Below are 115,128 nucleotides of genomic sequence, written 5' to 3' on the forward strand. Positions count from 1 at the left end.
GTGATTGATAGGAGGGTACAGCGGGACGATTGATAGGAGAGTACACAGGGTGATTGATGGGAGTCTACTTGGGGGGGGTGATTGATGGGGAGGATGGGGGGTGATTGGCAAGCTGCAGGGGTGATTGATGTGGGGGTACAGGGGGTGATTGATGGGAGGATACAGGGGGTGATTAATGCGAGAGTACAAGGGGATGATTGATGGGTGGGTAGAGGGGGTGATTGATGTGGGGGTACGGGGGTGATTGATGGGAGGGTACAGGGGGTGATTGATGAGAAGGTAAAAGGTAATTTTTGCAAGGGTACAAGGGGAGATTGATGGATGGTACAGGGGGTGATTGATGGATGGGTACAGGGGGTGATGGAGTGATTGGCATGCTGCAGGGGTGATTGATGAGAAGGTAAAGGAGGTGATTGTTGCAAGGGTACAAGGGTGATTGATGGATGGTACAAGGGGTCTTTGATGGGAGGGTATAGGCGGTGATTGATGGATGGTACAGCGAGTGATTGATGGGAGGGTACAAGCGGTGATTGATGGGTCGGTACAGGGAGTGATTGATGAGAGGGTACAGGGGGTGATTGATGGGAGCGTGCAGGAGGTGATTGATGGGTCGGTACAGGGGTTGAAATTGCATATGGACCTGACTTTGATCTCATTTATGTACGTTTGGTTCATTTAATATTCTTCACTTTAATTTAAATGCGGTTATATAATTTCTAATCTTATCAAGTGGACATGACACCAGAAGATCTGTCTCACTGGTAGAGCAAATGTATTATCTAAATAATTATGTATTTTGCCAATGCTTCTCCCATTTGAATGTTTATATCTTCCTGTTCAGCAGATTAAATCTGAGCAGATTGGGTACATTTAATCATGTTTCCCACCTATCAATTAGACATATCTGTTAAACATTAAGATATATTTTGTAGTTTAATAAGATCTTTCTTAATTTTTGAATATATATATGATCTATGTACACGTGCCTTTACCCCACCCACAACAATCTGTTATTTTCTATTACCTTCTATCAATAAGAAACACCAAAGGAATTCTCCTGTTGATACTTTGTACTCAACTTTTTTGTTAAAATTAAGATGTCCCTTTTTATATTCACATCAACTTTAGTCATTGCCCTTAGCTCAGGTGGTAGCACGTTTCCTTCAGACGGTTGTGGATTAAGTCCAATTCCAATGACTTAAGCACATTAATTCAGGCATACAATTCAGTGCAGTACTGAGGGTGTGCTGCTCTGTAGGAGGGGTTGTCTTTTTGATCTTCCATCTCATGTGGACGTAAAAGATCCCATGCACTATTTGAAGTACAGAACAGTTGTCCCAGTGCCCTGGTTAATATCTTTCCTTCAACTAGTATCACTAAATCAGATAATCTGATAATTTATGTCATTGCTCTTTGTGAAATCTTGTTGTGCACAAATTGGCTGCCATGTTTCCTTACAACAGTGATTATTTTTCAAAAGTATTTAACTGCTTTAGAGGTGGCTTGGGATATCAGGTCATGAAAAGTGCTGCATAAATGCAATTTATTTATTTTGTAAAAGATTAACAGGAGGAGTTTCACCCATTGGGTACCATTGTCACTTTGTATTGTCACCAATAGTAGCTTCAATTTTGGCAATAGCTCTGGAATCGAAACGATTCCTTAATGAAGCCAAGAACCATTTCAGGAAGAATTTGAGTAAGCTTGTCTAACGACGACAATGGCACTAACAGCTGCATTTCCCTGGCCTGGGACAAACTGATTGTTCCATTACTCATGCAGGTCAATGATGTGGATTTCATACCATAGACCACTAAAAGGTAGACTATTTGAGTGCCAGAATGAAGCAAGTAATATAGGCAAAATTTAGTTAGATTAATAGAGAAATACAATAGGGTCTGTAGGGAATCTGTGGATCTAAATGTTTTGGCAGAGATAACCGCCTGTAATTCGAGGGTTGTTTTAAATATATATTTAAGGCAGTATTATTCATTCTTCTAATGAGGGAATATGTTCAGCAAAGCCAGCCCCTGAACAATAGACCTTTTTTTCAGTCTACTAACTCTTAGGTTTACCTTACAGACATTGAGGGCTAAAATTCAAATTACAGTTGTGACCCTGGCTCAGTGGCCCAGATTTTCATCCTCGGGTCAGGTTTGCTGAGTCGGGAGATTTCCTGGCTTGGCGAACCCGAGCTTTAAAAATGGCTGCCCGCACATGGGGTTTTTGGTGTGGGGTGGGCTGAAACAGGAGTCGGGACAGGCGATCCCTGAACAAATCTGCTGGGTGTGGAGGCAAGCTGGGCACAAGGCCTGCTCTGTGCTTCGGCACTGTTGGAATAAATAAAAATAATAAAACAAAGACACCCCTCCAGCCCTCACTTCTCAACCCCGCAGAAAACTCCTATGCTCCATCCATGCTAACCCATGCTCCCCAACCACTCCCCATGGCCTCCACACTCCTATGCCAACTTAATACCCTAAGCCAATTTAGCACCCCCCCCCCGCCCCATCCCTTTGCCCATACCCCCTCCATGCCAAATTACCTAGTATTCTTGGACAATTCTTTGACCCTTCCTGAGTAGCTTTGATAGGTTTCACACTTCCTGGATAGATTTGACAGCTGGACAGTTCCTGGAAAGCTCTTTTATACCTTGACAATGCCAATGAATTTGTGCAGAAAGAGTGCATAATCATGTTCACTTTTAACAATTGCAAAGGGTGCCTTAACTCTCCCAAATAGTGTCTTACCAGGGGTTCCCTGGCTGTCTAAATGAATCCACCAAGTTCAGAACTCCCCTTACCTGTTCTAATTCACATAAAATACATTCCAGATTCCATACCCCTGGTCTTCCAAAATCCCACTTCAGTGGAAGCAGCTGGTGATTTAATTGGCCAGCTTCCTCCACGAACTGCACATGCATGAACCCTGGCCCAACTCCAGTCCCGCCCCAGCAAAGATGGGAAATGCTGGGTTCGGGGGTGGGACTTAGAATGTTCATCCATTTCCAGGATTTTGGCAATGAAGGAGAAGCTCTCCATCATGGCAAAAGTACAGGCCAGTGTTTTAGGATTCAAATGCAAGTCTGACACACCATTATTTGCAACAGTCATAAACTAGGAGGTCTTATGGTGCAATGGCTAACATCCCTGCCTCTGAGCTAGAAGCTCCAGGTTCAAATTCCACTCCAGGACTTGATGGCCAAGGAAGGTGTGCCAAACAGCCAAACAGGTTGAGTATCAACTTGTCAATCCTTCCAACATGTGTCAGGGGGTAAAAGTGGGAGAGATTCCTGATCAGCCGTATGATGGAAGGAAATTAGAGCCTCTACCATCACTAATCATAGCTCCAGACTACAACATGCATTTTAAAGTTTATCTTGCCACAGCAACTTGGACTCCTTAGGTAGAGCCAGTTGGCTGGGTGGCTGGTGTGGATCAGATTGGTGCCAACAGCAGGGGGTGTTGAGGAAGGAAACAGTTAAAGGAGTTTAATTGCTAATTATTAGTTCACCTAAGTACCCATTTGGTTGTATAAAAGGGATAACAGGTGAGACTAGTTCTATCTGTGGAGAGTTTTATGGCCAGCAATAAAACTGGCCATAAAAGAAGGAATCAGTCTTGGTTTTGGTCTTCATTTCCAAACAACTATTGAAGCTTAACAGTGGTAGCAGAGGATCATTACTGCTTGTAAGTAAAAGATTGGAAACTAAGCTTTCTTCAAACAAAAGACTATATTTTGAGTTAACTTTAAGAGCAGAGTGGTTTAGAGTCACTCAAAAGGAAAAATGGCTGAATCAAAATGTAGAGTTTCAGGGTATGATTACCCACTGATGTTTTCTGAGACCTGTGACCCTGTGAGCAATGGAAGAATTAAGTAACTATGTGGACATGGGTTACATCCTTGCCTAAGAAAAATGGCCTTGGCACTTCCGTTACCATACAAAAGCAAAATAAGATGGAAAGTATTTTTGGAGTTGGAGCCTGAGCATTTGGACATAGATGAAGGTTTGGTGATATTAGATTTTCTGGATGATTTCTGAAAATGATTTATTAAGTGCTTACGAAGCAAATTCAGAAAGTTGGAGGGTGGTTCCATAGAAGATTATATAATGGAATTCAGTAGACTATGTGCAAGATTGCAAAAGTTCCATCTAGAAATTCCCCAATCAGTGCTGGCATTTAAGTTACTAGACTGTGCCAAAGTATCAAATATGTACAGGCTTCTAGCTCTAACAGGAGTTAAGTTTTCAGAAAGATACACACTGCTAGAACAGATGTCAGAAGCTCTTTTTAAAAAAAAAATTTTTTTAATCCTCAGAAAACGTTCCTTGCCAGCAGCGTTCATGGTGCAAATGAGCCGTTTGGCAGTAAGACAGAAAATGGAGGATACAATGTTAATGGAATGATGAGACCATTTAAAAACAGAACGCAGGCATCAGTACGAAAGGAGATTTGTAACTAGAAACCATGAGGACAGAAACACCTTTGACAATCATGGCAGGAGAAAAGAATTAAGGAATTACAACAAAAGAATGAGCTCCAGAAATACCCAAGGTGTGGTCAATTGGTGTTTTAGATGCAATTCAAAATATCATTATGTAATGAACTGTCCAAAATGACATAAGGTGTTTGAAATTAAACATGAGACAGAAGATGGAGATATTGACCAAAGAGAGGGTATTGTATTAATCACAAGAAGTTTCAGCCCGGTGATGAATGTCTTGGTGGCAGAGTTCTCCAACTTCACGGTGCTAGATAGTGGATGCACATCTACAGTCTGTGGACTAGACTGATTAAAATGCTACCTGGACTCCTTTAAATGACAAGGATCAGAATAAGGTTAAAGAATTTGAGTTCCACCAGTTTTAGATTTGGAGATACTAATACCCTAAAATCTTTTAAAAGGATAGTGATTCCCTGTAAGATAGCTGGAGTCAATCATTTCATCAGCGTGGGCATAGTGTCTAGTGAAATACCATTACAGTTCAACAGGCCATCGATGAAGAAAGCACAAATGAAGCTGGACAGGGAGAATGTCAAAGCCATTGTATTTGGAAACACTGTGGATTTACAGTTTACGCAATCTGGACACTACTGTATTCCTTTAATGCAACCTAACTTTTCTACTAAAGACATTAAAGAAGTGTTATTAGCGTCAGGGGACAGGAATTTGGAAGACAAAAAGCTAATTGTGTTAAAATTGCATCGGCAGTTTGCCCACCCTTCTTCCCAAAGATTAAAATTTTACTGAGGGATGGAGAGTACACTAAAATTATAGGGAAGATAAGCGATTGATGTGATATATGTAAAAAATGCAGAAGTCACTGTCATGGCCAATAGTGAGTCTACCCTTAATGAGGGATTTCAATGACATTGCGGCAATAGATTTAAAGATGTGAGATAAAGAAAAGAACATTTTTATTTCACATTTCGTAGATTTGGCAACAAGGTTTAGCCAGTCGACAATCATAAAAAGAAAAGAAAATAATTATGGAGAAGTGGATTGGGACCATCAGTGAAATTCCTCACTGATAATAGGAGGGGGAATTTGCTAACGACGAGTTCCAGGATATATGTGAAAAAGTGAATATATTAGTTATGAATACAGCAGCAGAGAGTCCCTTTAGTAACGGAGTGTGTGAAAGGAATCACGTGGTGATAGATGAGATGTTTCGTAAAATATTAGCAGATAGATCAAGCTGTAAATTAACATCAGCTTTAGCATGGGCTGTCCATGCCAAGAATTCACTGCAGATGGTTGGGGGCTGTAGTCCTTCTCAGTTGGTTTTTGGTAGAAACCCAAAAATTCCTTCAGTGCTGAGTGATCATCCCTCAGCTTGGGAGGGAACTATGATTAACTCTACCTTTTCTGAGCATTTAAATGCACTACAAGTGGGTAGAAGAGCGTTCCTTAAATTTGAAGTTTCAGAAAGAATTCAGAGAGCTCTAAGACACAATATATGACCATCAGGAACTATTTTCAATCAGGGATACATGGTATACTATAAAAGAAAAGGACTTGATGAGTGGAAAGGCCTGGTAAAGATGGTAAAACAGTTATGTTACACCAGACTATTCAGGTACACCCAGCTTTGTTAGTTGGCGCGGATTACAAATTTGCAGGTCCAGAAAGTGTTGTAGGAAGTGACGAGGAACCATGTACTTCTCATACCGATATGTTGCATGATTGTGAGGACCAGGTAGCTGAAGTTGACAGGGTATCTGAAGATGGAGACAATAATTCGGACAAACGAGATAAGGTGATTTGTCCCAGAGGACAACTGCCAAAAGCTGGCACTAAATTTACATACCTGCCAGAAAGGGCCAGTCAATGGCTGGATGTGATGATTGTTAGGTAGAGCTGGGAAGGCCCCTGGAAAATATAAAAATGGTTAAACATACAAGATAAAGGACAGAAGATTAGGCCTATGGATTGGGAACATGAAGTACAAAAATGAAAGGCACAGAAACGCAGTATCAGTTCAGACAGTAGGTCTGGGAGTGAACATGCCTCTAGGAAGAGATTGCAAATGGTTCAAAGAACATCTATAAATTGGAGAGGGAGATCAAACAGCAACAGTCTGGAGCATGATAGAGCACTGGATAAAAGGGGTAGCTTAATAAGGTCAAGGAATATGGCACAGACTGGTAATGCTACAAGGAGCAGAAGCCCATGTGATCGAGAAGTCTTAGTAGCTTCAAACAAATTAGATGATAAATTAATAAAGGATGTCAAGCAACAAGAACTACATGGAAAGAATTTGGGGTGTACACAGAGGTGTCAGATAGGGGACAACCAGCTCTGTCATAGATGGATATGCTCAGAAAAGGTGCTTCCTGATAGGACTTATAAAGCTAAAGCCAGGCTAGTGGCATGAGGGTTTGAAGTAAAATTGGGTGACCGGGATGTAAGAGTAGATTCACCTATGGCAGGAAAAGTTATGCTGAAGATCTTTTGGGCTCTATTAGCTACAAATGCTTGGGAATGTAAGTCCATTGATATTAAAGCTGCCTTTTTGCAAGGACATCAACTTAAAAGGGAAGTTTTTCTCCATCCACCGAAAGGTGCCAAAAGCAGAAGGGAATCTGTGGAAGCTAAATAAATGTGTATACCGTTTAAATGATGTATCCAGAGTTTGGTATTTCTGAGGTCAGTTCTTTGTTAAAGTTGAGCTGTCTTCATTTGAAAGCAGACCCAGCAATGTTTTATTGACACCAAGGAGGGGAACTTGCAGGCATCTTTATGATGCAAGTAGATGTTTTTTTTTGTTGGGCGGCAGTAATGAATTTGAAGTGATTGTCATTAATAGGCTTGGAATGGAGTTTAAAATTGGAAGTCAGCTTCTGAAGCATTTAGGTACATTGGATTGGAAATCAGGCAGAGTGGATCACACGTCGTTTTTACATCAGCAATCCTACTTCGAGAACGTCAGTTGCATTGCAATTAGTCGTGGCAGGGCCTCCCAGAAAGATACAGTGGCTTCTGAAACGGAAAAAGAGGAACTCAGAAGTTTAGTTGGACAACTCAATCAGCTAGGCAAATGAACGAGACCAGATGTCAGTTTTGACGTTTTGGAATTGAACACTATAAAATTTACGATCCCAAGGTTGAAGAAATCATTCAGGCAAATGAAACATTGACAAATTAAAAACGGAACAGTGTGTTTTGAAATTCCCATCTTTGGGTGACGTTACAAAAATGCAACTGATTGTATTCAGTGATGCGTCTTATGCAAATCTGTGATAGATTTTTGAGTGCGGGAGGATTTATAATATTTCTCATGGCGGAGGGGAGGAAAATCAATTTGAATCCTGCACTTCTACCTCTTATCCACCATTGCTAATATCTCCTTTTTGTTCCTCTTCCCTGTCAAAGTACTTTTTAAGCATATTTACATGACACACCCCCTGCTTCTTTCTTCCATCTGGCGTATTTATTAAATAATTTCACCCAATTTCTTTTCAATCCTATAAGGCCCAATACATCTTGCATTTAATGAATCACCATGTGACAAAACTAGTACTTTCTCTCCAGAAACAAAGTAAAAAAAAAATGACACAAAGATTGGCTGGGTGGTTAACAGTGAGGTTGAGTGTCTTGGGCTACAGGAAGATATAGACGGGATGGTCAAATGGGCAGGTGGAATTTAACCCTGAAAAGTGTGAGGTGATACACTTTGGAAGGAGTAATTTGATAAGGAAGTATTCAATGAATGGCATGACACTAGGAAGTTCTGAGGAACAAAGGGACCTTGGCTTGTGTGTCCATAGATCTCCTGAAGGAAGAGGGGCATGTTAGTGGGGTGGTGAAAAAGGCATATGGGACACTTGCCTTTATCAATCGAGGCATAGATTACAAAAATAGGGAGGTCATGTTGGAGTGGTATAGAACCTGTTGAGGCCACAGCTGGAGAACTGAGGAGATTCACCAGGATGTTGCCTGGGATGAAACATTTAAGCTATGAAGAGAGGTTGGATAGACTTGGATTTTTTCGTTGGAGCAGAGAAGACTGAGGGGCGGCCTGATCGAGGTGTACAAGATTGAGGGGCATGGACAGGGTGGATAGGGAGCAGCTGTTCCCCTTATTTGAAGGGTCAGTCATGAGGGGACGCAAGTTCAAGGTGAAGGGCAGGAGGTTTAGGGGGGATGTGAGGAGAAACCTTTTTACCCAGAAGGTGGTGATGGTCTGGAATGCGCTGCCTGGGAGGGTGGTGGAGGTGGGTTGCCTCATCCTTTTTAAAAAGTACCTGGATGAGCACTTGGCATGTCATAACATTCAAGGCTATGGGCCAAGTGCTGGTAAATGGGATTAAGTAGGTAGGTCAGGTGTTTCTCACATGTCAGTGCAGACTCGATGGACCAAAGGGCCTCTTCTGCACTGAGATTTTGTGAAAACTGCGAATTTTAGCTGCCTTATCTACTTTCACTTTCATCACTTGTTGTGATATCTTTAAATGTTCCCTAGCCAGCTCACATGCTCTGATCAATCTTTCCCTGAAATTTGGTACGTAATCCAGGCGAGTAGTTTCTGAATTTTGACCCATCAATTTCAGTGGTCCCCTTACCTCATGACCTTTAGCTAGTTGAAAAGGGCTAAAACCAGTTGATGCATTAGGAGCATCTCAAACAGCAGATAACAAAAATTGAATTCCTGTATTCCAGTCCTGTGCATAATCATGACAGTATGCTCTTACCATAGTTTTTAAAGTTTGATGCCATCTTTCCAAAGTTCCTTGTGACTCTGGATGATAAGCTGTTGACTCAAACTGTTTTAACCCCAAACTGTTCATTACTTCCTTAAACAGCTATGACATGGAATTTGACCCCTGATCTGAATGTATTTCTTTAGGTAAGCCATATTGTGTGAAAAATTTAATTAACTCCTCCAAAATCTTCTTAGTTGTAACATTTCTTAAAGGTATAGCTTTGGGAAACCTAGGAGAAACATCCATTATTGTCAATAAATACTGATTTCCACTTTTAGTCTTAGGCACAGGTCCTACACAATCAATCATGATCCTGGTAAAAGGTTCTTCAAATGCTGGTCTTGGGATTAAAGGAGCCAATTTAATCACTGCTTGTGGTTTTCCTGTTATTTGACATGTATAACAGGTTCTACAGAATTTGACAATGTCCCTATGCAATCCTGGCCAAAAAAAACCTCTGCTTCTTTTCCTGTGTTTTCCTAATTCCTAAATGTTCCCACATTGAAATTTCATGAGCAATCCTCAGAATCTTATTTCTATACTCTAATGGGATAACAATCTGATGCACCTCCCTCCAGCTTTCATTTGCTGAGACATGATCTGACCGCCATTTTATCATTAAAATACTCCCTCAAAGATAGTAACATACTGGATTGCATTTTTATTCTGTTTCTGAATAAGCTTTCTGATATAAGTGTCTTAATTGCAAATCATTTTTCTGTAACTCCACTAACCTCCTTTGAGTTAAATATTTCAACTGAACTGTCCTGCATTACTTCCTCCTGAACAATGTTATCAAATACAGTGCTAGCTAATTGGATTTCAACACCTTCTTGTTGCCTTTGAACTGTCTGCTTAACTTGTTTGTGCTGTTCTTCCCTGTGGGCCTTTGATCTTGTTATAACACAATCAGGAAACAATCCAGGATGTTCTTCTGTAGCACTTCTGTTGAAAACACTTCTACATGCTGCTCAGCTACCATAGGCATCATTTGCAATCCAGCTATATCATTACCCAAAATAAATTGAACCCCTGCAATGGGCAATTTTTCCACCACTCCAACTATAACTTCACCAGTCTTTCATTTGCTCTTTAAATTTACCTTCCACAATGGAATAGATTTAGCATCTCCATGAACCCAACTTATTACCTTCTCCTGCAACATTTCCTTTAAACAACAAATATCACTATCCCGCAACATTAACAGGGTTGACTAGCCCCTGTGTCTCTTTCAAAAGTTTAACATCTTTACCTACTCCACCCTGTACACATGGAAAGACTTTCCCTTCACATACAAAGTCTTTAAACATTTCTGCAACCTGCTCTTCAGAATTCTCTTGAGTAAACTGTGAACACATTCTCACTTCTTCACTTATCACTGATTCTCCCTGTTTCACCTGTACACAAACCATTGGTTTCTCCTGTGCCTGAACCTCAGAACCCACAATACCTTTACTTCCAGAGCTTTTCTGTACTCCGATAATTCTTACAAATTTTTCCTGCAACACATTGACTTCATGTGCCCCACTTTTTTTTACAATGAAAACACCTCAATTTTTGAATGTCACTTCTACCTTCAGCACCTTCCTTTTTTATTTGAGAAAAAAACTTCCTGGGAACTTCCAGCTGTTGCTGTTCTTCCCTGCCTACCTACCTTTCTTTAACCTTCCCACTTTTTATCCTTTTCCAATTTGAAAGGGTGATGGAAAAAGGTTTAGCTCTATGAACTAACTCATTATCATCAGCTTTGTCTGCTGCTTGCCTTACAGGATCTACCCTCTGTTCCTCCACATGAGTTCTCACTACCGAAGGGATTGAATCTTTAAATTCTTCCAAAAGAATGACTTCCCTAAGAGCTGCATATGTTGTCTCTATTTCTAATGCCTATATCCAGCGGTCAAAATTACTTTGTTTTACTCTTTCAAACTCAATATAAGTTTGCCCAGGATGTTTTCTCATATTCCTAAATGTCTGCCTGTTTGCTTCAGGAAACCACCCACATGCACTCAAAATAGCTTTTTTCACCACATCATAATTTACTGATATTTCTTCTAATAGCAAAGCATATACCTCAAGCCCCATACCTAACAACTTAGACTGCAATAATAACGTCCAGTTTTTCTGTGGCCATTTCATCTGTTTAGCTAGCTTCTCAAATGAAATAAAGAATCCCTCAATATCTTTTTTCCTCAAACTTTGGAAGAACTTGTACAAATTTAAACATATCCCCACTGGGTTCTACTCCTAGAGGCAAATCCTTCCACTCTCACTCTCGCACTCTCTCCCTTCTCTCACCCCCACCCCCCAAAATCTTCATAATTTCTAATTCCCTTGCTTCTAATTCAAGTTTCTTCACTTGCAACTGAAGTCTCATTACCTCCAGCTGTGACTCACTAGTGTCAGGTTTCACTTCCAACTGTAGATGCTGTGTTATACTTTAACTATATCTGATTTCCTAGCCCTTGCAGGTAACCTCAATTTTAGCTTATCTGCCAACTGTTAGCTTACGTTTGGTTATTTTCTCCAACCTAATCAGTTATCTCTTCTACTCCCAGACAAGTCTTAGCAATTGCCAAAGCCATCTTGCAGTCTCACCACTTCTAAAATACCTCACCAACTTCTGAATTCAAAGTGCCTCTTGTACTCATAAGCTTAAGATTCATTAATTCCAAACCAATCAAGGAATTAGAAATATAATTTATCCCGGCAAGAGCCCCCAATTATTATGACCAATGCAGTTGGTACAGCTGAATTATTTAAAAATCCCAGAAGGAAACTTTAAACAACCGTCATAATCTATAATTTTAAGTGTTATGTTTGAGATGTGACTCTAAATTCAGGTATCAGACCACCAGTTGTTGAGGTTTTATATTAAACTAAATTAAACATTCTATTAATGTACACAGGTTAAAATATATATACACATAGCTACAAATTACTACTGTCATAACTTTTAACAAATTCCCAACCTAATCTTCATTAAGGCAACAGCAACCCATAGACTTAACCAGACACCAGGCAAAGCATTTTCATCTCACGAATTCAAAATGAGGTTCTTTTCACTTTGGTTCCTGTGGAGACAGTTGGAGGCTTACAGCTGCCTTTTGATCTCACATTGGGTCTGCTCTGTGAAAACTGCTGAAGTTACACCTACCACCACCCATTGAATGTAAATTCTCATTATATCACCAGCCTTGCCCAACAATAAAACCCCTTTCATAGTACCAATTTTACTAGTAATATAAACATATTGCTCGGTATCTGCTAGATAGGTATCAGTTTTCACCCCACTTCTTGAATGCTCGATTCAAAAAATGCAAATACATGCTATCTCTCTTATATATCAAAACTAGTACACATAAAAGCACCCAGACTTGTCTTTAATCCAATTAAGACACACCCACAGACTAAACTTCTATTTTAAAAGAAAAATATTTTCCAAAATATTATATACGTTATAGCTTCATGACATGTCTTTCAACCTGCAGGCCATTGTAATTTTAAAATCCACATTCCAACAGAAAATAAAAAGGTATGTTCCTTACACTGCAGAGAGTTTTATGAACAGCAGTAAAACTCTGTTGGAAGGAGTCTGACTTGGTTTCGGTCTTCATTTCCAAGCAACTATTGAAGCTTAACAGGGGATTTGGTGTCTGTTCGGGATGGGGTGGATTTGGGACGTGCCTCCTTGCCCTGTCTGTCATGGTGCTTGTGACGCAGTGGGTCGGACCTGCATTCGGGCAGAGAACTCGAGAAGAATCACAAAGTGTGACCTAGTTTTAAGGCTGTATGGGGATAGGGTGCAAATTGCAGTTGGTCATTAAAATTCTCACCATTGACTGGAACACCAGGTAAATGAAGAAAAATTTAAAATTACAAAAACAGAAATTTTTGAGTTAGATTTTCCTTTTGCATTTCAGTATGCACTAATTTATACAGTAATTCAATTTTCCAGTACCTGCTCTTGCAGTTTGGCTTTGCACTATTATTGTAACTGTAGGGCACCTATAGACCTTAAGTTATAATTATCCACTTAGCACATCATATGAGATTTCATTCATATTATTACTTACTGAAACCGCAAGTGTGTCAGTGTTGCAGTATTTCCAAGTCGTTTTTGTTTTTTTTTAAATCAAGCAAGCATCAATACTGATTAGAGATCCAGCAGCTTCTTCATCCTTGTCACATATTTGTGAACTTTTCATGAATACTTTTACACTTTCCTATTTTGCTCTGTCTGCTCTCAAGGAAAACCTCCTTGCTGGCTCTGAGTATCACCTGTGCTCCTTCACTGTTCTTGACAATTGTTTTGAAACAGAACTTCATGTAGACCAATAAGGACAGTACCCACAAGTGGCTTGCAGCATACCAGAAGAAAGGCAAAATTACACTTCGCTTACAAACAAGCAAACCAGAAAGTGGAAAAAAATAAACCTCCTCAAAGTTTATTACAGATGCCAATACAACACTTTGGCCCAATCCGATAAGGTAGATCTTCACCTGAATTTGAAGAACACATCCTGTCCTGCACAAGTGGTTATCACAGTGGAGAGAATTCCTGGGAAACCAAGCAAGTAAGTAATGTTTTTCCTGCTCTTGCAGGAATTATTACAGAATTGCATTTGTAAATTATCACGAAGCTTAACTTTTTGTGCATGTGTGTGCAGTGTACATATGAATCTGTACAGCAAACTGTGACGCTTGAATATTTTGTAACTTGGCAAGGAAGGCAAAGTTGCAAGGTCGTATATGATCGAACCAACAACACACCCCAAATCAAAAGTTGCATTTCTAAATATGTTTGCAGCCAGTAGAAAAATATAGTCCAGTAAATGTAAAACAATTAAATCAATTGTACTCTGGATTTTACACCCTCAGTCCATCCAAAATGTCTAACTACAGAGTAAATTCACAATTTTCCATGGTTTACAGTCAGTTTTCATTTGGAAAAAGATCCAGCTTCAACATTTCAGGTTTCAATATATATCAAGAATCGAGGGGAATATTGTACCCATAGGGATGAACATGAATGCAAAGAATTTCAGCTATTTTATGTAATTTGTTGGTTACTGTCAAAACTGAGTCTTTGAACTCTGCATACATGCTTTTTTTTTACATGCCCAGATTTAAGGATGCTCATCTTCTGAAGTGTGCAACACTAATCCCAATTCATCATGCCCACAACCATGAGATTATGTGTTGATGCCCACAAATTTCGTGATGTGGCAGATGACTGCAAAGTTCACTGAACTCTTCAGCAAAGGACATTCTCCTTCAACTGCCCTTACCACCCACAAGCTAGATTGGCAGTTGGAGCATGGCACTGGCTATTTCTTTGAAGCTGAAAATCGAGCAAAGTGTCCAGATCTTCAATTTTGTCACAGGTTCACATTTGTGGTATGATTTCAGAGAACACTAGTTGTATGGAATTGAGGCAATATTTGATGGCTTACTTAAGTTGGGCATCTGTGCCTTGAAACGTTAACTTGGTTGAGTTACCCCACCATTGTGCAAATTAATATGATATTTTAAGTAATTTCATAAAATCATGTTTGCCACCTGCCAGTACATCTGATTCGTGGGGCACTGATTTAAATTTATGGGCCAGATCTTCCAATGGCAACAGCAGCATAGGCTGAGGCGTACTTTGGTGTTGCGCATCAGAAACATGCAGAAGCCCTGACCCGTGCACATGTGCGTTAATTGCGCGAGAAGTTTAAATGTCTGTTTTGCACGCCCTGGACCCCTGCGAGAATTGTCTCTGACGTCGACTTCAGTGTCGGAGACTTGGGCCTGGCCGGTTATGCACTTCTTATGTGAGCGTAGTTCTGCCGAAAAGTTGTGGCGTGGGTCAGTGGTTAACGGCAGAGCCCACCCCCCAACCATACCTTCACCTTGACTGCTCATGCCCCACATCTATCTCACACTCCCCATCACCCACTCCCATCCCTGCTAACCTCACTAAAACCAACTTAAGATCTTTAAACACTTGGGAATACAACAGTTGCTGTTATTAAAAGCGGGAATCACCTCTCCACATGCTTCTGCCTGGATTGCTGCGATGAGGGATCCCCTGCTGGGGCTGAGACCAGAAGACCCAGCTGTGGTTACAAAGAAAGGTAAGTTCGTAATAATCTTCACTGTCAGTGCCAATTGCAAAAGCATCACCGCTGACCAGAAGATCTAGCCCTATGTATTTCTGTTTCAAATGTTATCTTGAAGTACATATAATTTTTTGAATCCTATACAAGATACAGCAACTCGCCAAGCTTCCTTCATCAGCACTTTCCAAAACCACAATCTCTACCACCTAGAAAAACAAGTGCAACAGATGCATGGGAACACCACCATTTGCAAGTTTCCCTTCAAGTCCACACTATCCTGACTTGGAACTACATCCATTCCTTTGCTATCACTGGTTCAAAATCCTGGATCCCTCCTGACTCCACCTACACCAGGGTGGACTGCAGCGATTCAAGAAGGTGGCTCACCTCCACCTTTTCATAGGCAATTAGGGATTGTCAATGAAAGATGACCTTGTCAGAAATGCTCACATCCCATGGAAGAATAAATGATTGTGAAGAGTATTATTTCAACTTGTTTTAAAAATTGTGACTGAATTTGGAAGTGGCATTGACAACTAATGCCTTGTATTTCTGTGAGGCACAGAGCCTTCGAGGCATCATTGACTGACAATATTTTTATCAAAGGATTAGTGATACACAGTTAATGTTTGTGTAATAGCTAGTGAAACAATAGTTCAACTCTTTTTTTTAAAAAAAAATTTGGATGTAGAATAGATAAATATTCTTCCAGCTTTTTTCAGGTTGTGCTGAAAGATTTTCGACAAGTCACATGGCTTTACAATTGGCGAGGAGATGCTACATGATCTTGAAGCTTCTATCAAGCCATACAATGAAGAGCAAGGCTTGGAGTACTGTAAAGTGGGCTAGGTAAATGGCAAAATGATTGACGTTTGCACCACGCTTTATGCTCTGGATTCACTCAGTGTCAGTGCAGCAGCCAACTGGTGTATGTTGATGCTTCAGGTGGAATGAGCAAATATGACTGTAGACTGTTCATGATTTTTACCCATAGTGCAGTTGGGGAATTATCACTTGGATGTTTGATCACAACCTCTGAGTCACAAGAGGCTATTGTTCTAGCTTTCAAGTTGCATTTGCAGATTTTCCCAGGAGACACCTTCTATGGGAGAGGAAAACCTGGCCTAGTTGTTTTCACACTGACAGTGACAGCAAATGTCAGTTTTCAAGAGGTGTTCCCAGAGTCTATTTGTATCCTGTGTGTATCCCTCCTACCACAAGCTGCCTGGAGGTATTTGTGGGATGGAAAGAACTTCATTACTTGTGGACACTGGCCCCATTTCTTGGATTTGTTAAAAAATTTGGTGTCTGCTGACACCAATGAGGACCTCCAGTAGAAATATGGCAAACTGACAGGGGATCTATAGCCAAAAGTTATGCCAGCTACCTCAGGCCGCACAGTGGTGCGACCGAGACAATGCTGGGCCATCGGCTACAGACACATCTTGGCTCTTCGTTGAAATAACACTACAAATTATACTGAGGCTGCAATGTAAACTCTAAAGGACTAAATCTTAGAACCATAGAAAAGTTACAGCACAGAAGGAGGCCATTCGGCCCATCTTGTCCATGCCAGCCTGAGGACACCCAGGTGCCCTTTCTAATCCCACCTTCCCACACCCAGCCCATAGCCCTGCAGCTTACAGCACTTTAGGTGCAGATCCAGGTACTTTTCAAAAGAGTTTCGAGTTTCTGCCTCGACCACCAACTTGGGCAGCGAATTCCAGAAACCCACTACCCTCTGCGTAAAAAAAAAAAAAAATTCTTCCTCATGTCTCTCTCCCCCCCCCCCCCCCCCCCCACCCCCTACACCTTCTGCCACTTATCTTGAATCTACGTCCCCTGTTTCTAGAATTCTGCATCAAGGGAAATAATTTTATCCTGTCCACTCTATCTATTCCGCTCAATTTTATACACCTCAATCAAGTCACCTCCTCAGCCTTCTTTGTTCTAAGGAAAATAACCCCAACCTATCCAATCTCTCCTCATAGCTACACTTTTCTAACCATGGCAACATTCTTGTACACCTCCTCTGCACTCTCCAGAGCTATTACGTCTTTCCTGTAATGCGGTGACCAGAACTGCACACAATACTCCAGTTGTGGCCTCACCAGTGTTTTATACAATTCCAACATTATATCCTTACTTTTATATTCTATACCTCTGCCAGTGAAGGAGAGCATTCCATATGCCTTCTTTACAACCTTGTCTACTTGAACTGTTGCCTTCAGGGACCTGTGTACTTGTACGCCAAGATCTCTCACTTCATCTACCCCTCTTAGTATATTCCCATTTATTGTGTAATCCCTGTAACTGTTTGACCTCTCTAAATGTATGACCTCACACTTCTCCTATGTTAAAATTCATCTGCCACTTTACTGCCCACTCCACCAACCCATCTATATCATTTTGGAGATTATGGCTATCCTCTACACTATCCACTACTTGGCCAATCTTTGTGTCATCTGTAAATTTCCCAATCGTGCCCCCCACGTTCATGTCCAAATTGTTAATATATAACACAAACAGCAAGGGGCCCAACACTGAGCCCTGTGGAACACCACTTGAGACAACTTTCCATCGCAAGGGCATCTATCGACCATTACCCTTTGTTTCCTGTTACAAAGCCAACCTTTTATTCAGTTTGCCACTTACCCTGAATCCCATGGGCTATTACTTTCCTGACCAATCTGCCATGTGGGACCTTGTCAAATGCTTTGCTAAAATCCATGTACACAACATCCACTGCACTACATTCATCAACCCTTCTTGTCACTTCCTCAAAGAATTTAATCAAAGTTGTGAGGCAAGACCTTCCTGTAACAAATCCATGCTGACCATCCCTGACTAGCCCGTGCCTTTCCACATGACAGTTAATCCTATCTCTCAGGATTGATTCTACTAATTTGCTCACCACTGATGTAAGACTAACTGGCCTATAATTGTTTGGCATTTCCTTTGATCCCTTTTTAAACAATGGAACTACGTTTGCATTTCTCCAGTCCTCTGGTGCTTCCCCTGTATCTAGTGAAGATTGGAAAATCATCCTCAGAGCATCTGCTATCTCCTCCCTGACAAGGATTTTGTGGTACTATGAAAGGAGGATCATTGATTTAGCTAATGGGAGAATAGGTGTAACCATATCGAGGAGCTACCTCCCAGGGACTGGCAAGATAACTGCAGAAGCAGTGACACAGTTGGAATCTAGCTTATTTGACATACAAAGTGCATCCACTGCTGACAAGAATCAGGTGGACTTGGAGATGGCAATGTGCACATGCTATGTTGAGTTCAACAGTGCACCTTGTAAGCATCAAAATGCCATAGTGAAGCATCACAAGGTTCATTCTTTCACCTTCAGCCTAGCAATGATGAGAGAATGCATCTAAAATTGCTCTACCTGACTAGTGGAACTGGTCACACCGGAGGGTGAAAATCTTTTTCCCTAACGGTTAAGCGCAAATGAAAATTTATCGGAGGCTTAGTTTGTCCCCCTGCCTGTAGGTCCTAATAAAGCAGCCCAGAGGAAAGAAATCCCCATGGAGGTACTTGTGCAAGGAAAACATGGAGGAAACCATGGAAAGTGACAATGACGTGGATGCTGACCTTGGACATTCCAGGACAGAGAGGAACTTTGATGACATAGAAGCAGATGTGATGGAAGTGACACATTGTCTTCCTAAGCAGATGAGAGAAAATCCCCACAATCTAGTGCCAGCAGTTCACAAATTCATGGTGCAAAGGTGGAAACAGAAAAGTATGTATGCACTGGTGACATTTGGGAAGTACATGAAGGCTGCTGCTTTCTTGGCTTCCAGACACAAACTTGGACTATTACAATCACAGCATGGCATGCAATTCAAGGTCCAACCATCTTCAAGTGTATAGGAGAATTAGTGCGCTTGGTGGAAGGAAATTGAAAGCAAGGGGAGCTGCAGCACACAGTCAGTGCATGTGTGAGCTTGCTTCTAAAAAGTTGGCTCCAAATCAGAGTCAAAATACATGGGGGCAGAGGGCGAATTTGCTTTCAAAAGCCAATAAAAATCCTGCAAAGTTTAATGATGGGGGCAAAAAATGAGAAAAATATCACTCCCGTGCGTGGGAGAGACGGAAAATGTGAGGAACTGCTCCTCTAATCATAGATTCTGTCTCTCCCATACTCACTGCCCCAGCTCCTAGCTACATTAAAGACACATACCACTTTATGGAGATGGTTAACTCACTAACTGTACCCTCCCCCCACCCCCCCCCAGCCATGTCATACTTTTTACAATGGACATTGAAAGTTTGTACACAAATGTAGAAATAAAGGTATGCTGATTGTCCGAAATATGTTTAGGAGATTTCCCCAGCCTGACAGCCAGATGAAACTATAATCTGGTTACCGCACTTAGGTTAAACAAAAAACAACTTTTGATTTGAAGATAAAATTCATTATTGAATTCAATGCACAGCTACGGGTAAGAAATTTATCCCGGGCCTATGAAAACATAAACATGACTGAGTGGAAAGAAAGTGTATTTAAAAAGTGTCCTAGGCTCCTTGTGTTACGACAGATATTTGGATGAAATATCAGGTATTTGGACTCGTACAGAAGCAGAATTTTAAGAATTCATCAATATCCCCAATAATCGTCACCCCATCATTAAACTTAAAGCCACAACACGCAAGGAAAGCTTTAATTTTCTAGACACTTCAAGTATTTAAATTGGCACAGGAAAACTGCAAACTTGGGTAGCAACAGAAGTCTCTTTTTGTCAAAATAACTGACACACACTTCTACACACAAAAAAAACATCACCCTATATACGGAAAACGCAAGAGAGTCACTGCCCTGGATGTGCTGTGTGCCCTGAAACTGCGGGGGCGGATGCTGTACAGATTCGGTGGTTTAAAAAAAAAACGCTGAGCCCAAAATAGCTACATTTATCCAGTTTACTCTCATACCCTTGCTGCCCCTCGAGAGACAGAACCTATGTTTGGCGGAGCAGTAGGGGTGGGAGAGAGGGATCCTGTGACTGGAGGAGCTGGGGCAATTACTCTAGCTGGTCCCGATGCCACCGTCACCAATCGCTTCGGGAGGAGAATGTTTTGAAAGGAGGTAAGAAATGGCTTCTGCTGTTAGTATTAGATAACCTAGATACATTCGGGTAGGGTTTTGGGGTTTACAGCTGGGGTTAGATAAACTAGGTAACTTGTATTTTTTTACATGATTGGTTCATGTGTGTTTGCGCGCGTTTTACGGAAGTATTTTTACATTTTTAATATTTATACCTGGGTGGGTTTTAGCACAATAAAACTAACCCCTTATTTGTTAAACTCAAGAAAACCTGTCTAAGTCATTTACAACCAGCACGTGAACAGTTAATTACGCATATTGAATTGGCAAATACATCCTTTTCAATTTTTATATATACACTCCACACACTGTGAGGAATGATGTTCTGCTGAGCGAGTTTGAGAAGTTAGGGTCAAAATTAAATCACAAAGTATCAAAGGTAATCAGCTCTGGATTGTTACCTGAGCCAGGTGCCAATTGGCACAGGGTCAAGCAGATTAGAGAATTTAAACACCTGGTTCAAAGAGTGGTGTGGGCAGAAGGGGTTTTGATTTATGGGGCATTGGCATCAGTACTCAGGAAAGACAGCTGTTTCTCTGCAATGGGCTCCACTTAGCCGGACTGCGTGGGACTACCACCTTTACAAATTATATAACTAGGGCTGTGGATATTACTTTAAACTAACACGGGGCAGGAGGATTCCATTGAAGGGAGATTTTAAAATCCCAAAGTGAAAACTTGAGGCAATAGAACAGTGTAATGATGTGGATAAAAACAGAGAGGGACAGGAAGGGACAGAGGACTTCACAGTGATTGTGCAGTGGCAGAGAATATTATTTTAAAAAAATTAAAGGCTCTTTGGCCTAATGTGTGAAGCATCTACAATGAGAGATGAGCTAATGGCATAAATAGAGATAAATGGCTCGGACCTAATCGCCATTACAGAAATAGTGGATTTGCTGGCTATGGTTTTCCAAGATTCTCTAGATTTTGGAACGGCCTCAGAAGATTGGAAGTTAGTAAATATGACACCGCTATTCAAGAAATGAGAAAGAGAGAAAACAGGGAATTGCAGACCAGTTAGCCTGACATCAGTCATCAGGAAAGTGCTGGAATCTACAATTAAGGAAGTAGTTGTTTGGTGGAACAGAACTTGTATATTCCTGAATAAAAGAGAAATGTTGTCGAAGCTTTTTGTCTTGCACTTCTCAGGACAATTCGCAAGATTGCCGAATTGTAAAGGGAACCACAATTTATACTGCATGAGATGAGAGTGCTGATTGGTTGGAAAGTAGACTCTGGTAGAAACATTGCCATGGAGAATGCAGCAGTGACTGACAGCTGATAATTAACTGCCAAGCTTTGTATAAATTCAAACCAAGCAGATTGACTCTGAATGAACCAGGGATTGGCTGTCCACTAAGCTTTTGAAAAAGGTGCAATGTGTGTACATCTCCTTTTTCCTGCAAAAAACAGGGCCAATCAGAGGTGACCTGCCTATTTGAATTTAAACAAAGTTTGGCAGTTAACTGTCAGTTGTCAGTTACTCTTTACAAGAGAAAAGAGACCCAGCCTGTCAATCCTTTCCCAACATGTATACACACACATTTCTGGTATCATCCTTGTAAATTTTCTCTGTACTCTCTCCAGTGCTTTTGTCCTTTACATAATATGGTGAACAGAACTGCATGCAGTACTCTTAAAGTGCGGTCTAACCAAGGTTTGATACAGGTTTAATATAACTTCTCTAATTTTCATTGTGATTCAACCAGAAATAAAACCTCATGCTTGGTTTGCTCTTATGTGGCCTTTGCTAACCTGTGGCGAACTTTTAATGATTGATGTATTTGTATTCAAAGATCCCTTTGTTCTTATACTCCACCTAGACTTGCACCTTCCAAGTAATAAGTGACTCCCTATTCTTCCTACTAAAATGTACTGCCTCACATTTATGTGAATTGCACTTCCTTTGCCAATTATTTGCCCATTCTGCAAGTTTATTAACATCCTACTGTTATTTGTTGCAGTCCTCCTCAGTATTGACTATTCCTCACAATTTGATAAATGTTCTCTATTGACACCTGTGTCTTAATGTTAGTGCAGTGTTGGCTCCATTTAATGTAAGCACTGCATGTTACCTCCTCCAATGTTATGACAGCGTCAGCTAGCACTGGGCATTGTCTATACTTAAGGTTCTTAGTGTTTTGTATTGTCTAAACTATGGGATGGGTCAGTGTTGTATGTTATTTGAGTTGTATGTTATATGTGCAGAGTGTTACAGCCATCACCTCTGGAGACTGACGACAGTTTAGAAGGGCATTGGAAGATGGGAGGTGAAATGAAAAACTGAGCTAGCTGAGAAGAGGGCCCAGGGAAAACAAAGGCCAGAAACTCATGCACCTTCTCAACCACTGCTTATATCCGCAGTAAATGCGGCAGAGACTGCTGTACCAAATTACACCAGGCAATGCTTAACACAGATTTGACCGCCATGATGCAAGCCATTATCTTGCAAGACAGAAGGATGAACTCTGGGAAGTATTACTGCTGGGTGTTTGAACTGTGGGGCGTGTTAACTCTATGAATGGTGGGGAATATTACTGCTGGGTGTTTGAACTCTGTGAAGTATTAACTCTGTATGAACCTTGGAGTGTTAGCTCTGTGTATGAACATATGAATTAGAAGCAGGAGTAGGCCATTCTTGAGCCTGCTCTACCATTCAATAAGATCATGGTGGATCTGATTGTGGCCTCAACACCACATTCCGCCTACCCCCGGTAACCTTTGACTCCCTTGTTAGTCAAGATTATTTGTACCTCTGCCTTAAAAATATTCAGTGACCCTGTCTTCACTGCTGTCTGAGGTAGAGAGTTCCAAAGATTCACGACCCACTGAGAGAAAAAATTTCTTCTCATCTCCATCTTAAATGGGGGACCCCTTATTCTTAAACTGTGTCCCCTAGTTCTAGTCTCTCTCACAGGGGGAACATCTTTTCAGCATTCACCCTGTCAAGTCCCCTCATATGTTTCAATAAGATCAACTCTCAATCTTTTAAACTCCAATGGATACATGCCCAACCTGCCTAACCTTTTCTCATAAGATTACCCCCCCCCCACCAATCGCAGGTAAGTGGAATGAACCTTCTCTGAACTGCTTCTAACACATTTATATCCTTTTCTTAAATAAGGAGACCAAAACTGTATGCAGTGTTCTCGCCAATGCCCTGTGCAACTGTAGCAAAACATCCCTACTTTTACATCCCATTCCAATAAATGGCAACATTCCATTTGCCTCCCGAATTACTTGCTGTACTTGCATACTAAGATTTTGTGATTCATGTACCAGGACACATCTGTACCTCTGAGTTTTGCAATCTCTTGCCATTTATGAGAATGGTGTACAGGCCCCCTAATTGTAACCACACAGTAGGACAGAGTGTAGGGGGTGGTAGTGTGTGTCAGTTTCACCTCTGACTTCTGAGCGGTTCAAATCGCTCCCATTCCCTGGGTTCTAGACCTTGGACTTATTTGGGGGTTGTGACAAAGTGCAGCAGACAACTGGTTTTGGTGCAAGAAAAACTGAGTTTATTGAAGTCACAAATGAACTTATAACATTAGGATTACACTGAGATTATACAGACTTACAAAGTACACTTAGTTAAGAATGGGGAACACACGGCATAACGAGGGAAAAATCACGCTACTAATCCCCTTACCTAAAACCTAAGTAAATTGAACTAGGAGAGGTCAGGGATCATGCTCACCAACCCAACTTGACAGTTCGAAATCCAGCCAGGTAAGTCGGTTGCAGTTTTGGGGAACGCTCTTTGTGTCCTCTGGGGCCTGCCGTCCCCACACGGTCCTGGTCTGTGGAATCTGCGAAGGTTCTTCAGTTGAGTGGAGGACGCGGTTGCGGCCTTGTTGTCTTCGGTTGAGCCTGCCAACCCGTGCCCCTCGCCATGATGTTGCCTGCGGGCCTTCAAAACCTCCAAATCTTCTTGTTTAAACTCTGTTTCAACCGCTCCCAACTGCTCACTGCCTGCTAGCTGGTTTCCCTCCCTCTCCCTCGCGTAACTGACTGGCCAGTTATACTGTCTTTCGAATTTCTTATCGGAATCCAAATCAAGGTTAGTTTTTTGTTTGGGCTTTCCCCCGGTGATTGTTGTCTCGTTTTTAATGGGCTCGCATGATGTTTATCATTGTCTTCCTGCCTAGTAACTATTTTTGAACTGAAAGCCATTGTATGTGTCGAGTATTGATGGGTTCGCATAATTGATTGTGCCTTCCTGCCTTAGTAGTTAGTAGCGATTATTTATGCAAGATTTTAATGGGCTTCAGTTTCATGTGAGGTGAAGTCTTTCTCTGGGTTGATTGTATTAAAGGGAAGAATGTGTATTCTGTCTCCTCTCGTTGTCTGGTTTCAGGCAAAACAATCCACACTGCACTCAATAAACCCAGGCATGTGCAGCCCCAAGCCTGCAGGGTTTTACACTTAACTCAGCAGTTTAAAAGTCCAAAAGTCATATCCTTGTTGATGATATGAAAAATGTGGGAACCCTTCAAGAGTATAAAAGAAGAGATAATGGGAGCTTGCCAGAAAGGTACAGCAATAATCATGGGGGATTTTAATCTGGAGATTAAGGCTGGAAAAATCAGATGGGCAAAGGTAGCATAGGTGAGAAGATCATAGAATGTTTTTGGGATAGTTTCTTAGAACAGCACGTTCTGGAGCCAACCAGGCTATACTAGACCTGGTATTGAGCAAAGAGGTAAGATTAATTGATTACCTCCTAGTGAAGGCACCCCTAAGTAGCAGTGATCATAATATAATTGATATTACATTCATTTTGAGGGAGAGACAAGTACATCCAAAACTAGTATTTCAAACTTAAATAAGGGCAATTATTAGGGCATGAAAGCGGAGCTAGCTAAAGTGAACTGGCAAATGAGGTTAAGAAGATAGGTCAATTGAATTCAGTGTCAGACATTTAAAGGGATATTTCAGAATACACAGAATAGATACAGTCCAATGAGAGAGAAAAATTCCAAGGGAGGACCCAGCATCTGCGGTTAATTAAAAAAGTTAAAGACAGTATCAAACTTAAAGAAAAAGCATATAATTATGCAAAGATGGATGGCAGGTCAGAAGATTGGAAGGAATATAAGGAACAGCAAAAAATGATAAAAAGATTAAGGAAGGAAAAATTAGAGTATGAGAGAAACCTAGCTAGTAACATAAAGATGGATAGTAAGAGTTTCTATAGATATTTTAATAAGAAAAGAGTTAACAAAGTGATTGCTGGTCCTATAGAAAGTGCGTCTGGGGAATTGATAATAGAAAGTAGGGAGATGGCGGATGAATTAAACAGGTGTTTTGCTTCGGTCTTCACTATAGAGGACACGAGTAACATCCCGGAAATAGCTGTAAATCCGGAAATGGGAGGGAGGGAGGAACTTGGGAAAATTACAATCCCAGGGAAGCGATACTGAGCAAATTGTTGGGGCTGCGGGCTGACAAATCCTCAGGTTCGGATGGACTTCACCCTAAAATCTTGAAAGAAGTGGCTAGTGAGATAGTTGATGCATTGGTGTTAATTTTACAAAATCCCCTAGATTTGGTGAAAGTGCCATTAGATTGGAAAATAGCAAATGTATCTCCTTTATACAAAAAGGGAGACAAAAAGCAGGAAACTACAGGCCAGTTAACCTAACATCTGTCATAGGGATAATGTTAGAAGCTATTATTAAAGATGTTATAGCAAGGCACTTAGAAAACTTTAAAGCAATCAGGCAGAGTCAAATAGTTTTGTAAAAGGGAAATCATGTCTAACCAAATTATTGGAGTTCTTGGAAGAAGTCACATGTACTGTGGATAAAGGGGAACCGGTGGATGTACTTTACTTAGATTTCCAGAAGGCATTTGATACAATACCACATCAAAGGTTATTGCAGAAAATAAAAGCTCATGGTATAAGTGGTGACATGTTGACATGGATAGAAGATTGGTTAGCTAACAGGAAGCAAAGAGTTGGCATAAATGGGAGTTTTTCTGGTTGGCAGGATGTGATGAGTGGTGTGCCACAGTGATCAGTGGGGGGCTCAATTTTTTACAATTTATATAAATTACTTGGATGAAGCGACTAAAGGAATGGTTGCTAAATTTGGTGATGACAAAGATAGGTAGGAAAGTAAATTGTGAAGAGGACGTAAGGAGGCTACAACTTAACAATGCCAAAAGAAATTGCGATATCTCCTCCCTCCCCCCTACACAAAAACTTCAGATAGATAGGTTAAATGAGTGGGCAAAGATCTGACAAATGGAATATAATGTGGCCAAATGTGAAATCATTCATTTTGACAGGAAGGATAAAAATGAAGCTTATTATCTAAATGGTGAGAGATTGCAGAGCTCTGAGATTCAGAGGGATCTGGGTGTCCCAGTGCATCAATCACAAAAGGTTAGTATGCAGGTACAGCAGGTAATTAGGAAAGCTAATAGAATGTTGCCATTTATTGTGAGGGGAATTGATTACAAAAGTAGGGAGGTTATGCTTCAGTTGTACAAAGCATTGGTGAGACCATTTCTGAAGTATTGTGTACAGTACTGGTCTCCTTATTTAAAGAAAGATGTAAATGCATTAGAAATAGTTCAACTAATACCAGGAATGGGTGGGTTGTCTTATGAGGAAAGTTTGGACAGGTTAGGCTTGTATCCACTGGAATTTAGAAGAGTAAGAGGCGATTTTTAGTTGAAACCTTTTAAGGTGCTGAGGAGTCTTGACAGGGTGGATGTGGAGAGGATGTGGGGGAATCTAGAACTAGGGATCACTGTTTAAAAATAAGGGGTCATTCATTTAAGACAGAGATGAGGAGAATTTTTTTCTCTGAGGGTTATGAGTCTTTGGAACTCTCTTCCTCAAAAGGCAGTGGAAGCAGAGTCTTTGAATATTTTTAAGACAGAAGTAGATAGATTCTTGATTAACAAGGGGGTGAAAGGTTATCGGTGTAGGCAGGAATATGAGGTTGAGGTTACATTCAGATCAGCCATGATTTTATTGAATGGCAGAGCAGGCTGGAGGGGCCGAGTGGCCTACTCCTGCTCCTAATTTGTATGTTCGTATTTAAATAGCATGCTGCTTTTCCATTCATCCTGCCAAAGCAGACACATTTACATTTTCCCATATTATACTCCATCTGGCAAAATTTTGTCCATTCACTTAAACCTATCTGTGTCCCTTTGCAGACTCCGATGTTCTCTTCACAACTTACTTTCCTATCTATCGTTGGGCTGAAATTTGTGCTGAGCAGGCGCCCAACCCACTCGAGCGTAAAATGACGCATGATGACACCGGGCGAGCGTCCCGACGTCATCGCACACTTGCGCAATATTTCGGTCGGTGGGTGGGCACACGCAGGAGTCGGCAGCATGCCCACCAACAATTAACAGGCCTATTAAAGTCACAATTGAATTAAATGTTTCACTGCCCACCCAACTTTACGATTTCATGCTGGCTGGCCAATTACCGGCCAGCGAGCATGAAAGGTGCAATGAAGCTTACCGCTGCCGGGCTGGGGGCAGGAGGAGAGCGAGCACTGAAGTCTGTGCATGCACAGGGGAGTGCGCAATGAGAGTTCCCTGAGGACAGAGAGCTACCTCAGGGAGCTGAAGAAGATGAAACCCTTAAAGATGTGGAAAATGTGAAAAAATGTCCCCACATATCTCTCACTCACATGAACATAGACAAAATAAAAATTCTGTCAAAACATTTATTTTTAAATTAATGCATCCTGCCCATGGATGAGGTTTCCTCAAAAATGCAAAGGCCGCTTGGTTGATTCACCCACCCTCCAACTGTAAGGTTGGACAGGCAGCAAAAATAGCAGTTCATTCATGGTATAATGGCCTTAATCGGCCTCCTTATTGTCAGCGGGTGCACGGGTGACCCTCGTGCGTGCCCGCCGACTGAAATATCGCACAAGTGCACAATGACGTTGGGATGCTTACCCAACGTGCTATTTTATGCCCGATTGGGTCGGGTACGTGCTCACCCACAGGACATAAAATTCTGCCCCCATCTGCAGTATAGGTGCACTGATATCAAGACTCAATAGTAACACTGACATGATTGATTTTACTTTATTCAACAATCAGCATTCTGTCAAAATCAGAGCACCAATTTGTAAGTACCACCAGGCCAGCCTTGATGTGAGCACAACATTGTAACCTCCTCCAGCCTGCAACCCTCCGCGATATCTGCACTCCTCCAATTCAGGACTCTCATGCATTGCTGATTTCAATAATTTCCCCATTGTTTTTTTTAAAATATACTTTATTCATAAAATATTTGAAAGAACATTACAAAACATTTCTAAATCGCCATCTCAAAAAGTGCAATCAGATTCAACTTTTACACATGGATCACGAGGTGCTTCAATACAATCAATGAATATTACAGTCATTTCAATATGGTCTTTACAGACAGTCAGACAGTGCAATGGTATTGGTGTTATCGACAAACAGCATGTTGCACTGTGAGGTGCTTCAATACAATTATAATACATTTAGTATTCACTACTTACATTCATTGTGAGCCATACAACCCGAGGGGTCTATACCTTTCCCAGCCCCTCAGTGCACTATGGCAGAAAGGTCTTAGACAGCAACCTTTCCCCATTGCGCCTTTGCGGCTGCTGCCCCAAGCTTTAGTGCGTCCCTCAGCACGTAGTCCTGGACCTTGGAATGTGCCAGTCTGCAACACTCAGTCGGGGACAACTCTTTTCACTGGAAGACCAACAAGTTTCGGGCAGACCAAAGAGTGTCTTTCACCGAGTTGATGATCCTCCAGCTGCAGTTGATGTTTGTCTCGGTGTGTGTCCCTGGGAACAGCCCGTAGAGCACAGAGTCCTATGTCACAGAACTGCTCGGGATGAACCTCGACAGAAACCACTGCATCTCTCTCCAGACCTTCTTTGCAAAGGCACAATCCACAAGGAGGTGAACAACGGTCTCGTCCCCACCACAGCCACCTCGAGGGCAATGTGCAGAGGGGGTGAGACTCCTGGCGTGTTGGAAGGATCTGACGGGGAGGGCCTTTCTCACCACCAGCCAAGCTAAGTCTTGGTGCTTGTTGGAAAGTTCTGGCGATGAGGCATTCTGCCAAACGATTTTGACAGTCTGCTCGGGGAACCATCCCACAGGATCTACCAGTTCCTTTTCCCACAGGGCCTCTAAGACGTTACGTGCCGATCACTGCCTGATGGACTTGTGGTTGAAGGTGTTTCTCTGCATAAATTCTTGCACGAGGGACAGGTGGTGTGGCACGGTCCAACTACTTGGAGCGTTCCACGGCAGCGTGGCAAGACCCATCCTTCACAACACCGGGGACAGGTAGAACCTCAGTGCGTAGTGACACTTGGTGTTTGTGTACTGAGGGTCTACGCATAACTTGATGCAGCCACACACAAAGGTGGCTATCAGGATGAGGGCGATGTTGGGCATGTTTTTCCCCCTTTATCTAGAGGCTTGTACATCGCGTCCCTGCGGACATGATCCATTTTCGACCCCCAGATAAAGCGAAAGATGACTCGGGTGATCGCCATCGCGCAGGAGTCTGGAATGGGCCAGACCTGCGCCACGTACAGCAACAGTGAGAGTGCCTCATGCTTGATGACCAGGTTCTTACCCGCAATGGAGAGGGAGCATCGCTCCCACGTGCCCAGTTTTCTTTGCACCATAGACACTCGCTCCTCCCAGTTTCTAACACCTGCCCCGGTCCCTCCGAAGCATATCTCCAGCACCTTCAGGCAGTCTGAGCTGACGGTGAAGGGGACAAAGGAACGGTCAGCCCAGTTCCCAAAGGACATGGCCTCGCTCTTCCCACGATTTACCTTGGCTCCCGAGGCCAGTTCGAACTGGTCGCAGATGTAGATCAGTCTGCGCACCGACAGCGGATCCGAGCAGAAGACGGCGACATCGTCCATGTACAGGGAGGCTTTGACCTGAGTGCCTCCACTGCCTGGGATCGTCACTCCTCTTATGCCCGAATCCTTCCTGATGGACTCAGCAAAAGGTTCTATGCAACACACAAACAGGACAGGGGAGAGAGGGCAGCCCTGCCTGACTCCAGATTTAATAGGAAAGCTATCTGATTCCTACCCATTGATTGAAACTGCGCTACTGATGTTAGTGTAGAGCAGTTGGATCCAATTGCGGATTCCCTCCCCAAACCCCATTTTGGAGAGCACATCCACCATGTCGGTGTTCGATATTCAGTCAAAGGCCTTCCCCTGATCCAGGCTGATGAGGCAGGTGTCCACACCCCTGTCCTGCACATAGGCAATCGTATCCCTGTTGTTATCTGCAGTCTCAGATGCCTAGGGCTGAAAGTTTGGAATTTCCTCCATAAACTTCCCACCTCTTGACCTCATTATCATCCTTAAGATGGTCCTTACATCCTATCTCAGATGAAGATTCTTTTTCTTAATTGACCATGTGTCTTTTAGGAAGATTAAAAGAATGTGAATGTTATCAGTCCAGCACTCCCTTCATACAGGAAAACATATTGGAACTTTAAGCCATCAAATGATATTCGAGTCTACAAGTCATCATTAATCAACAGCCAGGAACGTTTTACTATGTTAAAGGTGCTACATAAATGCAAGTTATTGTGTAATAAGTCAAATGCCTGTGCTGATTCAGATTTCTGGTACAGCAGTACCACCTAGTGTCCAGCCTGAGCCACTACCTGTTCCTATGGGTAAGAGAATGACAAGAGATACCCCGGATACTTTAGGTGCTAAAGGGCCTCCGAAGTGGCCAAGATGGGATCTTAAACTGAAATGCTGGTTTAGCCCATATTTAGCACAAACTGCATCTTATTAAAGGAGTTAAAGATTGCATTGGGAATGGCTATTTGAATCATTTAAGCAGCCGATTGCCACATAAATAGCCTGCAAACATTCATTAAGGAGGCTAAATGTGTTTTGATGGCTAGTGCCTGGCCTAACAGAAATTAGCTGATTGGGATTAAATTAGCCATTGCTAAGAATTGAGGGCTGCTTAAACATATATCGCCTTTTATTGTTCACTTACTCTGGAGGTTTGAAGAGGCCTTTTGAAACACATTGGAGACATTCTGGGATACTTTGTCAAGACTTCAACATTTTCAACATTTATTCCAGAAATTCTCTTAGACCTTCATCTAAAAAGAGGGAATATTTGGTTATTGGCTTCTTACTGGGTCTCCCCCTTGTCTGGAGGAGGGGATGGGTGGAGGAGGTGGCACCAGGAGAGTTGCACCAGCTGGAGAAGAGAGGGACTGGAGGGCTCCAGATTTGTGGTGACTTGCTAGGTGCTCCACAATCTGCCCATTATAGGAGACCAGCTGATACAGCCAGCAATTGTGCCATAGGAATTTCAAGAGGAGGAGGAGGAGAGAGAGAGCGAGTCAGGAGTGCGAGGTATGGAACATCTTCCTCTGGATCTCCAGTGCCACACTAGAGAACCTGTCTCAGTCAGTCTCATCTCATCCTGAAACTGTCAGCCTGCTCAATCCACACTGTCAGTGGAGGTGGTTGAGTGGAGCCCACACATACTGCTCCACAAAAACTGTTTCAAATCAACGATTAAGTACTAAACATGTAACTCTGCTTTAGCACCTTCAGGCAAATTCAAATTATACTAATCAGCAATTAGGACCAAAATTGCATCCAAAAACCAGACTTTCAAACAAACGTGTTATTAATACAGCACCCATTTACCAAAATAACCCCCACACAGTCTTTCACAACTGCTGATGTGAGTCACAGAGGAGACTGAGCATGTGCAAAAGGCACATAATCCAAGCCAATGCTCGCAGTATTAATGGGATCTTGCTGTGATCAAATTTGTTGATGCATTTCCTACATTATAACAGCAAATACACTTCAAATGAACCTCATTGACTGTAAAGCATGTCACAATATATTGAGGTTGAAAGGTGCTATATAAATACAGATTCTCACTTTACTTGGAAACCACTATTTGAAAAGAGCTGATTGTAAATCAATTTGGGACATATCAGACACAAAATGATGTGGCATAAAAGAAAGTTTTGGTTGTTATTCCTGTTATTCATTGCCCCAGGTGTAATGACCAATACAGGTAATTTCTGAGCCTATACATGTGATGATGCCATGTATGATGATAAGTATCAGGATGTAAGCAAGCAGTGAATGCTTCACCAACCAATTCATCTTATTGTTTGGAAAGATGACAAACTGTTGAAATATCTGGGGAAAAGAAATCAAATAATGGTCATGGAATCGGTTGTAAAGAGAAGGATATTTGACCAATTCTGGGCATTGAACTGTAGGAAGAATGTGAAAGAGTTGGAAATAGTATAGAAAAGATTTACGAGAATGGTTCCAGCGATGAGGAACTTCAGTCATATGATTAGAGGGGAACAGAAAAGCAAGACAGATACAGAGACAGCGAGAGGCAGGGAATGAGAGGGATAGAAAGTCATTGGGACAAAAGGGCAGGAATAGTGAGAGATAGATGTAGAAACACAGGAACAGAGGAGGAAAAAGAAAAAGCAGGGAATTAGAGATGAGCAAAAAAAGGGGAGGGAAATAAAGTAAGGCTTGAAGTAAACAACCCTGTGGAGTTGTTTTGAATGGTTTGACTTGACACTAATTGGTTGCAGTGGCAATCTATTGATAACCATCAGAAAAATACATATATGTTTAAGCAATAGTTTACAGCATTAAACAAGACTGATTTTTCTATTTCTGTATCTTTCTCTTGTTTGTGCAGCCACTGGTTATACTTTGTTTCTTGGGTGCATTTGCCCCTGTCAGCCAGTCTGTTCCCCCTCACCGCTCTGATGTCCCACCCACTTTTTCTGCACATGCTCTTTTACCACCGCTTTATATGAGTATCACTTGATTTCTGGCCCAGCCTAACTGTCTTGAAACCCAATGTTCTGCTTTCTAATCACTATGGTTGGGATGCAGTTAATGAGTAACAAAGTCCAAGACTGTTGCAAACACACAAAACAGCTGCATGTGATATGCACACACATGAACATTTGAAAGATCAAGCTTCTGCAAAACCAAGTTTGGCAAGAATTAGTACTTGGTAGTACAAAAGCTAACTCTTTACGAGAGGTACAGAGAGATTAAAGGCAGGTAAGTACATGGCAGAGTAACAGAGACAAAAGAGAGAGATGGAGACAGAAAAGAGAGAGATGCCTGAGAAACTGAGACAGACAAAGCCCATGGAATTATAGAATGGTTACAGCACAGAAGGAGGGTATTTGGTCCGTCATGACCCCATGTCCACACTCTGCGAGAGCAAGTCAACTAGTTCCCCTCTGCCTTTTCCCTGTAATCTTGAAAATCCTTTCTCTTCAGATAATTATCAAATTCTCTTCTGAATGCCATGATTGAATCTGGCTCCACCACAGTCTCAGGCAGTACATTCCAGATCTTAACCACCCACTGCATTAGAAAAATCTTCATATTGTTTCTGGCACTTTTGCCAATCAATTTAAATTGGTATCTTTTGGTTCTTGAACCCTCTGCCAATGGGAGCAGCTTCTCCCTATTTACTCCGTCCAGACCTCTTATGATTTTGAATATGTCTGTCAAATCTCCTCTCAACTTTCCCTCCCTGAGGAGAACAGTCCCAGCTTCACCAATCTATTCTCGAGACTGAAGTTCCTCATCCCTAGAACCATTCTTTTCTACACCATTTCCAATCCTTTCACATTCTTCCTATGGTCCAATGCCCAGAATTGGTCAAATATTCCAATTGATGCAAGACAATATTTTATAAAGTTCACAACAGCTTCCTTGCTTTTGTACTCTATGAGCTCTATCTATAAAGCAGCAATTTCCACCTTTACCTCCCTCAGTATTCTCAGGTGCATTGGATCCAATCCTGGTGATTCATTAATTTAGGTATAACCAGCCTTTCTGATACCACCTCTTTTCAATTTTTAACCCATCCAGTGTCTCAGGTACCTCTTCTTTCACTGTGACTTTGGCTCCCTCAAACACTGCCAACTCCCTGCTCTCTCCAATACTGCCTGGTAAAGGCAGATACAAAGTGCTCATTTAATACATCAGACATGCTCTTAGTGTCCTTGCATAAATCCCTTTTTTGGCCCTTAATAGGATCTACTCATACTTATACCACCCCTTTACTATATATATGCCTAAAGAAGACTTTCAGATTTCCTTTGAGATGTGAGCTCTCCTTTGCTGCCCTTATCTCTTTCTTCACTCTGAACTTCCTATTTTTGCTCTGATTCTCACTTGTATTATCAACCTGACGTCTGTCATCCACACCCTTTATCCTCATCATCTTACTCTATCCCTTTCGTCATCCAGGGAGCTCTGGCTTTGTTTGCCCTACTTTTCCCCCTCATGGGAATGTACCTCAACTGTCCATAACCATTTCCTTTTTAAAGGGCAATCCGTTGTTCAGTTACAGTTTTGTCTGCCCACATAATTCCACTTTAACTTTGATCAGATCCGTTCTTACCCTTTTGAAATTAGCCCTTCCCCACTTAATTAGTTTTACTCTGGATTGTTCCTTGTTCTTTCCCATAGTCTTATGATGATACTACGATCACTGCCTCCTAATTGTTCATAGAATCCAAGAAATAGGAGCAGGAGTAGGCCATTCAGCCCATCAAGCCTGCTCCACAATTCAATAAGATCATAGTTGATCCGATTGTGGCCTTAACTCCACTTTCCTGCCCGGCCCCATAACCCATGAACCCCCTGTCTAACTCAGCCTTCAGTATATTCAAGGACCCAATCTCCACTGCTCTCTGTGGAAGAGAATTCCAAAGACTAACGACCTTTTGAGAGAAGAAATTCCTTCTCATCTAAATGGAAGACCTCTTATCTTTAAACTGTGCTCCTTACTGCTAGATTCCCCCATGAGGGGCAACAACTTCTCAGTGTCTACCCTTTCACACCTCTCAGAATCTTACATGTTTCAAAAAGATCATCTTTCATTCTTCTAAACTCCAATCAATATAGGCACATCCTGCTCAACCTTTTCTCACAAGACAACATCTTCATCCCAGGAATCAGCCAAATGAACCTTCTCTGAACTGCTTCCAATGCAAGTGTATCCTTCCTTAAGTAAGGAGACCAAACTGTACGCAGCACTCAAGGTGGGGTCTCACTAATGTCCTGTACAGTTGTAGCAAGTCTTTCCTACTTTTATACTGACTCCCCCTTGCAATAAAGGCCAACTGACATTCTCAAACCAGATCCAGCAGTGCCTCCTTTCTTATTGGGCTGGAAATATACTGATGTAGAAAATTCTCCTGAAAGCCCTTCAAAAAAATTGTTCCCCCTCTCTGCCCTTTACACAATTACTTTCCCTGTCTATATTAGGATAGTTAAAGTTTCCCGTTATAACAACTCTGTTTTTTGCACCTCTGTGTAATTTCCTTACAAGCTATTTCTTTCCCACTAGTTGGTGGCACATACAGTCACAACTCACTGGGAATAGTTCACTGTAATATCAGCCCCACTGTTCCCTGAGCCGCGACAAATGTGGAAAGTTTGATTAAACCACCAGATTGCCCCAATTCTATCTGTTTAATTTAGGTTAACAGAATACGAGCACCAGGTTTATAAATTTAATAAATAAATAACTGTTTATTGAACAAACTGTCGTTAACCAGCGGCAAAAGAAAGAAATATGAACTGCTAACTTCTAACTCCATAACCTAAACCCTACCCCTTCTTAAATCCATATCCACACATATTTGAGGCACATAAAAACATGGATTTTAAAGGGTGGGATAAAACAGTTCAATAGCACCAATTCAGGCTAGGAGCCATTCTGCTGCACTGCTCTCACACAAAACCTGGTCACCTGGTCAGGAGCCAATTAAAACATTGTTTCCAGGCAGTTCCTCATTAGACCAGACTCTTCCTCAGCACCATCCTTTGTTTCATGGCACACTCTGTTCCAGGACAGCAACATTGTATATTTCCCTCACACTGTTCCAGCAGACATGTCCCTTAAACTGCAGCCATTATAATTTTAATCCACATTTATTTAATCCATAAATAAAAAGATATGTTCTTGACAACAGCCCAATGGAAATAAAAAGATATGTTCTTTACAAAACCCAGTAGTGTAATGATACTTCTATTGCTTCTTAGATATAACAATATAGATTGTGTCTTTGACCACTCTTGGACATCCTCTCTCTCCAGCACTGTATCAAATACTATCTTAATCAATACTTTTTCCTTCCTTCATGGGATGTGGGCATCGCCCATCCCTAATTGCCCTTGAACTGAGTGGCATGCTAGGTCATTTCAGAAAGCAGTGAAGGGTCAACCACATTGCTGCGAGTCTGGAGTCACGTGGGCCAGACCAGGTAAGGACAATGTCCTAAAGGACATTAGTGAACCAGATGAGTTTTTACCACGATGATAGTTTCACGGCCGCCATTACTGAGACTAGCTTTCAATCCAAATATTTTTTAAAATATTAATTTAATTCAAATTTCACTAGCTGTTGTGGTGGGATTTGAACCCGTATCCCCAGAGCATTAGCTTGGGCCTATATATTACTGCATGCCACTACATCACCATCTCCCCGTAAACCATACTGCCACCTTTCCTTTTGTTCCTTCCCTACCTTTCCTGAACATCTGTATCCAGGAAGATTTAGTTCCCAGTGTTGCCCTTTTTGGAGCAAAGTGCCTGAGTGACAGAACATTCTCTGGATCTCAGCTGAGGTTCCATTAACACTGAGAACTTGAGGCTCAAACTTTCAACAAGCCAAACTCCCATTGAGAAGAACCAGTTTGCTGTCCCCATATAATAACTCTATCTCTTTCCTACATAATGAGAAACAAGGAGTTGTGCAAGAGCAAAGTGATTTGGACATTCAAAAACACAAATCATTAAAAGCTGGTGGTCACATATAAAAAGAAACCAAAAAGGCTAACCGAAGAGAATGTTAGCCTTTTCCCTGGGGACTGGAATACAAAGAAGTGAAGTAATGCTTCAGTTGTAGAGTCTATGTCAGACCTGATCTGGAGTGCTGCATCCAGTTCTGGGCACCAGACCTTATTGGCCTTCAAAAGGGTGCAGTACAGATGCACCAGAATGATACCAGGATTCACATGATTAAATTCTAATGGAGACAAAAACAAAAAACAGATGATGTTGGAAATATTCAGCAGGTCTGGCAGCAACTGTGGAGAGAGAAACAGAGTTAACAGGCTGGATCTAATATTCCCCCGTCGATGGCCACTCAAGGGCAGCATCCTGCCACCACTGGCATTTAACAGATGGCAGAAGAGGCCAATACCAAGTGGTCAGCCCAGCAGGTTTCCTTAGGTCCCTCCTTAACCAAGCTCCTGGGCTCATCAGAGGGTGACCCAACGTGTTTTCCCCCACCAAGGCTGCCCACCCCATGAGCTCTCAAACCCCAGCCCTGTACCTACCTTGCCAGAGTCTGCCAACTTGGCACACAGCAAGACTCCCAACTGTACCTAAATAATCCAGTGCTGCATGCCTGAAATGCTGGAAAGCTGCTGGCTTCTGATTGGCTGACAGCCCTCCAATGCAGGACTTCCTGATCCAGAGTGGCAAAGTTCCCACCTCCAGCCTTTTAGCAGCCAATTGACTGCTAAATGGCTGTGGACTAGCCAGTGTTCCACTTGGCAGGCTCCCCCCTGACTTTTTGGAGGAGGGGAATCTGAGAATTTGGCACCTCATACAAATTAACCAAACGTTTTAAGTCAAGGACCTACATGTTGGCTCTTTCCCTTATCAGGGATTTAAGTTATGTTTTGCTATTGTCCATGATCAAAATGTTTTGTAAATGAGGTGTATATGTTTTCTTACCCTCCAAGTGATTGCCTAATTTAAATAATTTCCAGCAACAAGCTTTTTGTGAATGTTTAAAAAAGGTAATCTTCACACATTTACCCTGGATGTTTAAAAAGAGGTCTCATTCACTCAAGTCACACACACTATCATTCACAAAAAGAATACAGATGAAGAAACAAACAATACAATTACAACTTGGGATTATTTCTGTCCATTTGGCTGGAGTGAAGGTCTTGAGAAGAGGAGGATTTTCAGTAAGCTTTCAGGCTTTTGCAGTTGAATTGCCAGGAAGATGGCTCTCAGGTGAACTTGAACTCAATAGATTGGAGATCCCTTCTCCCATTTTCAAGGGTTTGACTGTTATTTACCTTGACTGCTTAGTTGACTGCAGCTGGTTCGATGACTTTCTGCTGGTCTCAGACAGAACAGCTTCTTGCTGTTTTAAAAGCAGGGAACAAATATGGCTCTCGCACACATGACCTGGTACAAATCCAAAGTCCTTTTTCAAATAAGGTGATGCATTAGATCAGTAAACACCCTGGGCTGTCATTTGACACTTTAAAATTCACTGAGTCTAGGTTTGGATGAGAGACCACCATAATACAATGACAAGTCGATGGGAACTCATTCATATTCATTTCTCTCACATTTTAATAAATCTGTGTCCATGGTGAGACAGAAAGACAAATTGGCTGGAAGGCTAGTTTGTTGATTGTTCATCCTTAAACAAAGGGATGAGCAAATTTCCTGGATGGCTGTGAATACCTACATTTAATTAAGTACACACTTGAGTTTCAGGGCCTTCTGGAGTTGATGCTGTCATCACCGGATTTGCAGTGGCCATTTTGTCTCGTGTTTTTCTTTTAAATTTTAATAGCTTGCATGACCTAGGCTTGCATTTCCTTGACTGTAGAAGATTGACGAGTTTCTGATTGTGTATAAAAGTTAAAATGATTTGATAGTTTCTCTATATCTACCCTATTTCCCTTTGGTGGAGAAATCAAGAACAAGAGACATATTAAAATTAGAGCAAGATCAATTAAGAAAATCGGGAATTACTTTTTCCACACAAAGGGTAGTGGAAACCTGGAATTCCATCTCTTCCCAACAGTATGCAGGAGGTCAATTGAAAACTTCAAGACTAAGATCAACAGTTTTTCTGTCAAGGGCATGAAAGGATATGGAGTATAGGTGAGAGAAACAGGTGAGGTGCTGATCATGATCTAATTGAATGGCATAACAGCCTCAAGCAGAGTTCCTTACCCTCCTGGAATTCTCCCAAAACCAGGCCTGGTTTTCTAAAATGCTGCCTCTAGAAGCCTGGGAAATCATTGGCTCTACATTTTCATGAATTTATATGCATGGCAACAGCGTTTTAATTTTAAATTGCAGGCTTCATCTTGTTCTGTAATTTCTGTTTCCCCCCTTCACCTGCTCATAGGAGGGCTCCCTGTTTTTGTAACTTGTTGCACAGGAGTTGCTGGCACAAAACCACGAGCAAAAATACTCAAGGGCAGCAAATCCAACTTTTAGAAAGCAAATGCAATTAACATCCAAGTCGTGAGATCAGATAATCACAAGATCAAACCTCCAGACATGCCAGCTGAATGGCCTGTTCCTTAAATTATAAAAATCTTTACTTTGTACAAATACACACATAGCTATGTTTGTGCACATACTAGCTAACCTGTTCACTCACTCCTTTTGCTCATACTCTAACAAGTATCAACAGCAAGGTATACACTTCACATTATGCGCAGCTCCCTTCTCCTCTCACCTGACCCCTGCCACGAGAAAGCGGAAATATATTTGTACACATTTGCATGCGCCATGTACACCCTCCTAACCCAGTAACCCGTAACCTCATTCTTTGAAACTTATTCTTGCGATGTGGTTGAGTCAATGGAACAATAGAGAGGGAGAAAGGAATTGTAATGAGTGGGTGAGAAAACATAGGTTGAATGGCATTCCTCTACATTGATCCTATGATGTGGTTCTATCATTGCTTACACATTGCTTACAATGGAAATAAAGATCCATGAAATAGTGCAAATTGGGTAAAATCGTTGAATGAGGTCCCAATGAAGTCAGTACCAGTCATTTATGTCAGTTTGCTCCCTCTCTCCTCAGACTGGGTATCATCCTGTATGTCACTTGTAGCAATTCCTCACGTACAATCCTACATGCCAAACATATGGTGCACAATTTGACTTGGGGCAACAGAGCTAATCCTGATCCTGTTCTCACCCAATAACCATAGCAACTCTGTTTAGTTGGGGGTCATGGATTAAGCAGCCAGCAAGCTGACATTGCTCTCAGCTGGGAGAGGGTCTGAGACCAATTGTTAATCATTGCCCCCAGGTCCAACTGATATTGCAGACTGATGACCAAAGATGGCATCATCTACTCTGTCCTGTCTAGTTACACATTGCCTTTGCAACTATTGCATTAGGGACAATTTTAAGCCCTACCAGAAGTCAAGTTTCCTCCAACAACGCCCAAAATAAAAAGACTCAAACCAATGATATTCTTAAATATGGTTTTAATACTCTTCTCCATTTCTGTACATCACAACACCAAGTTGCTGCTTGGAATCTTTCTGCAGAGGCTGTAGTGCACGAAAGCTGAGATCGACCCCTTTTCTCTGAATTCAACAGATCACTTCCATATCAGGAGAATACATTGGTCAAAGAAATACAAAAAACATTTTGGCATCATTTCCAAACTTAAATAGTAAACATTAAAACTACAAAAGGAGCTGCATACTTTCCAATGCATACTTCTTATACCAAGCAGTGGGCTATTTGAAAAAGTAAATATATATTTATTTATATATATATATATATTCTTCTGGTTTATGTATCAAAATGGCCCCATTTACACAGTTTGAGCAACCCAGTGCTAAAAGCATGGTCCAGCACAATTCTCTTTTGGACAGAGGATGGGGAGGACGAATATAAGGACACTGCATTTTTGCATTTGAAGTCAATGCAAGTTCTCCACAAATCCTTCCAAGTACTGAAAACTTCAAAGGCCAAAATGACAAAAACGGAATTGCAATCATTTCATGATCTGCACATTTGCTTTCTTAATTCTATTTTATATATTCAGCATTAGAAATTTACTCATTTAAAACAGAAAACTACTTCTGGATGTTTTGACAGAAAAGCACATTTCAAAAGCTGCAAACGGATTTCAGTACTCCAGAGGATTTTTGAAAAACCTAACATTCTAATCTTGACAGTGAACTGAAGCATAGTGGAAAAGTGATTTTAAATTGACAACTTTCTACAGTGTATAATTGTATTAAATTAAATATACATCTAGTTAGAAATAGACTTTGGGAACCATATATGAGTTACACTGTAAAGTAGCTGATATGGAATAGGTGGAGGTTCTTGCTGATTAATGGCAACGGTGCTATGCATTGAATAGTTATCAGAGAGGAAAAAAAACCTAATTTATACTACAGTGGCCAGTGAACTGCACTGTACACACTAGAACCAAGTTAAGGAGTTTAAAGGAGGTGATGTGTTGTTGAGAATGCTAATCAGGAACTATCTCCCCCATTATTTGATAAATAAGATCACATCTCAACACAATCACAGCCTCGCTGATTAATAAGAAAAATCACTGCCTTCCTCTTATCCAATAAGAGACTCCACAGGTTAACAGAAATAGGTTTAATTCCCTATATATATCGTGCATGTTGCAGTCACTCAGAGCAATATACTGTGTGCAATGTAAAAATATACATTGACTTATCACACCTTTAACGTACAGAACTTCACTGCACTTTTCAGAATTCATTACTGAATTGTAACAAATGATACAATCCAGTTAACAATCCTAATGCCCTTTCCTCGATTGTATTAACAAGCGACTGCTTCAAGCAGGACAAGGAATAGCAGATCTCATCCACCAAGAAATTTCAGTGAACAGATTGCTCAACAAGACTTTCACTTAACATTTGCTCTCCATCTATTCCCCAATCAATGCCTGTCCAACAATTCAGTTCCAGCCCATTGTCAATGTTCATAGACGCTCCCTTTGTACTAATGTGACCTCACTGCTCTGTGTGGTTTTAATGTTCTATTTTAACCAGTTTACAGTTTGATTAAAACAATCATGTTCCTGTTACCATTTCTCTTCAATTGCTCTGGTTCAATAACAACAGCCTTACCCCGTTTGTCCAGTTTGCTGGATCGTTATACCAGGGGTTTAAATTTGAGCTTCCTTGCACTGTCTCGACAGGAACTCAAACCCCAATGGAAATGTGATACCTGCGTCTGATAAGTGGATGATGGTGCCTGGATGCCTTTGCTGGAATTTGGGGCTGTTTCAAAGAAATACACAGACAGCAATTTTCCAATTTGCAGTTTGTGCAGCAGAGGCTATGTCCTGCAGCATGATCCCAAGGGTACACCTAGTTCATGCTCGTACTGTACCAACAATAAACCCCAATATGGAGCAGATCCTAAATTAATACAATACATGTCCATCCAGATCAAAACCATCACGAGTCCCAAAGTTAGAACTTACTGGCTCTCGACTCGCAAGCAGCCAAAGGAAATCCTTTGTTAATACGACTGAATGGGGACTCTTGTCTAAAACCATCGAGACCACCGCAGGTACAAATATTGCTCGGGGATACAGCACCTTTTACCACCACTAGATATCGCTAGCACCCATCCTGGCAATACCTAGCAGCAGGCAAAATGCTACTTAAACCACCCCCATTTTCTTTTTAGTTTTTTTTATATATAAAAGGCCCGAGGGATTCTTTCCTACTCCCTCCACAAAGGCGGAAGCCAAAAAAAATATTGGTTGCGAATTTGAAAATTCGCACCTCCCCCCAACCACTCCGCTCCCCCTCCCCCTCCCCCCAACCCCCCCCCCCCCCCCCCCCCACCCACCCCGCCCCCCACCCCCAAACCCCAGCCCTGGCTTTATTTCAAAGAGATTAACTTTAATTACTTGCATGACAAAGGCCTTATTCCAGCCCCCACCCCCTCATGTACAGCCATAGCTCAAAATTACCCATGTAAATGGGGTCATACACTGCACAAGTTACTCAAGTTGTCTTTTTTTAATATAGAAACTCTCCAAGGGGGAAAACAGAGAGCTCATCTCCATTCAGCCTGCAGAAATGAAGTTCAATAGCATTCCATTTTTATTATTTGCCTCTACATATGGAGGTAAAAAAATCTGAATTTCATAAAATACAACAGCAACAAAAGTCCCATTGAAGTAAAAATTAAAAAAAAAATGAAATTTTTCAAAAGATTAGTCCAAACTGGCATTAGGAACACAGTAGTTTGGTGTTGCTGCTGTATTGACACTATGACAAATCGAAGAGTGTTATTTTTTTTAAATTCACCATCTCCAATGTATTTAGAGTATCACAAGTTGTGTAAATGTCTGTTCTAAGGCAGGGATTGATTATTCCGCTGTGGATCTTCACTCCTTGGGTTGGATGCTGGAGGGTTAGGCACCTGTAACCAGACCTAGTCCAAACTACCTAGTAGTCGTCCAGGTCATAAAAGTCGTCCTCGTCTCCCTGGTATTCCATACCTTGAAAGTCCACACGGTACCGCAGGATACCTGTTTAAAACAAGAGACTTCATTTACATAGTGCCTGTCACAGCCTCAGGATATCCTAAAGTCTTTTAAAAACAATCAAATACAGTCAATGTTGAAATTCATGAAACATGGCAGCCAATTTTCTGAAGAGGTACATCCCGACCTCTCATACACTAGATAGACAGTTATCACCTTTGACAACTCTAGTATTTATTAATTTTTATTCATTCGATGTGGGCGTCACTGACTAGGCCAGCATTTATTGCCCATCCCTAGTTGCCCTGTTCAGGGTGCATTTTAAGGGTCAACCACATTGCTGTGGGTCTGAAGTCACATGTAGGCCAGACCAGGTAAGGACAGATGACCAGGTAAGGACAGCAGATGGGTTTTTACGACAATCGGCAATGGTTTCATGGTCATCATCAGCCTTATAGTTCCAGTTTTTTTTCTATTGAATTCAAATTCCACCATCTGCCGTGGTGGGATTCAAACCCAGGTCTCTAGTTTATCAGTCCAGTGACAATACACCACCAACTCCCTCCGAGTATTAGCATTCTTAACTAGCTCCTCTGATCAAACCAGACAATTAAATTTGTATTGGTTCATTATAAAAATCAAACTTTACGCTGATGGAACAGATGAGACTTGTCAATTGGCATCAAAAACATGACCACTGGGGTGAGGGGACAGTGGGGTCAGTTTAGAAGCACAGTCTTGATTCACCCAGTTTCAACAAGACTTGTTTGTTTGCTTTGCTGGCAATGTGCCTAAGCAGAAACTAATGAGCTGAAGTTTGGTTGAAGGCAAAGGCTAGTGTTTCTTTGAAAGGTGAACATGAGCAAGGTTGCAGAGTGGAGGGCATGGAGGGGTAGGATTATCTGCTGTAACAGCCAGCCTACTATTGGGGCTGTCCAGAAAACAGGTTAATTAATGCCTCAAAATTAACACCCACAACTTGAGTTTTTTTTTTGTTTTTGAGTTTGAAGCTTAGTATCTATTTCCCCAGTTTGGTTTAATTATTGGACTGTGTAAAAAACACATCTGGAAGATATTTAATCTGTTTTGCAACGATTCTGTCTTTGTTTTCCACATACATTGGTATCTTCCAACATATTACTGCTTCTGTGTACTTGTAAATAAACCCAAATATGTGTCTTTGCCTGAATGTAATGTCATTTACTGCTTTTTCACATAGAAAGTAGTAGGTATCGCATGTAGCCTCAAGTACATTAAATCAAAATAAAACAGCAATAGTTAGTCAACTCAGGGGACTATACAATTCTCAACTTGAACATGCAATGCTTACCACCAATCCCACCAAAGCCTTTCACAAACTGCGACCCTTCTTGTGACTTGTCTGTGACGATCTCCAGTGTAGCGCCAAATTTTTTGTAGTTGTTGGCAAACCACTCCAGGAGGGGCATGCTTTCTATCAGTTCATGTTCCTGTCCAGTCTAAAATTTAAGAACAAAAATAAATTTTACTTTATATAACTTTGGGACTTTGCTACTCACTGAAATTTCAATAGAATCATTCATCTGTACACCACTTAATGTAACTACACCCATAATCCAGTCCTTCAGCCTAGGGTTTTATCTGCCAAAAAGGACACAAGTTGAACAGTCACAGTCCATAATATCAGCTCTTACCCGAATATACTATCTCACCCAAATACAAGAACAGCAATGTTTTAATAGGGGAAAATCACAATGAGACTCAACCCAGATTGCCTTCATTTCAATTGCATTCACTGTTATTAGCTTGGAATAACTATACCAAAGTATGAAGAAACAGTAAATCCCATTTAATCTCCACAGACCAACTTGGGTTTGTCAGGGCAAAACCTATAGTAGCATTAACCAGTGTTGGCTAAAGTATGAATAGATGTATTGCCTTGGGTCCTCCATAGCAAAGACAAAAAAAATCAGGGCAGCTGTGTATAAATTTCAGATAGCTAAGTGCTTCATTCACAAGACTAATCCCTAGTGTAAGAAAACGGAGTTGTTCCTCTGATCAAGAAGGTGGAAGAAAAAAAAATTTAGGGTTCCCACTCAGAAAAGTAAACAGTTGCTGGTGGTACAGAACTTGAATATTGCTGAAAAGAAAGCCATGTTGCTGAAGCTTTTCGTCTTGCACTCATCAGTACAATCACAAGAATGGCAAATTTCAAAGGATCACAACAATTTTTTCTACAAGAGAAAAGGGCACTGGTTGGTTGGCAAGTCAACTCTGATTGGCCGAGGCATTGCCGTGGAGAAAGCAACAGGAAACTACAGGTTCCCCAAGCTCCCAGGTATTCAAAAAAAGGGCAAGGCTTGAACATCTTCCTTCTGTTTGCAGAGAACAGGTCCCTGCATATGAACGTGTGTCACTTCTAGCAAGCGTAAGTGAGCCACGTTAAGAGCTTGACTGGTTATCTTAAATTGGTTGTTAGTGTAGTATTAGCGCACTCAGGATTGTTCAGCCAGTGCTAGAAATTGCAGAATCATATGCAACAGTAGACATTTTGTTTTGGGTTTTGCAAGCATGGGCTAGTTAAGTAAGTTTGTACTCTGCCCATTATGAACAACCAAAGGAACATACCTGTTTGATTCAATCAATCAGTCAATCATTGAGATATACAGCCTACATACCTGGCAGTGCACCAGCACTGAATTTAAGATAATCAGGCAAGCTCGTAATGTGGCTCATTTACGCTTGATAGAAGCGACACACATTCATACGCAGGGACCCATTTTCAGCAAACAAAAGGAACACATTCAAGCCCTGTTCCTTTTTTAAAAAATTATCCGGGAGCTTGGGGGGCCTATAGCTCCCCGTTGCTTTCTCCATGGCAACGCCCCAACCAGATTTGACTTGCCAACCAAGTAGCACCATTTTCTCCTGTAGTACAAATTGTTATGATTGTTCGAAATTTGGTTTCCTTTTTTTTGTCAGGACAAACATCTTCGCAACATGTCCCTCTTTTAAGCAATATTTAAAGTGTAATGTGTAGAAATAAAGAAACCTGCTTGACTGTGAACTTCACAGCTCAATTGCCTGCCCAACATCGCTTTTACATTTTTCCAATTCTGGCCTTTGATGTAACCCCGACCTGATTCACCCCACCATTGGCAGCTGTGCCTTCAACAGTCTAGGCCCCTATTCCAGAATTCCCTCTCTAAACCTTTCCATGCCTCTGTCCTCCTCAGAAATTCACTCCCTGAACATCTTCACCCCTCAATCTCCTCCTTTAAGACACTTTATAAAACCTACCTCTTTGATCAAGCATTTGGTCACTTGTCCTAATGTCTCGTCTTTGACTCAATCACAGAATCTCACAGTGTGGAAGAGGCCCTTCGAGTCTGCACCAACACGTGAGAAACACCTGACCTACCTACCTAATCCCATTTCACAGCACTTGGCCCATAGCCTTGAATGTTATGACGTGCCAAGTGCTCATCCAGGTACTTTTTAAAGGACGTGAGGCAACCCACCTTCACCACCCTCCCAAGCAGTGCATTCCAGACCATCACCACCCTCTGGGTAAAAAAGTTTTTCCTCACATCCCCCCAAAACTTCCTGCCCCTCATCTTGAACTTATGCCCCCTCGTGACTGACCCGTCAACTAAGGGGAACAGCTGCTTCCTATCCACCCTGTCCATGCCCCTCAATCTTGTACACCTCGATCAGCCCCCTCAGTCTTCTCTGCTCCAACGAAAACAGCCCAAGTCTATCCAACCTCTCTTCATAGCTTAAATGTTTCATCCCAGGCAACATCCTGGTGAATCTCCTCTGCACCCCCTCCAGTGCAATCACATCCTTCCTATAATGTGGCGACCATAACTGCACACATACTCCAGCTGTGGCCTCACCATGGTTCTATACAATTCAAACATGACCTCCCTACTTTTGTAATCTGTGCCTTGATTGATAAAGGCAAGTGTCCCATATGCCTTTTTCACCATCCCACTAACATTCCCCTCCACCTTCAGAGATCTATGGACACACACGCCAAGGTCCCTTTGTTCCTCAGAACTTCCTAGTGTCATGCCGTTCATTGAATACTGCCTTGTCAAATTACTCTTTCCAAAGTGTACCACCTCACACTTTTCAGGGTTAAGTGACTCGGTATCAATTTTTTTCTTATTATGCATCAGTGAAGCACCTTAGAACATTGTTTGTTTAAAGGTGCTATGTAAATGCAAGTTGTTATATGGGTGCATCTATGAAGAATCACCATTAGATAATGCATGAGTTCCCAAGCGACCACATCCCAATGTAAGTCACTGTCATCTTAGGAGGGGTAAAGTGAACACAAACCAGTGACCTTTCACATGTGTCACTGTTAAGAGGTCCCACACACTACATCAATTCTATTCAAATGCATCTCATTTTAATCAAGATCAAACTTTAGAATGTAAAGCCTCAAACAACTGCCTTTGAGCCCATTTGTTGCTGCTTTGTGTAGAATGAAATTGTACCTCTTTGTCCGTGAAATGGGATTTATCCTTCTCTTGTTCCGGTGTCAGGTACAAGATTTTCTCTTCTGGGAAATTAGAAGACAGTTAATAAGTCTGCCTATAAAAACAAAAAGCTAAAAGCTACTGCGGATGCTGGAAATCCAAAACAAAAACAGAATTACCTGGAAAAACTCAGCAGGTCTGGCAGCATCGGTGGAGAAGAAATCAGTTAACGTTTCGAGTCTTCATGACCCTTCGGCAGAACTGAGTATAGTTAGGAGAAAGGTGAAATAAGGTGAATCACCTTTCTCCTAACTATACTCAGTTCTGCCGAAGGGTCATGAAGACTCGAAACGTTAACTGATTTCTTCTCCACCGATGCTGCCAGACCTGCTGAGTTTTTCCAGGTAATAAGTCTGCCTATTCTGGCCTAAATGCCAAGTCATACATTAACAGCCACATCTTGACTTTTAACTCCATTCAGTGGAGGATCAATATGATGCTAAAGAACTGAAAATGAAGAGATCTCCAAATACCTTCTGTGCCATGACAGCGGAGTACATATCGCATTATATCCAGATTTTCATAAACTATCAGGATCTCAACTGCACCCATCTCCAGCGCTTTCAGCGTGTCATCCACTCCGAAGCAATACTTCCCCGTATCCTGGCTGATTTCATCAAAGTACCGCCCTAAATTTTTTTAAAATTGTTACTTATCACTTCAACTCAACGTTCCAACAAAGGAAAATTATAGTAGATGCCAGCACCAGTAACACAACTCTCAGGATTCCTACCCCTGGTCCCTGCCCACTCAACCTGTGTAGGGCAATCAACACCTGCCCAATGGCCTGAGAAGCTGTTAATCTTTGTATAATAATCAAAATACATTAAGTTACACCAATGATATACTTGTACAAAAATTAATAAAATGCTTCACCTTAATATATACCAACACAGGTTGAGAGAGGTAGCACCACCTCCACTTCAAAATCAGGAGGCCATGAGTTCAAGTCCCACTTCAGGCTGACACTCCACTGCAGTACCAATGGAGCAATGCACTGTCAGAGGTGCTGTCTTTCAGATGAGATGTTACAGCAAGACTGAGTCTACCCTTTTGGATGGAATATTGGAAAAAGAGCAGGGTAGCTCTCCCAGTACTTTGGTAAATATTTATTGCAACTGACATTCCTAAAACAGATCATCCAGTCATCATCTCACTGCAGTTTGTAGGATTTTGCTATGCACAAATGGTTGCCATATTTCTTAAACTACAATACAGTGACTACTTCAATACTATTTCACTGGCTGTAAAGTGCTTTGTGCTATCCAGAGGTTGCAAAAGGCACCATGTAAACACAAGTTTTTTTTTAAATCTAATCAGTTCTATTGAACCAGAGCAGAGATTTCTCACCTATTAGTTTCTTTTCCTGAATGAACTTCACACTGGACAAGACCTCAGCCGACAGTTCGATTGCTTGATTAAAACCATTCTCACCTCCGTAGGAGATGTCCACCAGTTTCAGTACTTTGCTCTGCAATCGCTGGAAGAAAATTATTTACAATGAGACAACGATTTCCAGCAATCCAGAGGGAAAACACAGTTAAAACAACAACAGAGAAGCTCAGCCTCCCAATTCCATCCAACAGTTCCGATCCCAGCTACAAAAATCTATCCCCTGAACAATCAAACCCCTACAACCACAACATCACTCCTCCCTACCTTTGGACTGCCTCCTGCTCCATGGTACCATGGTCAGATTTATGGCTATCCACCCTACTGCCTTATCAACTTTTTACAATTTATATGAATGACTTGGATGAAGGGACTGAAGGAATGTTTGCTAAATTTGCTGACAACACAAAGCTAAGTAGGAAAGTAAATTGTGAGGAGGACATAAAGAGGCTACAAAGTGACATAGATAGGTTAAACAAGTGGGCAAAGACCTGGCAAATGGAATATAATATGGGCAAATATAAAATTGGTCATTGTGGCAGGATAAATAAGAGGTGACTTGATTAAAACCTTTAGGATCACGAAGGGGTCTTGACAGGGTGGATATGGAGAGGACATTTCCTCTTGTCAGAGAATCTAGAACTAGCGGTCACTATTTAAAAGAAAGGGGTCGTTCATTTAAGACAGAGATGAGGGCCGAGTGTCTTTGGAACTCTCTTGCTCAAAAAGCAGTGGAAGCAGGGTCTTTGAATAGAGCGAGATAGATTCTTAATTACCCCCTTGGTGAAAGGTTATCAGGGGTAGGCAGAAGGTTACAATCAGATCAGCCATGATCTTACTGGATGGCAGATCAGGCTTGAAGGGCCGCGTGGCTTCTAGTTCTTATGTTCACAAGAGGAGAGTGGAAATTAACTATTAAAAATTAGGTTGGAGGGTTGAAAGAATGAATGGAATTATAATAAACAAGTAGACTTAAATTATAAGATTTAATTTAAAAATACCTACAAACCACAATCTCCTTCCCTTTGTTTTTTTACCTGGTTTATTTTGGATCAGGTGTGACCTGGACCCATTCACAGGTAGGAGAGTCTTTCTGAACTCCCCAAATCCAGTGTAATATCTGTCCCCAGTGCCACTGGAAATCCACTGGGGCTCCAGATTTCACAATCATTCCCTGGCAAGTTGTCTTATTTCAGGAGTTTATCCTCCTGCAAATTCCACACAATTTTTTTTAATGTAAATAAAGGAATTCAAATCAAATTTATTAAAATTGAAGGGGGAAAAAGTAGTTACGCTTATGAGTGAAAGCTGCAATGTTCCAGTTATGGAGCAACTTAAGAGTATAAAGATTAATTTTTTTTTTTTGCAATCCATATTAAACACAGCCTTGTGATCACAGGCATTGTCCAGTTTAGTAACAGACTAACAAAGTTACAGCTTCAATTCCTGACCTGTGCTGAGCAAGCCGTTTACAGAGAGGCTTTACAGAGAGAGGTTGAGGAACAATTAGCTTCAGCACTACTGGAAGTAAAATAAAAACCTACCCTGGGCAGGGACTCTGTTCTCCTGATGGCTATCGAGTAACTCCAGTCTGGACTGGAAAGTTCACATGTCTGGCTGCCCAGTGAGGAAAGAACCAAGTCCAGTTACCATACTGTCCATGGTAACCTAGCCTCACACAAGGTGAACCGAATGGGGTGAAAATGGGTGAATGAAATTGTGGGGTTTGCTTTCTGATGCTGGAGGGGAGACGAAAGGTGGCACTCTCGCCAGGAGCTGTCTCCACACCAGGTCAAAAGAAGCAAAACTCAAATCTCTCAGAAGTCATAAGGTACCAAACAAAACGGGCAAATAAATTCATTTTAAATCTGATATTGATAGAGCTTTGTTATTCAAAAAGGAATATGAGGCAGAGGAGGATATATGGAATTAAGTCACAGATCGGCCATAATCTTAATGAATGGTCAAACAGGCTTGAGAAACGCATTCCTAAATGCCAAATTTAGGTGAAAATCAAAATTTGTAAAAACCGGTTATGTTTAAAATGCAGGTGCGTTGAGACAGATGCGAAGCGGGTGGGGGGGTGTGGGGTGAAGGAAGTAAAGGCACAATTCACACTAGGGAATCCAGTTTGTCTGCATTCATGGTGTTTAGCTGATTGGGTCTTGTATCAATAGCAGTGTTTAGCGATTCAGAACTCGACAGGCAGTTTGAGGCATTACCCTTTTTACTTATTGCACAGTTAACATTCAGCTTACCGGATCGAACATGTCAGACTGGCTGAGCTCGGTTTTGAAATCAGCTGATCCAGCCAAGATGAGACCCGCCACATTCACCTTGTCGCTGCTGATGAACAGCTGCACAGCTGTCTCTGCTACCTTCCGCACGTAGTTATGTCTCTTCTCCATTCTCAGGCGAGCAAAACGCAGGGCAGACTGACCTCCTCTGCCTTTAAACACAAAACTTTAGGATTTAAAAATCTACTTCATGAAATGCCATGTCTACAACTGTCAACTAGTCGAGAAACTGAAGGAAACAGGAATGCTAGAAATGCATAGCAAGACCTCACCTTCACTGATTGTATGTCTCGAAGTGCTTCATGCACAATGAATTACTGCAGAATGCAATGTCTTGTCAAAAACTGCTGCTACCTTGTGTATGGTTCAGCATTTGAATAAGTGACCAAAGTTATTTTATTGGTGTTTGAAGTTAGCCAGGACACAACACATTACTGCTCTTGTTCAAATAATGGTCTGGGATCTTCAACATCCACCTGAGCAGGTTGGCAGGGTCTCAGTTTAACACATGGCCTGAGGGAAGGCACCAGTAAAATGCAGCAATCCCTCTGCAATGACCTGGGGTGGAGCTTGGATCAGGAGTTCAAACTCAGATGGGGTCCTAAGTCAGTTCTGCTCTGTGTTGCCAGCAATGTTTTCAAATACAGATGCTATTTTGTCATCTAATCTCTCCTGCCTTCCACCCTATCGCAGACCTTCCCTTTTGTTCTTGCCTTTCCCCCTCCACTTTCTGTCTCTGTACTTGGTTAAAACTTGTCACATCTCTTAACTTTTCCCAATTCTGATGCAAAATCATCGAGCAGAAATGCTTACTCTTTCTCTCTCCAAAGATGCTGCCTAATCTGCTGAGTAGTTCAGGTTTTGCAAGTTTTTATTTGAGATTTCCAGCATCTGCAGTATTTTGCTTTTGTCATTAACCTAAAAACTGAGAAACAGTGCACACACATGCATAGACACACCATACACAAAAAAAGAGGAACTGAAGTTATATTACTAAGCTATTCTGGTTTCTTTGAGACTGAGCGATCAGTACAAATCACACTATGTCAAGGACTATCCTGATAAATATATAGCTGATTACCCAAACAAAAATGATCTTAAACAAAAACAGAATTACCTGGAAAAACTCAGCAGGTCTGGCAGCATCGGTGGAGAAGAAAACAGTTGATGTTTCGAGTCCTCATGACCCTTCGGCAGAATTGAAGTATAGTTAGGAGAGAGGTGAAATATAACCTGGTCTAAGGTGGGGGGGCGGGGGGAGAGAGAAGTTGAGGGTGGGGTGGTTGTAGGGATAAGCAAGCAGTGATAGGAGCAGATAATCAAAAGATGTCACAGACAAAAGGATCAAAGAGGTGTTGAAGGTGGTGATATTATCTAAGAAAAGTGCTAATTAAGAATGGATGGCAGGATACTCAAGGTACAGCTCTAGTGGGGGTGGGGTGGAAAGACTGACAAAGTATTAGTTGTAGATTTAAAAATAATGGAAATAGGTGGGAAAAGAAGAATCTATATAAATTATTGGGGAAAAAAAAGGAGGGGGAAGAAACGGGGTGGGGATGGGGGGAGGGGGAGTTTAAGATCTAAAGTTGTTGAATTCAATATTCAGCCCGGAAGGCTGTAAAGTGCCTAGTCGGAAGATGAGGTGCTGTTCCTCCAATTTGCGTTGGGCTTCACTGGAACAATGCAGCAAGCCAAGGACAGACATGTGGGCAAGAGAACAGGGTGGAGTGTTAAAATGGCAAGCGACAGGGAGGTTTGGGTCTTTCTTGCGGACAGACCGCAGGTGTTCTGCAAAGCGGTCGCCCAGTTTGCGTTTGGTCTCTCCAATGTAGAGGAGACCGCATTGGGAGCAACGAATGCAGTAGACTAAGTTAGGGGAAATGCAAGTGAAATGCTGCTTCACTTGAAAGGAGTGTTTGGGCCCTTGGACGGTGAGGAGAGAGGAAGTGAAGGGGAAGGTGTTGCATCTTCTGCATGGGCATGGGGAGGTGCCATAGGTGGGGGTTGAGGAGTAGGGGGTGATGGAGGAGTGGACCAGGGTGTCCCAGAGGGAACGATCCCTACGGAATGCCGCCAAGGGGGGTGAAGGGAAGATGTGTTTGGTGGTGGCATCATGCTGGAGTTGGCGGAAATGGCAGAGGATGATCTTTTGAATGCGGAGGCTGGTGGGGTGATAAGTGAGGACAAGGGGGCCCCTATCATGTTTCTGGGAGGGAGGAGAAGGCGTGAGGGCGGATGCACGGGATATGGGCCGGACACGGTTGAGGGCCCTGTCAACGACCGTGGGTGGAAAACCTCGGTTAAGGAAGAAGGAGGACATGTCAGAGGAACTGTTTTTGAAGGTAGCATCATCAGAACAGATGCGACGGAGGCGAAGGAACTGAGAGAATGGGATGGAGTCTTTACAGGAAGCGGGGTGTGAGGAGCTGTAGTCGAGGTAGCTGTGGGAGTCGGTAGGCTTGTAATGGATATTGGTGGACAGTCTATCATCAGAAATTGAGACAGAGAGGTAAAGGAAGGGAAGAGAAGTGTCAGAGATGGACCATGTGAAAATGATGGAGGGGTGGAGATTGGAAGCAAAATTAATAAATTTTTCCAGGTCCCGACGAGAGCATGAAGCAGCACCGAAGTAATCATCGATGTACCGGAGAAAGAGTTGTGGGAGGGGGCTGGAGTAGGACTGGAACAAGGAATGTTCCACATACCCCATAAAGAGACAGGCATAGCTGGGGCCCATGCGGGTACCCATAGCCACACCTTTTATTTGGAGGAAGTGAGAGGAGTTAAAGGAGAAATTGTTCAGTGTGAGAACAAGTTCAGCCAGACGGAAGAGAGTAGTGGTGGATGGGGATTGTTCGGGCCTCTGTTCAAGGAAGAAGCTAAGGGCCCTCAGACCATCCTGGTGGGGGATGGAGGTGTAGAGGGATTGGACATCCATGGTGAAGAGGAAGCGGTTGGGGCCAGGGAACTGGAAATTGTTGATGTGACGTAAGGTGTCAGAGGAATCACGGATGTAGGTGGGAAGGGACTGGACAAGGGGAGAGAGAAGGGAGTCAAGATAACGAGAAATGAGTTCCGTGGGGCAGGAACAGGCTGACACGATCGGTCTGCCAGGACAGTTCTGTTTGTGGATTTTGGGTAGGAGGTAGAAGCGGGCCGTCCGAGGTTGGGCGACTATCAGGTTGGAAGCTGTGGGAGGAAGATCTCCAGAGGAGATGAGGTCAGTGACAGTCCTGGAAACAATGGCTTGATGTTCTGTGGTGGGATCATGGTCCAGGGAGAGGTAGGAGGAAGCGTCTGCGAGTTGACGCTCAGCCTCCGCGAGGTAGAGGTCAGTGCGCCAGACAACAACAGCACCACCCTTGTCAGCGGGTTTGATGACAATGTTGGGCTTGGACCTGAGAGAACGGAGTGCAGTAAGTTCAGAGAGAGACAGATTAGAATGGGTGAGAGGAGCAGAGAAATTGAGACGGCTAATGTCACGCCGACAGTTCTCAATGAAAAGATCAAGAGAAGGTAAGAATCCAGAGGGAGGGGTCCAGGTGGAGGGAGAATATTGGAGGTGGGTAAAAGGATCCGTTGAACGGGGAGAGGACTCCTGCCCAAAGAAGTGAGCACGGAGACTTGTAGCACAAGTGGACAGGGAGGTATTTCATTGGAACAAGAGTTGGCCATTCAGCCACTCAAGCGTCCTCTGGTGTTTAATTAGATCACGACTAATGTATATCTAACCCAATCTACCCTGCCATAGTTCTGTAGCTGTCAATACCCTCACATAACAAAAATCTATCAATTTCAGTTTTTAAATTTTTAATTGACCGCCCCCAGTCTCAATTGCTTATGCACAAGGGTGGAAAGAGTCCCAGATTTCCACAACCCTTTGTGAAGAAGTGTTTCCCAACATCATCCCAGCCCTAATTTGAAGGTTATGCCCCTGAAATCTCCCCCACCAGAGGAAATGATTTCTCTCCATCTACCCTATTAACTCCTTTAAATCATCTCAAAGACCCCAATTCATTTAACCTCCTTATCATTCTGCTGAATCCGCACTGGATAACCCTACGAAGCCAATATAATGGCTCAAATTTTGCATTCCCAATAGCAGCAAGTATGGAGATATTTATTGCTACTGGAAGCCAGAATAGAACCACAACATCCAGCGATCACAATTACGCCAAAAACGGGAAGCCACAGTGCATCTCAATGGGTTCAGGAGGAGCCTTGGGTCGAACGGCAGGGAGACATATTTCATTAAGTTTGGCTAATTCTCAAATTTAACAACAACTAGAGCTGAATTTAACACTGATTATTTTTTTGAGCTGGTATCAGCAGGCGCAGAGTCTGCTCAGGAACACATCCACAAGTTTAGCTGCCCATTTAACAATCCCGCTTTGAGGGAAATTAATATACAAATTGGTACGGAATCAACATGAATGGCTTAAAAGAAATTCATTTATTGAATTTGTATTAATCAAACACTAAATGACTCATATTCTAGAATAATACAAGTAAATGTGATTATAGCATTACTTGATGTTTAAGCTTTCTGTAATTTGTATTTAAAATTATTAATAAAAATCATTTAAGTGTCAATAATAAATGAAAACATCCTTGCTCTGTTGCCATGGAATTATTCAAGCATAATCTGCAGAAAGTTTTTAAATACACAAATTGTTTTAATTGAAAGTTTAGTTAAAAATGGGTGCACACTACAGTGAATTTGGGGATAGGTGAGCTGAACTCATTTGCACAAATTGAGGGCTTTTGATATAAATGCGATTTCATTTTAAATTGTGGTTTTCGTTTGAGAATGATTAAATCGGAATTCAATGAGTTTCCCCCAAGGTCTGTGTCAACACAGCACTAAAACTATCAGCTTTTCAAAGAGATGATGGTAAAAGCACTAACTCACTTTTAAACATTCCTTTATCTTTAATATATATAAAACAATAATTTAAAAAGTTATTGTTTTGATCATCTTTTGCAAAATTAACACGTTTCTGGAATTGGTTTATCAGCCTCTCATGAAATGGAAGCTAATTCAGCTCAGCCTTCAAATACACAACTTAGAACTGATATGCGGGCTCCTTTGTCTCCCTGTGCAACAGTCATCTAACATGAACTAAATGTGAGTATAATATTATTAAACAATGTTTCACATGTGTTATAGCTAGTGCAAAACAACAGGTTGGCTATAATCCAGAAGGGAAAAAAGGTTTAAAATTCCTGCGCCCCTCTCATCTGGCTCCTACCACAGGAGCATATCCCAAGATTTTAGCATTATATACACAACGAGCTTTGACATTTACAACATAGGAGGGGGGGGGGGGGTGTAGGGTCAGTGTAATGGTCTGGAATGCACTGATAGAATGGTGTAAATAGAGCTTTTTGAGCTGAAGGCTGACCTCAATGGGCATATCTTCCACTTGTGACATCATTGGGGGCATGGTTTCACCAGGACTGTGCCTCGCTGCCAAACCTCTTGCCGGTGGACCATGCTGCAGTAAGTAGTCGAAATTCTCACTGCGCACAACGAACTATTAAGTTTGCATTTCTCAGCACAGTCAGCAGCCATTGCCACTGCTTCACTGATCACAAAATCTGGGCCATTATTCTTAAAGTGCAATGTCCAGGACTGAACACTGCTTCAGATGTGGTCTAACCAGAGCTTTATATAATTATAGCAAATCTTCCTGGCACTTTGAATTCCAGCTCACGAGATAAGGCCCAACATTTTGTTAGCCTTTTAAATTATGTGATTGCACCCATCCATCAGATTTTAGTAAGTTGTGTACTAGAACACCTAAATCTCTCTGCTCATCCATAGCTCCCAGCTTCCCGTCATTTAGAAAATATCCTGAACTTAGGTCCAAAATGGATGATTTAATACTTTTCTATCACGATTTTGCCACTCACTGTCCCATTGCAACCTTCAGTTCTGATCTACACTATTTTCTGTGCCACCTTCAGTAAGCATATATACCACCCAAGTCATTTGGACACCGCTAGTCACATCCTGCCAATTTAAGTGATACCCACTATCCAGGCTCTATGTCTCCTTCCTCTTAACTAATTTCCTAGCCAACAGGTTGCCTCCAATTCCACATATGCTTTTTTTAAGTCCCTTATGTGGAATCTTCTTGAATGCCTTCTAGAAGGCATATAAATAAGATCCATTGACACTCCTTTATCTACCACATTTGTTGCCTTTACAAAAAATCAACTTGGGTTTGTTTGATATTACCCTTTACAAATCCATGCTGGCTCTCACTAATTAGCTCTAATATGCCTGTAATTTCCTCATTTCACTCTCCTACCCTTCTTAAATACTGAAGTGACCTTTCAATTTATTTACTCAGCCAAGTGAGTATTTTATATGCAATGAAACTAATCACCATGGGCAACAGCCTCCAAACCAAACTAAGGAACCTACACAGGTAGTTTCTATCGGTCTTTTATAGAGAGCACACACTCTACCTGTAAGGGCACACCCCATTTACTCAAGTCCAGGGACCTGGCAGGATCAAGACTTAAAAGTTTCCCAAGTTCATTCCCAAATATCCATTGTGAAGGTCACTCTTAGAATCAGTTAATGGTGCATCTCTCCAACAGAGCACTGGTACAAATGCTGCCTGCTTGTTCCGCTAGTACCGGCCCAACCATTAGGGCAAGTGGGGAGAAGACCAGCATTGAGTGACTGCTATACCATTTAAAGTCCCATTGACATCTAGGCTGACTGGATAATTACCAGTACATAGAAAACTAGAGAAAACTGCTGAGTGCAGGTACCAAATTATTGATGTAACCACCAATTGTTGGCTTGGTTACAATCTTCCAATGCCAGACAGGTCAAGTTGAAGTATCTCCTGCCCAAATAGAACACACTTGTCTGCCACACCCAGGAAGATAATCACCAACTGGTCAGTGGACATTGATAATCTTGGGGTTCAGCCCTTGCTGAACAAACAGCAGCTCAATGCAAGAATCACAGACATTAGCAGAGCTCACTATAACATGTGTGACTGGAAGGTTACAACGGTGTAGCTGCACATCATATACACCAGTTGAGTAATGGAGTGTCATTTACTGCTCGTCTCTGAAATGGCCATTCTCAGAGGGCAGTCTTTAGGAAAGGTTTTTCAAGCAATGGCCTTAGTGCCATTAGTTCTAATAAAGTAGGTGGAATAGCCCACACACACCGTACCTAGCAATGTATCAAGACATTAACTAGCCCTGCAGGATGCTAAGAAGTTGAACCAGAACAAACCCTCACTTGACCTGCACATCACACCAGTGGCCTTGCACCTTCTGCTCATCTTTAACAATCAAGGTTTAACTGAATAAATCTTCTGCTTTGTCCCTTATGAACTTCTTGCAATGCAGACATCGCTGGCATTACATTAAAGTAGAAGCCAGGCAACAGAAGACAAATGGATGACAGCATGGTTCAAAAATAATCTGGGTAAAAAGGCATCTTCTCAGGCCAGACTTTAACTGGTCTGCCCGAAGGTTTTGCCCTCCCAGCCATTTTGGAGCACACAATGGAGAGCCCAGCTGAAATCTGAGCTCCCATTCAATTCTGGATATCTCATACTGCCAATGCTAAACCGTCTTGGTGTTTTCATTTATAGTACACATCCGCCAACGAAGCATCCGTGCTAAGAACAACCAAATCACAAAATTCCCACTGAACAAACCAGCAGGTATTAGAGGTGCAAATAGCTCTGAGTGGACTGGGCTTCATAGGCTGGGTTGCCTGGGGCTCATAGGACATAGTTTGGCACACCCTGTTACAAAACAAATGAGAACAGAAAGAAAATGGTTTCATATTGACAAATTCTGGCCACATTAACAGGACCTGTACTGACATACAACTGTCTGGCAAAGTACAAATATAGGAACGATGATTACAGTCCTAAAAGGGGTCAAACATCAATTCTGCCTGCCTGGCCCTTCCATACGCCGAGCTAATGAGTCCAGTGCCAGCATCTGCAACAATTTTGGCTCATCAGTACAGCTTGGACACAGAAACCTCCCCAGTGCCCTTCAGTAGATTTCTATACTCCTGTTTGGGTCTAAATGCACATTTTCTATTTTAAAACAAACACAGGACCAACCTCCTTTCCTCATAGCACCCCATGGTTAAACTAGCTAATATATTATGTAGGAAGCAATTAAGTCAAAGCTTTGGTCCTGTTGTGTTGGGTTAGTTGATGTTTGCAATTAAGTTCCTCGACTTTGATCTTAGGACCCCGGATATGTTCAGCAGGGAGAAAAGTGAAAAATGAGCCAGAAATCCTGCTCCAGATCACTATCCAACGACTCCAGTTACAAACTGCAGGTGCATGAACACAGATGGAACAGGAATCTGACTTGGTCGCATTGTCTCTCCCCTCCTCTTTCAATCTGACAATAGTCAGTTAAATTCAAAATTTCATTGGGGAAAGACACACAAGGCTTCTCAGAAGTTTTATTCATAGGTTAGTGAAACACAAGTTACACAGGAAATCAATTCAGGTAACTTAAAATGGACAGACACAAAAGAACACTGGAAAGGCTGATGAGCTCCTATGTATTTGATATGACAAACTATAGGAATTGACAGCTCCCTTCTTACCATGTTTCTTTGGTAGATCCACAGTGAACTTGTGTAGTACCTCCCGCGTGTTTCCCTGGAGAGTACCGAACAAAGCCCCAGTACCGTCAATTACGATGAACCCAAATTTGCTGTCATCTGACAGTAGTGCAGTGAGAGCCTTTCAAGAGAAGTAAAAGTAACAAACAATTTCAATATCCAAAATATCCACTGGAGGACCTGTGTAAAAGGACAGAGCTCAAGCCCCAGACAGTACTGAACAATTTACTCACCCAGGGCCAGAGAGCTTGCTGACCCAGTGAGCAGAAGCCACCCAAGGGCTGAGTACACATGTCTCACTCAGTAGGTGGTGTCATCTGTAACTCAGCAGAAGTCTGATTGTTCAAATCCCATCTGGCAACTTGACTGCATAATTTAGGCTAACACTCCCAGTACAGTACTGAGGGAGTGCTGCACCATTGGAGGTGCATTCTTTCAGATGTGAAATTAAACTGAGAACTTGTCTGTCCTCTCAGCTGGACATGAAAGATCCTATGGCAGTATTTCGAAGAGCTGGGGCCCTCTCCTTAGGGCCCTATTTAACCCTCAAACAACAGCTAAAAACATGATCATTATCACATGGCTGTTTGCTGCTATTTTTACTACATTACAACAGTGGTGACACTTCAAAACTGCTTCTCTGGTTGTAAAATGCTTCAGGAAGTCTTTGACTTTGTAAAAGATGTGATGTAAATATAATTCTTTCCTTCCTCCAAGAGTTTGAAAGGGCACAGCTCAAATAGGCTACTTGCTTACGATGAAAATCTGGAAATGTTGAAGTGGGGTTGAAGCAATCAGGAAAACAGGGAGGTGAAAATCAACCAACCAGGGGAAATGAGGAATAGCAAGGATGAACTTCGGATGAATGGTCCTCCTTCTCCCAGGATCAAGCCAATTACAGCATCTCACTTGCCAGCCAGTCTAATTCAGGACAGATGAGGAATCAGACCAGGGACTTTCTGGTCTGGGCAGCTCAGCTAACTGTTGACATTTACAACTGGGCTACTGAGGGCAGCTTAGAAATAAGCAGCAATGTATGGCAAATATACCATGAGAGCTGGCCCCACAAGGCAAATACACTAAAAGTTACTTACCTCTGTATGAAATTTATTGTCACAGAGGTATAGCGATGTGTTAATCGGTTTGAAGGGCTCAAAATCAATGTTAACTTTCTTTTCTTTGCCTTCTTCCGTTACAATTGTTCCACAGTAGACGACCAAACCATTCGGCGGTACTACAAAAACAGGACAGATACAGCAAGGTCAAGTATTCCTATTTAAAGTAAACAGTCCCCACCCAAGTCATATATCCAGAAAAATTGAAAAGCTAAAAACATTCTACACTCAACCCCCGCGTTCAGTTGCCAAGACTTAAAATAAAACTTTCCATCCTATTTGAAATTACCCATGGAAGAAAGTGCTTGCAGGGCATGCATCAAGAATGGAATTTAACTCCAGCCTCATTTAACTGCCAAACTCTATAGCACTGCAGCTACTAATATGATCAAGCATTGCTAATACACTGGTTTAACATTGGTACCTAATATATTCAAAGCAAAGTAACATCTTTGTGCTTTGAATTCATCAACTCCCCACATACAATCCAAGTTTAATAGGACCTGGAGCCATTATATCACGAGACACATGATTTCTCAATAAAATTAAGACCCCCTCACAATCGCACAAGAGGGCTCTGAAGACTCAGCATTTTTTACAGGCCGCTGCGTCTTCTGAAAACACCTTAAAGTTTTTAAATCATTGATCCGTTTGGCTAACTCCAGTGCAATTTCCACAAGTTTACACCAGGTTAGAACTGAAATAAAAACAAGCTAGTAGCTACAACTGCACATTTTCCAATGTTTCCCGTTCGATTACTGCTGGATCAAACCAGTGCTAACACGCTGAATAGAAACCTGGTTACAGGGAGCAGCTCCGTAAGGTCCTGAAGCTGCCACTAGCTTTTTTAAAAAAAATTGTGTTCAGCCCTCAACTGTTTCCTATAAAACATCACTCATCACTTTTATGACATTAAAATCCCAGTATTGTTAAAAGCACAGCACACACTAATCATAAAAAAAACAATCGCGGCATAATTACTGCAGTTTAAAAATTTTCCTACATCCGCTTGCTAAAGGGCATATGGCAACGATATATGGACAGATATTGACTCCATATCTGGGTACCACTCACGTAGAATCGTTCTGAGTTTGTCTCCTGATTTATGAGAGAGCGGGGTTTGCATTACTGCAGGACAGAGTCTATACTTGTAGTTTTGAACATGTATCTCCATTCACGCAGACACAGTATGAAAAGGTGAAACATTTATTAAGTTCACTGAATGGTTTTCCAAAAACATGCTTAAATCGTATTAGTATTAAATTTTCACTGTTTGTCATAAACGGATAGTGCCTGGATCCCAGTACAGACAGCCTTGTTGGAAGAGATTTGACAGCGAGCAGGTGCTTTGTTTTGAGGGAGTCAGCAGTGGTCACTCTTACTGGAAGGTGGAGGTCACAGTAGCTTACTATAAATATGAGTGGCTGTGGTCTGTTATGGCAGCATAAAGCAAAAGGGTAGTGACAAAGTGTGTTTGCTGAGAGAGAGCAGTCAGTCAGTCATAAGGTGTGTGTTCAGGGAGTAACAGTAATTCATGGAGTTACTTATCAGGGTTACATTCCTTTTTAGACTAATGCAATGGCAATATTACAGATCTTATTGCTCAAATAAGGTCCAGATATAAGCGTTTGTGGATTTTAATGCTAGAATAATCTCATTTTACTGTGCATCAGACATTATGCACATTCCAGCAGCAAATTAATTCTCTTTGCTTATACAGCTTTCTCTTTCTAGGAAATTTATATTGATGGGAATGGAATGTCATTGATGGTATTTTCATTTAAATGATCCATAGTCTGGGGACTCGATAACACTGGAGACCTAGCGTGTCATCAGGTCTCCATTTACAACTAAGCATGCTCCCTTTGCAATGCTAACATAGGGAGTTCACCCTCTGATGACCAAAACTACAGAACATAAAAGCATGGAACTCCATTGCCTTCTAATGGAAAGTTAATCAGCCTTAGTTTAGAATGAAAGCAAGAGAATTAAATGGAAAGAGGGGTGCACAGAGATCAAATATCTTTGAGCGCTATACTCTGGGTCTGCTTTTATAGCCATATATAAACTGAGAGAATGGTTTTATATGGCTGTTTGACATTAAATAAGCCGCCGCTGAGTTTTATAAACCAACTATCAGGCTATATTAGTTTATGTTTTGGGGGGCAAAAAATGACTCTTAAACCAAATCTCTTGATTTAAGAGCTTGTCTCTTGATATGAGACTGCAGGACCAAATTTATAGCTGTATTTTTGGGCATTTATCTCAATTCAAATGGACTAGTATGAAAACATCAAACATTCATTGAATCACTTTTAAAAACACGCTTGTACTGTGTCGTCATTAAATTTTCAGACTGCCATAAGATCCAAGTGGCACTGCAATGTTGTTTCATGCATTATGGAACTCAGCTTGCAATGTATTCATCAGTGGCACAATCACATTAAGAGCTTAAGACAGGACTAAATGTTTTCTCAAAACACTAGTTTTTTTTCCCCCTGAAGTATTGTAAACTGTTGTGTTACGAAATTAAGTCAATTTTCTTTGCCTAATCCCACCCATTCTTTTTTCTACATGATTCAGCTCGCCTCCCAGTTCCTTACTTCTGTTTTTCTGAGCTCCACAGTTCATTCCTTTCTGGCTCTGTAGCTTCTCCAGCCTAGTGCACCAAACATCCCAATTTCTCATTTGCTTTTCACCATTCCTCATCATGCGCTGCTTCCTTGCTGGCTATAACCATCGTTTACTTCAGTGTCTCTGTTTATTCTAAACCTAATCTGCATTGTCGAATCATGGTCATTAACTTGCACTTTCCACTGAATAACCATCAGGTTAGGAATGCTGACTGATTTCTTTGTTCCTACCAGTTAAATGACACGAAATGACTCATGTGGAGCTCATGGTCAACATATCAGGCCAGTTACATTTTAACCCACTAGGCCAACTGGAGGGAAGCTTAAATAACTTTTACCACAAGAGGTGGCTTTAATGTGAACACATAACAGTCAACTCACTGCAAAACACACAAACCAACCCCAAGAGAAATTGTGTAAAATGCAGAAAAGACTGACCTTTATTATATAGTTTAAGACGCTGCTGTACAGACGTAATGGCCCCCAGCACAGACAGGCGGTTCACTCGAGATTTGATGTTTGAGGCAGTGCCAAATTCATCCGCCAACATCTTTGCTACTCGTGAGATCTGGTCTTTGGGAGGAATGATGAGCGAAATCATACTGGTGCCATTCCTAAAGAAACAACAAGCTGTTAGTAACACTGAAAGGACAGAAACATTCTATAAAACAGTGGGGGCCAGTCTGCTACTTCCTAGCACAAAATATGAATTCTTGAGCCCTGGCAATATGGCTCATGAAGCCCAGTAACTATTTACACTCATATTTCTGATTGAGTGCTTTGTAATGGTTGAATGATATGGGCCAGGCTTGGAAAGAGCTGTTCTCAGCATTCTTGCTTTATTGGTGGATAAACCTTAAACCACAACATCTGGGTTCAATAGTATCAGCAACATTTAATGAGAGCGGGAGCATATTGGTGCCTCCCGCCCCCAATGTTCCATGGATGCACCCTAGCAATCCAAGCTTGGACACAGACTTCTAACAGGGAGAGCATGGGCATAGTGGTATTGTCACTGGGCTGGTTATCCAGAGAACTAGGGTAATGCTCTGGGGACCTAGGTTCAAATTTGAATTCAATAAAAAAAATCTGGAATTAAAAGTCTAATGATGACCATGAAACCAGCATCGGTTGTTGGGAAAAACCCATCTGGTTCACTAAGATAAAAGCAAAAAACTGCGGATGCTGGAAATCCATAACAAAAACAAAAATAAAAATACCTGGAAAAACTCAGCAGGTCTGACAGCATTTGCAGAGAGGAATACAGTTAACGTTTCGAGTCCATATGACTCGTCAACAGAACTAAGGAAAAATAGAAGAGAGGTGAAATATAAGCTGGTTTAAGGGGGGGTGGGACAGGTAGAGCTGGATAGAGGGCCAGTGATAGGTGGAGATTGCCAAAAGATGTCATAGACAAAAGGACAAAGAGGTGTTGACGGTGTGATATCCATCTGGTTCACTAATGTCCTTGAGGGAAGGAAATCTGCTGTCCTCACCTGGTCTAACCTACATGTGACACCAGATCCACAGTAATGCAGTTGACTCTTAAATGCCCTCTGAAGTGGCCCTAGCAAGCCACTTAGTTGTATCAAACCACTAAAAAGTCAACAAAAAGGAATGAAACCGGATGGATCACCCAGCATCAACCTAGGCACCAGAAGTGACAATGGCAAACCCAGCCCTGCCGACCCTGCAAAGTCCTCCTTCCTAACATCTAGGGGCCTGTGCCAAAATTGGGAGAGCTGTCTCACTGACTAATCAAGCAACAGCCTGACAATCATACTCACGGAATCATACATTACAAATAACGTCCCAAACACCACCATCACTGGGTATGTTCTGTCCCACCATCAAGTGGCGGCACAGTGGTATACAGTCGGGAGGGAGTTGCCCTGGGAATCCTCAACATTGAATCCAGCACCTATGAACTCTCATGGTATCAGGTCAAACATGCGCAAGGAAACCTCCTGCTGATTACCACGTACAGCAACCCCCCACCACCCCCACACCCCCTCAGCTGATTAATCAGTATTCCTCCATATTGAACACTGAGGGTGGCAAGGGCACACAATGTACCCTGGGTGGTGGGCTTCAATGTCCATCACCAAGAGTCACTCAGCAGCACCACCACAGACTGAGCAGGTAGAGTTATAAAGGAAAACAGAAACTGAAAGAGTGAAGCCCAACGCAAACTGGAGGAACTCACCTCATCTTCTGATTAGGCATCTTACAGCTTTCTGGACTTAACATTGAGTTCAACAACTTCAAACCATGGACTCTCTCCTCCATCCTCATCCTCTTTTTTCTACATTCATTTTTATTTTTTACCCACTTTATTTTTATTCATTTATCTGTTGTTTTATCCCCTTTTTCATCCTATTTTCTATCCTTTCCCCCCCCCACCCCATCCCCTACAGGGCCATCTGTCACTTGTTCCATGTTGTTCTTTCATACAGTGCTATCCTTGTTTTGCTTTAATCACATTCTGCTTTCTTCTTTACGCCACTATTAGCACCTTTTTTTGCACTAACCACTACCATTAATAATTCCTTTGTCCTTTAGTTCATGATATCTTTGTCAATCCCTCCTTTGTCCCCACCTTCCACTGGCCTTCTATCCAGCTTCACCTGCCCCAACCCCCAAAACAATATAAATTTTGTCACATTTCCACTTCTCTTCAGCTCTGAAGAAGGGTCATATGGGCTCAAAATGTTAACTCTGCTTCTCTCTCCACAGATGCTGCTGGACCTGCTGAGTTTTTCCAGCATTTTCTGTTTTTGTTTCAGATTTCCAGCATTCGCAGTATTTTGCTTTTTATCTAGAATCCTAAGGACATAGCTGCTAGACTGGGTCTGCAGCAGGTGGTGAGGGAACCAAGAGGGAAAAACATACTTGACCTCATCCTCACCAACCTGCCTGTTGCAGCTGCATCTGTCCATGACAGTATCGGTAGGAGTGACCACGGCACAGTCCTCGTGGAGACAAAGTCCTGTCTTCACACTGAGGATACTCTCCATCGTGTTGTGTTGCACGATCGCAGTGCTAAATGGGATAGATTTCGGACAGATCTAGCAACACAAGACTGGGCAACCATGAGGCGCTATGGGCCATCAGCAGAATTGTACTCAACCACAATCTGTAACCTCATGGCCCAGCATATCCCCCATTCTACTATTACCACCAAGCCAGGGGATCAACTCTGGTTCAATGAAGGATGCAGAAGGGCATGCCAGGAGCAGCACCAGACATACCTAAAAATGAGCTGTCAACCCAGTGAAGCTACAACACAACTACTTGCGTGCCAAACAGCATCAGCAGCAAGTGATAGACAGAACTAAGTGATTCCACAACCAACAGGTCAGAGCTAAACTCTGTAGTCCTGCCACATCGAATCATGACTGGTGGTGGGTAATTAAGCAATTCGCTGGAGGAGGTGGCTCCACAAATATCTCCATCCTCATCCACAACAGTGCAAAAGATAAGACTGAAGCATTTGCTACAATCTTCAGCCAGAAGTGCCGAGTGATGATCCATCTCCATCCATCCTTTCTCCAGAGGTCTCCAGGACCACAGATGCCAGTCTTCAGCCAACTTGATCCACTCCACGTGATATCAAGAAACACCTGAAGGCACTGGATACTGCAAAGGCTATGGACCCTGACAATATTCCAGCAATAATACTGCAGACTTGTGCTCCAGAACTTGCCGCACAGCTAGCCAAGCTGTTCCAGTGCAGATACAACACTGGCATTTACTCAGCAATGTGGAAAATTTCCGAGATATGTAACGTACACAAAAAGGATAAATCAAAACCGGCTAATTACCACCCCATCAGTCTACTGTCGATCATCAGTAAAGTGATGGAAGGGGTTATCAAGAGTGCTATCAAGTGGCACTTGCTTAGCAATAACCTGCTCAATGACACTCAGTTTGGGTTCTCCCAGGGTCACTCAGCTTCTGACCTCATTTCAGCCTTGATTGAGCTAAACTCCAGAGGTGAGGTGAGAATGACTGCCCTTGACATCAAGGCAGCATTTGACCAAGTGTGGCATCAAAGTGACCAAGTGAGGCATCAAAGAGCCTGAGCAAAACGGAAGTCAATGGGATCAGGGGGAAAACTCTCCGGTGGCTGGAGTCATACCTAGCACAAAGGGAGATGGTTTTGGCTGTTGGAGGTCAGTCATCTCAGTTCCAGGACATCACTGCAGGAGTTCCTCAGGGTAGTGCCCTAGGCCTAACCATCTTGAGCTGCTTCAGCAATGGCCTTCCCTGCATAAGGTCAGAAGTGGGGATATTCACTGATGATTGCACAATCTTCAACACCATTCGCAAATCCTCAGATACTGAAGCAGTCCATGCCCAAATGCAGCAAGACCTGGACAATATCAAGGCTTGGGTTGACAAGTAGCAAATAACATTCACGCCACACACGTGCCGGGCAATGACCATCTCCAACAAGAGAGAATCTAACTATTGCCCCTTGATATTCAATGGCATACCATCGCTGAATCCCCCACTATCAACTTTCTGGGGGGTTACCATTGGCCAGAAACTGAACCGGACGAGCCATATAAATACTGGGTCTACGAGAGCACGTCAGAGGCTAGGAATCCTTCAGTGAGTAACTCACCTCCTGACTCCCTAAAAGTCTGTCTACCATCTACAAGACACAAGTTAGGAGTGTGATGGAATACCCTCCACTTGCCTGAATGAGTGCAGTTCCAACAACAATCAAGAAGCTTGACACCATCCAGGACAAAGGAGCCCGCTTGATTAGCACCCCTTCCACAAACATTCACTGCTTCCACCACTGATACACAGTGTCAGCCATGTGTACCATCTACAAGATGCACTGCAAAAACTCACCAAGGCTCCTTAAATAGCACCTTCCAAACCCATGACCACTACCATTCTAGAAGGACATGGGCAGCAGATAAATGGGAACATCACCACCTGGAAGTTCTTCTCCAAGCCCCACACTATCCTGAGTGATATCACCGTTCCTTCAGTCACTGGGTCAAAATCCTGGAGCTCCTTCCCTAACAGCACTGTGGTGGACCGACACCAAATGGGCTGCAGCGATTCAAGGCGGCAGCTCACCACCACCACCTTTTCAAGGGCAATTAGGGGTGGACAATAAATGCTGGCCTAGCCAGCAAGACCTATTTCCTGCAGATGAATTAAAAAAATGTGGAAAGCTGGTCCTCTTTCGTCTTGTGAACAAAAATCTGAAGTGTACAATTTGAGCTGTAGGTTCCCGGTTGAACACACCCCGGCCCACAGCTAGCAACCTTCACCACTAGCTCTCAAGTTAGCCTTAAACTGGGAGCTTTTTTCAGTTAAGTCGCCAATTGCTGCTCACCACTGGCATTGTCATGGGAGGGAAACCAGGCTCATGTTACCCCTGTAAAAGATTCAAACTTTACTGCACCAAAGATCTATTGTGTAGAACAGCCACTGCCAAAGTTACAACTTCACACTGCTTCATTTACCCTGGTCTCCCACAGCAGGCGACTGCTGCTCAAACTAGTTCAAGAGCTGCCTCACAACGTGGTAAATACCCACTTCCAGGAAATCATGAGGATTATTTCTGGGATATTGAGACCAGCACAACCTGAGTAGCTTCCTGTGTTAGCACATATTGAACCTCCTGATGTCCACAAGAGAAAAACATCTTCCTCAAAAGGAGGCTACCGGCTGACAGCTAACAAAGCCCTCCCACTGACACAGGACCTCAAAAAAAAACCATGCATGTGTCTGAAATCCCCTACTAGAACACACTCCACACTCTACAAACTGACAACAGCCCCAACTCTAGATGGCTCACCTCCTGGTCGATTGCAAACATCACCAACCGCAACCTGGTAACTGACCGAGTGAAGTCCCAGGTTTCAACCTTTCAAGTTTTCAAACAGAGGACACTCTCCATTGTGTTGTATGGTGCTACCACTGTTCCACAATGGGAATAGATTTAACAGCTTAAAAACTAGCCATTCATGAGGTGCTGTGGGCCATCAACAGCTGCAGAATTATATTCCATCAGATTTTGTCACCTCCCAGCCTGGTACATCCCTCATTCTACCATTCTAATCAAGCTGGCAAACCAACTCTGATTCAATGAGGGGTGTTGGAGAGCATGCCAGGTGGAGCATCAGGCATACCCAAAATATGAAGTGCCGACCAGTGAAGCTGCAATACAGGACTATATGCAGACTTAACAGCAGAAGCAGCATGCTATGGGCAGAACTAAGTGATCCCACAATCAATTGGTCAGATCAAATCCTGACACATCCAGCCTTGAATGGTGGTGGACAATTAAACAGTCAACATGAAGAGGAGGCTGCATGAACACCCTCTCCCATGAATGGCAGCACAAGTGCAAGAAAAAAGGCGGAAGTAGTTGCAATCATCAACCAGAAGTATGTCATTGATCCACCTTGGCAGCCTCCTCCTCAGGTTCCCAGCATCACAATCACCAGTCTTCAGCCAATTTGATTCACTCTACATAATATCAAAAAATGGTCAAAAACGCTGGCACAGCAAAGGCTATGGACCCTGACAATATCTCAGCAATGGTACTGAATTTGTGGTCCAAGCTAGCTGTGCCCCAAGCCAAGCCACAACTCTGGCATCTACCCAGCCAAGTAGAAAATTGCCCAGGTATGTCCTGTCCACAAAAAGGAGGACAAATCCAAACCAGCCATTTATCGCCCCCACAGACTCCTTCCAATCAGCAGCAATGTAATGGAAAGTGTTGTCAACAGTGCTACCAAGCAACACTTACTCACCAATAAGCTGCTCACAGATGCTTAGTTTGAAGTTTCCGCCAGGACTACTCAGCTCCTGACCTCATTACATTCTTGGTCCAAGCATGGGCTAAAGAGCTGAAATTCCAGAGGTGAAGTGAGATTGACTGCCCTTGACATCAAGATAGCATTTGACCGAGTGTAGCATCAAGGAGCCCTAGCTAAACTGAAGTCAATGGGAATGGGGAATTTCTCCACTCATCAGATTCATACCTAAAACAATGAAGATGGCAATAGTTGTTGGAGACCAATCATCTCAGTCCTAGGGCATCAATGCAGGGAGTTCCTCAGTGCAGTGCCCTAAGCCCAAGCATCTTCCGCTACTTCAATGACATCTCCCCCCAACCCTTCAAACTCTCACGAGATGCTTGCCAGTGATTGTAGCGTTCAGTTCCATTCAAACCTCTTCAGATAATTAAGCGATTCATTCCCACATGCAGCAAGACCTAGACAACATTCAGGCTTGGGCTGATAAGTGAAAAGGAATATTTGCGCCACATAAGTGCTAGGCTATGGATATCTCTTGACATTCAATAGCATTACCATCATTAAGTCTCTCCACCAACATCCTTGGAGTCCCATTGATCAGAAATTTGGTTGGATCAGTCACATAAATACCGTGGTTACAAAAGCAGGTCAGAAGCTGGGTATTCCAAGGTGAGCAACTCACCTTCTGACTCCCCAAACCTGTCCACCGCCTACAAGACAAGGCACAACTCCAGTTACCTGGATGAGCGCAGCCTCAAAGTTCAAGAAGCTGGACAAAGCAATCTACCACCTTAAGTATACACTCATTCCTTCACCATGGATGCAACATGGCTATAGTATGCACGATTAATAAAATGGACTGCAGCAACTCATCAAGGTTTCTTCAACAGTACCTCAAATCTGCAACCTCTACCACTAGAACAAAGACAACAGATGCATGGGAACAGCACCACCTCCAGGTTCCCCAAGTCTCACACCATCCTGACTTGGAACTATATTGCCATTGTTGCTGGGTCAAAATTCTGCAACTTCCTACCTAACAGCATTGCAGCGTCACCTCCACCATATGTACACCTGCATTTCATCACCTTCTCCAGGGTGATTAGGGATAGGCAATAAATGCACGACACCACATTCCATGAACAAAAAAAACTTCAAAACGAACCTGACACACACCTTTACCACAATTTAGTTCCTGAAGGATCTGTCATACAGACCAAAACACAAGTTTAACTTACATGGCTTGAAATATCCACTATTTCTCACCATCTTTACGGAGCTAGTTCTGACGCTGTCCTTACAATGGTGAAACCCATCTTCGAATCAGTGAGAACACCACCACATGACATGTCTAAAATAAATGAATACTGAAGAAAGCAATATATCCAGCACCATGGGTTATACTGGCATAAGTCAGAGTTTCTACTTCTGACTGCTGATCATATATATGTGGATCTGGGTGAGATAGGGCCCTCATCCTCTTATAACCTGGTTCAGATGGTGGAGTACAGGAATAGTGGAAAAGATGCCCTAATCTCAACAAAAAAAACTTAAAAGCTGCCACAAAAACACCACTTTACTGCGTACTTAGTGTTAGCTGTCCTTCAGTTGGTAGCACTCTCACCTGAATCACAAAGTTGTGGCTTCAGGTCACACTCCAGAGACAAAGGAGAGATGCTGTCATTCATTAAGCAAAGCTGAATCTGTACTCTCAGATGAACATAAAACGTCGCATGGCACTATTTCAAAGAGCATGGTTAGTCATCCCCAGTATCCCTCTAACTCACAAAAACTGATTTTAAAAAATTCATTAATGGGGTGCGGGTGTCTCTGGCTGCACCAAAATTTATTGCCCACCCCCAATTGCCCTCAAGAAGGTGGTCCTCAGCCGCCTTTTTTAACCACTGCAGTCTATTGGTGTAGGTATGCCCAGTGTTGTTAGGGAGGGAGTCCCAGAACTTTGATGTGGCGACAGTGAAGGAACTGTGATATACTTCCAAGTCAGGATGGTGTGGGGCTTGGGTGGGGAGCTTGCACCTGCACCCTTGTTGTTTTAAGCAGTAGAGATCACGGATTTGGAAAGTGCTGTCGAAGGAGCCTTGCCGAGTTGCTGCAGTGCATCTTGCACATGGTACAAACTGCTGCCACTGTGCACCAGTGATGGAGGGATTGAATGTTTGAAGTGGTGGATGAGGTGCCATCTGGTCATGATAATATCGTTGTTTTGTGGGATCTTGTTATGTGCAAATAGGCTGCCACATTTCCTATATTACAATCGTGACTACATTGCCAAAGTACTTCATTGATTGTAAAGTGTTTTGAGATGTCCTGAGCTTGATAAATAAATGTAAGATTTCTTTTCTGTGCACATATCTTAGAATTTGCAGTGATTAAACAAATTTTCAATAAGTGCAACTCCTAGCTTGATACCTGAACATTGGAGAATTTGGTCAGAATACCAAAAAAAATGATGGGAAATGTTGAAATCACAAGCAGTGAGAATAATAAAGCCCTCATAATAGTTCTGTGTTACAGTTGTCATTCTGTGGACTCTTGCACTTCACATTCTGTGCACTGTGCCACAACTGAGCACTGCAGCTGGCACAGACAAGAGATAGAGAAACATTTTTCAAAGGGCTACTGTCCAGAATGATCACTTAAATGTCAACCGCAACAGAGTGAACACCTGCTCACAGCAAAAATCACCCCATCCAACAGTATTTTCAGCTGCATGCAAAGTGAAAAACAACCTTGACAAGCCAAAAAAAAAGGCAGAATCTTCCCCCTCTTGTTTTCCAACATACTACTTCTCTCACTGGTCCAGTAACTATTCTCTTAACAAATGAACAGCTGTATTATTTGCAAAAAATCAAAAATAGAAGCAGAATGCTACATTCGGCCCCTCAAGCCTGCTCCACCATTCGATAAAATCATGGTTGATCTAACTGGGCCCCAACTCCACTTTCCTGCCTGCACGCCAGCCCCCCCATACACTTGGCTCCCCTGTCAACCAAAAGCCTCAGCTTTGAATATATTCAATGATTCAGCCTCTACAGCTCTCTGGGAAAGAAATTCCAAAGTCTAACAACGATCTGAGAGAAAAAAATTCTTCTTTATCTCCATCTTAAACAGGGGACCCCTTATTTTTTTTTAAACTGTACCCCTAGTTCTAGACTCCCCCCACAAAAGGGAAACATCCTCCCATCATCAACCCTATCAAGCCCCCTGAGGATCTTATATGTTTCAATAAGATCACCCCTCAGTCTTCTAAACTCCAACGAGTACAGGCCCAAACTTTCCTCATAAGATAACCCCTTAAACCTAGGAATCAGTCGAATGAGCCTTCTCTGGACTGCTTCCATTGCAATTATAACTTTAAGTAAGGAGACCAGTGCTGTTTGCAGCACTCCAGATGCAGTCTCACTAAGGCCCTGTACAACTGTAGCAACACTTCCCTGTATGCCATTCCCCTTGCAATAAACAACATTCCAATTACCTTCCCAATCACTTGCTGCACCTGCATACTAACATTTTGTGATTCATGTACCAGGGCATCCAGATTCCTCTGTATCAGAGTTCAGCAGTCTCTCTCCATTTAAACAGTATACTGCTTTTCTATTCTTCCTGCCAAAGTGGACAAGTTTACATCTTCCCACATTATACTCCATCTGCCAAACTTTTGCCCACTCATTTAACCTATCCATATTCCATTGCAGACTGTGTCCTCTTCACAACTTTCTTTCCTACCTATATTTGTGCGGCCAGCACCCATACACTTAGACCCTTCATCCAAGGCATTAATATAGATAATAAATAGTTGAGACTCCAGCACTGATCTCTGTGGCACACCATTAATTGCAGCTTGCCAACCCAAAAAAGACCCATTTATCCTGACTCTCTGATTCCCGTTAGTTAACCATTCCACTATCCATGTTAATACGTTGTGCCCAACATCATAAGTTCTTATCTTGTGTAACAATCTTCTATGTGGCAATTTTTTGAATACCTTTTGGAAACCCAAATATACTACATCTACTGGTTTCCCATTATCCACCCTGCTGGTTACTTCCTCAAAGAATCACAGCACAGTAAATTATCTATCCTTTATTTTAAAAAAGTAAGAGCTGTTGCTGATCAACCAATATACTAACCAAGTTGGGGAGAAATGAAGTCTGTGTTTCTGTCCCAGATATATATTCAGTTAGCCCTCCTAAAAGCACTTTAACGTTACGTGGAAATTCCAACTCCAACAGACACGTTCACCCTCCCAGTCCACGTTCACCCTCCCAGTCCACGTTCACCCTCCCAGTCCACGTTCACCCTCCCAGTCCACGTTCACCCTCCCAGTCCACGTTCACCCTCCCAGTCCACGTTCACCCTCCCAGTCCACGTTCACCCTCCCAGTCCACGTTCACCCTCCCAGTCCACGTTCACCCTCCCAGTCCACGTTCACCCTCCCAGTCCACGTTCACCCTCCCAGTCCACGTTCACCCTCCCAGTCCACGTTCACCCTCCCAGTCCACGTTCACCCTCCCAGTCCACGTTCACCCTCCCAGTCCACGTTCACCCTCCCAGTCCACGTTCACCCTCCCAGTCCACGTTCACCCTCCCAGTCCACGTTCACCCTCCCAGTCCACGTTCACCCTCCCAGTCCACGTTCACCCTCCCAGTCCACGTTCACCCTCCCAGTCCACGTTCACCCTCCCAGTCCACGTTCACCCTCCCAGTCCACGTTCACCCTCCCAGTCCACGTTCACCCTCCCAGTCCACGTTCACCCTCCCAGTCCACGTTCACCCTCCCATCAGCAGTCTCTTAATCCCATGTGTCCACCGTCGCCCCCCCCTTATCCCTTTATTCCACCTTTCCTTGAACACCCTAACATTTTAAAATATTAACACAGTCTTGGCTTCAATCATTAACTGTGGCAGCGCGTTTCACATCACACAATCCAAATGGTTAAAAGGTTTCATCTGCTCTTTGTCCTCAATCTATCGCTTTTAAGTTTGTAACTCTGTCCCTTGCTCTAGATCAAACTCCTCTGCTCCAATTGAAACGGCCTCAGTTTTTCAAGCATCTCTTCACATTTATTTCCTCATGAACATGCACTGTATACAGTCTATTGTGTCAAAATCCTTCCCATCCCCGTGTGGAGCCCAAAATTGTACAGAGTATCCAAACTGTGGAGTCTTACTGAGTATTGATATAGATTTAATCACAGTTCACACATGCAGGATTTAAGCGATCAAAGTTATCTGTGACACCCATGACAATTGAATAGCCTATCATCACTCACTGGCCGGGCTGACAAGAAGAACAGCCTCCAATGACAAGTGATGAGAAAACAACCAGTGATTCAATAGGACAGACAGAGAAGCTATTTCATTCGATGCTGGATTTTTGAAATAAAAGGTTCTTTTTACAAAAGAGATGCTGAAAATGCAGGTGGAAAATTTTACAAACCATGAAAGCTCTCCTACCTGTTAATAATAGCTCAACTAAAACTAAGAAATTTGTATAATTGAAGTCCTCGCATTAGGCAGATTCACAGTTCAGCTCCAGTTCTGTAATCGCTTTTGCACAGAATCACATTGTATCCTGCCACAATGTGACACAGAAGACACTTGGCAAACAAAGCATACAGATGGACAAACAAAGCATACAGATGGACAAGCAAACATACAGTTGTTCTTTTAAATGATGCTATGAACCACACAAACTTGAGCACTGTGCTGTCATAAAGCTTTAGTGGTCAGCTAGCTTTCGAGGAAGAGATACTAAGACCTAAAAACTCGATGAACACCATGGTCCTGACCCAACCAGGAAGCCAACAATTGCTTATTTCAAATTTTAATAGCCACAGATTGAACTGGACACACATTCAAAAGCAGCAACACAGCAGTCTCTGGCAGCATTTCTTCAAATTTAAACTAATGATCGAAGCTCAATGGCTCCACTGGTAAAAACGCCATGTACAAATCAGGAAGTCACTGATTCATTCTCTAACATACAGTGTTAGCTGCTTTCGGTCAAAGGGGTAGCAATTTGGGAACTGCAATTAGACACAGTGCCCAAGTTAGCAGGGGGAGTGAAGTAAAACAAACAGCTACTCTTCATTGCTATCTAGTAATTTCTGCTGGAATGCTTACTTCCTGATGTTGGAGAAATATTAGGAAAACCAGTTTGAAGTAGAGTGCAGTGTTTTGAACTCCAGACTATGGGAAGAGTGTTGAAACCATAGCGAACACAGGGCAGATTCACTCAGGTGCTGTCTGATATGAGGACATAAAAATACTGGAAACACTGGAGCTCTTTTAATTAGAACAGGGAAGACTTTGAGATGATTTAATAGATATATTCAAAACTGTTGTGGGATAGAACAGATTAGATCAACTTTGTCCAGTGGCTGTGAGGCATACAGAACAAGGAGACATAGGTACAAGATTAACTATAATAGATTAAGGATGGAGTAGAAGAAAATGTTTTTTTTACACTCAGAAGTGCCAAAGCTGTGGAATGTACTAATATAGTTAGAGACCAAAGCAGAGAATATGTCAACATACAAGAAAAAAGACTGACTTATACTTATATAGCACCTTTCACAACCTCAAGATGTGCCTAAGTGCTCAACAGTCAATCAAGTACTTGTTTGAAATGTAGTCACCAGTGTAATGTAGAAAAAAAAGCAGCTAATGTATGCACAGCAAGATTCCTTAAAACAGTAATCTGATAATGACCAGATAATCTGTTTTAGCAATGTCAGTAAAAGGTGTAATATTGACCAAAGAAAAGGGAGAATGCCCCTGCTCTTCTTCAAAAAAAAGTGCCGTGGAATCTTTTACGCCCACTTCAAAGTGCACACAGACCTTGGTTTAACGTCTCATCACTACTGCACTGAAGTGCAAGTCTAGATTGTGAAAAGTTTCTGGGCCAACAATCTCTGCCTCAGAAGTGGGAGCGCTGCCCATTGAGCAATGGCTAACACCATACATATAGCCAACTCATTGTCTAGGTTCCCATATAAAAAGCAATCACTTGAGTAAATAATACTGGGGATGGTCTATACCCATGCACCCATAATGTAGCAAGAATCAGTGCCTTCAGATAGAGGGCAAAGAGAGAAGAATCAACAGCAGGTCAGATGTGTCATACAAATGCGCAAGGAAATGGTTATTATGGAACCTTAGATCAAACAAGTGGTTTAATGACAAAGAACAGACACTGAATTTATTTTAAATGCCTCTCTATAGTGACCCCCGTGATAAGTATTTCAATGCTTTATGTGGTAATCAACTCAGTGTAACATGATGCCCACAACAAACTGAACTGGCAGTTAGGCTGTGTGGTGCTTACCCTCCCTGAACCAGTGAGATAAAGAACTGATGCTTAATGTAGATTGTTTGCCTGAAAAGCGAACGATTCCAGCAACATAGGAATCTGAAAGCAGTATCTCTTGGCCCCATGGGCACACACAGACTCCAGTATAACTCAACCAAGTAATCTTCATTCTTGAACCCAGGAGGAAATGGGGTCAACACTGCTGAGCCAGACCCTGTTCTCTTCCAACATCAAGAAATGCACTTTCCAGCAGCATGAGTCACTAACCGCGAGACACAGTAAGGCATACAGCCTCTCCAATGTCTATCATCAGGTCGTAACTCTACTCACGTCCTTTTCCTACCCACATTAACACAAAATCTCATTAAATTCTAATCAAGAGAGCTATGAAAACGACTGATCATTGAGTAACTGAAACAGAAAATAATGGAAAAACTCAGGTCTGGCAGCATCTGTGAAGAACAGAACTGTTCTGATGAAGTGTCATATTAGACTCGAAATGTTAACTCTGTTTCTCTCTCCATAGATGCTGCCAGACTTGCTGAGTTTTTCCAGCACCTTGTTTTCATTTCAGATTTCCAGAGTTTGCAGTAGTTTGCTTTTATTTTAGTGATCACTGAGTAATCTGTTTCCTGCTACAATAGTAGGATTTCAACATACACATCTTTTGACCACAATAGTCTGCAAAGCTGTTTAAATGTAAAGGCAAGCAATATATTTTGGGATAAAAGCAAAAAACTGTGGACGTTGGAAATCCAAAACAAAAACAAAAATAAAAATACCTGGAAAAACTCAGCAGGTCTGACAGCATCTGCGGAGAGTAATACAGTTAACGTTTCAAGTCCGTATGACTCTTCAACAGAACTAAGGAAAAATAGAAGAGAGGTGAAAGCTGGTTTAAGGTGGGGTGGAACAGGTAGAGCTGGATAGAGGGCCAGTGATAGGTGGAGATTGAAGGAGAAATTGTTCAGTGAGAGAACAAGTTCAGCCAGACGGAGGAGAGTAGTGGTGGATGGGGATTGTTCGGGCCTCTGTTCGAGGAAGAAGCGGAGAGCCCTCAGATAAATATATTTATATATTTAAAACAATATATATTTATATAAATATATTTTGGGATACTGTTTGCATCTTCTGAAAAACCAGAGAACTGTAAAAAAAAAAATTAGATCTGTTCAACAGATGCATTTAAATCTCCAAGAGCATCTTATGTGGGCCCATTTATAACACAACACTAACTAGGCCAGCTCCCACTGATGCCAGATTTTGTCCTATTTGTGCTGGATGCCCAAGTTTTTGGTAAGTTGCTTTTGCGATTTTCCAACTTCCCTGAGCTCAAAGAAAAGTCCATGCAAGCCAACAATGGCAAGAATGCACTGCAGCGCTGTACACCTGCAGCTGACCCAAATGCCACCAGCAGAGGACATCTAGCTTTCTGAAGGGAGCATTCTGCAAAGGCCCCCAGTGGGACTCAGCAAGAGCATGGGTACAGTAGTGTAGTGGTTATTTTCCTGGACTAGCAATTTAAGATACCTGAACTAGTGATCTTAAGGCATGAATTCAAAACGCATTAGGGAAGCTGGGAAATTTAAGTACATTTGGAATTTTAAAAACGTGTCATTAATGATGATCATGAAACAACTGCATTGTCGTAAAAGTCCACCTGGTTCACTAATGTCCTTTAGGGGTAGAAATTTGTCAGCCTTATCTGGTTTGACCTATGTGGAACTCCAGACCCACAGCAATTTTGTTAACTATTAACTGCGGTCTGAAATGGCCCAGCAGCTACTCAGTTGTACTAAACCACTACAAAAAACCATAATAAAACCAGCCAAATTACCCTGCATTGACGAAGGCATCAAATATGACAATGGAACACCTTGCCCAATCAACCACACAAAGACCTCTTGATTAATATCTGGGGGGCTTGTGCCAAAATTGGGAGAGCTATCCCACAGACTAGACAAGCAACAATCTGACAGTCAAACTCACAGAATATCTCTGTCACTTAGAAGGGCAGCAGGCGCATGGGAATACCACAACCTGCAAGTTCCCCTCCAAGTCCCAAATTACCCTGACTTGGAAATAAATTGCTGTTACACCATCATTACTGGGTCAAATCCTGTACCTCACTCCCCAGCAGCACTGTGGGAGTATCTTCAGCACACAACCTTCATCAATTCACCACCATCTCCTTCTCAAGGGCAACAAACGTTGACCTTGCCAGCAACGCCCACAACCCTTGAACAAGTAAAAAATCATTTATATTACATGGTTTTATAAATGGTTTCCTCCAATTTCCTGTTCCAGGCAGCTCTATAGCCACTGAACATTCTCATTACTGAAGCAGCTTTGAATTCCAACAAAATGCAGCAAAACTATCTCAAATCCATGGTACCAGGCCTAAACCAGCACCATGCAGGGATTTATTCAAATGTTTTGAGAGTCCAACTAACAGCTAAGTCAATCTGTCAGGTCCACAAAAAACAGGACAAATCCAATCTGACCAATTACCGCCCATCAGTCATTCAATCATCAAGAAATGTGGAAAGCATCATTGACAGTGCTACCAAGCATCACTTACTCAACAACCTGTTCATCGATGTTCAGTTTGGGTTCCGCTGGATTATTCTGCTCCTGACCTCCTTACAGTCAGGCTTATACATGGACAAAGCTGAATTCCACAGTGAGGTGAGACTGACTTCAGTATTTGACAGAGTATAGCATCAAGGTGCTCTAATAAGATTGAAGTCAATGGGAATCAGAGGGAAAACTCTCCACTGGCTGGAGTAATATCTAGTGCAAAGGAAGATGACTGGTTGTTGGACACCAATCAATCATCTGAGCCCTAGGACTTCACTGAAGCTTCTCAGGTTAGTGTCCTAGGCCCAACCACCTTCAGCTGCTTCATCAATGACCTCTCCTCCAACAGAAGAGGGGATGTTCAATCCCATTCCTAATTCCTCAGGTAAAGAAGCTATCTATGCTGGTGAACAACATTCAGGCTTGGGCTGATAAATTGCAAGTAACATTCACATCTCAAAAGTGCCAGGCAATATCATTCTCCAACAAGAGAGAATATGACCATCCTCCCTTGACATTCAATGGCATTACCATCACTGAATGCCCCACTATCAACACTTAGGGATTACTACTGAACAGAAACTTAACTGGACCAGTCATATAAATACTTGAATATCTCTGAAGAGAGAGTCCTGTTGTCAAAGCTTTTTGCCTTAAACTCATCAGGGCAAAGGCAAGAATGCTAAATTTCAAATGATCACAATTTATACTATAGGACAAAAAAGGGTGCTGATTGTTGGCAACTCGACTAGTTGGCTGAGGCATTACCATGGAGAAAGCAATGGGGAACTATAGGTTCCTCAAGCTCCCAGGTAATTCAAAAAAAAGGGGCAAGGCTTGAACAAATTCCTTTTGTTTGCAGAGAATAGGTCCCTGTGGATGAATGTATGTCACTTCTAGCAAGGGTAAATGAACCACGTTAAGAGCATAAAAACAAAAAACTACTGCGGATGCTGGAAATCCAAAACAAAAACAGAATTACCTGGAAAAACTCAGCAGGTCTGACAGCATCGGTGGAGAAGAAAAGAGTCGACATTTCGGGTCCACATGACCCTTCAACAGAACACGTTAAGAGCATGATGATTACCTTAAATTCATTTCCTGCGTGATGTCAGGTAGGTAGGTCGTTTGATTCGATCAGCCAATCATTGGGATATATGGCCTACGTACCTGGCATCACGCCAGCACTGCTAAGTTATGTGATGAGGTGCTTGGCCTTTCCAGGATAATTTGAGGCAGACCAGGCACTGTTCAGGTTTGAAAGTGGCAGCCTTTGGCCCATTTGCGAGTTTCCGTGATACACAGCAAACAATGATCTGATCAGGATGGCCACAGGATTGAGCAACAAAAGGCGGTTAAAGACTTGAAATTCTATGGTAAATAACTCGCCTCATGGAATATTCGTTATTTGCTTGGATGAGTGCAGGTCCATCAACATTCAAGGAGGTTGAAACCATCCAGGACAAAGCAGCTCAAATAATCAGCACCCCATCTGCTAGCTTAAACATTCCCTCGCTCCCCCATAGGTGCACAGTAACAGCAGTGTGCGCAACCTACAAAATGTACTGCAGGGACTCACCAGGTTCCTTTGATAGGACCATCCAAATGCCTGGTTTCTATCACCTTTAAGAACAAGGGCAACAGGGGCATGGGAACAGCACCACATGCAACTTCCTCTCCAAGCCACACACCATCCTAACTTGGAACTATATCACTGCTTTTTCACTGTCACTGGGTCAAAATCCTGGAACTCCCTAACAGCACGGTGGATTTTAGAATGAGGACTTGCATTTATATAGCACTTTTCATGACCTCAGGGCACGACGAAGTGCTTTACTGTCAACAACGTTTTTTTAAAGTATAGTCACTGTTGTAATGCAGGAAACACAGCAGCCTATTTGTGCACAAGCTTCCACAAACAGCAGCATGATAATGGCCAGATAATCTGGTTTTGTGGAGTTGATTGAGGGATAAATATTGGTCAAGGCAATGTGGATAATGCCCCTTCTCTTTTTGAAAGTGTCAACAGATCTTATACACCCACCAGCTGACAGCCTCAGTTTAATGCCTCACCTGAAACACAGAACCTCCCATACTACAGCACTCTCTCAGTACTGCACTAAAGTTTCAGCCTAGATCTTTGTGCTCAAGTCCCACACAGGGACTTGAACCTACAACCTTCTGACTCAGAGGCAAGAGTGCTATCAACTGAGCCAGAGCTGAAAAAGTGCAAAGCTGCATGGCTGAATGACAGAATTTCCTTCCACCATATAGAGGTTTCACAAATTACGAACAGCGGACAACTAGTATTTATATAGCACCTTTAACATAGAACATCCCAATGCACTTTCCAGCAATGTTATCAAAAAAAATTTGACACTGAGTCACATGAGGAGATACTAGGGGTGAAGAGGGGAAGAGAGACAGAAAGGTTTAAGGAGGGAAATCCAGAGTTAAGCGTGCTGAAAGCTGAAGGCATAGCAGCCAATATTGAAAGATTAAAATCACGATGCTCAAAGGGCCAAAATTAGAAGAACGCAGATATCTGGAGGGTTGTGGGGCTGGAGAATATTAGAGGTAGAGAAGGGCAATGGAAGGATTTAAAAACAGGGACGAGAATTTTAATCGAAGGGTTGCTTAACCAGGAGCCCAATGTAGATTAGTGAACACAGTGGTGATGGGCAAACAGGGCTTGGTACGAGTTAGGACATGGGCAGCAAAGCTTTGGGTGTCCTCAGGTTTACAGAGGGTAGAATGTGGGAGGCTGACAGCAGTGCATTAGAACAGTCAAGTCTTAAGGTACCAAATGCATAAACAAGGGTTAAGTGGAGTTGGGTGACATTAGAGACAGAATTAGGTGATCTTAGTGATGCTGCAGGTATATGGTTGAAAATTCCTCCTGGAGTCAATATGACACAAAGGTTACAGCTAGTCTGGTTCAGCCAGATGCCTTCGCAAAATCCTCCAGATCCATTGGCAAGAAAGACAGTCCAACAGCAGCTTCCTATCCCAAGCCAAATGCTCAGCATCAAAGCGCTAATAACTCAAAACCAGCTCCACTGGGTGGGACATGTCGTTCGTATGCCTGATGCCAAACTCCCGAAGCAACTGTTCTACTAGGAACTTGATCACAGCAGGGATCTGCCAAGAGAACAGCGGAAACCCTTTAAGGATGTCTTCAAAGCATCCCTGAAGAGATCAAACAGATCTGCCAAGAGCCCTGGCTTATGACCAACCAAAGATGGTGAAGATTCATTCAGGAAGCCACCAAACACATCGAGAGGCTTCGTCAGGAAGCAATAACCTCCAAACAGCTCATCTACCTGACCCTCAAGCACCACTTACCCAGCATTGGCAGAGTCTGCAGGTGGGGAACCTGTCACCTTCCGCCAATGCTCTGCTTAAGTCCATGGCAGAAGGTCCATGGACGGCCTTCCCGCTCCACTGCCAATTAATGCCCATTTAAGGGTCTCATCCTGCCACCCAGTGGCAGGCAGGGGGCTGGCAATGCAGTGTGCATGACAAGCAATCCCAAGTGGGATTGCTTGCAGGCTCCCAGGGGATCCTTTGTTCAAAGAATTTCAGTGCCTGATCGAGGAATCCAGCATTGGGAAGGGGGCAGGGGGGCTGCTGCGAGCCAGCCTCCTAACCTTGCTATTAACCCACCATCCCAGCCCACAACTACCCTCCTGCCATCACTCACCTCTGGCCTGGGCTCCAGCGATGAACCTAGGGCTCAAGTAGGTATTGTACCAGCAGCAGTCACCACCTCCCAGGTGACACAATGGCAGTTCTCAGCAGGCGAAGCTTTTGCTCCCATAGTCCTTCATCCAGGGGGAAAGCCCACCGCTGGCATGTCAAGTGTCAGAGTGGAACAAGATGCAGGCCTTCCCAAAGAGAGGTGACATATGGCTCTCGCTGGCTCTTTAGCTGGTGGCCAAGGCCCCTATTACCTCCACAAGATTCTAGCCAATTACTTTGGTCTTCCCAACAGTTAGTTGCAGGAAAATTCTGCTCATCCTGTACTGGATTCTGTTCAAGCAGTCTGACAATTTAGAGACAGTGAAATCTGGGTGCTGTCTGCACACGTGTGGAAACCAACACTGGATGGTGTCACCGAGGGACTGCATGTAGAATGGGGCCAAGGATAGATCTTTGAGGATGTCAGAAGTAGGAAGAGAAACCATTGCAGGTGATTCTCTGGTTACGATCAGACAGATAAGAATGGAACCATCCAACTGTACGACAGTAGAGAGGTGTTGGAGGAGGACACTTGTTTAACAATATCAAAGGCTATATACGGGTCAAGATGGACAAGGAGGGATAGATTACCTTTGCCACAGTCACATAAGATGTCAATTCTGTATGGTGGCAGGGGCAGAAACCCGTTTGGAGGGATTCAGGCATGGGTGAAGGCGAGTATGGATTTGGTAGGCAGCAGCATATTCCAAGAACTTTGGAGAGGGAGGGAGATAGGGGATGGGGTGCTAATATTTCAAGGAAGGACAGGTCAAGAACTATTTTACTGAGGAGAGGGTTGATGATGGCATATTTTTTAGGCGTAAAGGACAGTACTCGAGGAAAGAGAACCATCAGCTAACTTGGGGGCCTGGAATGGAAGCTGGTCAGCAGCAGGGGTAAGGAGCAGGTGGATCTCATGGACGAGGTGAGCTTGGAAAGGACATGAGGGCAGAGAAGAGAGAAACTAAAGAAATATGCTAGTACAGGCCTTGGGAGGGGAAACTTGGAGGAGGTTTGGCTCGGTAGGGTGGGGAAGGAAGGGGAGCAACAGAAGCAGTTCCCTGAATGGTCTCAGCTTCAGTGTCAAATTCATCCAGGAACAACGCACACTTGTCCAACCTCAGCAACATGCAAATATTTGTACAGTGGCAAAACACTCAGTACAATTACAGGTTATGATTCCTGGTCCAACCTCAGCAATGCAGTGCAGGCAATTTGGGGTGACAAATTAAGATTACACAAACAGACTGTTTAGCTGAAGTAGATTTTTCCTGTACTGTATTCTACCTGCACACTAAATAAACTTGGCAACTCCTGCCATGCTTTACTAGAAGCTGGTTAGAGGCATGTGAATGCATTAAGTCCATCACATTATGAAATTCCTCTTCTGATGAATGGAGATGGGGAGGAAACAATGCTTGAATGTCACTCCCCATTTACTTCACATTTTACACAAAATTCTCCCAGTAGTAGCAGCTGGTTAAGACAGGCTGGTAAATACACAAAACCCAGGAAATAAGCAAGTTTGATCCATGGTCTATGTGATGTGGTCCCCAGTGCTGTTCTGCCAGAGATCTGCCATTCTATGGAGACTGATAACGGTTACCCTGGCTACACAAAGTTACCTTACATGAATATATATCACGCCAAAATGACTTAAATTTTACAGATCCTACCTTGATTCAACTGGACTCTTACAGGCCTATCTACAGTATTTCCAACCTGTGTGTTAATGGAGGGGAGACAGGGGAAGGGTACCAGGCATTGCTCCTGCTCAGTCCAGTTGTCTCAGTTGCAACATGCATGTATGAATGTTTACACATGAACTGGGACATGATGTACTTGCCATGACAAGGAAGGTTCACTAGATTGATAGCTGGGATGAGCGTGCTGCCCAAGGGGAAAGATGGAGTTGAACGGGCCTACACTCTATGAATTTTAGAAAAATGAGAGATGATTTCATTGAAACATCGAATTCTTAGAGCTTGATAGGGTAGAATATGAGAGGCTGCTTTCCCCTGGCAGAGTCTAGAATTAGGGGGCATCGTCCCAGGATAAGGGGGTCAGCCAGTTAGAGTTGAGATGATGAGAAATATCTTCACTCAGTAGGTTGCAGATCTTTGGCAATCTTTACTCAAGTGCTGCAGATGTGCAGTCGATGAGCATATTCAAGACTGATATCAATGGACAGGAATATGGAGATCAGGCGAGAAAGTGGAATGAATGTAGAAGATTGAACTTACAGGCAGTCCTCAGACTTACAACACAAACGGTTCCTGAAAACCAAGCCTTCAGTCGAAACGTCATAACTCAGAACCGATTTTCCCTAAGAACAATGTTACAAATGGGGGATTGGTTCCTGAGCCAAGGCCTGATACCCTATTTTCACCAAAATAACTCAAAATTTTGTACTCAATCAAATATAGACAAGTAATATAGCAACATTGATGTATTGTTGTAAATAACAACCATATTGACATAAAAAATCACCAGCTAAAAATACATATAGAAACATAGTACAGTTCTGTACTGATGGCATCGAAATAGCAACTGAGCATCAAGTCGGAGCTGGGCGGCGCAGAACATCAATGTGCACGTATGAACATTTGAACTTGTTCGCTAGTGTGGTGTCATAAAGTCAAAACTAATGTGGGAAAGTCAAAAAAGGGTGTCAATTTATAAACATCGTAAGTGCTGCTCTTCATAACTCGAAAGTTGTAAAGTTGAGGACTGTCTGCATTATACGGTGGAGAAGGCTCCAGGGGTTTCTATGTTCTTATGCAACATAAATAATGCAAAACGGAATTTCACATTTTAAAAAAATTGAAGCAGCATTAATCTACAAGACTGCATTAGAGTGGGTTCAAACCATAGCTAAATTGTTCAATGCAGCAATGAGTATACAGGAAGGGGAAATAGAAGACAACTGCAGCTCTTGTGAATACTGCTAGAAGGAATAGATTGCAGTCAAGTGGGATGGTGCAGAAACGAGAGGATCTAAATCTCAATTAATGGATCAGGGTTTTTATGTTCAAACTAAGCTTACAAAATGATGTATGGTATCAGGCTGTAACACGAAGATTCAGGTGCTGTTCATTAACAGCATCCAAACCAGGATGCATAATGAAACACATTCCAAGGTTAACCCAATGCATCAGACAATACTAAAAACTGAACCACACAGGCCAGGTTCCATTCCTCTAGTGTGCTAAACCAATCTCAGCCAGGACAATGCAAATGTGCACTAGGGACACCCTGCAAATGGAGCTGTCAAGATTAAGTTCTGTCTCCACAGTTGAATTCCCCGCCAGCATGAATAACAGCAATCTGTGGAAGGTACAAGGCAGCTTGCCACTGGAGGAGAAAAGGAGGGGAGAAAACGATGGAAAAGTGCCTCACAGTCTTTGTGACAGACAGCTGGATCCCAAGGAATAGGTTTTATTGTATTTTTAGCATGATTCCAACTCTCAACCAAATCAACTGCTTTACATCTCAAGCCGCACCTACACCAAGCATCAGACACATGGATGTTTATACTTCAAAATACAGCACAAGTGGATTTAAGCTGTAGGCAGTAATTCAACTTCACAGCCTTACAGTGCACATGCAGTACACTGTTGCCATTCAAAGTTCTGTGAAGTGAATCTCTATATACCACTGTTGTTTAAGTTAAAAGGGTTAGACTACATGAAGCCTGCTGCTAGCAAAGTATAACACCAAGAATGGAATTCCACTTGTGTGCATTATATAAACCACAAGCCTAAGTGTGTTTTGAAGACTGGTGTTCATATGGTACCTTTCACATTCTTAAGTCATGTTAAAGTGCACCATGGCCAAAGAAAGAATTGCTTTCAATTGCAGTTAGCATTATATAAAGTAAATATTACAGCCAATCTACACACCCCTCGATCCCCAGATCGCCAAGAGATAATGGCTATCTGGACTTGGGGCTTCGTATTTTTTGGGGCTATTAGATAAAGGACAAATTTTGGCTAGGACAACAGGAGAACTTGAGACTTGTCACCGGAATGTCATGGATTCTTGAATGTCCACAGAGACAGACAGACAGTGCCCAGATTTATTATCTAATTGTAAGATAGTACCTTCAACAGTGAAGTATTCCTTCAATATTGCAATGAAGTATCAGCCTAGATTGAGAACTCAAATCCTCAACAGGATTTAAGTCCATGAGCTTCTGATCTAGGACAAGCAGGTTACTATCTGAGGAAGCCAACATTACAAGGTTTGGCAGTCATCTATTCTCAATATCTAACTCATTTTTTAAAAATGGATCCCAGACAATCCTGTATGGCTGAGGTCAAGTGCACCATTTGTTACAAGTACTGAGTTTCAAGAACAATGGAAATATTAACTCCAGTCTGCATTGTACTAAAACTGGCCCTAGGATAGCAAAGAACACAAAAAGTAAGGAGAGATTTAATAGAGGTATCCAAAGCGGCTGGAGCAGATTAATAGTAACTTTCAAATGGGAACTTGGTTTATCTCAAAAAGGAAAAAAAAATTAAGGCTTTGAAGAAAGAGGCAAGCAGACTAATTGGATAGCTCTTCCAAACGGGCCGAGTGGCACTTTCTATACTGTAATCAGTCAGGATCCATATATAAAAACGTTCTTGATTCATCTTTCTTTCCTAATAAATATCTGGGGCTGTAAGTTGGATATGTATAGACAATACTGGGCTCAGCTGTGATGTTCTAACTATTCCAACCATGTCCTCTTCCCCGCTCTCCGCCTGCTTCATTCAAGAAGTTCAAAGTAGCAAATGACAAATTAAGCATCGTCAGTGAGTTCTTCATCACAAGAGAGTGAGCAGCGCGTCGAAATGGACATCCAGGAATGGCAAAAAATTAAAAACAAACCTTGTGAGTTACTCAAGAGAGCTGATGAGATTAGTAAGGAACAGGGGTGTGTGTGTATCTGGACGAACAAGCTATCAACTGCCAGTCTCACCCTTCTCAGCTCTGAAAGCAGGGACCTACCATCTGATAGAAACCAAATAGGAGGGTGAGAATCCAAGGCCCCAACACTTCCACAATTAGTGAAAGAATGCAAACCCTTTAAAAATATAACTATCCCATCTCCAATGACTGTGCAAAGGGACAGAAAAGCAGAGATATGCAACCACAGATCCATAGCAAGAGTGAACAGGCAGCATATTAAAGGCGAGTCCTTTAAGAAACACCACTCTTTAATGGGAGTTGAAATACAGCATGGAGTAGGCAGCAGCTCCACAACTGGATTATGAGCAACAATGGGACTGGTGGCACAAAAATAATTTCTTGAAGCCTATGATTAAAACAGGTTTTTGCAGAAATATTAGGTGAGCAACAGTTGATCCACTGAGAGCTGTGACCAGGCTGCACAATAAAACAAATTCATTTCTTAAGCCAAAAGAAGCATTCCAAGCACAAGCTTTATAGAATGATAAAAGTTCAAGCACCACAGAAACATGCAGAATTTTATATTCAGAATCACATGGGTGGAAGGCGAATGGCAAAAAGACGATGTTGAACTGATATCTCAACCAAGCAACGGAGGAGGAGCGCAGTCAGATTTAGAGGCTGCATCACTTGGACATTTGAAACGCCAAGGGAGTTACTTCACCAGGATCTTCTGCATTTTGCCCTTTCCTGCTCCTTTAATGGTTCCACGCCTCACAATGAGAATAGCTTTCAGAAAAAAAAGACAGTTATCCATAAATTTACTGAGCAATGGTGATATAGGCAAGAGGAAAATAATTCTCCCTCAACTAAAGTTGGTGAAGCAGAAATAACCATTCACCAACTGGTTACAATGTCACTCCCAATAAGTATACAGCTGAGTGTCCTGTTCAACTCACTTTTTAAAAATCCTATAGTCACAACAGGCTTTGTTTAGCCCACCTGTGTTGCCATAACATCATTAACATGCTCATGAACCACAGGTCACTTGAACGTAGGTACCTCCCCAACTACCACTCCTATTTAAGTCAGGGAAAATTTCCCTCCAGGAAGTAGGGCTCATTTCAGTACCATATAATTCAACTAGAAAGTGCATTACATGAGAAATAGCTACCAAGTGGGGAAAAAGCTGAAAGGAAAACCATACCTTACAAATTGCATTTCCCATTCACTCAGCGAGACAAAAGGTCAAAAACAGATCCAACTCGTGATGCAACACTATTAGTGAGGAACACTGACGGAGGGAAAGGAAACAAGACAACAGCAGCAAGTTTCTTAGAAAAAAAGGACCGAAAGGAGCTGCAGGGTAAAACATCAGGTTGCCATCCAGCAATTCAATTATAAAACAACACTGGCAAAACCAAGGTGCAAGCCAGGGTGATCCTGGGACCTGAGAACCAAGCAGTCAGAGGGAAGCTCTTATCAAGCAACAATTGCACTCTTTGCTGAAGACGCAGTGACTCATGGGACGACTCCCAGAAACCTGGGAAACTTGAATGAACTTATCCCAGGCACACTGCTGCAAACTAAAGCTTTCAATCCAGTTCAGCCGCACCCACAGCTCAGGGGCAAGTGCAGGTATATCTATAGTAGCAGCTGCAGGCATGCGTACAGTCCATCAGAACATTATTCTATGGGTTCTTGTGTCGAAGGTCTAATGCACATAGGATTAGGTGATATTTCTTGCCATCAATTCAACTAGATTCGCTGCAGTAATGAGAACAATTCAAAGATCTTGCTGGGGGTGCTATAAGAATCACTCTTCATACAAGTCACATGGTTGTTCACTCAGCCTGGACAACAGGAAGAAACTAACCCGATGAGATCAGCCACAGCTTCAATTGCTAATTTCAGCAAGCCTCAGCTAAAGCTGCAAAATTCACAGCTTCACATCTGTGAATGAAATACAATAATGCAGCAGCAAGTGAAGGAGTACTTCAGGAGACCAAAATCACCCAAAAGGACCCCAAATCACCATACAATTAGGTTAAACAATACAGAGTAACATCTGTACTCCTCTGCGTCACACAGTACCCCATTCTTGCTGTGCTGCTGATAACACACTTCCTGCCCATAGAGAGAGAACTAGCATTTATATCGAGCCCTTTGTGATGTCCCACAGCACATCACAGCAAATTAAACACTTTACAAATTATAGTTAGTGTTACAAGAAAACGCAGCAGGCAATTTGCATATACCATTGTCCCACAAACAGCAATGAGATTAACAAAATCATTTTTAAAAAATGTTGATTGATGGATTAATATTGGCCAGCATAGTAAAGGAACAACCCTGCTCTTCTATAAGTGCCATGGGATCTTTAACATCCACCCGAAGGGACAAACCAGGCCACAGTTTAACATCTCTTCAGCAAAACGGCATCTCTAACAATATTCATGCCCAGGTCCCAGGGTAGGATTATGAACTCACAATCACCTTAGAGGTGAGCCTGTTACAACTGAACCAGGGCTAAGACCTTCAAGGGAGATTTGGGGGTGTGGGGAGGGTGGGGGGAAAATGACAGGCAGGAGCAGACAGTACAAGAAGTCACTTTGTTCCTCTTCTGACTGATGTCACAGCAAATACACGGAAGTGGGTTATCCGCTAGAAAATCCTAGAAGAAAATCCACACACAAAATTAGCAGGACAGGGAAAGAGAATAAACAGTCTTGAATTTCACTCCTGGAAACTAAATGTGTGGATATCAGACAGAGGTAAGGACTGGAATTGGCTGCAATGTCCCCACATCTAAATTGTCTGCTGCTTCTCACTACCCAGGCCTACACAAGAACTGATGTGGCAATTCCAGGGTTTATAAGATCTTAAAATCCCAGAGTTGGCCATCCGACCCCTCGTGACTGATCAGATTATGGCCTTAACTCCACTTTCCTGCCTGCTCCCATAACCCTTGACTTCAAAAACCTGAAAATCAAAAATCTGCCCAACTCAGCCTTAAATATATTCAATGACCCTGCTTCCACTGCTCCCTGTGAAAGAGAATTTCAAAGACAAATGAACCTCTGAAAGAAACCGTCATCTCCAATTTAAATGAGACCCAATTGTACCCCTTGTTCTATGTTCTAGAAGAAAAACATCCTCTCAGCATCTACCCTGTCAAGCCCCCTCAGAATAATATTCTGATTACCTCCCATTATTCATCTGAATTCCAATGAGTATAGGCCCAACTCTTCCTCATAAGACAAGCCCTTCATCCCAGGAATCAGCCTAGTAAACAGTCTCTGAATTGCTTCCAATGCAAGTATATCTCTCCTTAAGGAAAGAAGCCAAAACTGTACACAGCGAAGGTAAACTCCTCCATAACCCCGAGATCTATTAGCAAGCCCAAGGGAACAGCCCAGAGAAGTTTTAGAACATATAAAGAAGGTCATTCGGCCCTTTGAGTCTGCTCCACCATTCAATATGATCATGGCTGATCCTCTATCTTAACGCCGTTCTCCTGCGCTCTCCCCATACCCTTTGACACCTTCAGAGTCCAGAAATCTATTTCCTTCTTAAATATACTGCAGCAGAAAATTAAGGAAGTGCACGTGGGGTACGTTATTGCGTGGCTCAGCATATTTTTCATTAAGAAATCCCAGCATTTGCACAGGGCATCACTCTAGGTGTGATCTCACCAATGCCCTGCAGTTGTGCCAAAACTTAACTACTTTTATACTCCACCCACCTTGTAGTAAAGGCCAACATCCTTTTACCTTCCTAATTACTTGTACATACGTGCTAACTTTGCAATTCATGTGTGATACCCAGATTCCTCTGTACCACAGAATTCTGTAGTCTCTCTCCATGTAAATAATACTGTGCTTTTCTAGTCTTCTCTGTCACTATCTTATCCAACCCATTCCACTAGTTGAACTTCCTTACAAACATGATAAATTACTCTTACTGATCTGAGTTCTTTGTTCTGCCTTCTCTGGCCAATATAATTCCACTGGCAACAGGATGGAAAGAGTTAATTAGAGGGGGAAGAAACTTCTGTGCACTATAAGCACCAGCATTAACCAGTTAGGTTGAACAGCCTGTTTCTGTGCATAATACAAGGTCACCTTCCTTCCAAGGTTGAAAAGCTCGAGATTTTTAAATCTCCCCTCAAAACTCAGACCTCTCACCATCAGAAATCAATTTCTGCTCACTTCTTTGAACACGCGATTTGAACATCGCCCATGTGCTACTGACCAGAACTGGGAGAAGCACTCAAGTTCTAGTTTAACCAGATCACTAAACAGTTTAAGCATTAGTTCCTCCAGCTTGTACTTTGATGTTTTGACTACATGCTACGGGCTACAGCATTCCATTTGCTTTGTTGACTGTTACTCCACAGTGATTGAACACAGCAAAGGTCAACTCCCCCATAACCCCTAGATCTATTAACAAGCCTGGGTGAACAGCCCAGAGAAGCTTTGCAGCAGAAAGTTAAGGAAGCGCACGTGTGGCAAATTATGTTATTGCTTGGATCAGCACATTTATCCTCGAGAAAGAAATCCCAGTATTTGCATAGGATATTGCACTATCGGCAGTAATTGCAGAAACTCATCGGACTCGCCACCCCAAACAAAGGACCAGTGCCCCCAAGCACACAAGTTAAACTTCCTCATGGCATTGCAAGAATACAGACCAAAGGGCTCCCAGTTCAATTCTTAATCCACGCCCACTTATCTGATCTGAGTCATTGTAGACAGGAAGAAAAACCAGGCAGGGTTCCTGTTCCTCTGTGAAGTGTGTGGATGTAAATATCAGTCAAGAAGAGTAGGATGGCTGTAATAACTTTCATGGTTGAATCATTACAGGACAAAACATGCTGTTAGAGTATTACATTTTAATAGGAATAATTTCTTCTTGTGCATTCCCATTGTAAAGTTAAAAGGTTTGTTCATGTCCAGTACATTGGGTAATTGAGCCCATATCTACTAGGACTTCAAAATTCACTTTAGCCTAAAACCCGAATGTTGTCCATTTGCTCTCTGCAAGGAAAACCACAACAATCTGATTAGAACAGAAGTTATAAAAGTGTTTATATCAATTGTACTGAATCCTGAAATGCAGATTCAGTATAACTATCTTGTTTTCTATGATTTATTGCTGCACATGGATATTTCCATCATATTTCTAAATTTATGAGAAAATAGTTACTACACTTCAGCTGTAGGCACCATCCTAATATCCGCTACAGCACCACAGCCCAGCTACACCACTACGGCCTCCAAGTCAGAAGGGTGTAGGTTCAAAATTTACCTCAGAGATTTAAACGTCTAATCTTAGTCTGATCTAATCTGTGCAATACTGAAGAATTATTCCATTCCTCAAATTTCAAATACTCACCCTTGTATTCAAATCCCTCCATGGCCATGCACCTTTCTATCTACTAGAGTCTCACAACCCTGCTCGCTCTCTGCATTTTCCAACTTGGCCCTCTTGCGCAATTCTGATTTCTCATCGCTCATGATGGGCATTATCTCTCGCTGGTCGTTTAAGTTGCCCTTTAAAACCGGGTTCTTCACACAAGCCTTTTGCCAGCTGCCCTAATATCGGTAAGTGGCTCAATATATAAGAAATAGGAGTAGGCCATTTGAGCCCTTGGGCCTACTCTGCCATTCAATAAAATCATGGCTCAGTGTGCAATTTTGTCTGATAACACTATCATTTAATATTATTCCTCAACCATCACTAAACCATTTACCTCATTGCAGTTTGTGGGATTTCGCTGTGTGCAAATTAGCAGCTGCATTTCTCTAAAACTGGGACTATAATTCAAAAAGTAATTGATTGGCTGTGAAATGTTTTGGGGTGTCACAAAAGGAGCTGTATAAATGCAAATTCATCTTCCGAAAGCTTTTAAATTGAGCTGCACAATTTTTTTGTCCATCAACTTGGGTGATGCCCGGGGTGGAGTTGGTTTAGCAGAAAAGACGGTTGATGAACAACGGCAGACATTTAAGAAAATAGTTCATGACTCCCAACAAAGGTATATCCCAGTGAGGAAGAAGGATTCAAGGAAGAGGATAAACCAACCATTGTTAACCAAGGAAGTTAAGGACAGTATAAAATTGAAAGAAAAAACATACAATGTGGCAAAGATTAGTGGTAAGCCAGGGGATTGGGAAAAATTTAAAATCCAAAAGTTGACCAAAAAATAATAAAGAGGGAGAAAATAAACTTTGAGGTTAAACTAGCAAGTAATATAAAAACAGACGGTAAGAGATTCTTTAAATATATAAAAAGGAAGAGAGAGGCCAAAGTGAACATAGGCCCCTTAGAGAATGAAGCTGGGGAAATGGCAAAGCAGTTGAATAAAACTTTTTCAGTCTTCACGTTAGAAGATACTAATAGCATTCCAAAAATACTAAATAATCAAGGGGTGAGGGGGTAGAATAAATACAATAACTATCACTAGAGAAAAAGTACTAAGGAAACTAATGGGGGTTGAAGGCCGGTAAGTCCCCTGGACCTGATGGGTTGCATCCTAGGATATTAAAGGAAGTAGCTACAGATTCTGGAAAAGTTCCAGAGGATTGGTGAACGGCCAATGTAACACCCTTATTCAAAATGGGAGGAGATAAAAAACAGGTAACTATAGGCCAGTTAGCTTAACATCGGTCGTTGGGAAAATGTTGGAGTCTATTATAAAGGATGTAACAGCAGAGCATTTAGGAATACATAGTCTAATCAAGTAGAGAAAGCATGGCTTCACAAAGGGGAAACCATGCCTAACAAATTTATTAGAATTCTTTGAGGTGGTAACAAGCAGGATAGATAAAGGGGAACCAGTAGATGTAATATATTTGGATTTCCAAAAGGCTTTCGATAAGGTACCACACATATGGCTACTTAAGATAAGAGCCCATGGTGTTGGGGGTAGTATATTAGCATGGATAGGGGATTGGCTAACTAATAGAAGACAGAGTTGGGATAAGGGGGGCATTTTCAGGATGGCAACCTGTAGCTAGTGGAGTGCCACAGGGATCAGTGCTGGGACCTCAATTATGTACAATATGTATTAATGACTTAGATGAGGGAAGTGAATGTACTATCACCAAGTTTGCAGATGACACAAAAATAGGTGAGGATGACACAAGGAGTCTGCAGAGGGGTATAGACAGGTTAAGTGAGCGGGAAAAACTCGGCAGATGGAATATAATGTGGGAAAATGTGAGGTTTGCACTTTGGCAGGAAGAATAGAGGAGCTGAATATTATCTAAATGGAGAAAGACTGCGGCACAGAGGGATTAGGGACTAACAGGGAAGGCAAATAGAATGTTGGCCATCATTTCAAAGGGAATGGAGTATAGAAATAGGGAAGCCTTGCTAAAACTATACAAGGCACTAGTTACACAACACCTAGAATACTGTGAACAGTTTTGGTCCCCTTATCTAAGAAAAGATATACTAGCATTGGAGGCAGTCCAGAGAAGGTTCACTCGGTTGATCCCGGGTATGGAGGAATTTTCTTATGAGGAGGTTGAGTAGGTTGGGCCTGTACTCATTGGAATTTAGAAGAATGAGAGGCAATTTCATTGAAACATCTTAAATTCTTAGGGGGCTTGACTGCATAGATGCTGAGAGGCTGTTTCCTCTTGTGGGAAAGTCTAGGTCCAGAAGGCATAATCTCAGAGTAAGGGGGCGCCCATTTCAAACAGAGATGAGGAAGAATTTCTTCTCTCAGAGGGTAGTCAATCTGTGGAAATCTTTACCGCAGAGGGCTGTAAGAGACTGGTTCGTTAAGTATATTCAAGGCTGAGATAGACAGGTTTTTAATCAGTAAGGGAATCAAGGGTTATGAGGAAAAGGCACGAAAGTGGAGTTGAGGATTATCAGATCAGCCATGATCTCACTGAATGGCAGAGCAGACTCAATGGGCCGAATGGCCTATTTTGCTCCTAGGTCTTATGGGTATTGTACTAGTGATGTCAAACACAGGCTTCACAAAGTGCCATTTGTTTTATAGTGCATTCAAACTGGTAACGATGCAGATGCAAGATATACACGCTAAACATGATGCCTTGGGAAAAAAAGGAACGCAATGGTATTTGTCCCATGGCACTTGTCCCGTGGCACATACAGTTGAATCTGCATTATGCCTAACTTATCCCAAAAAGTGTCTAATTTAAGCCTACACTATTTGCAACTTATTATTTACTGAAGAGCCAAATCCAATTCCTTCCACAGGGCCACTGAATCTGTAAAAGCAGTACTGTGCTGCTTCTTTACCCAATCTGTGGTCACTCATCTAATGGAGTGAACGAAATGAACACAAACAAGCTATGTGAGTTTGCAGAGAATCTTGTCTGTCCGTTCCTATCTTCATCCAACAGTGTAGCCTCTCCAACGTTGTTTCAAATGAACTAGCAATTGCACCACAGCCTAGAGATCCAACCAGACTTCTACATCTTTATGCCTTACTCATTTGGTTGTTGGATAAGATACAAGAGAAAATATAATAAATAGTTTATAGAAAACACCATAACCTCTTCCAGCATAACAGGAGTGATCACTGGGCTGTATTCCCCTTGTTGGTTCATCCTATTGCTTTAAATAATCAAAAGTTGGACTGTTACTGCGGATAGAATACAGAGGAACTATATTACCCAGAAACAAGAACTGTAAAATCCCATCAGCATTCAGCCAAACCTGCACTATTTCATGGGCATCTTATAGCCGAAATTGCAATGCAGCACCTGTAATACCATCCCCTAGATGTGTGATAACCATCTTTGTGGCCAACTCAGGCAGTCACTCTCATGGGGGCTGTTGACAACTAACTATGATCAGCCAGTGTTCCTAAACATCTTTTAAAAGAAGCAAAACTGGGTCTGTCACCTTGTCCTGTCTACAGCAGGCAATTAAAGCTAACCTACCACCTTCTCAATCAGTTAGACTATCCAAGCTGCAACGCAGGAACATTTCACAGGAGAGATGATTCCCTCCACCCTCCAACAATCTCCAGTGAACGTTTTCTGGATTTCTATCCCAACCTTTTAGCTTGAAGCCCACACATAAATAGGTACACATGTATGTGTGTATGTAGACATATGAAAGTACACACATTATTTTTGTAAGGAAGTATTGAAACACACACATACAGGTTAAATAGCCTGTGTAAGACTTGAACTTTGCTTAAATATTAGTTTAAAATCACCATTACAAAGAGGGTTATAAATGAAAACTTGGTGTGTAAATATAAAATGTATAGTAAGAGTTGTAGTCACAAGGTGGCCCTCCCTCCAGCCCCCCAGACCCATTTTAAAACAGCTCGATGTGATTGTAAGGCCCTCCCTTGCCTGTGCCTGGTCCATGCTCCCTCCTCTCAGAGAGAGGGGATGGGGGGGGGGGGGGGAAGGGGTGAAGTGTTTTAGGATTGAGGAGGGGGTGTAAATGTTTGCTCACCCTCTGGCGGCCTCCAGGCTCTTGATGAGCTTCTTGATCTTCCAGATCTCCACGTTCCTGTCGGCTGCGGTCGGGTCGTCGGCCATTTTCTTCTCGTTGTGCTGCTGTTCTCGGTGTGGGAAGTGGCAGAGACACAGAGAGACGGCGAGTGAGTGGAGTGAGTGTGTGAAAGAGAGAGACAAGCGCGCACACGCACCCGCTCGTTCTCCGGGCGCGCTCACACAGCACGGCGCGCGGCCTCCCCCGAGCCCCGGTTCCGCCGCTTTTATCAAATCCGCCTTTTCCCCTTCACTCCTCTCGCTCCTGCTGACGTCAGGCACCGGCTCGCATGGCCGCCAACCTCACATGGATCGCTCACCCTCTCCCTCTGACGTCGGCGCCAGCATTGCCGCCCCCCATTGGGCCCGCCTGCGACTACGCCACTGACTAAAACCCTCTTCTATTGGTCCCGCTTCGCGCTCCCTACCAGCATTGCGCGGCTGTGCCGTGGAGGTTTATGGGATTTGTAGTTCCCTCCCCCTCCTCATTTCTTCCTTCCTGGTTCTTGTGGCCCACAGTTTAAAAAACCATTATTACTATTTCAAAGCACAACCATGACTTTATTTTAATGTTTTCATCGCTTCCTACAGCCAGAAGTGCCAACCAAAGAATATTCACAGAAGTAGTATAGAGTAATAGGCTAATAGGAAATAATGGTTTTCACAGTTTAACTCAGCTGATAAAAGACACCTTTATTCCCCACCCAAAAAAAATCTTTAAAAATTCTTTATTTTAACATCTCTGTTAGCAAGCCAAATTCCCAGAGGGAAAGTGTCCATCTCGAGTCACACAGACTATGAAAGACCTAAGGTCAATTTGTGGTTCTGGGTTGAGCTTGGTGATCACAGCTGGGACTGGTTGGAGGACTACAATTTGTCTCAGCAACCCGTATTAAGAAAGGAAAAATAGGTCTGCGTTCTGAATACTATCCAGCGACCATAACTGCAAGTATGGGGTGTGGATAAGGGCACAGGGCGAGGCTCAACTCTGCTATCCTTCTTAATCAGATTAACTAATTCTCTGAAGAAGGGTCATAGACTCAAAACGTTAACTCTGTTTCTCTCTCCACAGATGCTGTAAGACCTGCTGAGTTTTTCCCACATTTTCTGTTTTTGTTTCAGATTTCTAGTATCCACAGTATTTTGCTTTTATATTAAATTGATTCTCACTGTTCACACGTGAATAATAGTGACTTGAACAAAGTATCAGAGGTAGTAGATGGGATAGCCATGCAACCATGCCATTGATATGGTGACCAGACATCCTGGTTTTTCATTGAAAGTTCCCGTATCCTGGCTTTTTGCTCAAAATAGCTGAAATGTCCCAGTTTTCAGATTCTGCCTCTTTACATGAATCATAACAGAGATTTCCGTCAGTACTTCACCTTTTCATATAGCATCCATGTCTCTTTACTTCCTCTCCCTTCCTCTTTACCTCATGCTCCATTTACTAGTGGCAAACATGAAGAAACCCTCTCAGTTGCACCCTGCAAATTGGATTGTCGCCCACTCGCCATCCATTAGACAGCTGTGCCAGGACACTCCCGCATGCCCAGAAACCCTTCTCACTGACATGCAGAGCTGACATCGGAGGCAAACTTTTTATTTCCCAAAAATGGACTGGTTCTCAATGGGACAGCTTTTCACTGTCCTGGTTTGTTTGCCTTTCAGTGCCCTGATTAACCATTCCATCAAAACATTCCAATTGGTCAATCAGGCACTCCATGGAGGAGGCCAGCAGGGGAGGCATTGATTTATAGGAAGCACTGGAGGTTATGGGGTTATGAGGAGTTATTGGGGGTAATTTATAAGAGGTCATGGGGTAATTTACCTCCATGACCACTCAGGAGCCGGAAGGAAATCAGCCTCTGAATGACAACAGAAGACTGACAGCGGTTTCTACCAACCTCAAGCCACACTTGAGCAGGTAGTCAGATGGTGCCTATCAGTAAAGTACCGATCAGTGCTAAGGATGGTGGCAGGCAAGTTTGGTTGAGTCATAGCACATTCAACCAAACTTTTCATTGAAAGATTGCATGCTTCCCTGCTTGCAGCTCTAGCTGCAAACAAATCTCCCGTGTTCATTGGCTTAAAATCCAGCTTCTGGCTGAAAATGTCTCTTGTTAGAACCCAGTGTCCAAATGAAAATTAACCAGGCTTTTAAATGAAGATTGGTTTTACCTTTGTGCAATGCACAGTAAAGTTAGAGTAGAATAGAGGATTCTGACTGGATTTTGTGATAAATGAAGTCTTGGTTCAATTTTTTTTAAGAAAATGAGGCAGAAATATCATTAAAACAAAGATCTGTGGTTCCTAACTACTGTCTTCATTAATTGGGTGTCTTAATAGGGTTGCCAACTCTGGCTGGACATATTCTGGAAAATGTCATCATATGACCTCCTACCTTCCACTACCCCTTCCCCAGACCCCTGCCATTGGTCACCCAACATGTCAATCATCTTGGAGCCCCATCTTCTCAAGGCTTTTCAATGTGTCCTGGTTTTAACTTTTGAAAACCTGGTCACCCTAATCATTGTTGGGCAGGTCAACACTTATAGGAGGAGAAGGGAGGGTAGAAACTAGGTATAGGAAAAAACCTTACAATGTGAAGAAAATTTTATGAAGATGAAGACTCAACAAAGTGCTGATGGCATGCACTAGAACAAAATCTGCAGAGGGTACAGGAACTGTGTTTGGCCTTGAGTGACTTTGGATCATCATAAACCCCGAAGCAAAATATGTTAAATAATGAGATTAGCTTATTTCTAGGCTTCCTCCAAGACAGTACTGAGGGGGTACTGGTTCTCAGAACTGCCAGAATTTGGATGAGATGTTTTTGAGGTTTCCTGTTTATGCTTACATTCAGTTTGCCAAGCAGTGACTATATTTCAAAAGTATTTCATTGACCGTACTTTGGTATGTCCTGAGATTGTGAAAGGCGCTATATAAACCCAAGTCTATCTGTATGTTGCAATTTGTTTGTCATACTGTTGCTATTTCCATAATAACCATATGTCACACCAGGGTATTATTTTAAGCTCCAGGATTTATACATTTACCATTTTTATGCCTACCTTTTAATTCTACCAAAGATAGCTGGGGCCGTGGCACTGTACCCCATAGTATTACCCAGCTTGCATTCCTTCCACAGTCCTGGCCTGCAACCCTTACATTGCTGTAATCACAACCCAGAAAACTAGCCCTGGTCCAATCATTCTCCTCACATTTGGCAAATATAGATTTTAGTTTAAAACTTGTTTTATTTTAATATCTGTCAATTTGAAAATAAACCGGTTCCAAAGAAGAATCACATTGAACTCGAAATGTTAACCCTGTTTCTCTCTCCACAGATGCTGCCAGACCTGCTGAGTTTCTCCAGCACTTTCTGTTTTTATTTCAGATCCACAGTATTTTGTTTTTTATATTATTATGAAAATAAACAATGTTTACCAAATACACTTGGATCTTGATCAAGGAAGGGAAAGGGAGCGATGCCTCCTGAGGCTGAGTGATATATTATCTCGGCTCACAAGTGAGGATTAGGCACTTAGCAAGGTGCAAGAGGTTGAATAACACACATAGGACTAACTGTGACAGGTGAGGCATAGAATATTGGAGGGGGGAAGAGAGAAGTGTGTTTTCAATCTCTTTGTCTTTTGTGTTACTCTTAACATTCCCTTGATGTTGACAGCTCCAGAAATTGCTTGAATAGGGAACTGAGTCATTAAAGGATCTCAGTAAAAATTAATTATATAGGAATTACATTCTACTTAGTATTTGTCTCTATGAGACCAAATAGCCCTGATAACCACAAATAAAAACAGATAATTCTGGAAAGACTCAGCAGGTCAGACAGAACCTGTGGGGGAGAAACCAAGTTAACATATTAAGTCAATGACCTTTCCCAGAAATGGTTCAAGTTAGAGATGTATCAAGTTTCAAACAAGTGCAGTACAGAAGCAGGAAAAGGGGACAAGGGAGGAAAGAACAAAAGAACAAAAGGAAGGTGTGTGATAGTATGTAAAATAGGAGAGATTAAATGACAATAGGGATGATGGTGCAAGCTAAAGAGTTGATAATGGGACAAGTAAAGAAATAAAAGACAAATGTAGAGGAGGTGACAATGGGAAGAACTAAGCCATCACCAACAGCTGTTGTCTAAACAGGGGCAGTACTTATGATTTGAAATTGTTGAATTCAACCTTAAGCCTAGAAGGCTTAAAGTGCCTAATGGAAGTATCAGAGGCTGGTCCTTGAGCTTACTTTGAGCTTCAAAAGTGTAGGAGGCCTAATTATATTTATTCACTCTGTTTCCATATCCCTTCGCCCCATTTCCTTTATTTATCTAATCAATCCAAATTTGAATGTTGACATAACTAAACAGACGTGTTGGAGGAACAGGATGTACATGGTATCAAAACCAAAGCTGTCAGGGGACCCTCGAGAACAGGTAAGGGTATGGTAGTGCAGTTTTCACCCATCAGATCTCTGCTCACCAATTTACATTAACTCCCAGTTTGGCAACACTTCAAAGTTAAAATTCTCATTCTTGTTTTCAAAAGCCCTCCATGACTCCACCCTCCCCTATCTCTGTAACATTCTCCAACCCGATACCTCTCCAAAATGTCTATGCTTCTCGACTTCTACCTGACTTCAACATTAGCAGCCTTCAACTATATAGGCCCTAAACATTTCCACCTGTCTAACTCTCTATAACAAAAATAAAAGCAAAAAACTGCGGATGCTGGAAATCCAAAACAAAAACAAAAATACCTGGAAAAACTCAGCAGGTCTGGCAGCATCTGCGGAGAGGAGCACAGTTAACGTTTCAAGTCCAAATGACCCTTCAACAGAGCTAAGTAAAAATAGAAGAGAGGTGAAATATAAGCTGGTTTAAGGGGCGGGGGGGTGGGGGGGGGGGGACAAGAAGAGCTGGATAGAGGGCCAGTGATAGGTGGACATAACCAAAAGATGTCACAGACAAAAGGACAAAGAGGTGTTGAAGGTGGTGATATTATCTAAAGGAATGTGCTAATTAAGGGTAGAAAGCAGGTCGAGCAAGGTACAGATAGCCCTAGTGGGAGTGGGGTGGGGGGATGGGATCGAAATAGGCTAAAAGGTAGAGATAAAACAATGGATGGAAATACACTTAAAAATAATGGAAGTAGGTGGGAAAAGAAAAATCTATATAAATTATTGGAAAAACAAAAAGGAAGGGGAAAATCGGAAAGGGGGTGGGGATGGAGGAGAGAGTTCATGATCTAAAATTGTTGAACTCAATATTCAGTCCGGAAGGTTGTAAAGTCTAACTCTCTATCCTCCTTTAATGTGCCACTTAAAACTTACCTCTTTGACCAAGCTTTTGGTCACCTATCCTAAAATCTGTTCATGTGGCTCAGTGTCAAATTCTGTCTGGTATTGCCGCTGTGAAGCATATTTGGACATGTTTACTATAAGGTACTATATAAATACAAGTTGTTCTTGTTTTAGTGGTTATGTTACTGGACTGGTAATCCAGAAGATTGTGAGTTCAAATCCCACCATGGTATTTGGAAGAATTTGAATTTCGTTCAGAAAATCTGCAAATAAAGAGACGGCGACCTAATGTGATGAAAGGATTTCAGAGACAGATGGGCTGAAATAGTGGCAGAGGTGGAAGTAAGTGAATTTTGTGATGGAATGTGTATAGGTTCAGAAGCTCAAATGCACAGAAAGAATACTGAAGTTGTGAACAGTCAAGTTCAACCAGAGAATTTCCCAGGTGCTGGAAGTATTGGATTGTAGTTAGATTCGATGACCCTGACTGATATTTCTCCCTCCTAATCCAAGGGTGTAGAGGGCAGAAGTAGCGATCCAACTGAGATCAGCTAACCAAGCAGGAGAATGAAAGGTGGCTTTCTGTTGTCAGTGTTACATCAGGTGACCAGAACCCCCCTCCTCCTTACCCAGTGAAGGAGCTCACTACTAGTCTTTAAATCGTCACCTCACAGTGGTCATTATGATGCCATCACTCCACAATATCCTCAGCTCACCCCATGAGTGACACAACATGTTTGCCTGGTACTCACCTCCCCGAAACTCTTTTCTTAGTTGCTTATCAACTGAAGTTGAACTTTGCCAGGTGTCAAATCAGTTTGCAGTGAGCTAGTTTAACTTGCTTCTCCAATTGACTTTGTGTTCAGTCAATACACAGCTGATTGCATTCAAACATAAAAGTGGAACTTCACAGAATGACGTTGTCATTGGCGGTGTTTGCTGCTCCTCACTGCCAACCCTTACAATCATACCAGTAATGGGGGACATCCTGGTGTATGTCAGTGTAAACTGTGACAGATTGTGATATCATCTCTACAGAATAATACTGTCAAATGATTGGTTGGAGGAGTTTATTAAGAGGGAATTGTATATCTGTGTGGAAAAGTAAAGATCAATGAGAAAAGTCATAGCATATCCTACCTCATGTTAACATCTTCATATTGTATTAATATCATGACAACCATAACAATTTGCATTTTATATATTGTCATTATTGTAGAGAAATGCCCCAATGCCTTTCACAAGTGTGTAATCAGACAAAATTGGACACTGGAGTGAAGAAGGAACAATTGGGACAGGTGACCAAAAACTTGGTCAAAAAGGTAAGATTAGTAGGAGAGTGAGGTGGGGAGGTTGGGGGGTGGTGGGGTGGATAGTGAAGCATAATGGAGGGTGAGAGTTGCACATGAGTTTGCAGTCAGGAGGGTTTGGAGGGATGATTGTAGACCTGGAGGACATTCAAAAGATAGGGAGAGGAAAGTACACAAAGGTACTTAAACAGGAGGATGAAATCTTTAAATTGGGAGCAGTGGAGGCCTGGGAGCCATTTAATGGGTCATGGGTTGGGATACGAGTAGCGGAGTTTTGGGTGACCTGATGTTTATGGAGCATGGAAACTAAGAGTCTAACTTGGAAGCATTGGAATTGTCAAGTCTGGAAGTGAAATATACATACTTGAAAGCTTCAACATCAGATGGGCTGGGTTAGGGCCAGAGGCAGATGTTGTTATGGAATATGGAAGTGGAAGTAGATAGTCTTTGTGATGGAGAAGTTATCATACTCAATAGGATGCAAGACAAGTTGATACCAATTGTACATCAATTCCAGAGTCAATCATCTGTCTGCTCATGAGATTAAATAATGCTGCGCAGTTAAATCCCATTGATGCCTTCATAACAGCACTTCAAAAATAACTAATTGGATATATACCACTTTGGGATACCCAAAAGATTTGATAAGGCACTATGTAAGTGTCAACATTCATTCAATGGTAATACTCATACCTTTAGGTCAGAAGGCTTAAGGCCCACCATGAAGATATGAGCTCATAATCCAGACTCACACTTACATGTGAGGGGAAGATGGTGGTGTAGTGGTATTGTCAGTGGACTAGTAATCCAGATGCCCAGGCTAATCCTCTGGGGACATGGGTTCAAATCCCACCATGGCAGCTGGTGGAATTTAAATTCCATTAATACCGCATTTGTCTTGTGTCCATGACATCTTTGTCAATTTCTCCTTACCTTCCACTTATCCCTGACCTTCTATCTTGCTCCACCTGGTCCAACCCCTCTTAAGCAGTATAAAATCCCTTACATTTCTACTTCTCTTTAGCTCTGAAGAAGAGTCATACGGACTTGAAACGTTAACTGTGCTTCTCTCTTCACAGATGCTGCCAGACCCGCTGAGTTTTTCCAGAATTTTTTGTTTCTATTTCAGATTTCCAGCATCCGCAGTATTTTGCTTTCATCCATTGATAAAGTATGAAATTGAAAACTAGTCTCTATGGTGACCATGAAACTATCATTGATTATTGTAAAAATGCATCTGGATCCTTTAGGGAAGGAAATTTGCTGTCCTTACCTGGTCTGGCCTACATGTGACTCCAGACCCGCAGCAATGTGGTTGGCTCTTAAATGCTCTCTGCAATGGCTTAGCAAGTCACTCAGTTCAAGGGCAATTAGGAATGGGAAACAATTGCTGGTCTTGCCAGCGACGCTCACATCTCATGAAAGAATTTTTAAAAATGCAGCACTGAGGGAGTGCTACACTTTTAGAAGTGCCATCTTTTTGATGAGGCTTTAAACTAAGGATCCCAGGTCTGCTTACCCCAGGGTGCTATTCAATAAGGAGCAGTAATATTCTCCTGGTTCCTGGTGCCAATATTTATCCTCAATCAACACCACAAAAAAACAGATCATCTAGTCATTTATCTCATTGATGTTATAGGAGTTTGCTGTGTGCAAATTGGCTGCCACATTTTCATCCATTTCAAGTGAAGCACTTTGGGAATCCCTGAGGAAATGCAAGTTCTTTTTATAAAAATTAAAGATTTCCCTTTGAAACAGGTTTTTTACCAATGACAGGATGTTATTTTATTAACTTAATTGAATTCTACAATCTTGTTATGTTTGAAGATTGTTTTGTCCATATTTTCCTGCAGAAAAAACTTTGGGAAAGCCTCACTTGTTTGAAGTGTCCGAATTTAGAAACAAAGTGCATTGACAAAGTTTAAAAGGAAGGTCGCAGGCTGTAGGCATTTGTAACATGTAAATTAAGGTTATACATTGGCCCTAATATCCAGTACGGCCTGAAACATGAGGGACATTGTTATCTCAGTCCGGGGCTCCCAACAGCATTCACACCGGGAGGAGAATTTTGACATGTTCCTTTTGTTTGAGATTTACTTGAAGCAAGTTTCAAAGGGTGGGGATGTGGAGTTGGGGGAGCTTGGCTGAATTCTTGGCTAGTACTTTCCTAGTCAATCTTTGGTCAGGAGGGGAGTCCATGAACCAAGTCGTGGCTTCCTGTGGGAACAGGAAACAACAACTTGTATTTATATGGTATCTTTAACATAATGAAATGTCCCAAGGGTCTGCACAGGAGCATTGAAAAGCAAAGTATGACACTGAGCCACAGAAGGAGATTTTATGTCAGATGACCAAAAGCTTGTTCAAAGAGCTTTAAGGACTCTCTTAAAGTAGCAAAGGAAGGTAGAGAGGCAGAGAAGTGGTATTCCAGAACTTGGAGCCTATGGCTGAAGGCACAGCCACCAATGGTGGAGCAATAAAAATTGGAGATGCACAAGAGGCCAGAATTAGATGGATAACTCAGAGGGTTGTGGAACTGGAGGAGATATAGAGATAGGGAGTGGCAAGGCCATGGACAGATTTGAAAACAAGGATAAGGTTTTTAAAATCAAGACATTGATTGACCAGGAGCCAATGTAGGTCAGCGAGCATAAACATGAAAGACATGAACAAAGCCTCAAATGTGAGCTGTCAGATCTAATTAAAGAGATAACTACAAAGGTTGAAGGCAGTGGGCGGAAAGGATAAAATATGAGAGAGAGGAGCTAAAGTTATGTTTGTGTCAAGAGCCCGTGGAAGTGGGATACAGTAGCGTGTTCATTATTTGTACAACAACAGGCAGAGGTAAGATTTAGCAGTTGAATTAAATGTACCCTTATATCTGTAAACTCTGTCAGCTCTGCAACCCCTGAGATTTCTGCATTCCTCCATTTCTAGCCTCTTGCACATTCCATGATTTCCATGGCTCCATTGTTGGCTGTCGTGCTTTCAGCTGTCTAGTTTTAAGCTCTAGAATTCCCTTCCTAATTCCTGGGAAGACAGGACTGTCATATGAGGAGTGATTGAGGATACTGGGTCTGTATTTTCTAGAGTTTTGAAGCATGAGAGGTAATCTTATTGAAACTAACAAAATTCTTAAGGGGCTAGACAGGGTTGATGCAAAAAAGATGTTTCCCCTGGCTGGAAGGGTCTAGAACCAGGGGACACAGTCTCAGAATAAGGGGCAGGCCATTTAGGACTGAGATGAGGAGGAATTTCTTCACTCAGAGGATAGCTAGGGTAGTGAATCTTTGAAATTCTCTACCCCAGAGGACAGTGGAAGCTCAGTCATTGAGTAAGTTCAAATCAGAGATCAATAGATTTCTAGATACTAATGATATCAAGGGATGTGGTGATGGTGTGGGAAAATAGCATCAGCTATGATCTAGTTGAATGGCAGAGCAGGCTTGAGGGGCTGAATAGCCTTCTCCTGCTCCCTGAACTTCCGTGCTTCCTCTATCGCTCTCCTCCTTTAAGATGCTCTTTAAACCATTGCAAGCTTTTGTTCACCTGTCCTAATATCACTTGATGTGGCTCATTGTCAATTTTCACCTCTTGCAAAGTGCCTTGGGTTATATTGCTATTTTGAAGGCACAATAAAAATGCAATTTGCTGTAGTTGTTGCATCTAATTGTCGTTCTGTATGTTCGCTTCATTGTGGATTAAAGAAAGTTAATGTATTGTATCAAGCCTCATTTCATCTAAATGATATCTTAGTTCAACCTTTTGCAGAGATTAAAGATTTGTGCGAAAGATATACATGTTGTCTTGATCACTGAAATGCAATTGTATAAGTAGATTTATTTTATTAATTTATGGGATGTGGGCGTCGCTGGCTAAGCCAACATTTATTGCCCATCCCTAATTGTCCTTGAGAAGGTGGTGGTGAGCTGCCTTCTTGAACCGCTACAGTCCCTGTGGTATAGGTACACCCACAGTGCTGTTAGGGAGGGAGTTCAGGATTTTGACCCAATGGCAGTGAAGGAACGGCAATATATTTTCAAGTCAGGATGGTGAGTGGCTTGGAGGGGAACTTTCATGTGGTGGTGTTCCCATGTGCCTGCTGCCCTTGTCCTTCTAGATTGTAGCATTTGTGGTTTTGGAAGGTGCTGCCTAAGGAGCCTTGGTGAGTTTCTGCAGTGCATCTTGCAGATGGTACACACTGCTGCTACTGCACGTCAGTGGTGGAGGGAGTGAATGTTTGTGGCAGAGATGCCAATCAAGCGGGCTGTTTTGTCCTCGATGGTGACAAGCTTCTTGAGTGTTGTTGGAGCTGCACTCATCCAGGCAAGTGGAGAGTATTCCATCACACTCCTGACTTGTGCCTTGTAGATGGTGGACAGGCTTTGGGGAGTCAGGAGGTGAGTTACTCGTCGCAGGATTCCTAGCCTCTGACCCTAATATAATGCTCCCATGCCTGTTAATGATTTTTTAAAAAATGGCGGGTGTGTTGCTGATTTCAACAGTATTCTGGAAAACTGGTGTGTGAACCCGACTTCATCATGCCGGAGTTTACACAGTACCAATTTGCAAACATAAAATCCTGGTCCCGGTGTCTCTCATGCCCATTTAGGGAAGAAAATCTGCTCTCCTTACCTCTCTCTGACCTACATTATTCCAGTCCCATATGAGTGTGTTTGACACTTAACTGCCCAAAGAAGCAGCCAAACCAGCCACTCAAGAGGTAACAAGGAGATGAGTAATGAAAGCTAGGCATTGCCAGTCATGCCTGCAGCCTGAGAATGAATAAAAACAAACTTAGACAGCTGGCTGCACCTGGAAAAAGCAAACCACGTCTCAGCAGAGGAAGAGAGAGGGGAGGTGATATTTAAGACATTGATAGGGTAAGATATGGTTATCAGTAGTAAATTGGATTAACCCAGGAGGGAAGTATCAATCAGAATGGATAACACCTTTGTTGAAGGAGATTCATTATCTGACTAACTCAGCAGCCAGTACCATTAGCCCAGGGAGGAAGCTAGGATATTTGCTACTGAAAGCTACACTGTGACACTAGCTAGAATGTGAACAAGAATGAACGTTAAATGAGGACAGGATTATTCTCAGAGAGGATGAGTTCTGCACTTATCAATACTCACTGTCACTACTCATACATGAACAATTACTTGTAAAAAGAACTTAGATTTACAGCAACTTTCACATTATCAGTATCTCCCAAAGTATGTCACAGCCAATTAAGTACTTTTGAAGTGTGTTCTACCATTGTGATCCAGGGAAACACAGCGGTCAATTTGAACTCAGCAAGATCCCACAATCAGAAATGAGATAAATGGCCAGATGCTGGTTGAGGGCACCGGGGAGCATTTCCCATCTGTTACTCAAATAGCTCCATGGGATCTTTTATAACCACCTGTGAGGGCAGACTAGGCCTCAGTTTAACTCATTCAAGCTCATCCAAGAGAAGACACCTCAGATAGTGCAACACTCCCTCATTACAGCATTGGGATGCCAGTCTAGTTTATACATTCAGATGTCTGGAGTGAGGTTTGAACATATAACCAGCTATCACTGAGCCCAGGTTAGGCAGTGTGTTATCCATTTGTAGTTGCAGTTAGGCAAATTAGTTCTTGGTGGTGAAACACTGAAGTCAGCCCTGATGGCCTTGGCTCGGGAATTTAACTCTTAGTTTAATGGATGCTAATTATAGCATCAGAATGAAAACTAGAGCATACAAGGCATGCACACTTCCCATTTTGTTTTATAGTGATTTCCCTTGTGAATACACCCTAGAATTCTGTATCCTTCCATTACAGCTTCATTATATTGGTAATGGACCTTTTGAGGATGATGCATTAAAACACCCAGATTTATTTATTTATTTTGCCACTGACTGTAATTCTCTCCTTTCAGGGGGTGTGTATGTTTGGTATTTGACCTGCCTACATGAACAACTCTAAACTTTTAGAATTTAAACATCATTTGTCAAACACAGGTCCATTGCAATGTCATTTTTAAAAAATTGTTCTTTCACACCATGTGGGCATTTCTGGCTAGGCCAGCATTTATTACCCATACCTAATTGCCCCTGAGAAGGTGGTGGTGAGCTGCCTTCTTGAACCGCTACAGTCCATGTGCTATAGGTACACCCACTGTGCTGTTGAGGAGGGAGTTCCAGGTTTTGACCCAGCAACTGTGGAGGAACAGTGACATAGTTCCAATTATGTCAGCCTGATGTCTGGCTTGATGGGGAACTTGCAGGTGGTGGTGTTCCCAAACCTCTACTGCCCTTGTCCTTCTAGGTGGTAGAGTTCGCAAGTTTGGAAGGTGCTAGCAAAGGAGCCTTGGTGAGGTGCTGCAGTGCATTTTGTAGATGGTACACACTACTGCCATTGTGCATCAGTGGTGGAGGGAGTGGATGTTGAAGGTGGTGGATGGGGTGCCAGTCAAGCAGGCTACTTTGTCCTGGATGGCGTTGAGCTTTTTGAGTGTTGTTGGAGCCGCACTCATCCAGGCAAGTGGATGAGGATGAAATAAAAACAGAAAACGCTGGAAAACTCAGCAAGTCTGGCAGCATCTGTAGAGAGAGAAACGGAGTTAACATTTCGAGTCCATATGACCCTTCTTCAGAGCTGGATGAGGATGCATCATTATGCACCTATGGCTTTTTCTGGTTGAGCAACGGGGATTTAATGTGCTTACATGAAAGCAAAATACTGTGGATGCTGCAAATTGGAAATGAAAACCAATCCTCAGCAGTCTGGCAGTATCTACTATGTCAGGTCTGTGACCTCTCGTCAGAACTGAAGTTCTTACTGTCCTGTGTTCCAATATATTTCAAAGGGTTTAGAATGGGAGATATTCTTGCCATTAGTCGGCCAGTCAATAGTGCAAAGTTAGTCAGATACTTTGTGACCATATTTAGTCACATAAGAAGTCGGTGATTGTGTTTTAAGTTGAAGAGTAATGCAAAAGTGTTTTGCAGTTTTGACATTTTTGGAATGCCATTCTTTGCACTTATTGTACTTATACAAAGTAGAGCACATTTACCAGTTTAATATTAAATAAATTGACACATTGGTTTACTGCCTGAGCCTTGGTCTGGTAGTGTATATCCAATCCACGTACTGAAATCAAAGAGATTACCTAGTGGCCTGTGATATACATTCTAGCAAACCAAATTATAGTGGCAAGGGTCTTCTATTCAACTGCAGGGCTCATTATATTTACCAGATCATGAACTGGTAGAAGCATGTGCTGGTTCATTGGGGAATGTGAACTTACTACAGTGACCAGTAATACTCCAAAGAGATTTGTCATTATAACCCAGAAACATAACAATGGCCAATGAGGTAAACCTAATATTAGTCGCAAATCTTCCATGCAGATTTTAAAGCAGGTAATCCTTCTTAAACTAATCTTTCCAATATGGTATCATATTGAACAATTTTATGAAGCAGGTAATTTTCAAATAACTTTGTGAAGATAAGCACTGTATGGTACATTGTTCATTTATACAGAACAGAATAGCCGAGGCTCAGTTCACTTTATGTGCTATTTTATTTTGGGTTCAATTTATGTTAGTATGCTGTATAAATTGTCCTGATACACATTCCCACTTACATTGTGCCATGTACATTGAGCTGTACCCACTGTCCCATGTACATTGTACTGTACACACACAAACACTGTCCATGTACAATATGCTGTGCACATTGACAAACTGTCCATGTACATAGTGCTGTCCACACTGACCCACTGTCCATTGTTCTGTATACACTGACACACTGTCCATGTATATTATGCTGTACCTGCTGACATACTGTCCATGCACATTGTCCCATATACATTGTGCTGTAAACACAGAAACACTATGTACAATCTGCTGTGCACACTGTCCATTTACATTGTGCTGTAGACACTGTCTCATGTATATTGTGCGGTATACACTAACACACAGTCCATGTACATTGTGCTGTACAAGCTGACACACTGTCCCATGTATGTTGTGCTGTATACACAGAAACACTGACCATGTACAAAATGTTGCACACATTGACACACTGTCCATGTGCATTGTGCTGTACACACTGACATACAGTTCTTGTGGATTGTGCTGCAAATGCTGACATACTATTCATGTACATTGTGCTGTATACTTGGACATACTGTCCCATGTACAATGCGCCGTAAACACTGACACACTGTCCATATATATTATGCTGTGCATGCTGACACAGTCCATGCACATTGTCCCTTGTACATTGTGCTGTATACACTGACACACCATCCCATGTACATGGTGATATGCATACTGGCACACAATCCATGTACATTGTCATAAAGTCATTGAGGTCTATAGCACAGAAAAAGGCCCTTCAGCCCATCTAATCTGCGCCGGTCAAACACGTACCTAACTATTCTAATCCCATTTTTCCAGAACTAGGCACATAGCCTTGTATGCCATGGCATCGCAAACATTGGAGAATGTGAACATCGATCCCGCTACCTCTCGCATGCTAAGCAAGCGTTCTATCATTTGAGCTAATTCCCCATCGCTGTGTGCTGTACACACTGTCCCATATATATTGTGCTGTATACACTGACACACTGTCCATATACATTTCTGCTGTACACACTGACACACTGTCCATCTACATTGTGCTGTACACGCTGTCCATATACATTGTGCTGTACACACTGACACGCTGTCCATATACATTGTACTGTATACACTGACACACTGTCCATATACATTGTGCTGTACACACTGACACACTGTCCATATACATTGTGCTGTACACACTGACACACTGTCCATATACATTGTGCTGTACACACTGACACACTGTCCATATACATTGTGCTGTACACACTGACACACAGTCCATATACATTGTGCTGTACACACTGACACACTGTCCCATATACATCGTGCTGTACACATTGACACTGTCCCATATACATTGTGCTGTACACACTGACACTGTCCCATATACATTGTGCTGTACACACTGACACTGTCCCATACACATCATGCCGTATACACTGACACACTGTCCATCTACATTGTGCTGTAGACACTGTCTCATGTACATTGTGCGGTATACACTAACACACAGTCCATGTACATTGTGCTGTACAAGCTAACACACTGTCCCATGTATGTTGTGCTGTATACACAGAAACACTGACCATGTACAAAATGTTGCACACATTGACGCACTGTCCATGTGCATTGTGCTGTACACACTGACATACA

General features: G+C 42.3%; 1 protein-coding gene across 1 annotated transcript; it reads right to left on the reverse strand.

Annotated features, from left to right (window-relative positions):
* Positions 1-43,386: 43,386 nt before the first annotated feature.
* LOC144685705 (eukaryotic peptide chain release factor subunit 1) lies at positions 43,387-99,574 on the reverse strand. Its single transcript, XM_078550505.1, has 10 exons — positions 99,206-99,574; positions 64,835-65,010; positions 61,743-61,882; positions 60,631-60,769; positions 51,975-52,165; positions 49,675-49,804; positions 48,798-48,953; positions 48,283-48,347; positions 45,126-45,273; positions 43,387-43,840 (listed from the first exon to the last, which is right to left on the reverse strand). The coding sequence occupies exons 1-10, from the start codon at positions 99,289-99,291 to the stop codon at positions 43,758-43,760; spliced, it is 1,314 nt and encodes a 437-aa protein (XP_078406631.1). The 5' UTR covers positions 99,292-99,574; the 3' UTR covers positions 43,387-43,757.
* Between the last annotated feature and the right edge of the window lie 15,554 nt (positions 99,575-115,128).

The sequence above is a fragment of the Cetorhinus maximus genome, chromosome 10 (genome assembly GCF_964194155.1).
Source record: "Cetorhinus maximus chromosome 10, sCetMax3.hap1.1, whole genome shotgun sequence".
Taxonomy (NCBI): Eukaryota; Metazoa; Chordata; class Chondrichthyes; order Lamniformes; family Cetorhinidae; genus Cetorhinus; species Cetorhinus maximus.

Coding starts and splice junctions, on each gene's coding strand:
- LOC144685705 (XM_078550505.1), bottom strand. CDS start 99,291: ATGGCCGACGACCCGACCGCAGCCGACAGGAACGTGGAGATCTGGAAG. Junction 49,805..51,974: donor AGTCTGACATGTTCGATCCG/GTAAGCTGAATG, acceptor ATTTTCTTCCAG/CGATTGCAGAGCAAAGTACT. Junction 43,841..45,125: donor AGGCTTTGGTGGGATTGGTG/GTAAGCATTGCA, acceptor TGTTTTAAACAG/GTATCCTGCGGTACCGTGTG.